At 31.5% G+C, this 110,922-nt stretch overlaps 6 protein-coding genes and 2 pseudogenes across 9 annotated transcripts; 5 read left to right on the top strand and 3 right to left on the bottom strand.

Moving 5' to 3' along the window:
* The first annotated feature begins 29,973 nt into the window (after positions 1–29,973).
* On the top strand, positions 29,974–32,098 carry LOC129312058 (probable N-acetyltransferase HLS1). The gene is made up of 3 exons (XM_054954620.1): positions 29,974–30,383; positions 30,559–30,728; positions 30,878–32,098. The coding sequence occupies exons 1-3, from the start codon at positions 30,201–30,203 to the stop codon at positions 31,740–31,742; spliced, it is 1,218 nt and encodes a 405-aa protein (XP_054810595.1). The 5' UTR covers positions 29,974–30,200; the 3' UTR covers positions 31,743–32,098.
* Positions 32,099–36,200: 4,102 nt separating this feature from the next.
* On the bottom strand, positions 36,201–40,102 carry LOC129310658 (BTB/POZ domain-containing protein NPY5-like; annotated as a pseudogene).
* Positions 40,103–61,045: 20,943 nt separating this feature from the next.
* Positions 61,046–65,687, top strand: LOC129311382 (formin-like protein 6). The gene is made up of 4 exons (XM_054953665.1): positions 61,046–62,732; positions 62,828–63,027; positions 64,111–64,352; positions 64,458–65,687. The coding sequence occupies exons 1-4, from the start codon at positions 61,237–61,239 to the stop codon at positions 65,250–65,252; spliced, it is 2,733 nt and encodes a 910-aa protein (XP_054809640.1). The 5' UTR covers positions 61,046–61,236; the 3' UTR covers positions 65,253–65,687.
* A 109-nt stretch (positions 65,688–65,796) lies between these two features.
* On the bottom strand, positions 65,797–68,537 carry LOC129311383 (BTB/POZ and TAZ domain-containing protein 4-like). 2 transcript variants are annotated; one of them, XM_054953667.1, is made up of 6 exons: positions 68,320–68,537; positions 67,818–68,110; positions 67,538–67,668; positions 66,633–66,939; positions 66,222–66,535; positions 65,797–66,096 (listed from the first exon to the last, which is right to left on the bottom strand). In XM_054953667.1, the coding sequence occupies exons 2-6, from the start codon at positions 68,046–68,048 to the stop codon at positions 65,976–65,978; spliced, it is 1,104 nt and encodes a 367-aa protein (XP_054809642.1). In that variant the 5' UTR covers positions 68,049–68,110; positions 68,320–68,537; the 3' UTR covers positions 65,797–65,975. The 2 variants fall into 2 exon arrangements, with proteins under 2 accessions (XP_054809642.1, XP_054809643.1); XM_054953668.1 differs by lacking the exon at positions 68,320–68,537 and having other exon boundaries at positions 67,847–68,069.
* Positions 68,538–77,602: 9,065 nt separating this feature from the next.
* Positions 77,603–79,629, top strand: LOC129310292 (cyclin-D5-2-like). 3 transcript variants are annotated; one of them, XM_054952107.1, is made up of 6 exons: positions 77,603–78,076; positions 78,188–78,274; positions 78,368–78,442; positions 78,575–78,659; positions 78,734–78,864; positions 78,969–79,629. In XM_054952107.1, exons 1-6 carry the CDS (start codon positions 77,795–77,797, stop codon positions 79,176–79,178), a joined length of 870 nt encoding a protein of 289 aa, XP_054808082.1. In that variant the 5' UTR covers positions 77,603–77,794; the 3' UTR covers positions 79,179–79,629. The 3 variants fall into 3 exon arrangements, with proteins under 3 accessions (XP_054808082.1, XP_054808081.1, XP_054808080.1); XM_054952106.1 differs by having other exon boundaries at positions 78,368–78,659; positions 78,734–78,831; XM_054952105.1 differs by having other exon boundaries at positions 78,368–78,659.
* A 1,072-nt stretch (positions 79,630–80,701) lies between these two features.
* Positions 80,702–85,463, bottom strand: LOC129311803 (calcium-transporting ATPase 2, plasma membrane-type-like; annotated as a pseudogene).
* A 5,792-nt stretch (positions 85,464–91,255) lies between these two features.
* LOC129312060 (uncharacterized) lies at positions 91,256–97,217 on the top strand. Its single transcript, XM_054954622.1, has 2 exons — positions 91,256–91,712; positions 96,953–97,217. The coding sequence occupies exons 1-2, from the start codon at positions 91,355–91,357 to the stop codon at positions 96,985–96,987; spliced, it is 393 nt and encodes a 130-aa protein (XP_054810597.1). The 5' UTR covers positions 91,256–91,354; the 3' UTR covers positions 96,988–97,217.
* A 10,433-nt stretch (positions 97,218–107,650) lies between these two features.
* On the top strand, positions 107,651–108,976 carry LOC129311513 (LOB domain-containing protein 38-like). The gene is made up of 2 exons (XM_054953843.1): positions 107,651–107,974; positions 108,062–108,976. The coding sequence occupies exons 1-2, from the start codon at positions 107,791–107,793 to the stop codon at positions 108,586–108,588; spliced, it is 711 nt and encodes a 236-aa protein (XP_054809818.1). The 5' UTR covers positions 107,651–107,790; the 3' UTR covers positions 108,589–108,976.
* The last annotated feature ends 1,946 nt before the right edge of the window (positions 108,977–110,922 follow it).

Raw genomic sequence — 110,922 nt, 5'->3', positions numbered from 1 at the left:
TGCATTGAGATATATGTTACATGCGGGTTAAGTATTTCTATTTTGAGTTTGCCTAACGAAGAAACTGACATGATAAAGTTTGGGATGAGCGAGGGAGACACAAGTAATACGACTAAAGGGAATGTCGTTTTGTGCATTAATTCTCTCTAGTCTCTTGCGGTGACACATGAACGTTATGCCTCTGAGTTGTCTTCGATCAATACTTTACACAATCGAATCCACCGAAAGTATATAAATATGGATAAAAAACGAGTTGGTATATTAGTCAAATGACGTAACGAAATATATTGTTATTTGGCAATTTTGATGGTGGCACACAGCTCATAAGTCATATGTAGGTGCATGCATGGAAGGCTTTCCTTATTCGGTGCAAGTCGCTTATCTACGATTTGTAAGTAAATGGAACACGTCCACGCATGCCATCTTGAAACGACAAATTAAGACTTACGCATGAATCCATAATTCCGAATTGTGATGGATGAGAATAGAATATGATGGACGAGACGAAAAGATCTCTTCTTAGATATGGATGGATAGTGCAGAGATATACATAGAACTAGTAATTCAAGTTAATCTCGAACCCGTTTGAAAAAAATTTAAAGTAGGTTTAACTATATGGCATTTTTTTAAAAAGTAGAATATTTTAAGTTCCATCTAAATAAGTCCAGACTTCAGAATTACATGCTTCATATAAATGTAGAGTTAATAATTTAGTCCAAATTCAATGGGCTTGCTTGAATCCGCCTAAAAAAAATCAAGGCCAAATTTGATTATATAAGCTTTTTTTAAAATGTATGATACTTTAAACTTAATTTAAATAAGTTTAGCTCGAGTTGAAACCTATTCAAATTATCAACTATATAGAGAGACCTACACTGATTTGGGACAAGTTGGAGAATGAGATCCTTTTATATAGAAGTTGTACCATTAACATGGTTTTATTCTCAGTTTTTTTTTTTTTGGTTCAACGTGAAATTAAGAGTTCTTAGAGTTTGAATTCAAGTCTTCTAATTAATTAAGTTAGTATAACTCTTGCCGGTTAAAGTGAGCGTCCAATAGTAGGCGCGATGTGAAACCTTATTGCTATGTGGTTGCCTCATTTTCCTCCTTTAAGGGATGTGCCACTTCATTTGTGCTTTCATCAAAACATCTTTTTCTACATTTTCTTTTAAGTCTAAAAACTGGATATCATACCAAATTTTAAAATTAATAATTTATTATAAATAATATTCTTTCTTTTAAAATTATAAGGCATTTTTTCTTACTCCCTCCGTCCTTATATATAAGAGGTTTTTTAGAATCTTTTTTCATTTCTAGATATAAAAGGTTGTTGGCATATTTATTAATAAATGGATCATTATATCCTTATTACATTAGAAAGGAAAAAAAGATAAGTACTCTTATTAATTTACTTTATAAAAAGAAATTCATTTTTTATTTACAATAATTAGGGACAAAATTAAAATGCTACTATACTTTTAAATAAATAACTAACTTTTATTAGTTTATATGATTCAATTAAAAACCTTTTATGTACAGGGATGGATGGAGTGGGTAAGATGTTAAAAAAAATTAGACCTTTATTTGGGTCTTTCAATGTGCAGTTAATAAAATTTTTCCAAAAACACTCTCAATTAAAAATGTAATTAATAAGGTGCTCAAATTAAGATGCCATAGTAAATAGGAGTAAACATTGAAAGGAATGTATATTTTTAAAAATAATTAACTAACTCATTAAAGATGTTATTCAATTAAAACATGACTTATATTTTCTTTAATCTTATTTATAAGTCACTTTTAACATGTTTCATCGAAATCAAGAAAAATCTTAATTAACCTCATTAACTTTATCTTAAAATTTAATAAATTTTTACCCTTACTTTTAATAAATGTTTTTAAATTTTATTGCTAATATTTTTATTTAAAACATTTAATAAGAGTAAAAATGTAAAAAGAAGCATTGAGAATTAACAAGTATCTCATAAATATGATCAAATTTTGCTTTCTTTCTCTACCTTATAAATAGAATCAGAGGAGTAATATTAAAAGGAAGGATACGTATGTAAGTTATATTTTATATTTGACACCACACTGACGTTCAATAATTTCTCGATTCTTAGCTTGTTCAGCGTTTAAGACACCCAAATCCCAAACATCTTGTCCATGTCCTCTAATACATGCATTTCCATGCAGGTCAATTAACTCATATCACGAATGAGCTCATCAAGATCTATCAAAACTTTCTCAAATTTATATAGAAGTTCTGGAAACAAATTTGAAAAATGATTGAGAAAAAAACTCTTGAATACTCTTCAATTGTTGCTTTATTTCCATTGAAAAACAGTTTTAATTAATTACAATGAGATTTGTCGTCCCAATACATAACTTTCACTTTCATATGCTATAAATTAAAAAAAAAATTTGTGAGGTCTACGTTAACACAGATACCTAATAAGATTGGAATTTAACTTTTGCCAACCGTAAATATTATTTTTTTTCAAGATATGGAGGGTAAATATATATATATATATATTGGATAGACCTACATGAGTATTTATGGCAAAAAACGCTTCCATATGCCTACAAGAGTGTTTCAAAAATGTTTCTGGACATACGAGAGCTCCGTTTTCGGAGCATTTTGAAAATGTTTTGAAAAGTTAAAATTAATCATTTTGAAAAGCCTTTTTTTTTTTTTGTAAAAGATTATAGTAGACAACTAAGCTTTATACAAAATGGCTGTGAGTCGAAATTTTAACGTATTATTCTGAGAATTCTTATTATCCACATCAATTTAAATTGATAAACATGATGTACTTTCAACATGTGGAGAGCAATATGTAAATGTGCTTGTATAAATCAGATGTACGCTTTACATCCCATGCACGATAAAAATTCTCGAGTTGAATAATATTGACGCACTAGTTTTTGTACTTCAGATTTAAATATTTTAAAATTGATATTGATAAGTTATGTGAGTTTTTTTTTTAAAAAGAAAGAATAAGAAGATTTAAGGATTTTATATTTTATAAAAAATAATAAAATGACAGAAAATGTTAAAAAAAATCTTCACATAAATTCACTGATTTAGTATATTTTATTCTGTGTTAAACACATGCCCACTTTAGTATCCGAATTCGGTAAGTATCCCATATCTTTTTACTCAATGAGTCATGTGGCACTATAAAAATCATTGATTTAATTAAATAATTATAAGATATTGGCGAAAATACAAAGAAAACATTAAATCATAGCTCTACATTTTGTTGTGTCCATATATCTTAACTCAAAGATTCATTCAAAGAAATAGTTGAAATTCATATCCTCATGAAACTACCATTTAACTCAACTTTTCATTTATTTCTGGTAAAAAAATAAGTTTTCAAATGTTAATAAAATCTTATGAATATGTAAGAATGGACATTTGCTCAAGAGGATTTAGGAAACTTATAAACAATCAGTACCATAGTTGTCAAACTCTCGAATTAACTCTACGAGTTTAACGTTTTTACATTTTCAACTTATAAAATCGTGTCAATTCATTTATAAACTCGCGCTAGATACAAACTCAGTTAAACTTATAAGTTTACCACTGACTTTACCATTTTTACATTTTTAACTTATAAAATCGTGTCAACTAATTCATAAATTTAGACTAAATACAAGCTTAATTAAACTTATTAAGCTCATTAATTTTTTTTAGTTGAGTATATATTATAAAGAATTTAATTCATAAAAATTATAGAATCTAGTTCAAAGAAAAAAAAATTAAAATATAAAAACTAATATTAATAAAAAAGACAACAAAAATACCAAAAATAAGTTCCCTTATTTTAAAAATTTTATGTCATGTATATGATAATTTATCAATATAGATGAATTTAATTTCAATGATTTATATTTTTAATATATTTAAAATTAAATTTAATAATTATTTATTAATAGAGATAAACTCTTACGAGTTTATGATTCGAATTAAAATATAAGTTTACATTTCTATCATAAATTTATTTAAATTTGTGAGTTTAACAATTTTGATCAGTACACACAAATTATAACATGCAATATCAATTATTATACCTTTGTTATCATTATTCAATACTACTTATCTCCTTTGTTATGAATATAAAATACATTTAATATTCATATATAGAATCTCTTTTTTCATTCCAATATTATCTTTTGGGTTTCACTCCATCCGAGTCGTTTCTCTCGAGTGCTTGTTTTCCAGAGGGTGGGCATGCTCTGGCCTCACAGTTAGAAAGTAGGCCAGAACTCAATTGGGCTGGACCAGATGCTACTAATTGGGCTTAACCCAACATTAATGACTAACTAATTAAAGTTGAAAAACATGTTAGCCCAGTTAGAAATGATTTGACTAATAATTTATTAGAATATAGGTTCAAATTTCGTTCATGTAAAATATTTGTAACATCCTAATTTTTATATAATAAAAAAATTATAAAATTTAAGTTTTGAGAAAAAAATGATAATAATAGGAATTTATATTATTTGAGGTTATTTAAAAATAATATTATGGTTAGGTATTTAATTATAAATTTAAAAATTTAAATTTAAAATCATATAAGCAATATTTAGTTAAGATATAATACATAAATAATTTTTTTATGTGTGTTAAAAAAAAGAAGGTAGAAGAAATAAAAAAAAAGGGGGGAAGGTTGTTGTTTCTAAGTCCCACATTGGTTAGATGAGGGAAGAGAAGAGGTGCCTTCATGTATAAAAGGAGGGGGGTGTACATTAGGAAGCATGAGAGGTTAAGATGCAATTTAGAGAAAATTACAACTTTTGGCCTAAAGATTTGAATAATTAAATTCAAACCTATAGTTTTTTTTTGGGACCACAATCTCATTTTTATATTATTTTTCTCTCTTCTCTCACATTGCTCGGCGTTTTCTCGCAAGGGGGGATTATTTTTTTTCTTCTGGTATGTTCTAACTTTCCTGTTTAGATTAGCATTTAAAAATTTATTTAATTACAAAATTAATTTTATAGTTATTTTCTAAATAATATTAGCTTTCTAGTGATATGATTATTTTGTAGGATAAAGTAAATATTCTGATTAGGATTTTTCTATAGAATAGTTAATCTGATGATATGATGGAGTAAAAATATAGGTTAAAACTTTTAGGGATATAATAAATATTATAGAATATTTTCTTGAGGTTGAAACTCATATTTAAGAATTTTTGAGTTAAAATCTAGATCTATATGATTGAATTTATATGGAATCTGAGATGTAGGGATAAACATATGATTATTAAATATTTATTTAAGTATGAATAGATATTTTTGAGGTTATAGAAAGGTGATTTGAGGCTTCAGGATAATTCTAAAATTTTTAATTTATTTTTGGATGAACTTTTAGAATATAGAAGAAGGATGAATTGTGATACTAGAAGTGAATTGAGGATAAAAAAATAGTTTATTAGGGTACAAGAATTTTAGAAAAGAATTTGGGAAGTTAAATAAGGCATAAATCTTAAATTAGTGTTAATATGGATTATAGATCTAAGACTTTCCTAACTCTTTAAATTAGAGTTATTTATTTTAATGTAAAATTACTATATAGTATTGTGAAATAATTATATAGATTATATTGACAAAGATAGTGGTGAAAAAGGAGTTGTGAAGGGGAACTTGTTATTCAAGACACAAGGTAACCATTATTAATGTGTTGTGATGGGTGTGTTTGTGAATGGTTATGTTGTTTTGTTGTTTGGGAAAAATTATGAATTATTGAAAATAAATACTGTATACTTGTTTGAAATTATTGCCAAGGGGATTAAAAAATTTATTTTTGTTTATCATGATGAGATATTATTGTTCGAATATATTTCTGTTTGGATATTTGAATGATGCATGACTTGTCAGAGTATTTAATGTATGGTGTTAATGAAATTTCTATTCGGTTAATTATTACCACATGGTAAGCCCTCATTGGACCCAATGAGTGGCGTGTCGCTTGGTCCAACTCACCTTTGATCGGGTGATTTGGCGTCCGAGCATGGCCAAAGGAGGATATAAGGTAGTTATGCAAATTAAATACTTGTTCGGTTTGTTTGAAAGTATTGTTCGGTTAAATGTTTTGTGTGCCCACTTAACAATCGCATGATTAGTTACATCGCATGCATCATTACATATTAATTTTTGGTTACTGGGACTTTTAAGTCTTATTCCCCGTGTTTAATATTTTTACAGGAGCGAGTCCGGCGGAGAAAGCACCGAGGTGTAATTATAGTGTATGAGACACCATCTTTTACGTTGCCTCTTATTTTGGATTATACAATGTATCTTGTGCCAACTTAAGACATATCTTCTTTGTGGAGCAAGTAAACTTTAATCTTTTTTATTAAATGCATTTATATGTCCAAGAGGTTCTGTCCCTTTTGATTCATGATCTGATTTGAATAACATGTTATGAGATCATGTCTGTCCCTCATTGTTTTAATTGCTTTTTGAGATATTTTAAGACCTGTGGTATATTGTCTTAGATGTATCATGGTAGAAATTTTTCTACCATGATAAGGGTTCAATGAAAAAAAAAGAAAGTAAAAAAAAAAGAATTTGTTGAATTAATAACTTATAAAAAATGGTTGTAAATTTCAGGTGTTACATTATTAGTGGGCAATCTATAAGTATTCTTTATACCTGAAGATATATCCTAGTATGAAGAATTTTTTTGAAATTTAACTCACCTAAATTTTTTTTCTTTATAAAAAAAAGTTGGAAAACAAATAATGGCAGTACAAGTGTGATATTAAAATATGAAGCCACGTGTGCATGATGATGATGTCGTACTTTTTTTTCCCACTTATACATTACCAACTTTGTCATTTTAAGATGGGGACATTTTCGAGTTCGGCCACAAATTAATAAAGTTAGGAGAAACTTGGAGATGCAGAATAAAGATATCGAATATTATATTGTCCAAACAAATTTTGGACCCATCATTTTTTAATAATAATAATAATAAAAATGAACTCCTCACAATATAATGTGACACTTCAACAGGAGTTATTAACAAATACGTCCAAACTTCAGAATATAATATACTTTCTCTGCATGAGGACAATGCTGAAAGCATGACAACATTTTTTTTATTACATTTATTTTTCTTTTCAGGATAACTTTCTTATTACACTTCCTCTAATCTCATTTATAAAACATATTTTAAAATATTCATTTGATTTGATTTATATATAAGTTACTTTTTAAACAATATTTAACAGGTATTTTTAAAATTATTTTTTATAAGAGAGAAAAAGCAATATGATATCATTTTTTTAAGTTATTATATAAACGCATATTTAAAATTTTACATAATTTTATTTTTTATTTTTTTTATATTGATATTGATGAGATTAATAGAAATAACTTATAAAAAAGACTCGAGGAGTATTTCTTTTAATTTGGATCTATTAAATGATCTACCTTTCTAGATGTTCAAATCGGTCTGCACTTTAATCTCTGATCGTCTATCTTGGCATAGGGTTATTAACTTCATTTATTTCCAAGAATACTCCCAGTAGCTGATGGCCTAGTACACAAGTCTCAACATCAAAGAAAATTAAACACATCATTTATATAATAATCGAGCAGCAGTAATTTAGGCAATACACATAATTGAAAAGAATATAGAGAAAAATAAAATGTTATAAGGTACTCCCTCCATTAAAAAATATAAAATACTTTTAATTAAATCTCACCTCTAATAAAGAAGTTATCTACTTTCAAACTAATTTTATCTTTTTCTATTTATCCCTATTAAACATCTTACAATAAATATAAATCATTCATTAATAAAGACATTTTTTTTTAAAAAAAGACAATAATTACATCTTAAAAGATTAAAAATACCTTATATTTTTTAATAGAGGGAGTAAGACTTAAATATTTAGTCATATATAATTAATATATTTTTATTAATTCAAATCAAGACAAGTAAATTTTAACATATTAATGATATTAATAACAAGAATTTAGTTATTAAACAAATAATTTATAAAAGACCAACATCTCCTGATTTAATTGAAAATAGACACTTTAAATATGCAAGATTAAGTATAAAATTTTTTTGCTTTTATATGTTTAGCTATAATAATTAAAGTAATAATGAATATAGTTAATATAGAATAATAATAAAAATATATTATTAATATTACATATTTCAACTTAAATTTTTGTATAAGATAAAAATGCTTGATCTTTATAGATACCTTAAAGAAAAAAAAAAATATAATTTGGCAAACACATTTAAAAAACCTTAATGAAAAGGTTTTGAAATTGCACTAGAGGAATAGGGGAATAAATAAGTATTTGTAAAATGATAAGTTGCATTATTCACTTTGAACATTTTTTTTAATAATTTAAAAAATAAATTTTAGTAAAACAATAAATGCACATAAGTTTTTGACATGTAAATTTTGATGACAAAATCAGGTAAACACTTATAAAAATTAATGTATATTAATTTTTTTTATCAAATCTCGTCGATAACTTAATAAGTAATCATTTATAAAATAAAAAATCTTGTTATTAACTTTAAAAATTTTCCACTAATTGGACAAATAAATTTTAATAAAATAAAAAATTCACATAAATTTTTAACATGTAAACTTTTGATAATAAAAAATATAAACATTTATAAAAATCAATACATATTAATTTGTTTTAACAAGTTCTATTAGTAATTTAACAAGTAATAATTTGTGAAATAATAAATCTTGTTACTATTTTTGAAAACTTTCCTTAACAATTTAACAAGTAAATTTTAATAAAATAATAAGTTCATATAAACTTTTGACATGTAAACTTGATAATAAAATCAATTAAACATTTATAAAAATTACTACATATTAATTTATTTTAAATAGTCTATTAGTAATTTAAAAAATAATTATTTAGGAAATGACAAGTTCTAATATTAACTTTAAAAATTTTCTTAACAATTTAATCAGTAAATTTTAGTAAAATAATAAGTTCACATAAGTTTTTGACATATAAATTTTTTATAATAAAAAGCAAGAAAACATTTAAAAAACTAGTGCATATTAATTTATTTTAATAAGTTTCATTAGTAATTTAACAAGTAGTCATTTATGAAATAATAAGTAACTATTTAGCTTTAACAAGTATTATTTGGAATGTGAAATCAAGGTTTATAATATATGTAAAGATTTGCATTATATAACCAGTCAGCTTTGCATTAAATAAACATTCGGCAATTTTTTTTTGTGGCTAAGGGATTGTGGGTTCAAATCCCCTTGATCACCTTAAAAAAAATTAATTTGGCATCTTCGCCAAATTGATGATCAGTCCTATGGTTGACGTTGGAGTTCTAACAACATGTGACAATGGCAGAATTTTTTTAAAAAAATAAAGGAGGGGTAGTTTTATGTTTTTACATTAAATTTTTGTTATATTTTGGTCTTTTGATCCCACAAAGTGATTTCAAAATATTTTGATCCTTTTTTGTGAATAAGGTATTGCAGAGGTCCTTGATTTTGATTTTCCCAAATAAAATATTTCTCATAATTCTTTTTCATTTCAAACACAAATTTTTTTATAAATTATCCCTAAAATAATATTTCAAATACACAATTAAAAGGACTTAATGAAAAAAGAATTTAATATAATAAATTGGTCAATATAATTCTTATTTTTATTTAAATTTTATTAATTACTTATTTAAGGAATAATGTTCACTTTATCCCTAAATTATTCTTTCACGAACACCTAGTACTGGTCACACTAATCTCCACATTATGTTGGGCACAAAAGCAAAGAACTTTGAAGCAAATCAGACAAAGAAATTTTGAGCAAAATGGAGGCAACATGTTGCTATAACAACTTTCACAACACAATTACACTGAGAGGACCAAAATATTTATAGAAGCTAAGCTTAAGGATGTCACAAACAACGTTGTTGAAGGCAGAATCCTTGATTGTGGGGGACAAGGCATAGTTTATAAAGGCATATTACCAGATAACACTTCTATTGCCATTAAGAAGTCCAAAGTAAGAGGGGATCCTAGACAAATTAAAGATTTTATCAATGAAGTATATATACTTTCTCAAATTAATCATCAAAATGTGGTTAACCTTCTAGACTGTTGTCTTGAAATTGAAGTCCTTTTGTTAGTATATGAGTTTGTTGACAATGGCACTTTTCTTGATCACAATGATTCTTTGAAAAATGAGTTTTCTATTTCATGAGAGACACGATTAAGGATAGCTGCAAAGATTGCTAAGGCTATTTTATATTTACACTCTTATGCTTTCATTCTAATTATTCATCGAGATATCAAATCTACCAACATATTCTTAGACCATAATCTCACGAAAAAAGTATCTAATTTTGAAGCTTCAAAGCTTGTCCCTCTTGATGAAATTCAAGTTACTACTATGGTTCAAGGGACTCTTGGATATTTAGATCCAAAGTACCTCTAGACAAGTCAATTGAATAAAAAAAGTGATGTTTATAACTTTGGGATTGTGCTTGTGGAGCTACTCATGGGGAAAAAGCAGTTCAATTTAGTAGGTTAGAACAAGCAAATTTGACCTGTACTTCGTGTCTTCAATGAAAGAACATCACTAGCGGGAAATTCTTGACAAACAAGTGTTAACTATATTTTACTCTTTCTTTTACATTTTACACACTGTGTGTGTGTCTCTCTCTATATGCTCTTGGTATAATTATTGTACTTACATTCAGCTTATCATCCATTTAGTTTTTTAGACTCACTCAAATTTTTAATCTTGTATCCTGCTATGCATGAATCAGGCCACAAATATTCCTGCGTTGCACTCTCGTTTTTTAGTCAAATATAATTTCCATTTCATCTTGCATTTTTATAATCCACTTGCATCGTGAAAAAATTATGATAAAGGACCTCATTGAGGCATTCAGTATGATCAGTTAGAAATCAAATCCTCTTGTAGATATTTGAAATCTTGTGATCTCTGGCATGCACGCCCAAAGCCCCCTGTCTTGTTTGCAAAATTTGTGCAACATATTTTTAATATATTATATATTCTGATTAAGACCAGTCCCATGCTTTGAAACATTCAAATATCTTGTGATGAGTGTGCCTATGTATATATCGACTCGATAAGTTGAGAACACAGGCTTATCCAAGCTAGATTCAATTTAAGTGGATTCAATTAAACCCGAACTTATGATAAAATATCTACATAACATGCTTAGGTCGAATAGCTTCAAGCTTCAAGTTCGTTTGGACGAGCCCAATGCTCGAATTGTCATTTCCCTCCATTGTTTAAGAAATTTTATTTTAAAATTAATTATTTTAAATATTATAAAAATATAAAATATACTTTTTACAATACTTAAAAAAGTGTGGAAGACTCAATTTTTTTTAAAAAAATTGTGGGTCTTAAAATGTGAAAATAAATATCAAAATATATTTCAAATATTATTTTAAGTTATTTTATAGATTAAAAATAACAGAAATATTTATTTTTTATTTTTTAAGAAAATATCTATCATAATGTACTCAAATATATGGTCTCTCAATATAAAAAAAACTAAAAATAAAATCATTAATTAATATTTAATATGTTTTTTTTAAATTGAACTTTTATTTAGGTATTTGGAATCTGGCTCGAATAACCCTAAACATAAATAATATGTAATTTTTTTTAAGTTTGATCCTAAATTTTTATTAGAATTACCAGCTAGAAAGAGAGAGAGATTATTAGAAAATAAAAGAAGTCTAATATTTAAAGATAGAAGATAAATTATAAATAAGTATTTAATTAAATAACTTAAGTTATTTTGGTGAAGTATATTATCTTTAAATATATTTAATATAAAAAATGTAACAGAGATTGAAGCAGATGAAGGAATAAGGTTGAAAGAATGACTTGAATGCATGAATGAGGGGGGCATTGTATAGTAGGGTGCCTCAGACTGACTCACAAATCTCCAAAACTTGTGCCTACTCATGCTGGCTCTGTAGGAGGCCTCATATACTGTGTTTCTGTACATTTCAATCGTTCTTGTTCCCTACTTTGTCTCTTTCTCTCTACGAATTTCAATGTTACTTCCATCTTTTGCTTTAAAGTTGAACATTAACAAAGTGGCTTTCCTTCCTCTGTTCCTATTTCTAGTAATCCCCATTCTTCCATCTTCTGTCGGTTCATTTCCCAATCCTGGCCACTGTCCTTATGCGCTTAGTTTGAATGGAGAAAAAAGGTGGGAGGTAACTATTAATATTTTTTTATGTTTGTTCTATTTTTCTTCTCATACAAATTAACTAGTAAATAAAGATTGCATAGTGTAGTTAGTAAACAGTTGACTCATATCCCTATATCTTACAAGGTTACTTAAATTTTACTGCTAATCTGGCAGCTTTGTTGATGATAACTGATAAATTTATAGATATTTTTATAAATGTTCTTTGAACTATGAGATTTTTATATTGATTCTAATAATTCACTAGATATTTTATAAAAAAATTATGCGTAAAACAAGTAAATACCCTAGGGCATTATGCACAAGATGTTATAGAAAATTAATTAGCACTACAAGATATATGTGATGTAAAAAAATATGTTATCGTTACTATATGCATGCACCAATATATATGCATGCACTCAGTCATGAAATAGATAAAGCTATGGCATGGAGAAATATTTTAAACTAAAAGACATGCTTAAAAGCATAAGGAATATTCTTTAAAATAGACTTTAAAAAACACCGACAAAAATATATTATCATGTTTTTTAAAAATATTTTAAATATAAGATTTTTTTATTAAAACCATACAAATATATGATTTTCAATTAAAATCTACTATATCTGAAAAAAATCATGTGGCTACGAGATGTTAATATACCATTCTTATGTTTCAATTAAAAATTTTAATCATAAATATATAGTAAATATCTTCTAATTTTTTATACAATTTTTTGTAGAATCCAAATGTATTCTAGAGCGATCTGAATTCAGTGAGGGGTTACAGTACATTACAACCATCCATTTACAATTAATTATTGAACATTGATCGATTCTATGAGCAATGAGAAGATATACATAACATAAACCTTCAATCAAAACTATCCATCGACATATATTAATTTAAAACTTCATTGCAATACATTTATGAGCTCTTCTAATTGCATGCATCTTACTAAGCTTAATTAACTATATCCAATGTGAGATTTCTCTACATCAATTCAGATCTATTTATACTTGATGACATGATGACAAATATTTTCTCTCAATCAACTCTTTTCTTTTTAAAACTTTAAGAAACCTACTTGCTTGGAAACGATACAAGAGATTCCAAATTCAACGGCGAAGCTTTAAACTATCTATATCATATAAGTGACAGACACAAAAATTATTGGGATGTCAGGTATGAGTTATCATGGCTTTGGTATAAGGAAAAAGTCCTCATGAACAATTGGGTTGGTAAAAAAGTAATATAAAATAAAAAAGACTCATCAATGTCTAAAAGTTTTAAGTTAAGATGTATATGGTGTCATATTCATTTATATGTATCATCTTGGAATCGTTGGGTCGGTCGGTTCTATGTTCTTCTGCAATTAAAAGAAGAAAGTGTGTGTATGCGTGTGTGTGAAATATTGATAGGGAATGGAGATAACAAGATAGAAAAGATGAGGTTGGGATAACAGACATGGTGGTCGATGCTAGGGAATCAACCGAGTCAGAGCCCTCATTCCAGTGTCGGAGTCTCACCAAACACTCACTGCTCACAATAAACGACATTAAATAAATGATTATCTGAATATGATCAAGAAACAAAGGCCACAAAACTACACAAAGGCTTGTAGCGTGGATGATCTAGTCCCTAGGGCAGGCCAATGTGTGTGCATTATATGTAGCTTGGTGTTGGTGTGTGTATCCCTCCAAACATTCAAAGCTGGATGCCACCTAAACTGATCATGGGCATCGCTATTCCACTTTCAGAATATCACTTTTCATTTTGCCATACTCACAAACTCACGACATTATTTGACCCATACCAAACCCTTTCATATGTTTCCTCCTTCACTCACTCCAATGCTACTTGCGTGTTTTCTTCTTTCTGTACAAAAGCTCATACTTCTAGCCTTTCTCATGTCACCCACCAGGTTAGCATTGTCATTCATATACACACACGTATATAAATTAAATAAACTGTTTTCATTTTAAATTGTAAGGTATTTTTTGAAATTATATTTGAAAATATAGGAAATTTTTTATTTTTCAATATATAATTAATATTTTTTGAAAAATAACATTAACAGATAAACTACGTTCTCAACTCTTCATTTTAAATTGAAACTTCCTATTAAATAATAATTGTTTAGGCCTAGAATGGAGTGTCAATACATGCCCAAATAATAAAAAGGGCTCTATCCACTATCCAAAGGGAGCATGCCACGCATGTACTCAATGTGACCCTTAACATTCACGAAGACTAGATAGAAAAGACCATTAAATGGACGTAAGAGCATTGACATGTCATGAATCTCGTGGAACTATGCTAAGTGATTACAGATATTTCACACATAGGCTCCAAATCTTTTTGACATAATGGTCTCAAACGAACAATTATAAAAAATGAATTCAAATGAACAATCGATCATCATTAGTATCATGACAAAAGACATAGTTCACCATAACTTATTTTACTTTTCAAGTTATTTACCTTGTATTTCCAATTTAAGCTTAGATTTACTTTCAGTTTTTAAGTTGTAATCAACTCAACTTTGTGCTTTATATTTTCATTAATTAAAAACACATTCAATCCCAATTTCTTTACATCTTTACATTCGGGTGAACTAAGATAAGAAAGTTCAAAGACCCTATTGTTATTTTTGAAACTTAGCATTTTTGGTGTGCCGAGTTTTTATTCTTTGTGAAGAACAATAGTAAACATGAAAAATTAATATATACACTCTTTCCAGTCTTATCTATATGTAAGAAACAAAAAGAATGATTTTTGAATTTTTATTTATAAGTCATATCATTATTTATTTTTTAACACAAGCTTCTTCTTTTACCCTCCATTATTGGTAAGAAAAATTATGTTATTAAAATATGTATATTTAAAAAAGATAAAGTTGAAATAAACTAGTCAAATTTTAAAAACAAGTTAATAAGTTTTAAGATTTTCATTAATTTTAATAAAACATGTTGGGAGGAGAGCGTGTGTAAGTTAATTTCACTGTATATGCATCTCTTGTGTTATTATATTTACTCCTCCTTCCATGCACAACTGTATACACCAAGACAAATATTTCATCTTTCGTAGAACATTATTGATGAGTTGTTCAATTTAAGGTCTCGATGACTACTGATAAACTATTTAAGACCCCCCTCAAGTCATGCCCCCGTGTGTGTTTGCGTCCAAAAACAAACGGATTAGAACACATAAGACAATTCTCGAGCCACACCATCTATTGATCGTTTTGTTTTAATTAATCAGGGTCAACTTTAATTGCCTAATTCTAGATCTGCGATCCAACTGTAATAATCAGTTTTAAATCATACTCTTATAGTCTTACCTAACTATCCTTCTTCCTTTGTTCCCACCGGGGCCAGACAATTGGCAATATCATTGTACACATATTACTAGTTTGTCAACATTGTTGTGCCATTTTTAATTTATAAGTCCGTTTTTTATATAGATTTCTCTAGATCTCTCATGGTTGATCCGAATCAAAAACCCTAATTTACTTTTCCGTGTCATACGTTGATCACAGCGAAGAAGTGACACAGCGCATATAATTAACCATAAGGGTTGGTGTTCAGTATTGGCCCTAGGATTTTTGTTGTGATTTGCGACCAATAATAGAGATTAGTGAATAACTGAAGGCTAAAAAGGCACGTACGAACCACAACCTGTCACAAAACATAGGGAACATGATCTCTCTACCTTGGATCATTTCATACGCCATTTGTCCCCTATTGTTTTTATTTGACACTTTACTATTTTGGTCTTATAATTATAAGGTACCTGTTAAAAAATATGGATGATCTTTATTATAAGTTACTTGATTAAATATTAATTAAATTTTTTCAATCCTACCCCTATTTAAAGTCATTACGTATGATAAAGAATGTAATGTAAATATGAAAAATTTTCATTCATTTAAATATAGGAAAAATAAAAAAAATTTCTTTAAGATAAAATTAATTAGTCAACTTTATTTCCTTAATTAGTTTTAATGAAAAAGTTACGGGTGCCTTGTAATAAGGATGGAAATGATATTTCAACATTCGGGAAATAATTTTAATTATTTAGCATGGACGTGATTCCTTCTACGAACCATGTTCTTCTTATTGATAATCCTCTCAAAATCACAAGGTATATATCATATTAGTCTTCCACATTTGGCAGTCTAGGTTCCTATCCAACGATATGCCGTGGTCCTGCCCTAAAATTCACAGAACATATCTGGTTTTTTAATCATAGATCTATTAAACTTGATTTGTTATGCAGCACATGCATTTAATTTGTGTCAGTGCTTATGAATACTATATATATATATATATGGCCACAAAAAAGAAAGGGCTCATCATTTCTCAGCCATGACGTATGTTGAGAATATTATCTTTATAATTTTTTATTTTTATAAATGAAGAAGAGATAAAAAGGGACATTCTCAGAATAAACCTTGATTTGTGGGTGCACTATAAATAATCACTCTCTCCGATTTAAAATATAAATATTTTTTTAATTAATTTTAGTTTAAAATATAAACAAACTAACACATATAAAAATTATTTTTCTTGTTTTACCCCTAATATTTATTAACCCAGATCATTTTCTAAAGTTAATATTGGGACTAAAGATAAAAAAAAACAATATACACTTTTTATGATAGTGGGAACTATATGCGATTTTTTTTTTTAAAAAAAAACTGCTTATATTTTAGACAAAAGGAGTAAGATTTAGATAAAAATAATCTATTTGAGTAACGATATATCCTAGTTCCTATTTTCACGTTGATTTTTGAGAAGAGAGCTTTAATTTCTACAATAAGCTTTTCTTTTAATATATCTTTTTCTACAATAAGCTGTAGCTCATGAGGTATTAATTGATGTTTCAATCAAACTAAACAGCATTGTGATAACTACAAGATAATATAATCGGGCATAATGCTTAATAGTTGGACAACATAAACACATAATCCAGCAGTATAAATTATATGTGAATAAAATGTAATGTCTGGATAGTTCTGACTTAATTGTGATGGGAATTTTATAATACTTTTATTAAAAAAAATAATTACAATTAGATGTGAAGCAATGGGGAATATAAATTTAACTGAAAGGGATAATATACCTAAGTTCTCTCTCAATTATTGATTTATTCCTTGAACTAATTTGTTTTAGGACAATTCAATTTTTATAGTTTATTGAGTTAGAAAAGTATGGAAACTAATTTGTATTGAGTCAACAAACTATAAAAATTAAATTGTTCTTATTCAAAATTTAGAGACTGAATTGATAATTTAATAAAAGTATGGAGGCTAAACGTTGTATTTTCTCTAGCTATATGAAATATCAAATTATATTTGATTTGTACTTGCTTTAATTTGTATGTGTATATTTTAGCAGTTGAACTCTTAACATTTTTAGCATTTTAATTATATTTTATATCCTTAGGAAAAAAATAATTTATATCCTGTATCGACCAATCTATCTTTGGTAACCCGATGATGTTCCGGGAATCAGAATGAATATGGATTAAAGCCAAAAGCTTCGCGGGAAAGAATAATTCCTTCGTTATTGATCGTTCTATATATCGTCATCGCCAGCCTATGGGTTTAGTTTATTTTTATATATAAAACGCTATAATTAAAAGTGACATATATTCTTAACTAGCTTCAGGAATGGATCATTCATCGGTCATATTAAAAAAATTAATTAATAAGGCCGAGCATTTAATTAGGATTAGGAAGATCGTTTCGTGCGCTTTTTCTATCTTCAAATCTTAACAGAGACTTGGCAACCACATAGGCAAGGAATAATATAAGTTGGTCAGCAAAATCCTGATGTTCTTAGAATATTAATCGTGCTTTAAGCCTGTAAATCGTAATTTAATCAAACCATTAACTTAATTAATATAATCAGAATCTCATATATCTCTGGCTTTTTTGAAATTTTAATCTGCTTTATTCTCTCCTCCGAGAAAATATATACGCACTATGAAGGGTATACGGAGATGTGCCTCTTTGTTAACCACTCGATTTAATTTCCTCAAATAATTGATCTTATTACGCATGTACGTGTGCAGCTTATGTTGAAGCACAAAGCACTCGATTTAATGTGCTTAATTATATATCAAACTAGTGTCAACATCGATCGGCACCGATCATAATCAAACTATATATTTATTACTATTGTATCATTAACCATGGAATATTTCTCTCGCATAAACAACCAATTGCCTCACTTGATGTTATGTAATCCATATGATATATAAAATATTTCTTATTACCTATTTATTTATTTTTATTTCCTTCCTTCACTATTCATGTTGTTTGACTGTGTTTTCCCGCAAGTGTTTTCAAGTGGACTCAGATTCTAAATATTGCAGAAGTCTCTGGTTTATTTTTATCATTCAAGTCACTCGTTTGCCTATCTTACATTGAAACGTGTGTAACATGTAGAAAATTATGCTGTGCGTGTAACATATAAAAGAGGAAGACTTAATTTTTAATCTTATATACTTAACATAATTTCATCTAATTAAATTAAAATAAGTAGACTTTAAAGTGTTAATAATATTAATAATAAAAATTTATTATATAATAAATAATATATAAAAAATTCACATATCTTTATTTAATTTAAAAAAACATTTTAAATATATAAGGCTAATAAATACATAAATTTTTCCTGTATAGAACTATGTACGGATTTGAAATTGAATGAAGTCTCAATTTATTTGTCTTTTTATATAGAACCGTGATGTGAAGGGGGAAAATTAAGGAAAACGTCATACTTTGAGTATACATAATAATTAACATCTGTTTTTAAAATATACAAATTCCCATGGTATGAAAACCTAAACTGAACCGATCAGGTCAATCCGTAAACCGACAACACGATCTTTTTATTGGTCTGAGTTTCCACCTAACCCAGTCAATGGTTGATCCGATGTAACCCGATAAATTCGGAGTCAACCCGATATAACCTGGCTAACCCGATGGGTTGACGGAATTGGTCGGGTTATTATTTTTTTTTGCAAAACCCTTAATTTTTTTGAAGTTTTCAAATTTTGAAATTGAATAAAGAAATAAAAAATGAAATCAGAGGCAAAGCAGAGTGCATCAATGCAGATATTTATCTTTCATCTTAACCTAATCAGCCAATCGCTCTCGTCTCTATCTCTTCTCATTTGCTCACCGTAAACCTTTGCTTGTCATAAACCTAATCAAATGCTATAATTCTTCTCGCCGTCGACAATGTGCAGCCTAACTTGACAACTTAGCATGATGATCTTTCTCTTCTCACCTTTGCTACTGAAGTCTTCTACATCCTAGCTCATGCTCGCATTTCCTTTATATTAAGTTAGTCTCTATAGCTCATGTCTCATCTTCTCTTCCCTCTCCCCTTTGCATTTTTGATTTTACTTTGGCTGATTGTTACTTTAAGCTTAGAGATTTGAACAAAGTTAATGATAACTTTGGTATTAATGAATATTAATTTTAGACTTTTTAATAATTGAAAGATTGTAGTTGTAATGATAAATATTTAAAATGTTATATTTTATTATTATTAGATTTTTTAGTGGTTGGATTTGATTGAATGTTTTTATAATCAATTTTTTTTATTTAAATTATATTATTTTAATCATGACTGGTTTAACCCTCGGTTCAACCCTTGTTGAACCACTAACCCTTGACCCAATGCCATGACTGGTTCAATGACCAGTCCGATTTTATGTACCTTGCAAATTTCACCTTGAAAAATTGTTCGACACACTTTGATTATAAATTGTTTAGGCTGAAATTAATTTAAATAAACATTTTAATGCAAATTTGAACAGGAGGTTTTTGGTGAAAATTAAAATTATGTTAACATACATAAGAGAGGTCAAATCATTTGCTCAACAAGAAAACAGTGAAGTAGCAATTTTAAAAGAGACAGCCAGTCAATTTTAAAGGGAATAATAAATTGACAATTCGCTTGAATTCTTTGTGACAGAGAAATCATAAACTAATAGAGAAAATTAAGATGGAGACCGGGAAACAGGTTGAATAATTCATTCCCTTAATTTTACAATAAGAAATATCAATAAATGAAAGAGAATGTGGAAAATAATATACTGTATTTCATTTTCATTGTCACTTTCCTCTCCAATATAAAATCAACAAGAAAGGTCGATTCTTAACCTTTTCGAAACATATAAATACATTGTCACCTCTTATTAATCAAAGTCCTTTTTCTTCGGTCTTTGCTCCTCTATTTTCATAATCCATGCAATAAAGACGTGTGAAGGTTCGCACGTTGATATTGTCAATCTAGCTTCATCATAATTGGCTACACTTCTTCAATATAATTAAATCATAAATTAACCTAATGACGATGATTTATTTCGTTATTTTTTTATCTCTTTTAAAATTATGGACAACTATATAAAACCAAAACCCTTGTTCCATCTCTTTAATTAAGACTCATTGGGTGATGTCTATGCTTGTGGGGCAAATAATTATGCTAACCTTTGTCCTATAATATGATTGGAGATTTTTAAATGAATCGCTAGTGACATATGTACGCCATTCTTCCCCATTCCAAATAAATAATCCACATATATGTATGTATATACATGTTCGTGTGTAAATAATAAATATTAGTTATGTTAGAAACGTTGAGTCTCAATTAATAATAAAAAGGTCTCAAGGTTCCTTAGCCCAAACAATAAATCTTTAGTTACTTTTTAATCTCTCCAAAATGTTAAGTCACGTATTGGAAGAATTAGGTAATTTTTGAAAATCTCAACATGTATAATTAATTTTAACAAACTTTATTAGTTTGTTGAAAATATTTAAAAGTGGCTTCTACATGATGGGATGGAGAGGGAATTTTTTTTTTAAGATACAAAGAATTTTTTTCCTATTGATATTTTAAATTCCTAAGCGTCTACTTTGGATTTTTTATAAACAAGCAATGGAATTAATATGTAATAATATGATATATGTTACCAAATTTGCTCCTCATTTATGTGGATTATATCACATGCATTAATATGCTAAAAATAATACTTTTAAGAGTAAAATAGAATAAGTGTTATTAAATAGTTCTTTGAAAGTATAAGAAATAAATAATGTGAACCAATTTTTTCCTAGAAAAAAAATTTTGAGGCCAAGGAGATATCAATTATTTGTTTATTGATTATAAATATCTTCTAACTAAAGGGAATCATATTCAAAGTATGGCCAGGTACTAAATATGCTAGTATCAATTATCATATAATCATATTTAGATTATAATAGTTAATTTGTTTATCAATTCATGAAGTCTACTTTAGAAGGACGCGTGGTGTCATCACGTTATGACGACTTCAGCAGAGAAAAAAAATACATATAAAGTATACAATGCATTGCAACCGGGAAAAAAAAAAAAGAGAGAGTATATAATGCAAGTATGATGAATTTGAAATGATTGTATCCCTTTAAACACACGAAATTTGAATTGGTCAAATGTGTCGCTTAAAAACAAATTTATGCATTGTTGTAAGGGAGAATGATATAATAGAATCATGGAGTAATTAAGTTAATTATTTTAAAAGAGAGTGAAATTTTAAAATTGCATAGTAGAATAGAACCAAAGTTTTGAAGAAAAATAAATGGAAGAAATTGTGCCAATATATGATTTAGATGTAGCTCAGATACTAATGAAAGAAGATAATTTGCAAATCGTGGAAGTTCGATATAAATCTAAAAAAATCACTTACGAATAGGTTACTATTTGTGGACAAAGCTTCATAAATTCTGGAAAATCAAGTTACAATGGTGGAAGCTTAGTTGTAGATATAAAAAGATGAGTTACAAATCATTTATAATTTATGGAAGTTTTAGAAATCCTAAAAGTTTCAATTTTATTTGCAACTATTCTTCTATTGTTTACATCTGAACTTTTAATATTTACAAAACGTCTAAAATTTATAACTCGTTTGCAATTGATTTTTTGTATAATTTGTAAACTGACCTTCTGCTATACATAACTCGCCTTCCGTCATTTGTAACTTAAGTGTGCCACAATTAACTATATAAGATTGTTTTTATATATTTACTTATTTTTTTAGGATAAACATAACTTTTGATTCCTATATTTTACTTATATTTTGCCTTTGATTTCTATACTTTTTTTGTTGTTTAAATTTTTATATTTTTATTTTTTATTATTTTAGATCCTTTCAAAATTCCTATACTTTGCTCATAGAATGATTAAAAATAATAAAAAATAAAAATATAAGGACTTAAAATGTTAAAAAAAATAAAAGAATCAAAAGCAAAACAAGGGTAAAATTTAGGAACCAAAAGTTATGTTTATTTTTTTTTAAGAAAAAAAACTGATCCTGCTCTGTGATTTTAAAAATTTATGATAATTTATAATAATTAATTTATGTTTACGGTCCTGAGGTGTGATTCTCCCGTGTTTAATGTTTTATAAAAATGGAGGGGGATGATGGATACGCTTGTCCAAACGTAGCTTTTCGTTTTCGTTCCCACGTTGACATTATCTTGAATTAAACATGCTCAATAATTTGGGGCCCACTTCAGTATATGCGTGTAATATTTTAGAGAGATACGGAAAACAAACCGTTTTAGATAAAACAAATTGATTGAAATATTGATTAATTTCTTAACTTAATGTCCTCAATTTTTTTAAACGTAATCTTTAATTTTTATAATTTTATTGAATTTTACTTTTAATTTTTATAATTTTTTAAATATTTTCAATCCTTATAAAAATTATATGACCAAAAAATAAAAATTATAAGAACTTAAAAAATAAAAATCACTTAATATTTTTAAAATTATAGAGATCAAAAAAACTAAAAAAATTAGAAGGACTAAAATAAAATTTAATAAAATTATAAGTATTAAAAATTATATTTTTTTTCTTTTCTTTTTTTATAAAATGACGCAGACTCTCCCTTCAATAACTAATCATTGTCCAGACCGTTTTTCTTCCTCTGCATCTCACTTAGTGGTGTCATAATAAGTAGTAATAATATAGTACTCGTGATGATTGCATACATGCCACACCATCAAAGGCCATGCAGGTACTTCTTCATCGCTTCATATTCCGGTGGCTAGAATTGTTTTATTATTTATTCTCCTTAATCTTAATTGGATATGGAATTCTAAAATCAAAATTGAAATATTTATTTTATTATTAGACTTATGGACCTTTAGAACCGATCGATTTTAGTGAACTATGGAGAGTGGTTTGTTACGTGGATAATTAGGAAAAAGGAAAATAGTTTTTCTTTTCTCGAATGATGAAGTGTGGAAGAAGTGAATGAATAGATCGTGGCCGTCAAATCCAACTAAGGATTGATGCTGAGGGTCATGATGAGGCAGACTTTTTGCATTTTTCACATAAAGCAGAGTAGAGACTAAAGAGTAACCCCTTCAATTTTATTTATAAATTATTTATATTACCTTCATTAATATTTATATAATAAAAATATAAAAAATAAAAGTAAATAAAATTTTAAACATGACTTTAAGTAAAAAATAAAAAGTAACTTAATATATAATTTTATTTTTTTATTTTTCTCTCTTTTATTTTTTAAGAGTAATTTAAAATTTTTAATTTAAAATAAAATAATTTCATTAACAAATAATTTATAAAGTAGATTAAATTATGCTTTTAAAAAATAACTTTATATACTGAACTGAAAGAATACATACTAGGCGCGGCGACTTAACAAAAATAAAACCCACTGAGGGGAGGGAGGGGTAGTAAGGGATAAAAAGAAGTGGGAAGTGGATAACAAATAAATCTTTGTAAAATTGAGAAATAATAATTTAATCTCATAAAATATAATAATGTTTTTTAAGTTTTAATAGATTTAATTGTTATTAATTTTTTTATTAAAATGATAAAAATACTCCTTGATTTAAATAAGTGAAAAAAAATTATAAGAAAAAGTTATACTGAATCAAACTTATGAATTACATAATCAAAGTTGTGAACCGAAATTTTTTTGTTACGATTTGCTAATTGAAGAAAAATGGAGAGAGAGAATTGCACATGTCTAAACAACTTTAGGACCTATTTGGTAACACTCAAAAATATATTCAAACCACATTGAAAATATGCTTTTACCAAATTTAATAAATAGTTGAATTTTTAAATATGCTTTTGCTAAATATAAATTAAAAATCAAGTACACATTTAATTATTTATTGAACTAGAGTTGTAAATTCTAGAACCAAAATTATAAGCAAAAAAAAATTGTTATATTTTGCTTATTGAGGAAGAATGGTAAGAAAAAGTTGTGAAGGCCTAAACCACATTAATTATTTACTGAACTATAGTTGTAAATTTTAGAAATAAGGTTACAAGCATAAATAAACTTTGTTGCACTTTTTAAAATTAAAGAATATTTTTTTTATTTCATTGAAAACTTTAATAATAATTAGGTCTCTTGAGACTTGAAAGATATTATCACATTTTATAGAACCAAATTATCATTTTTCTAGTTTGAAGGAATTTATTTATCATTCTCCTGAAAAAGGTTCCAGAAAATAATTTTTTTACATATTTATCTTCTATATTTTTAATTAATAAATATGTATATAAATAAAAGCAGTTACCACTTCTAGATAATTTGATATTCATGTAAATAGATCATTTTTATTTTTGAACATTTTTAAGGTGGATTATCAAAATTTAAATATTAATCTTGTGCATATCTACAAGTCTAAAAGACTTTAATTTGTTTAAAAGGCATTTAGAGGAATTGGAAGTCATCATCAACATGCATATGCCTAGGTAAAGATTATGAATATTTATCCTCATCCTATTTATAAAGTATTTCATTTATTTTTTGTGTTATTTTAAAAATTCTTATATTATTTTAATTGTTAAAAAATTTCAATTTTTCAATGATATCCTTATTAATTAAAAAATAAGATTGATCACTTTAATATTTATGAAAATACTTGTTTAAGTTAAATAATAAAACTAGAAGATTATTTTTTTTTTGACACTTTATGATTACAATTAGAATAGAATTAGTTTTTATTTTTTTCGATAAACTACCTGATAAATAAGGCTAGAGTAGCATAATAGAATAAGTGATGATGATGTTCACCCAAAAAAAAAGAATAAGTGATGATGATGATGTTGATTAAGGTTACTACTTGAAAGGAAAGCACACTTAAGAGGGGATCAAATCAATTGATTAAGATGAACATAGGGAATGTGATCATTGTCAAGCGTTTGGTTTAGCTAGCAAGGGAATTATACTAATTTAATTAATTTCACAGGTCTTGAGTTTGAATAGCGGGAATATATTTAGTACATAAGCTTTCAATTAAAATGATCCGAACCTGGATTAATTTGAATTAATCAGAGTTGTGGCTTTTGAATACATAATACTAATATACCTAGACTGTAATATATGTCATTTTTTAAAAACTTTACTTGATATAAAATATAGGATATTAGATAAATTGTATATTTATATATATATATATATTTTAATTTTACTCTTATTTTATTATACTCTACTCAAGTACTAATGAAGTGATTTGAATTAGTCAAATATTTATATTTAATTTTATTTAAATATATAATTGGAGAGATGTGAAAAATTTTAAAAAAATCAACATGTAAATACATTTTTGTTAAAAAACACAAATTTGTTGAAATAACTTGGTGAAAAAAGGAAAGGTATATGTGGTGGGGAAATATGAAGAGTGGGGAGTGGGGGTGGGGGAGTGAGGAGGAGGGTGGAAGGACATAATGGGAAGGTGGGCGAAAGTGGGTTTGAACGTAATGATTACGCTCTTAATGGCGCGTCATAAATGTTCCCCCATCGATAAATAACTGCGCAGCCTTCCAGCCGCCATTCCCACTTTCTTTTTCCTTTCACCTCTTCCACAACTTTCCCCTTTTTCCTCTTTTATTTATTAAATATTCATAATTCACTCCCCCCATCAACACTAATTTCCAATTTCATCCCACACTTCACACTTCTACTCCATTCGGTTCCTCTTATTCACTTTTTCACCAATTTCAGGCATATTCCTGTAATTGACAGCTAAAATGTGTTCTTGGTTAGAGCTGATATATCACATATTTAACTGATCACAGCAGATGAGCCTCGCACCCATGTGTTTTAAAATTTAAATAATAACTTAAAAATATAATTAATAGTATATTACTGTAGTGACTGCATCATCCAACTGCATTTTAAGTAACGTGTTTAATAAATTTATGTTATAAGAGTAAATAATAGTAAAGTTTAAAAAATGATAATTTAAAATTTTTTAAAAACATACATAATAAAACAAGAATTTTGTCAAGAGAAAATGACAATAAAATACCTCTGAAATGTATAAATAATAATTTGATCTCTTAAAATATCATAATTTTCTTGAGGTTTTTAGAGACTTTTCTATCATTAATGAATTTATATAAATTATGAAATTATCTTCGTTAAAAATAAATAATTCACTAGTTTTATTTAAATATTCACAACTTTTCTTCTTATATTCACAACAATACAATAGCAAATAATGAATTAACATGCGAAGTTGTGATTTACTATTATATTATTGTGAATATAAAAAAAAGTTATGAATATTTAAACAAAACTTGTGAATCATTTATTTTTAACAAGGATAATTTAATAATTTACATAAATTTATTAAAAATAGAAAAGTCCTTAGAAATTTCAGAAAATTATTATATTTTGAAGGATCAAATTATTATTTATATATTTTAAAAAAATTTTATTGTTATTTTCTCTTTTGTTAACTGTGGGAGTAAATTTTTAATTTTTATAAATATTGATTAATTTTACTAGTATAACTTTTTCAACTTCATTATAATTTTTAAGAATGTTTAATATTTTTTTGAAGTTTTGAAATATTATGAATATTAATTTTATTAATTTAAACACAATAATATTAATTGCAAAATAAAAAAAGAAGTCACATATATTTGATTTTGGGGCAGTCCGGGGGCTCCTCCCCTTGTTTCATCAATCAATATATATTGTAAAGCACGTTAAAGCACTGTAGATATACAGTGTTTTGAACAGTGCCTTTCTCTTCTTCTTTTTATTTTTTTAAATTAGTTAGTGAAAAATTTTGTTAAAATATACATACATACATACATACATACATATATAGTGTGGAATCCATAATAAAAAAAAAAGTATCTATCATTAAAATTGTAGGTGTAGGGCCTAGATTTATAAATTTTAAAAATTTAAACAAAATATGAAAAATAATAAAATTTTTATATTTTAAAAAATTATATAATGGTATTTTACTATATATATATATATATATTGATATATCAAGAACGATATTTCACTCTAACAAATGTCAATTAATGATTAAATGAATGTAAATGAAAACTTAAAAATAAAAAATATGTTATGCATTTTGTGATTTTTAAAATAAGAAAGAAAGTAATATATTTTATTTTAAAAATACTAAAATAAATTTTTAATATTTATTTTTATTTTTATTTTTATTTTTTAAAATTAAAACATTTCTGTGCATCGTAAGGGGTATAAGTCTAGTTTTTTATGATGCTATAAGACTTGTTCAAAGTAAAAACTCTTTACCAAGCGATTTTTGGTCTAACTCATTAAAGAAATTGAAACAACTTATTTTTAATGTAGTTCAAAATAATATCCTTAATCGAGGGACTAGTTTGACTACTCAGGGAGCGCTATTCGCTAAACAGCTAATTAAACGGCCAGTCCATGACAATCTTAGAGCTCTCTTGCTGACTCTTAAGAAAGTACTTATCCTTAATATATCATCATGGACTCCTACTTAGTCGCTTGGCAACTACAACAGAAGTACATTATATTAACAAGGTGCTAAAATTTTCAGTTATGGTGATAAATCTTAAGGAATTCAGGGGAAAACATATACCATTTGATAGAATTAAAATTAAAATTAAAATTGATATTGAAATAGAATTAAGTTTTAAAAGTATGTTTAGTATGAATATGTAATTTTAATATAATTTTAATTGAAAAAAATTAATTATTTAATCTTTATAATTTTAATTCGATTATAAATCAGTATCTAAACTTTGGCTTTTACAATTTACTCCCTAAAATTTTAATTTCTTAAATATTAGTATCTTTATTTTAAAAAATAAAATTATAAAGATTAAAAATAATTTAAAATTTTAATATTTATAATGTTCATAAAGATTAAAAGGTTTTAGTAATTTAAAATATTGGTAACAAATTTTAAAATATTTTTAATCTTTATAATTTTATTTTTTAAAATATAGGGATCAATATTTAAGAGGTTGAAACTTCATGAACTAAATTACAAGAGGTAAAGTTCAGAGACTAATTTACAACTAAGTCAAAACCTCAAAAATTGAGCTATAATGAGTTAAAGTTTAATAATTAAAATATAGCCAAGTTAATACTATAATGACTAAATGATTAATTTTTTTAATTAATATATGTATTTAAAATAAGAAAAGATCAAATTGTCATTTTTTTCTTTCAAAACTAAAAAGACCACTCTCATCATAAATAGACAAAAAAAATAAATTTAGCGGAGTTCCCAAAATGAATTCAAAAAAATTAAAACAATTACATGATCAATACGATCAAATTAAATTTTAATATTTTTATTAAAATTAAAATTTTTAAGAATTATAACTCTTACATATCATATATATTTAAATTAAAATTTTATTTGTAATTTTATTTTTATTTTATTAATTTAATGATATCAAACATGATGATATTGATCACAAGCTTTCTTGCATTTTTCACAGGTGAACGTCTTCACGTGAAATTGTGACAGTCTTTGATATGTCGCTCATTCTATAGTATTTTTATCCACATTTTCTTCTATTTGGACCAAACATCTGACACATCAGCCCATGCAATCACAGGGGTTCAAATAGAAAATTGAGAAAACGATAGTTGACTCTGAAGCAGTTAATGATAGTTAGGTAAAATTATTTATAAATATTGATTTAAATAGTTATAAATTTAAAAGTTTTAACTATAAATATAATTTTTTTAATTTTTTAATTTTAAATATAATAATTAGTTTGTAATTTAAAATTTTATTTGTAATTATTTAAGTTGATATTTATAATTTATTTTATAAAATTTTTTATTGAAAACTTAAGTCTTATCAATTTATTTTTTTTCAAGATTTTACTGTCATTCTTCATAGAAAATTATTGGAAAAATATACAGGGGGATTTACCATTTACAAATTACAAAATTAATTAAAACATTGCAGTAAGGACTAACAGCAAAACTCAGGTAAATTGTGAGATTGAATTAAAAATAATCAATAATATCAGCAAGTAAAACTCGAAATCATTATTGTCATTTTTTTCCAGAAAGCAATTATAAAGAACGGGACAGAGAGATGACAGATTCTCGCGCCGCGAGGACCGAGGGGTAGAGAGAGATAAAGACATTTAAAAAAATTAAAAAGCCATAAAAGGCCCGAAGCTCAGGTATATATAAAGCCCCCATGATAGGATTTTGATGTAGGCAATAATGATCCATAACTCTTTAGCTATCCAAAAATAAAAAACCTCAAAACGGCTCGCTCTAGCTATCTCTCCCTTCATATCAAATAATCGAAACCCATTCCATTTTTCTATCCTCAGTCTGGTTGTCATATTCTGTTCAGGCTCGCCGATACAACGCGATCGCACCCTGCTTCTGGTACTTCGATGCGTGAGCTTACGTTTCTTGCTTCTGCCACACGCTAAGCAGTGTCATCAGCAACCAGTATTTTTAAAAAAAAAAATTTCTCAAATCTGCTCATTCATACTGTCATACAGTCACAGAACTCCCTCTTCGGTTCTTGTCTACATTAAGCCTGGTTTCCCCTGCTTTCCATCTTTCAGCCCACTTCAATCCTCTCTCTCCGTCACGTCGCTATCAGTTTCTGGGAAGATAATAGAACGGCTGTGAGATTGTCAGAGAAGCAATATGGGAGAAGAGTACGGTAGGGTAGTGGCAGTGAGAGAGTTCGACCCCAATAAAGACAGAGATAGAGTGGAAGCAGTAGAAAGAATATGTGAAGTTGGACCCAGTGGAAAGCTTTCCCTCTTCACCGACCTCCTCGGCGACCCAATTTGCAGGGTCCGCCACTCACCTGCGTTCCGCATGCTGGTATATATATATATAATTTAATTTAATTTTATAGTTCACCCAATAATGCCTCCTCTGTTCCTGTTCCATCTCCTTTCCTTGATCACTTCGAGTCCCACTTTTTCTCATTGATCGAATATGATGTGCTGTGATGTTGTGACTGATTCATCCTGTTCCTACTTCGTGGCATCAACAGGTGGCTGAGATAGGCCAAGAGATCGTCGGAATGATAAGGGGTTGCATCAAAACCGTCACATGCGGGAAGAAGCTCTCCAGAAATGGAAACAACAGTCATTTCATTGAACCCGTACCTGTATACACCAAACTCGCCTACATCTTAGGCCTTCGCGTCTCGCCTTCTTACCGGTAAATTACCGATTCTCTCCACTGATCACTCATCAAATCAAAATTTCGTATTCGGTACTTGGAAGAATTAACTACACAGTCGTACTAAATTGATGATGGTGGAGGCGGTTTCGACGACGGAATTAACGCGTGAAAGTTTCTGTGTACAGGAGAATGGGAATAGGGTTGAAGCTGGTGAATACAATGGAGGAATGGTTCAGAGACAATGGAGCTGAATACTCGTACATAGCAACAGAAAAGGACAATTTGGCGTCCTTGATGCTCTTCACCAACAAATGCGGATACTCCAAGTTCCGTACACCGTCCATCCTCGTCAACCCCGTTTTCGCTCATCGGATCAGTCTCTCTCAGAAAATCACTATCATCCAGCTCGACCCCTCCGATGCCGAGCGCCTCTATCGTCGCTGCTTCGCCACCACTGAGTTCTTCCCGCGCGACATTCGCTCCATCCTCAACAACAAACTCACCCTCGGCACCTTCATCGCCGTCCCAAGCGGGTCTTTTAGTCCAGACACTTGGCCCGGGTCGGACTTATTCCTCTCGGACCCACCCGAATCATGGGCGGTTATCAGCGTCTGGAACTGTAAGGAAGTGTTCACGCTGGAGGTCCGGGGCGCGTCGCTCGTGAAGCGCACTCTTGCCAAAATGACGCGGATTGTGGACCGGGCATTGCCGTTTCTGCAGCTGCCATCGATTCCGAATTTTTTCAGGCCGTTCGGGTTTCACTTAATGTACGGATTAGGAGGGGAAGGACCTGAGGCGGCGAAGATGGTGAAGGCTTTGTGCGGGCACGCGCACAACCTCGCGAAACAGCGTGGGTGTGGAGCGGTGGTGACGGAGGTTTCGTGCTGCGAACCATTGAAGTTAGGGATTCCGCACTGGAAGATGCTATCATGCGCCGAGGATTTATGGTGTATCAAGAGGCTCGGGGAAGACTATAGTGACGGCTCTGTCGGCGACTGGACAAAATCTTATCCTGGATTGTCCATTTTTGTTGATCCCAGAGAATTCTAATTCTAGTTCTCCAATCCAAAAAACGAGGGAAACAAGAGCTACGAAGTGTAATGAAAGCGCATGTCGTTTTGCTTCTTTTAGGTTGGCTGTTCAGTCTCCTGCTTTTCCGCGAGATTTTCTCGGGGGAACGACTTTGAGTTTGACGGTGGAAAAGAAAAGCAGAGAATGAAGACGGAGGCGTGGATTTTTGTCATTGTAAAGTTAAAAAGAATATCCTCAAGCCTCTGTAATTTGAAATTAGCTTTTGTGTAAATGGAGGTGGCTTTCTTTTTGGATCCCCTCGAAGCCAAACGCAACCTTTAGCCTCCGGTGTCCTGTATTTGCCTGTATCATCTTTTGGGACTTCCCTCGTTATTCCAAAATCTAATCATATGGAATTGTCTAATCTGTATAATGGGACTTGGACCTTGTGAGAGTGTTCCCAGCGTGAATCAGAATATCCAATTGGGTATTTGAAATGTGCAACACGGATGGTAGCGAAGGATTCGAGCCTCTTAATTATCATTCCAAAATTTAATTTTTAGGAGTGTTTATAAAAAATATTATTTAAAAGAGATAATCTCTTGAATAATTTTTAGATTGTTTTTGAGGAATTAATTTTGAATCATTACCGGGAATAAAAAAATTGTATTTAATAATGTGAATGGGTGTGGATAATTGTGTATTTGATAATAATGTGAATGCGTGTGGGTACAGGTGGGGGACCTAGGACCTTATCCTACTATGCTTTGTTCGATAGGGTTCCTCGTATCTTGCTTATTGAAGGCAGTGGGAATCAGATGACATGGTGGCCATTATTAAGTCCAAATGTTCATCCCTTAATTTACTATTATATTCAGAGAACCTAGAGCAGAGATTCATGGTGGGACATCTCTCTCTCTCTCTCTCTCTCTCTCAAACTTTCTATTTTGGAGCAATTGGCTCTCTGTGCAAGATGGAGATTGCTGTGCCAATTAATGGAGAGAGAGGCTGTGTTTATAGCTTGGCTCGCGTTGACCTCCTGAAGGACTTTGTAGTTAAAATATGAGAAGGCACGTTTCCGAATAAGGACGTACAGAAAAGTAGGAAACAGCCTAACGCATGCATATTATTTTACAATGTTGATGTTGGTATTCTAAATTAAACCAGGCAGCCTTGGTGGGACCTTCCATCGGGTTTAGTTTCCGAAGCAAGTTGGCGCGAGATATGGTTTTAAATATATTACTACAAGAGTTCAACCGTCAAATAATTACTCTCACAAGTCACACGTAACATTAGTAAGTTCTTTCTTGGTCAGTCAAATCATTGCAAGATCCAAGCTCTTCTTAGGTGCTAATATAATAAAACTGATTGAATTACCAAGTGGTAGGTTCAGTTCAATTCAAGGTTGCTACCTACCTGCAAAAGTTAATTATACCAGCTTTCACTCCGATTGTCCCCAAGCCTCGCAGGCGCCATCATTGAAAACACTAAAGTATGCGGGAAAATACTCTTAGATCCCACCTAAGGAATTTGCATACAGAGAAATTCTTGATTTACTAAAGCTGTCAATGATGTATATTTATTAGTAGAATTGTTCAGTTAATAGCTAAGCAGCAATAATTGAGAACTTCACTAAATGACACGTGGTTTTAGAATAATTTTATGATTTCAAGAAAATCTTTGTAGGGGGAATTGAAAGTGATTTTTCCAAAACATGATGAAAATATAATTGTAATAAAGGGAAATGTTAATGAATAATAATGATGTAGGGTGAATTGGGGGAGGGGAGGGAATGAGATTCCAAATCTGCTTTTGTAGCAGCAAAATTAATGGTGTGGGATAGCAGTAAAGAGGAGGATATGTGAATTGGATGGATATAATGAGCTGAAGAAGTTGTTGGGAGAAATATGAGAGGCATGACACGACTGGGCATGCCTGTCTGTGTACCATAATAAGATACGATTCGATTATTGTTGTAAGGGAAATAATCGAAGACCAAGTATCAACTAAATTTGAATCTAACCAAAAGAACCAGTCCTCCCGGGGACAAATTAAAATCCCAAATCTCTTTTATAAGAGATCGATGTCCCTATTCAATTACAGGAGAGTAGGTGTTAGGCAAGGCTGGAGCACGCTGCGGCTAAGCCTATATATGGTGATTACTAAGTAATTGACAAATCTCTTAGGTGTGGAAACCTCACTTTCCAGCTTCATAATGTGGAGATTATACTAATCGAATTGGGAGCTCCAGATAGGGATTGCCGCGCAATCTACACTAATTAACAACTATTCTATTATGACAGCTACAAAAAAAAAAAAATCGTCTTAAATTAAGATTTAGTTGAAGGGTTTTTTTTTTAAAAAAAAAATTTAGCCCTAAATATAGAACCTCAATTTTTCTTGAGTCCTTCTAATATTTATTCCACATGATCCTCATAAATTTTTCCATGTTTTTTTTTTCACGTGCTTTCTCTCACACATTTGATCTTATTGAAAAAAAAAAAGATATTTTAGAAAAAGTTTTACGTTTTTAATATAATAACAATAGCAGCAGCAAACTTAACTAATTTTCTTAATTTTCGTGAATTAATTAATTATGTCTCATATCGTTAAGGGATTTTACCTTTATTTTATTATAAGTGATCTATGTTCTTTGTTCACCTGTACCATAAATAAGATCAATCTATGCTATATCCGCGGATAACGTACTCTTAATCCCGCCAAAATATTATGGGATTTTACCCTAATCTTGTTAAAACGTTATTCATATTTTTTTGTATGAACATTTATTATCTGGCTTGTGATGGATATGAGAATATTAATTAACTGTACAAGTAAGAATAGCTATTATACCATCATTTTTTTTTTGTAGCCACAAGATTTGAATTTTTATTAAGGAAATCATATCTATTTCATAAAATCCAATCAACATTGGTATTATCCATAGTTTTTGCCATTAACTTAAATGAACTCAATTAGCACTATCATTTTTGGAGAAGAATTATGATTTCTTAAAAGATATACAATATTTATTTCATTTTTTATTTTTATTTACAAAAGTATTTCGTATTTAATTTTTGTTAACATTATTCAATTTCATGGATTAATAAATACTGACTCCATTATCTAATATAAGTAATAAAATGGGAGAAACTTTTGTTACTAAATATAAATAATATTACAAACTTTCATGAATATTTAACGGGATGCTTGCAAAAATAGTTCTCATAATTATCCACTTCAACTGTCCATTTTTTCTTTCCTATGCTTCGTCCCAGATTATAAGATACTTTTAAATAAAATCTCACATATCAATAAACCTCATTAAATATATTTAACAATCTTATCTTAAAAAAAAATATAAACTTTTCAAAATACTTATCATTTAATATATTGAAAAGAGAAGTAATAGAAATTAATTATAGAGAGAGAAAGGATAATATTGAAATTAATACATTTAATGAAACCTTACTATACTCAATTTGTTCTATATTTTGGGGTGAAATAACTTTTTCAAAAGTATCTTATAATTTGAGATGGAGAAAGTATTATATCTTTTATTGCCAAGCTATCCTATACTCTATATTTATTGGGCCCAAAATAGTAAAGATATTTTATTTTAAACACAAACCAATTTCTTAATTAATAACCATATATGCTTAACCTCATCTATTGCTTATATTGGGCAAATGAGGGGTGGAATTTGAATGAATGTGACTTGGCGAAGCAAAGCCTATTTCGCTGGTTTGATCATGTGGACAATGATGACAAATGGCATCTTCATATTCCGTCTTGGAATTTGATTACCTTATTTTCAAATCAGGAGTTAATTAACAAGTGAGATTATCTTTAAGCAATTCTCGTATCTCTTTGAGGGGGAAAAATCTCTCTCTTTTCTTCATCTATAAAGTGGGATTAGACGTGTGTCCATCGTTGTCGGGAAGTTTAGGTGACAAGATCACTAATTAACATTATCCTTTCATAAGGTCCACCAGATTTGAATGGCCTTTATCTAAAAATCATGTTTGTCTCTAGTACATATACTATATAATGAAAAGCAATTAGAAATAACCCTACATTGACTAACTTGTTTAGGTGTCCTAATCAAGTAATTAAATCAAGGTCAATTGAATTATTTCAAGCAATTATGTGAATCACAATGTGCAGGTGGGCTGAGGCCTGGCTTCAGCCACGTATACGTTCAAAGAAAATATGGCTCAAAGTCTATATCAGCCTTAAAACCTGGGCTTGTTTTAGTTGGACTCAGAGAACAGTGCAAATATATATATTTATACATATGAAGCCCAACTTGGATCTTAAAATGGAATGGTAGCCCTCAAATAGGAGATAACATGCATGCTCTTGATAACAAGATCCATGTGATATACCCATTTGAGTCCGAGTTCTTTGTATTATGGAGATTTTTCTGTATGGACTTTTAATATACTGCAGATGTCTGTATTATTAAGAGTCTACCATGCTAGTACTACTAGCTGATTTGATGATTCAAAATTTAAATTCTGGCATATAAAACGTGGTGGCTTTTTGAGGCTTGCAAGATTCTTATGAATTTAGATGCATACACCTGGAAACACTTCTATTTCAGTACAGCAAAATTTTAGAGTCCATGCCTATTCTCTGAGCAAGTGATACAGCAACAATCCACCCAGAATATAATTTAATTTCTTGTTGCCAATATTGCTCAGAATTTCATGGAAGAAGCAGCTTGGAAGATGTCAGCAAAGCTCATAGCTCCCTAGTCCTAATGCTGCAAAACATGTTCTAAGACATTGATTGTCTGCCGCTTGTAGATGGGGTAGATTTTGTTTCCTCCATGACTGTAGAAGTAGGGCTCTCTGAAGTATCAGAGCTAGTAATCTCACCATTTCTTTCCCTGCTTGACCAAATCTTAGAGATTATCTTCTTTGACATGAGCAATCCTTTCATCTTACTAGCTGCTAGTTTATCAGCATTTCCTTTTCCACCACCATCGTTGCTGCTGCTTCTGTCACTGCCATGTGATAATTTTAGTGTAGCAAGTTGGCCTTTAAGAGCATCCCATTCTTCTTCTGTATTGGTTGTGGTAGATCTTGAGCTGCCATGAGACCCGTCAGGAAGCGAGTTCCTAGTACACTTTGGAGCATCCAATGTTGCGGTCCCACCAGATGATTTTGTGGCTCTAAGCTGCTCAAAGAAGAGAACTTGCACAACTGCTCTCAAGGGAAGCCTCTCATTCTGCACAGCATGCATGCAGGCTTCTGCTGACAACTTCTTGCAATCCATTAACCGGCATATTCTTTTCCTCTCACTCTTGTTGATTTTGGGGTGTTCCTGCATTGCATAACACAATCAGGCTGAGAAACTTGAACAATTATCTTGCTAGAAATGGACATCAGTGCTGCAAATACTATGAATCAAACAGATCAGCTATGTTCTCTGGTATTGGCCTCATGATACTGCTTTTAGGTAACCTGAGGAAGATAGCAGCATATATGATTGGCTTGAAAAATTTATCCACATGACAGTGCAAGTGTTAAGAGGAGTAAGGAAAAAAATCACCTTTAAATACATGTCAACGGCTCTGTAAAGGCTATCATGAGATGGTCTTGGAAAGCTTGATACCAATTCAGCAATAATGATGAATTTCGAGAGAGGCAAACTGGGATCACGCGCAATCTCAGCAAGGTAGTTATCCACTAATTTTGCTACCTTCAGCTTAGAAGTATCCGACACCTTCCTTGGGCTTCTGATTTCTTGCAATTCATCTCCTCCCATACGAGAATCGGTTTTCTGATAACTCTGCTCAAATGCCACAAACTCTTCAACTAGCCTTTGTACAGTATCAACATCAAACATCACTGTCTCACCAACTGATGCTGGAATCAAAAGATCAGATAGTGTAGCCTCCTCAAGATTCTGCCCTATTCTCCTCATCAGTTCAGATATCTCCAACTCTTCATATTCCAAAACAATTGATGCCTTTAATAACTTGAGCAAGAAACTGCAAGAGACATTGTCCATCTCAACAGGCAGTAGTCGGATGATAGTATCCAACAGTAACCTATATTTCATGTTGTCACTTTTTTGTATCACTCCCTTGTCAAAACCTGGTAACCTTCTTGAGGCATAAGCATTTAAAGCTTCTCCAATTACAGCCCCAGAGACATTGCCTGGGTTATAATTGTTATCATGACTCGCTTATAAAGATCGAGTTGAAGCTCACAAAGGTCTTCCACCCACCAGTCCACTGGAACTGTCTGATGTTTCCTCACACTGTCCCAATGAGAATCATTCCCATTTTCAAAGGAAAGCTTTTTCCTGTTATAGGTATATGGCCAATCCACCTTGGATGTATCCATTGAAGCCTTGGAAGCTATAGAGTCGAGGCAATGACTCACTATTTTAAGTTCTTCAGACCATGGAAGAAGATAGCGAGTAGTTTGAAGAACAATGATTGAGTCTTTCCAACTCTTGAAAATGCTGTAGTTAAGGAAGACTTCAATCTTGTAGATGAGGTTTCCTTTCTCAGAAGTTTCATACATCTCAAGATACTCTGCTGCACATCTGGCTGCAACAACGTTGTATGCGTTGAGGGTGACTGTCATGCCATAACAGAACTTGGCACATGCTTCAAAAGCAGCAGATCCTCCAGGAATGTCATGAATCTGAATTTCACCATTAGTGTCCTCATTTGTGTTCGTAACCAACTTTTGCAATCGGGAACACTTGGATAAAAGAGGAAACTGTAGGCATAAATAAGAAACAAGCTCAAGATCAGCACCCCAGAGAATATTATGAATCAGATTAAATAAACCTGTCTAGAAAATGAGTGTCCTTGATTAACAAACCAATTGCTTGAGATACTCACAACCAGAGTAGTTGACAAGTCAATATAAAATCCAAGCAAGGTATCACGCATTTACTTTCACAACATATGAAATTTATTGCATTGTTTGACCTTATTCCTTTGGAACCCTTAATTCCTTATTCATACGAATTTGGTAAAATATTAACTGCAGGGCATATAGTGATCATGTGGTCAGTAGATTCTTACCTTATGGAGATAAAATTTCACGTCTCCAACACTGATGACTATGTCAGTTGCCAAATCAGTCACATATCTGGAAAAATATACGCTAGCTCATGTTAGTCTTAAACAAAGCAAACAATTCAGGAAGTAGAAGAAATAGGAAACTCTGAAGAGGAAAGGCTGAAAAAAGAGAGCTGATTTACAGAACAGAATGACAACACATATAATTCTTGTTAATGATAATTTCTGATTTTCCAGCATCCATGTAACAGGACTGCCGATAGAATTACCCAAGCGAATATTGTCCGAAAGAATGTTCAAATGACAAAAAACCAAATGTGCCACTCAGCGTTGATCTTGGATCTATCATAGATGATGAACAACGTTTAACATTAAAGTATGAATAAGCATAGTACAAGAACTACACATCAAAGATGAAAATTTCAATGCTGCCTGGAAAATATTCCTGGTGATCTGCGTTAAAAAAAAAAAAAAGGCTATCCAAGACAAAAAACATGAAGTTTTCAATAATACGGTATGGAAGATTGATATTTATGGAAGAGGAACATGTTAAAAATCATCTTTCAGACAAACAAGGCTCAAAGAGATAAATGGGGCATTTTGGGAGGAAATTAACAAGCACGGGCTCAATAAACTCAAAATATAATATGATGATACCTGACATTATCGCCATCAGATTGAAAACAATCAGGCTTAGATCCAAGTTTCATGAACTTCATCCTGCCCCCCTATTGATCCAATTCCTGAATGCTAATCCTTCACTCAAATTCAAGGGAAGACGAGAGATGAATGTTATAGAAGAATGGTATATTTCCTTGTATGACCGAATCTTTTCCCAGAAAACGAGGCCAGAAAGAGAAGCAAGAAGTGGTTTTTCCTCTGTGATTATGAGAATTAGTCCTCCAATAGAATGAGAAGAGATCAAGAGACTGAAAGAAGAGATTTTCATTGAATTGGCAACACAGCCCAAGGAGCACGGCGAAGAGGTTCAAGAAAGGAGACATTGGTCACAGAGACAATCTCGAACATAATGTAAAATTTCTCAAAACCAGAGACACCCCCACTTGCTCAATACTGAGTACTGACACCACCGACCCGCTCACTTATTTATTTATCTCTCTTTCTTCTCATCGTTGATATTCCCAAGCAAAGCAATAGTCTTTCTGGTTCAGAACTCAAATTCCCTGCTCAACATTCTTTTACTATACACCTTTTGAGCGCTCTATCTGTTCCTCCTTCGAACCCAAGCACCTGCGTCACAAGACAGCATATTTTAGAACATCACGCAAACAGTAGACAAAGGGCATAAATTTTGGTTGGAGTCTTGACGACCAAACTTTATTACTCTTCTGTAGGAATAAGGTTCTTGTTCACTTCTCTTGAAGAACATGTGGGAAATAACAGTTTGTCAGACTCGGTAAAGTTGCATGCCAAGCTAATTAATTAGATTCGGAGAAACAGCGAGCAGAGGAATTCCATGGTTGGCAATGAAATGGTGAAGCAGAATGAGGAGATGGGAAGTGAGGAACGAAGCATGGCTAGCAAAAGCAGAGAGGGAGAATATTCGGTGTGGGAATATTTGAGAAACCAAAGTAGATCGGAGGACAAACAGAGAGATACAAGAAGATAAGGGGACAGGACTGAGGCTAAAGAGATATGAAATCTGAAAGCATGTCTGGAATTGCCAAAGTAGAAAGAACCAAACAAGATTGGTCGCGACAAAAACACAAAGCTGAAAGCTCTTACTGTACATGTGACTGTGTCAATATTATACATACACCAACACACAGGCATAAAGATCCCCACGTATCACAAACACTGGCCAAGCGTATAAAAGAGATAATAAGAGGCTTAAAAAGAAAAAGCCAATCAACATCAGAATTTGCCCCCAGAAATAATCAGACTCGCTATACTTACTGGGTTGGGTTTCTTGATATAAGCTACACAACAAAAGCATTCACAAGTTGTTAAACACTTTTAGCTGTGTTCACATATCAAGAGTTTATTTTTCCTTACAGAAAGTAACGTGAATTGTGGCTCTTGCTGGCTATTTGGCATTCTTTGGTCTGCAGGTCGGTACGACCAAGAAAAGTAAAGGCAAAGCAGCCCAATCAAGACGCATTGAAAAGGAATCATAAATCATAAATATGAAATGCAAATCTTTTACATAATCACATGCACTTCAATCTATGAGTACTATAACAACGAGTGGGCCCCGCGGAGCCTGCCTGACTCTCTTCCCATACACAATGCATGCAATGCACATTCATCTGACAAACAATCGCCTTCGCTTCGGTCTACGGAAGTGTGAGTGAAAGAAAAATACCATTTTTTGTTTTTTATTTTGAATAGACCAGCCACGGCTAAGAATTAAGACCCAGTAGTTACAAACTAATCACAAAAAATCCGATCGTAGAATGTTTTTAAGCCTGGAGACAGGAACATTGAAAATCTTAATATTGAAATGTACAAGTCACTTGATGACCAAAGCAATCGATATATTAACTCACGTCTCTAAAAACCTAGTCAATGAATCCGCCAATCGCGGATAAATAGACTTTTAGTCATGCTGATAATACTAATGAGAGGATAAGTCTGATGGTGTTCATTGAATGGCTTCTACAGAGTCACTATAAACGTTTTCCTTTTCAACACATGGTTTGAACCCTTCCAAAATCCCAAAAATCTTATCCCAAAGATAAATAATTTTATAGGATAAGATGACAAAAAAGATTCTTAAGGGTTCGGATGCTATCTGGTCTCATAGTTTAGTAGCCAAATAGTCATTTTCCCTTACTTTAATAAACAATAAGATATGATATATAAACTGAGTTTGTTCTAAAATTTAGCATTGAAAATGAAAACGAAACTTCATTCATATAAAAACCTTAAGTGAGCCGTATTGTTAATTACTTGTAACTAGTTAACTTTTTATAAATTATATATTGATGTTGATTAATTAATTTACATGCTGCGCATATGCCAGTGAGAGGTAGGTAAAATACGTAATAAACAAATATGTAGCTAAGAGTTATTTCTTATCCTAGCCTTAGTCCCTAAATTCAATATGCAATGCTCCAATCTGCTTCTTGCAAAAATCATCAATACTCAATTAAATATGGCACACCTTCGTTTTGTTTCATGATATATTCTCTATCCACATGCATGTGTCACCACCATAATATATATATAATATGCTTCAATTTGTTTGTTATTTTCTTTGCTAAAGAATCTTTTTCCCAGAAAATCAGAATCCCATAAATATTCATTTAACTCTCTACGTGATGCTCGCCTGACACGAATGGTGGTTTATAATTAATACACAAGTATAAAAACGGAATAGATTGGTACTTTCTTTATTTAAAAATATAAGGTATTTTTAATCAAATATCATCGTTCAATAAAGTAGTTACCTACTTTTCAACCAACCATATATTTTTATATTTATTCTTATTAAACACCCTACAATGAATATAAGGTCATAATCAATAGATGCACTTTTGAAAAAAGATAATGATTACACCTTGAAAGACTAAAAATATTTTATATTTTTTAACATCCAACTCCTCCAAAAATGTCTTATATTTTTTAACGAAAAAAAATATATTTATATATACATTGAAAGATTTTATATTAATCAAAAGTTTGAGGGATTCATTATCAATATTCATCCATACACTATTATTTAAATGCAGTTAGGTACTATGCATATTCAAATGGAAGATATGAAGTTGTGCATAGATATAATTAGTTATCATATTGAAATGCAAGATTTTTATGGATTTAAATCCGACAAATGATTCAAATCTAATCCTTCAATAAGTATTTCAATTATAATCATTAAATTTTATCAATACTTAAAAATTATCAAAATATATTTCCTTAAAGTAATTAAGTGCAATCCTTGTGATGAGAACATTTCTCATGACTGTCCCCTCTACAATTCAAAACAACTATTGATCTGATTTATGATTTGATTTGATATGATTTTGAAGGTGATATTTGATATTCTTACAAAATCCCTTACATTCGTTCAATTAAATTAATAGTTATCATTGTGTCATGGGAGACATACACTAATCAAGTGGGTGAATATGTGCCAATCATTGAATTCAAATCTAATTTTTACAAAGTGCATTTTATTTACCATTATTTAGTGTTCTATTACTGAAATTTTATACTAATTCATAAATCACCTTGATCTTTACCTATAAATTGTGTCATTTTTAAATTTCTTAACGAGTTGAATCGGATTCTCGGAGTTTTAATTGTTCAGGCATTAATAGTATGATAAATAAGATTTTTTAATTGTCCGAGCTATATTTAATCTTTATAAATTCTCTTGTCTGATTATAATTTTTATACATAATTTTTGTAAAAATATATCTAATTTCCGTAAACAGTATTTAAAAATATATCACTTATGTGTTAAAAATAAAAGTCAAAGAGTATTTTCACATCGATGTGACAAAAATACTTGACTTAAGTTTAGACAGTAACTTACAATGTATATGTGTAGTATTTGATAGAGGAATTAATAATAAAAAAGTGAAAAATGTCATAATCTTCTAGAAGGGAATATAATGCAGACACAATGAGCATAAATAAAAAAATTTTGCACCCTAAAGCAGGACGACAAGTTGAAAGACGGGGCAATTGGATGACTTCATCACTTGCATTGCTGGTAATTTATGTTTGGAATTTTGACCAATTTCCTCCATTTACATCTTAAGATATTTCTTAAATTTCTGGCTTTAAACTTTAAAGTCTCAACTTTCAGTCTGTTAATTTTCTGTAATTGATTATTTATGAATTATGATCATACAATCGCCAAAAAGCAGCAGAACCAAAAAGAAAAGTTTTTTTTTTCCCAAAGACAGGTTTTTTTAATTATTTTTTTCTTACATATAATGTAATTATCTGTTTATGGTGTATAATCGCCATTTATTTGTCTATAGATTACATCTTATCATAATAAGACTAGCCGTCGGGTGTTTTTGTTCCTTTTTAATCTAATCTTTATTTTGCTAAATACAAAACACCTAATGTTTATTTTTTTATTATTTCTATGGATAAAAAATGTTAAATAGAAAGCATGAATTTGGCTATAAGAGTGAACTATTAGAATTACTTAATTATAAAACTTTATTATTTAATTTTATAGCTCAAAAAACTAAAAAAATAATATAAGAATCGATAAATTATACGTTAGATCTCTTTAATTACTTATTTTGCCTTAAGCCCTAAAATCTCTTGACACGGCCTTATAATTTAGTATATCTAAACTTTAACTTAATGTAATTTAATTTTATAATTTGTCTCTATTAAAATTCAATCTCAGAAGAACTTTAAATCAATGCAATGTAGTCCCATGGTTTTAGCTATTTAAAAAATTAGTCACTAATTAAGTTTTGAGAAATAATTTTAATCCTTACCAAATTTATTTTCTATAATATAAGGACTAACCTTTTAAATAATTAAAATTAAAGAGAATGTATTACAGGGACTATTATGCTGAGACAAAGTTTGGAAATTAGACTGCAATCAATATAAAATTATAAGAAGGAAATGATTAATTTTCTCACAAATATGTGTTATAGTTGTTACTCACTTACATGTTACTTCTTTTATCTCTTCAATAAACTCTCCCTTCCCTATCACTAAAAGAAATTTATGCTACATATTTAACCTTCGCACTTTTTTTTTTTTTTTGGGTTGCCGAAAAGAGAGAATTTTGTACTTATCCTTCGTACTTACTTTTTGAATTTTTTAACAAAGCCATTGAACAGCGACACATCGATTACTTTTTTCACCGAAGAAACAAAAAAGCAGAATATTTGTCATGACAAGGAAAGGATTGCGAAATCTTAAAAGAAAAAAAAAAGGTAAAAACAAAGACAATGGTGAAGGTATATAATATATAATGGGAGGAACATGCAAGGCCATGGATTTATGTGTTCATGTAACCATGTCTGGTCATTTGCTTCGGGAACTCATCTTTGCACCAAATCATGAGTCTTGCTCTTTCAAAAATCTTGTAACTAGCTGCAATTTACATGTCTCACAAAAATTAAAATTAACTGTGACAATACATGAATATAAATTAAATATAGCAACAACATCTTGATAAAAAAATATAGCAGAAACAAAAAAATAATAAAATAAAATAAATTAATATATAAGCCTTTGTATATCCTTTTCTTTAACATTAAGGGCAAGCTAGAACAATTTAAACATAGCTAAGATAGAGCCCACAATCTTCCACAAGTGTATCTTTGTACCACTAGGGTTGTTGGAAAGGATCTATAACATTTTATGTGTGTGTGTGTATTGTAAACGCATCCTTTAACATGGTGATACTTATAGAGAATTATAATTAAAGTTAGAGGTTTTTGTTTTTTCAATGTCTCGTCAGTCTTCTCTTCACCCGAAAAGGACGACAAATGAAAAGCTACTCAATGAATGGATACCTATTTGCGTCTTCTCGTTCTCACACTGCTAATTTGTTGGCGAAAAGGAAAAACCAATAATGCACCTAACTAAGATTATGGCACATGCACAAAATGCATTAATCTATCAACAATTAAAAAAATAGTTACTGATCAAACTTATATATTTAGATGTTAAAGTTTTTTACACATGTATAAAAGAATTTCATGTAATATACAAGAAAGTAAAAATAGGATTAGTCAATGAACTTGTTAAGATAATGATTTAAGAGTCGCTAATCCAATTATTGTTGAACTAAAATTAACCTAGTTATAATTATAGTAATATAATTAATTAATTAAAATATATTTATATAAATCTAAAAAAAGTAATATGTATTTAAATAAAAGAAGCATTAATTTATAAGTAAATGAAACATTTATGTATAAATCACATGTTAATTTTCTTATGTTACGCATTATATTGCAACATAATGGAAGATGGATATTTTGATGTATTTTTTTAGGATTTTATTATTTAAAGTAATGCCTAACATATTGTAATGGAATTTCAAATTTGTATTACGCCTAATTTGAAATACACACACACACACACATTATATCTCACACAAACACACAAATATAAATGTTCCTTAGTTGAAATTTTTTTCTTTAAAGAAGTGAAAAGAAAATGAGAGAATCTAGGACGTGGAGGAAAGAAAATGTATAAAAAGACAGGAAATAAGCCTACCTGAATATTGAAATGTAGTTCGTCGATATCAGGCACATATATATATATGTATGTATGTATGTATATATATATATATATATATATGTACATAGGATATTTGCATTTAGATCCCACCATTTTGTTGGGATGTAATTAAATGGTACGAAACATTGAATTATTTGAAGTAGAAAGCGACAGGTGAGTTTGTTGAATGATTTGGTTTTGACCAAGAAAAAGAACATAACCACATTAGTGTATATGAGACATTGAGACTTGTCAGTGAAAGGTTAATTAGGGAATATATCCCTAACAGTCAGCTGATATGATGGTGACAAAGCAAACTGAACAATAGCTTTCATGTACAGAGCTTAGCTTGGATGCACTTCATCACTATCACTACTCTTCACCGTTCAGTCTAAATCCAATGCGACTCAACGTGCCCCAGAATTAGGCTTTTCTTCGTAAAGAAAGAAGGCATTCAACTTCATCTTCTTCCTCAAAGCCCCATCACGTCATTGTTCCATTTTCTTCTTGGGAAAACACTAAGCCTATATCACCATGTTTCACAGTATGGAGGTGCTTTCATCAAGTCGTGTGCAAATATAAAGAGATAGACTAGTGCTGATTACAATGGAACTCATCTTGAAAAGATTCGTATAAATGTAACTGGTCATCAACTTAGCTTGATGCATCTTTTCCCTAGGTTAGTTTGAGTCATGCATTTAACAAGAATTAAGGATGTTGACGGGGAAAAAATCAAGAATTAAGGATGGGGTGAGATAAACTAGATCTTTGTAGTTACAAGTTGGAGAAATGGTATGCATTAGGGCAATATATATAACCTTGATTTGTGTCACACTACAACACATTATTCGATATCCGCCCATATAATATGTAAATATTTGCAAAATTATCAAATGACAAGATCTGAGGTTAAAGTTCAAAATAATGACTTCCAAAATCAAGTATCTACGTATGTGTATTTTAATGATCTGATATTTATATAAGACATTGACATATGAATTCATTTAATTTAAAAGAGATCCTGTTAAAAAGGCGAAAAAAATTATCCCCCCTATTTTAATTTACAGAAAGTTGGAATGGCTTCAGACTTTAATAGGATTCCAATTCAAGTCTGTGACACAAGAATTTTCATAGAATATTACATGCCCTGGTGTAAAATAAGAGCAAGCAAAAGTACTAATTAAAGAATTCGTACGTCCTGACCCAGCGTAGCTATACTTCATTGTGATATCAAATTTATCAGATTTTCCTCCAACACCCAAAATGAAAAAGAAAGCCCCACATTAACAATTAACAGGAAAAAAAGCAGAATGATTAGGTGGACAAAACATGAAGGTGAACAGTGAGGGGGAACCAGAAAGGTGGGACGGGGACGTACAAAAAGGGGGGAAAAACAGAGAGAGAATATTGAGTAAGAGAAGAGAAGTAAGTTATGGAGTGAAGTTAAGCACCAAACATTTGATTTTGGTTTTTGATTATATGTACACACACATATATGAATGACTTTGGTACTTTCTGAGCACATTCTAGTCCTGTTTATTTATTACTTTTCCAAGCTTTTTTCGCTGGGTCTGCAACACCATTGTCCTTTCCACCCCAAGAGACACCATATTTCTTATCTTTCTGCTGCACAATCTCGTTTTCCCATCATCAATTAGTTATTCTGAATCGGGAAAAACGTTGAGCGGCACATTAGCGAAAGGAAGTTACGGTTGTTGAAAACGTCTTGAGATTTTCGTTTTATATGTTTTTTTTTCACCTTAGTTTCATCAGATCAGAGTGGCGCAGCGGAAGCGTGGTGGGCCCATAACCCACAGGTCCCAGGATCGAAACCTGGCTCTGATATAGAGTGGCTTTCGATATTTTAATTTTTCTCACCGTCCGATATTGCCCCCATCCAACGGTACTCGTTTTGACACATCTCACAATCCTTTATCCCTTTTCAAACGGTGTTGGGCCGAGACGTCACTCCAAATTCGCATTGGGTTCCCTTTTTTTGTTTTTGTTTTGGCAACAGTCATTGGGTATTTGGGTTCCTCATTCTGAATATAAGCGAGGGCTTTTTAAAAAAACAGAAAGAAAAGGAAAATTAAAAAATGGGCATTTTACTATTTTAGTTTCAAAACAAAGTGAATTTTCATTTTAAATGAATATATCTGGACATAAAAATTTAACTAAGTATAAATTAATGTTCAAATGATCTTTTATTTGTTATTTATTGTGCATTGCGTTCCTTTTCGCCCCTCTGAACTATTAATATTTTAGGTTGGCTAAAAATAAAATGATACTTTACTCATTTATATTGTTCAACTAAAAGATTATTTGTAGAGGAAAATTTAAAATATTTATTTCATTTAAATTCAGATTTTCTTCTTAGATTGATAAATAAACACAGAATGACAGAAAGTCTAAAGTTTATAGTGTCTATTTATTTCATGTATCTTGAGTGATTAAGTCTCTAAATATTTAGAAAGAGGCTTATTTACTTGGGAATTTCAAAGTTGTTTTTAACGTAGAACTCAAGCATATAACACTTCTTCGTGTAAAGTTGCAAAGATTATAACCATAATTTAAAATAAACTTATGATTGAAATAAATTATTAAATATAATTTTGAATAATCACCATTAATTAAGTAATTGATTAATAATGATGATGATAGAATAAGTACTTTATATGAAAATTTTATGTATGCTTCTTTAATTAGATGATACAAACGAGACCTTTAGATATTAGGTGCAATACATATTTCATAACAGGCAAGGTGAAATGCAGAATTGTAGAGAAATATTAAATATACACATCAACCCGAAATTGGATGATATGTACAGTGACCTGGCAACTAATAAATAATAATTGAGTCATTTTGTGGGATGTAACATCCATGATTTCATGTTATGATAGAATCTTTAAGATTGTTACTTGGTTCCTTTTCCTTAGTTGCGGGGGGCAAATAAAGAAAAATATTAATTAATTCAATGCAAACGGTATGTTTCTTTTTTATGAACTCATATAATATAATTTTTGGAGACAAATTCTATTTTATCATACAAAACATTCATTTTCTTATTATTTACAAGTATTTTTATATTAAAAACAATTTTATTCTTAATATGCTCAAAAAGGTTATGGTTGATGGCTTAGTTAAAAATAATATAATAAAGATGATTAAAGATCTAATTTGTACAAATCGACAGGTACAGATACAACATACTTACAGAAAAGAAAATACTTGTATTGATTGGTTAGCTAATGTTAGTCTTTTACAGAATTTTAATTTAAAAGAATTTATTTTTTCTCCTGCTAGTTTAGTTTATTCTTTGTATAGGGATAAAAGGGGTGTCATTGTCCTGCATGAAATTTTAGTATAATTCTGCTGGGATTTTGGCCCTCTTTGCTTATGAAAAAAAAAAAAGGATAATTAGAAGCAATCCTATTAGAGAGGTATGCTATTTTCTTTTTATTTAAAAATTATTTCTTATTTGACTTTTGTTAACATTATTCAATTTTATATAAGGATCAAACAATTCCTGATTAATGCTCCATATAAGTGATGTAATGGGGGACACCTGTGTTACTAAATGTAAGTAACGGAGGTAGTGGAATGAATATCTCAAACTTAAAGAAGCGAGCCAGATACTCAGCCTGAGCATGCAGGAATAATTGTCTGGCAATCTGAGACTTCTGACAACATCCTCGTCTTGTTCATCTTCATTTTCATATTCATTGTTGAGGAGAATTATATCAGCAGCAGAGTCATCTTGTTCTTCACTTTTCCGTGCCACTCTCATATCGTTCACTAAACCTGCAGGATCCTCATAGTTGTCATCATCGAGCTCTTGGTTTGAGCAATCATCATCATGAGCTTCATACTCTCTGAAAGGTAGAGCTCACTGAGTCAAGTTGTTCATCCCAAAAGTCTCCAAACTCTTGGCTTTTCACTCGCACAATATTATCGATCTATTTCTGCAACACCATTTCTAACTCCATCCATCTGCAAAATTGATTCTATTACATTCATGAGGCTTCTCTGATCTTCTTCTGGAAGGTTTCCCTGAAAAAATAGGTCTTCCTCTAGCTAGTTATTCAACATCAGAACCAAACTGTGAACAAATCATTATCCTTACACTCGTAGCCTTGGCTGCAACACTATAGATGAGAAGATTTTCTGAAGTTATTTTTTACAATCATAATTGTTTTCAAAGATCAAAGTTACAACTTACTATTATATTTTTCTGGACTTGTTATTTAAATTAAAAACGTTATTACCAAAATCATCAATTTTTTATGGCAAGTTTTGCAAAACTTGACGGTAATGTATTTTCGAAAATGATTATTTATTAATTAATTTGAAGGGTGAGATGTAATTTTGGTCAAGAGTTCCTTGTTATTCGTGACTTGTAAGTCAGTAAATGTAATGATTAAGTGTCATAACATCATTTAGCACAGAATCTCTAGTTACGGTCTAAGGTTAAGACAAATTGAATCATGAGGTTAAATCTTTACAATAATGATAAACACAATAGATCATTTTTGTCAGTGAAACGCACTAAAGTACGCTAAATATGTTAATTTCTCATCAAATACTGAAAATAAAGGGGCAAATAAAAATAATAATAATAGCTCATCAAAATATATATAAATGACAATCAAGCATCTTAAAATATTATAATTTATCTAAAGTCTGAGTATTTTTTTGATATTAATAATTTTAAATTCAATGACTAAATTATTCTTTGTTTAAATTAAAAATAATGGATCTAGCTTCATTTTTTTAGTAATAACTTTTGTTTAAACGATCACATTTTTATTTTGTAAATCATAAAAGTTAAATAAAAAATACAATTTCTCATGTAAAATTTATGTTATAATTCATAAAAATAAGTTATAAAAATAATTAATTTCAATCACAATTTTTGTTAAAATAATCACAATTTTAATTTCTTAGAATTACAAAAATTAAATAATAAATTACAGCTTTTTATAAAATTTTTATTATTATTGAAGTTCAAGTTATGAAAATAACTAATAATAATTTTTATTTAAACAATCACAACTTTTATTATGTAAATCGTAAAAATTGAACAAAAAATTACAACTTCTCATATGAAATTTTTTTTATCATTGAAGTCTAAGTTCTAAAAATAATTAATTATAACTTTTATTTAAATAATTATAATTTTTATTCTATAAATTGTAAAAATTGAATATGAAATTACAACTTCTCACGTAAACTCTTTATTTATTTTTTGTTTTAAACAAGAGGCAATTTGGGCATTTGACTTACAATTATTAATTAAGAAAGGTACCTAGGTTTTTAGAAAAATTATAACATTTTAAGAGACTTAATTATTTTATATATTTTAATATGATCTTATTATCATTTCCCATAAGTAAAACCCTCCCAAATCCCAATAACAGAGATAATTCTTTTTCATTTACAGAACCCTTTCAAAACAAAAAAAAAACAAAAGAAAAATCCTCGCAAATTCATTTTCACGGATTTCATTCCTTGTTTGGACTGGCGCTGGTCAAAGAAATACATGCATTCACATTAGTCCCATCAAACGAGCTTGCTTAGGCGGCATGGATCAGCCCTTACATTAGGGAAATTTCGTTAATCTGGTTAGTTGATAGAAAGCCCATATTCTTTGAATTTTGGAGGTATGGACAAGAATCTTACATTAATGTTTGCAAGGATTTCAACATTGTCTGGTTCTGCCATTTTTCAAAACTTTTCTTTACTTTTTTCCTTCCTTGGGTAATTGTAGGGTAGGGATGACAATCTACGTTTGATAAATTGTGAGTTTTTTTCACCTTAACTTGACATCTACCCAATAGGGCACCATCAAAATTGACTCTTTTGTGTGTTTTCCAGACGAAATTGGATGATATTTCTTCAGTTTAGTTGCAAGACATTAAAACTGCTCAAAGTGCACGCTTGCTTGCTAGATTTTGCTCGAGCTACTTAGCTGTCGTTTGATTATTAAAATAAAATGAATTGAAAAAATTAAAATATAAATAAATTAAATCATATTTTATGCTTTTGATCCTCTCTTTGCCGTTAGGAGTTGGTAGAGGATGAGAGAAGATTTTAACTCTTTATACTGACCGTTTAATGTTTTAATATGATATTTCCAATTAATCATTCAAAACAAATTGACTCTTTAGATTTCAGGTTCAAGGTAAAGTGAGGACAAGTCTTGTTCTGAATTCACCTCTTATACTTCCCTTGTAGATTTACAACATTATCGATGATGAGATTTGAGCGTCTAATTAAAAAGGATTGTTTTCAAAATGAATCTTTTATTTATATATGAACTATTATTGGATTTTTTTTTATCCATAGACGTCCGAGTTGGTTTAAAAGAAATTTATTGAGAGGTAAATGTAATAATAAAAATTTTAGTCTTTTAAATTTATTTTAATTATTGATTTGGTTTCTATTCAAGTTTAATTTTTAACAATTTAATTTCTTAAAATTGCCTCAATTTTGGATTTGCAAGGTAATACTATTAAAATCTATCAATACGAATAGTATAATATTAACGGTAGTTATATAAATTAATGAAAAAAAATGTAATTATCTAGTCAAGGAGAAACAGGACTTAGAAATGCTCTAAGACAAAAGAACAAAATGTAATAAAATGAATTGCTCTAATTTATTCTCACTTGGTTGCATATACATAGTACTTGTCAAATGTTTGACATATTTTGCACATTTGATTAACTTAAGAATCTATTTTAGTTTTAAAACTTTAAGGACTAATGTGATAATTTAAGAAAATCAATAAAAATTTAATATAAGGAATCATATTGATAACTTAGATAAATTTAAAAGATTAAAAGTTTTAATATTCTTAAAAAAATTTGGTTTTCAATGTTAGATGAGGTGGGATGGCTACGTACAATCATATGAATATTTTTTTTAAAAAAAATATGGTTCCTCACGAGTTCCATTAGCATATTGGAATTGTCGATTATGTGTCAACATAGAAACTGAAAAAAGAAAAGCCCCGCGAAGAAATTAACAAGAGGGAAAGCAAGATTAGGTAGGGGAAGCATGAAGGTGAAGGGGGATGAAAGATTGAGAGAGAAGAGAAGTGAAGGAGTTAAGGAAAGCATCCAACATTTGATTTTTGATTACATTTAGGAATCGCTTTAGCACTTTGCTTAGCACACCCTATGGGCTATGCCTATTCTCACCCCAAAGATTCGCCACATTCCTCCTCTCTTTATTTCAGTCTCTCCCACTTTTTTACTCTTCATTTTTTTTTTATTTTTTAAATTCTTATCCTTCATTAATTTTATTATTTAAAATAATTATTTAATAAAATAATTTGCGATGAGAATTTAAAAAAGTAAGTGAATGGAGGAAAAAAAATTAAAAAATTTAAAAGAGTAAGTGAATGGAGAAAAAAAAATTGGAGAGACCCTCCTCCTTTTTTTTTTTTTTGTTTGCTGTCCTTCTTCTCTTCTCTCTCACTCCCACTTACGTCAGCAATCCGGGGTTCTGCACCCGGACCATTTATTGCCCAAAACGTTAGCACAAAAAATGTTGAGGATGACATTTCCTGATCCTGAACAGTATCACGTGTTATTAGTATATATTCTCTCCATTTAAAATATAAAATATTTAAAAAAATTAAAAGTTAAAAAAATATAAAGTATTTTTAATATTTTAAAATATAATTATTATCTTTTTAAAAATATCTTTATTAATAATAAATTTATATTTATTATAAAGTATTTAATAAAGATAAATATAAAAATATAAGGTTAATTTAAAACTAAATAACTAATTTATTGAGGAAAAAAATTTAATTAAAAATATTTTATATTTATTGTCACATTTCATACTAATTAAAGAGAGAGGGCGCTCCATTTTTTTTCATTTTTTCTATTTTCACCATTTAAATTATGTTATTAAATATATTTTTTAAATAATAAAATTAATAAATGATGAAAATAAAAAAGTAAAAAAAAATAGAGAAAAAAAAAGTAAAGAGACTCCACTCCCGTCCAGAAAACATGGTGGCCACGACTAAGAACCCGCAAGTTTCAGGATCCAAGCTTGATTGATTCTGATATAGCGTAGCTTCCAGTTTTTTTTTTTTAAAAAAAAACCGTTCCATTTCATTCATCATCCAACGGTGTTGGGGTTGACACATCACACCTGCTATTTATCCCTCTTCATACCATATCCGGCTGACACGTCACATTTACATATGCATTAAGAGTATAAAAAATAGGTGTTTTAGTTATTCTTCTTTATTAACATTGCTGTTTGAGAAAACTTAATCATTTATGTTGTTAAACTGAAATATTTATTTGTGGAGGCCTAAAAAATATTCTTGTGATTAGAAAAATTCTCGTTTTTTTTTTCTATAAGGCGGGAAAGAAATTCTTGTTATTCTCTTATATTATGGGAGCCAGTTTATTTAAGATTAAAAAATAATTTATTTTTAAATAATTTAAAATTTTTATAAGAAGAGATTTATTTTATTAATATTTTTTAAAAAAATATTATTTTATGTTTTTTGTTATAATAAAAAAGCGATTGCTAGTTAATTATTTTTAAATTCTGTGATATCTTCTTTGATTTTTATTTTATAAAAATAATTTATTAACATTATTTTAAAATTTTATAATATCTTTAGATATCCTGTCTTTTTAAAATATTTTTTTTTCATCCACTGCATTAGATTATTTTTAGAAGTTATTCAAAATAACTTCTAAAAATAATCAAAAATTTACTTTTCTTTAATTCTTATCATTTTTTAAAGTTCAAACAAACATAAAAAAATAAAAAAATATATTTTTTTAAAAAATAAGTAACTTTTTGATAAAATAAATTAAAATAAATAAGTCCTAAATTACTAAAGTTTACTAGACATATATATTTTCATGTATACTTAGTCTACATTTTTACTCTCTAAATATTTAGAAATAGCCATGCAGAAGTTTTAATATTTTTTTAAAGTAAAATTCATAAAATTATAATCATCAGAAAAATTATTATAAAATAAATTATCGAATAATTAATTAAAAATGAGAAAAAACAAAAGAAGCATTTTATATGCCCAATTTACTGCATGTTTCCTTGATCCTTTGGTGATACAAAGGATATGCCTTGGATTGGACATTAGGTACGATACAGTATTTTCAGAAATATCGATTAGATACGTCAATTCAAAACAGGACAACACGTGCTGGCCAGGCAATTAATAAAATAAATAATACTTCTTTCATCTTAAGTAATTTTAAAATTTTTTATTAAATATATTAAATTCAATATTATTTTTTTTTATAATTAATATTCATCCATTCTCTTCTTAATATATTAAATGATAAATATTTTTAAAAATTTATAATATTTTTATTTTAAAAAAATAAAATTATTAAGTGTATTTAATAAAATTTAATAATATATAAAATTTTATTTTAAAATGTCTTACAATGTGAGATGGAGGGAGTAATATATTCCTCTCAGTCCAAAATATAAGTATTTTTTAAATTAATTTTAATTCAAAATATAAGCTATATAGTATATGTAAAAAATATTATATGATTTTATCCCTTGTATTTATTAATATAGATATTTGTATAAATATATTTCTCACTTATCATAGAATGTATTGGTAACTAAGATTAACGAGACAAGAAAAAATAATATATTTTTATAGAAATGAAATATTTATTTATATGCAAAATTATTTTTAAAAATTACTCCCCCATCCCTATATATAAGAGATTTTTTAAATTTTTTATTCTTATCTCTAAATGTAAGATGTTGTTAGCATATTTTTTAATAAATGGACTATTATATCTTTATTACATTAAAAAGAAAAAAAGATAAATACTCATAAATTTACTTTTACTTTAGAAAAATAAATTTATTTTTATTTATAATAAGTAGAGTAAAACTAGAATATTGCTATGATTTTATGTAAATAAATAATTTTTGGCACTTAATTTTATTTTGACAAGGGGGAAGTAATGTACATTTCTCACACACTTGAAAAAAAAAATAACCAAGATTGAAGGTGTATGGAAGAACTCACTGTCATTAATTGAGAGAAAATTAAAGAAAAACTCTCCTAAAATGAAGAATTAAAATCTTTCAACAATACTAAATAGGGACTTTTAATTTGCACATATAGTCTATATTATAAGATCAAATACAAAAAATAGTTTATCCTTTCTTAAATTTAAAAATAATCTTTTTAATATTTAGTTGATACATAATTTAAAAAGCTGTCCTTTTAAAATTATAACACTCTACTTTTTGTAAATACCACAACAAACTCAAAACACGAAAAATCAAGCAAATGAGAGAGACAAATGAGAGCTACAGTCACAATAGGAGAAACAAGTAGATCAAACTCAAAGATGAAAGAAAGCAAAGCAATGTGAGCGAGCCACAATCACAACAGCGAGAGACATTAACGATACTCGACGGAACAGAGCACACTGGCATGGAGATAAATTTATAGAAATTTTCATATTACAAATATGCGATACTATATCATTAATATATGGATGATGTATATCAATGATAGACAAGTTTATATTTCATTATTTGATTATGTTGACCTGTAATAATATATTAGTGATATGCTACTGCACATCACTCATAAACACAAAAACAATCTAATCATTTGCCCGAAATAGATCAAACTATGTTCGTAAAAAATTTTAGACACCTTAACTTATCACATAAAATCAAAAACTTAAAATAATAAAATAAAAAATATGAACAATGAGAGAATAATATATGTTTTTTTGTGAGAAATTCAAACAAATTTCATGATGAATGACAACAAATTATAGATTATGAATAAATGATTTATTGATTCAGTGAAGATATTGCCCACATAAATGAAGATCATGAAAATTCGATGATAAATAATACTCTTCAACTTTCAAAAAACAAAATACATGACAACTTTAATTCAAATCTTGAACTACGTGATGTTGAATGTAGAATCTGATAATGAAGTTTAGTCTTTAATGTCAAATCTTGGTTTCATAATATACCTAAGAAAAATAGAGAGAGAAAGAAAAGAAAAGCATTGGCATATAAAACTTCGCTTCTTTATGATGAAAGAACTATTGTGAATGCACGATTTAGTCAGTTAAAAATTAGTTATAAAAAATTTATTGTGTTTTAATAATATATTTATTTTGAAAAAAAATTACATTTAATTAATTTTATGAATGAGTCATATTTTAAAATATTTAAATATCTTGTTTATCATTATAGTAACTGCATTTTTTGAAGCCGTTGAACTAATTTATTTCTCAGCGTATTATGAGTTTGTAAGGTAATTATTCACTTGGCGCGAAACAGATTAAACAAACAATGAGCCAAATTAAAATGTCACGTTCATTTCAGGATAAGCGAGCCAACACATGCAAGTATTTAACCCTTTTGTTTTATTCTAGCCTAAACAGTTGTGCGTTGTGAGGAATATTCTGCTTAACAATGCTTATTATTATTTTTTTTTTACCAACAATAATACTTATTAATTAATTAGCATAAATTTTTAAATTTTGAGCATGCTAGTCTAAAAGGCTGACTAAGCTTGAAACCAGCACTGTCATCCACAAATAAAAAGTAATGGAAGAGCTGTTTCTTTTGAAACCATTAGCATAACGACAATAACTTGAGATAATTAAACTTTCTTCTTGTTTTTTCCCCCACTTTCACTGTTTTAAATTGCCAATTAGTGTTTATTATTAGAGGCATTGTTCAATTAGTAAGAAAAAGTTGCATTATCTTAATTATATGTTTTGGGTTTGAGTCCTCAAAATATATCAGCGTTGATAATAAAGCTTCTGAACAAAAGGATTCCATTTCAACTCCATTCAATGGGAATCTAACCAGATGTTTCATGCACCAAAAAAAAAAAACGAAAGAAAAAAATAACAATTGCTTATAACACCATTAATTAATTAAGAATGTTCATGGTCAATGATTGAGGTTGCTTTATCTTGATGAAATTTCAGGCACGCAGCTCGCAGCTTGAACAACATTGACATGAAAGACCGAATTTTTTTTTTTGAAAAAAAAAGCTTAATCATTCTACCAAAAGAAGTAGTTAATCATAATTGAAGAATATTCATTTTTTATTAAGAAGAATATTCAAATTCTGGCCGCAGATGTAAATGTTTATTTTCACGTTCGCCATTCATAAAATGTTGTTTTCGACTCATTTGCATTAGCATCTGTTTAACGTTGCTCTTTTATGTGATTGGGCAAAAAAATAACAATCAATTTAATAATGTATTAACTCAGTCGTTCATAACTTCTTTGGAATGAATAATTTTTAAATTTTAATAAATACACCTTCCGTTCAAAAATGTAAGGCATTTTTTTAAAAGTTAGATATTAAAAAATGTAAGATATTTTTATTAGTCTTTTGAGATATAATAATTATTTTTTTTAAGTGTTCCCATTGATAAATAATTTTATATTTATTGTAAGTTATTTAATAAAGATAACTATAAAAAAATAAAATTAGTTTAAAAATAAATAATTATTTTATTAAAGAGTGAGATTAATAGAGGAAATACAAATTTGAATCAATAAAAAGATATTCGCGATGGATAAGCGTGAATTAAATTTTAATATTTATATAATTTTTAATAAGAACTAAGTGAATATTACGGCTGGGAAAGCTGGACCTCGAACTATGTGATCAATTTGACTCAATTTGAAAAACTGGATGGTATTTAAAAAACTTAATGATTATATATATATATATATATATATGCATGCATGTATATCTACTTAATTAATTAATTATTAATTATATAGATTATTAAAAATTTAACCAATATGTTTATATAAATTATTAAAAAAAAACACTGCACGATGTAAATATAGGGTCCATTTGTACAGTTAGCGTCGATCTAGTTTAACGTCAAAAGTATAAAACAAAAATAAGTGAACGACCCTTTCAAGTGACAACAGAGAAAGTACTAAACCAGTGAGACGATAAATAAGTGACCTGTGACTGTGACCTCATGCATCACTTTTTATATAAATTACATGCATGACCTTGGATTCCTTTACATCTATTTTTTTATTCCTAAAGTATTTATATATTGCATGCGTTTAAATTGATTATAATAACAATAAAATCAAAATAAGAACTCCAAGTTTGCAGTATTAAATGAAAAAACTTCAAAATTTTATAAAGATTATAGTTAAATCAATTTCAAAATTAATAACTTATGAAGCGAGCGATTTCGAACGTAATTTTCTGGGGACAATATTATAGTGTTGGTATTATAAAGGTTGTCGTAAATTGCAATAATGCATTGAGAATCCATGGCCGTCGGTAGAATCTGACAACCGCAGACATTACATGCAGGTTTCCTTTGTTTTTCCCCCCTTATCAGATGTGCTCATTTGCATTTGTTTCCAAAAATAAAAAATAAAAAATAAAAAGCAATTTGTGTCTCAACTTAATGCGCGTGAAAGGTTTTTAAATTTGAAACTACGTGTCTTGTCCACAAGCACGCGACGAGGGATTCGATGGTTACGTTTAATCAAAAGTTGAAACGTTGTTACCCAAAGAAAGAAAAATGGTGGGATATGCATGTTAGCATAATAGCATTTGAAGTGTGATTTAAATGGAAACATCGTACGTAGCCATGCCTTAAATTATTAGATGACGTGTAGTAACCTCTGATTAATGATACTTAACCCTTGTCCCTAAATCACCGCCCATTTCACTAACCTCGATCTCAACAAAGCATAAACCTCATGACACGCTTCAACCTTGAGACAGCCAGAAGCTTGTTAAAATTGAAATTCGGGAATGTCACGCGCCGCACGTTTTCTTGGTTCCACGTCATTGCTAGCCTGGCTACCCAGAAGTAACTACGTACTGACTCAGCTAAAGATGTACTCCTGCGTATTACATATTTTTCAGATTAAAAAAAAAGCAAAATTATAACATCTGAAGCGAAATAAAAAAAGATTTTGTGCATGTGACATGTACCATGCTTCTAATTCCTAAAGAAAGAATAGTAATAAAATATATGCAATGCTGAGTTACGATAACAACATGCTTATAATAAATATTAAATATCGCGATTTAGCATTATAGGATTTTTTTTTTAATTTTAAGGGCAAGCATTATGCTTGATGAGCCAGCGATCGAATCTACAATCTAATGCAGAGAGGCACGACACAGTACCACTAGATCCAAAAGTCTTTGGTTAGCATTATAGGGATTTTAATTCCACTAGATCAAGCCAAACATTTCTGAACATCAGCTGAAAAATTGAGAACCTGTTCAAATATCACATACCAAACATTTCTAAACATTACCTGGAAAATTAAGAACCCGTTCAAATATCACATGTGTATCTTATAAACATGATAACTAAAATTTCAAATATTAAATGATTTAAAATAATAAAATAATTTAATTAATGAGATTACTCAGGATAATTTGTTTAAAACGATCATTTGTAATTTGAGTTTATTATTTATTTTTTGAAAAGATATTTTTTTAATATGAATAAATCATAGTATTCTTTTTTACAGCGAGTACATTATATTATTCAGGATTCTGATGATGAGCAGCATAATTTTAATATTTTATATGTATTATTTATCTCAAAAGATAAAGTGATAAAGTTGGTAGAGCAAGTGGCCAAAGGCAAGGACGCAGGACTTGAGGATATAGAATTTATGCTTTGCCAGTTTGCCCACGCCCACAACGAGAGATGTCCAGATCATAGCGAAACTAATATTTCTCTCTCTCTTTATTTGTTTTGGGAAATGATAATAAAGCTATATTTATTAATTATTAAATAACAGTAAAGGACATTAACATACCAATTTTTTTTTTTTTGGGTTCCTGGTGAAACTAAATTGTTGTTATGTGAACACAACTTTGTCATTTTCGTGCTTATGTTGGAAAAACGAACCGGCCAAGTACACCGTCGCTCCCACGTTTACTCAATTTCCCTGCCCCTTCCTGGAATGTAGACACCGATGATTTAACGGGTGTACAGTTGCATTTAATACTCTCTTCAATCGTATTCTCTAAAATTCAGGCCAAAATAAAATTATATAATTCATTAATTAGAATAGAAAAATCGCGGCTCCTGCTGACGGAATCTGTCTCAGTGCCAAGATCTTACATGACAACCGACACAAGCTTCCTCTCACCCTCACTCGCATCTCTCGAGCTCAGGACTCTGCAGAAGCTAACCAAAATCTGGAAATGAATTCCTATAGCGAGAAGAGAATTTGCAAAACCCAGCATAATTCAGCATGAGAGTTCCTTTCTTTATCTTCTTTCATATCATATCATTATCCGTGTGCATTGAGCCACACACGGCAGACGGGACCAAAGCTATCAGCTTCAGAACTTTCCATGAATATCAGGCGAGAAGAATTCTGCACCAACCGTTGTTCCCGGAAGGTTCTGCTCCACCACCAGCCGCAGTCGAGTCGCCGCCACCGCCGCCTCCGGACACCCCATCTTCTCCCGACATTCCTTTCTTTCACGAGAATCCCGTGGGACCAACGCCAGATCAGAATCAGACACCGCCGGCGATTCCCAATGGGACAATAGTTTCGAACCCGACGGCGACAACGCCGGCGAACAAGCCCACGAAGAAGGTCGCAATTGCCATGTCTGTTGGAATTGTGACGCTCGGTATGCTCTCGGCACTTGCCTTCTTCTTGTACAGACACCGTGTGAAGCACCCTAGTGAGACCCAGAAGCTCGTGGGTGGGAATTCTCGGGGGATTGAGGAGGATTCTTCGGGGGCCCCACCGTCGAACTTTCTGTACATTGGGACGGTGGAGCCTCCACGAACTGAATCAGTAAGTGAGCCCATCGAGTCCAACGGAGGAAACAAGTCGCCTTATCATAAGCTGAATCCTCCAAAGCGATCCGATCGGTACCGGCCAAGCCCTGAATTGCAGCCATTGCCGCCGCTAACTAAGCCACCAGATGGGAATTACCCTCCGGCGATATCTTCGTCGTCGTCGTCTTCGTCCGACGAGGAAAGCCACGACATGGCGTTTCATACGCCGCACGGATCATCGGTGAGCTGCGAGGATGGCTATTATACTCCAATTTCGCGCCAGAGTTCTCTGGCTAACGGTAGCCCGACGGTGACTACAAGGAGTGAGGCTCATTCCACTAATTATCATCCTTTTTCAAAGAGAACGTCACCAAAATCTCGCTTGTCTGCTTCTTCGCCGGAGGTAAGGCCTGTCATTATACCATCTATAAAGCAGACTCCACCGCCTCCTCCTCCTCCGCCACCTCGATCGACACCGTTTCAGCATGTAGATAAACAAGTGGCCTCCGGTGCTTCTAGAAGGCCTAAATTCTCAGCGCCACCTCCGGCACCGAATTTGATGCATCTCCGGTCAACAGACTCCACACTCCAGGACACGTCGAGGACTTCCCCCAAATATCCTCCTCCGCCTCCGCCACCCCCTCCTCCTCCTCCACCGCGACACCCTCAAACAACACCAAGGAAAACAGTGTCTCCGGCAATTAGTGTTCCCTCATCCTCTCCATCGAGAAAGCAACAGTCTTGGTCTGCAAGTGAAGGAGCTGCTTCTGGTAAAAGTGTAACAAAAGCTTCAGACTCTGAGCATGTTGATCAAAGGCTCGCCTCTTCCGAGAGGATGGAAGCCGATGACATGGACGGAGGGAAACCCAAGTTAAAGGCTTTGCACTGGGATAAAGTGCGAGCAACCTCAGATCGTGCTACTGTGTGGGACCAGCTAAAATCAAGCTCATTTCAGTAAGTAAAATTGCCATTCACTACAACTCTGGGCTAGTACTTGAAACTAACTATGAGCTAATAAGTGTTCCTTGAAAAAAAAAAAAATTCTGTAGACTGAATGAGGACATGATGGAGAGCCTGTTTGGCTGCAATTCTACAAATGTCGTTCCCAAAGAACGTCCAAGAAAATTAGTTCTTCCTCCTGTTGATCAGGAAGAGAAGGTGCTGGACCCGAAGAAGTCACAGAACATAGCTATACTGCTAAGGGCACTAAATGTGACGAGAGATGAAGTGTGCGAAGCTCTTTTGGACGGTAAGTTGATTTATTCACAAGTTCATGTACACGCAAATCGTTCTTGATCACTAGTGTCTCTCAATTATTTTAGTTACACAATTGGATGTCACCTGCAGAGTACTACTTCTGTAACACATGTAAAAAGACACGTTCAATGTATGTATAGTGTGTGAGTGTGTGTGTTTGTAGAATCCTGCAAAATATGGAGTCACAAGCTCGTATTTTCCCCATAGCAATTTCCCAACAATACAAGCAAAGAGAATCTAAAAGAAAACTGCATGGTTCAAGAAATCAAACAAACAAAACTAAAAAAGGCATCATCATCATTCTTTACATCTATATTAAGTATAAGTAAGCAGCATTGTGTGCTGTCTTTGTGACCGAATCTAGCTCAATGTCTTTAGTGGTCCAATTATTAGACATCCTTTCAGAAGCATAGATTTGAACACGTTGGTTTATGATCACTCTTGTTCTTCAACTGCCTTGGGATGAAGAAGAAATCAAACAAAATATTCCCAAAACTGTTTCCTTCCCCTTCTTCTGAGGAAGTGTTGATATTCACTGCCGCTGTGAACAATCAGTTAATCCTTCCAATCATCCTTACCATTCACATAACCCTTCTCCATCAGTTGTGACTATCTAGCTTCCTCTTAAAGCAAGAGCCCTGCTTTCTGAGCCACGAATATCACAAATGAGAAAAGTCTGGCTGTTCTCTGCGAGTTATTTCTCATTAATTAATTTGCATCATATAGATAGGACTCCATATATCTACATCATGCTTGCTTAAGTTCTCCCAATCATTGTTGAAATACTCTTTTTCTTCCTTTTAACTCAAATTTCTTTCCAGTTTCTTCCATCCTTACTCTTTCATTCTTCCATCTTTTGCAAATTCACCATCTTGATCTCCAGTTATGGATGTACCAATCCTCAATTCGTATTATCTAAATGTGAAGGTTGATTTCATATTTTACTTTACAGTCTTAGTTGAATTAATTTTGATTTATAATATTTTTTTTACTCCATATCTGATGTTTCTGGTTTATTTACTTCACTGAATAAGTAAGTGTAACAAATGTCAAATATTGTTTTTGGACAAAGCAGGTAATCCTGAAGGTTTGGGTACTGAGCTGTTTGAAACTCTGGTAAAGATGGCTCCCACTAAGGAGGAAGAGATAAAGCTTAAAAAGTATGATGGTGACCTTTCAAAACTTGGGTCTGCAGAAAGATTTCTCAAAGCGGTGCTTGATATCCCTTTTGCTTTTAAAAGAGTCGAGGCCTTGCTATACAGAGCTAACTTTGATACTGAAGTTAATTACCTGAAGAAGTCTTTTCAATCCCTTGAGGTAACAATAGCTTAAATCAAGGTCTAGCTCTCTTGGTTTCTTTCCTGCAATTACATTCACGGTTGTCTCCTGAGAAATTAACCAATTATTTGTCTGTGTTACCAGGCAGCAAGTGAGGAATTGAAGAACAGTCGGCTGTTCCTCAAACTGCTCGAAGCTGTTCTTAGGACAGGAAACAGAATGAATGTTGGCACCAATCGTGGTGATGCTAAAGCTTTTAAACTGGAGACGCTGCTAAAACTGGTGGACATAAAGGGAACTGATGGTAAGACTACATTGCTTCACTTTGTGGTCCAAGAGATCATTAGATCTGAAGGTGCAGGCAGTGATTCCGCACATGAGAGTGTTCAGGAGAAAATGAGTTCCAAATTCAATGAGGATGAATTCAAGAAGCAAGGATTGCAGGTTGTGTCTGGACTAGGTAGAGACCTCAGCAATGTCAAGAAAGCAGCAACAATGGATTCAGATGTCTTAAGCAGCTATGTCGCAAAGCTCGAAATGGGGCTTGAGAAAGTGAGATCTGTTATGCCATACGAAAAATCAGATATGGAAGGGAATTTCTTCAACTCCATGAAGCTATTTCTGAGAGATGCTGAAGAGAAAATTGTTAGGATTAAGGATGATGAAAGAAAGGCTTTATTACTTGTGAAAGAAGTGACAGAGTACTTTCATGGGGATACAGCAAAGGAAGAAGCCCACCCTCTCAGAATCTTCATGATTGTAAGGGACTTTCTAAATATTTTGGATCAAGTGTGCAAAGAAGTTGGAAGGATGCAGGATAGAGTTATGGTTGGTGCTGCAAGATCTTTCAGGATAGCTGCTAGTGCATCACTGCCTGTTCTCAACAAGTACCATGCAAGACAAGATAGAAGTTCAGATGAAGAAAGTTCATCTCCATAGTACTGTAAAATATGAAGCAACAATAGTTTCTCAGGAAAAGGATAGTTCTACTATACCAAGATTTCATTCCGAAGTATCACTGGAAGAGTACAGCTTTATGAATAAAAATGGTTCCCTGAAATTGCTATGTAAATGTTGGGGAGACAACAAGAAGCTGTGGTAAGTACTTTCTGGTTTACAGAGGAAGGAGGCAGAGGTTTATGTTCAAAGTTCAAACATAATATGAAACAAACTTCAATTTCTCAATGGGAAGTGCACGACACACATCTTTTTTGTTTTTTTGATTCCAGCACATATACCATAGTTGAGATAGGTTTTATTAGATCATAGTTCTACAAATTTTCATATTTTATAATGCATTGATTTCACCCAAGAGGCTCTTATATGTAATTTTTTAATCAATTATTAATAATAAATAGCAGTTTTGCCGCATTTCTTGATCAGATCCTATTTCCTAGCACTTCATCTGAGAAAAGCGAGTACAAAAATTTTGTGGTAAATGCAGAAAGGAACAACATTGTGCTCTGGATTGTCTCACATGTTAAATTCGCAAAAGCTTAGTTGTGGTATTGTTTCTCATCACCAACAAAGGTAATAAAATCGAAGTTTACCCTGTACTACAAATTTACAATTTGAAGCTTTCATATATATGCACATGGATGGACAATATTCAACTTGAAGTTTATTCCGCGCCAATTTCGTTTCATTCCCGCCAAGTTTGGGCTATTGCTGTTGAAAAATTGGTGCCACAGCAATTCCCTTTGTTCTCAAAATCTTCTGAACCAATATTTTCCACTTCATCTCATCTCTCTTTCTTTGATTTGATATTTTTTGCTTGAAACTCCTGAAACGACAGGATTCATATGGGTTTAAGATAATTGAGAGGTGAGAATAACAATTTGGCTTACGAACATTAAATGTTATATAAATAGAAAAGTTAATTAATCCATTAGTATTTAGATAAATTACCTGCATAAAGGAACTTTACAGATATGTGGATCAGCACATAATCGAGAATGTAACTCAAATAGTTGCCACATTCTCTTACAATGAATGCAACCACGTGGGACCCTCAATTTACAGGCAACAAAATGACGAATAAGCAATTCTATCCCCTTGCAGGCTGCATAACCACAAGGAGCGTCGTTCGTTTTTAAATCTTTATCGCGTGGACCAATAGTTCGACACCCATCTCTACAGATGTGAACCAGTGCTTCCATTGCCTCGTACAGTTCTATATGGATCTTCCTTTCTTCACTCTTCCTCTTCCTCATCTTCTTTCTCTGGTTGTGAATTCATCCCACCAAAAAAAAAAAAAAATCAGATCCAGAAAAGACAAGAAAAATCGAGAGCAATTAAAGAGAAGACGGGATATTTTACATTCTCTTCCATGGTTATGTATTCGAGAAGTTCGGATTCCAGAAATGGGTGACTCTGCTTCATTGCTTCCCAACCTTCAGACTCTGAAACAGGTTTGAGATTCTTTGAGATCATTCGGTAACAAATTAGGCTCAGCCGGGGAGCATCACATAGCAATGAAAGCTGAAATACGTCAACTACGTTGTCTATAGTGAGCAAACTCATCTCTAGCTTTTCTTCACATTCACGCTTCAAGTGAGGGACAACAAATGCATGTGACAGCACCAATAAAGGCAAGACCAGTTCTTCCATTTCTTCTTTCTCATAGCTATCAAAGAAAGCGTCAAAACAGTCATGATTCCCAACAGTTGCTACGGTCAAGTAATTGTGCTATTCTTATAGAATTTCACTACAAGTCACGTTTGCTTATTAGAATATAATATAATAGAATGGATTAAAAAATAAAATATCAAAAAAAATAAGTGAACAGATTTATAAAAGAGGGGGTAATTTAGTTAATGTAGTTGAGAATAATGATTCATATAATTTTCGAAGGGTGTAACGATCCTCACTTTTTTTATATGTATTAATTTTATCATATTTAATATAGGAGAAGGATGATTTTTTCCCCCTTAATTTTTTCAATCCATTTCATTCTATTTTATTCTAATAAGCAAATGTGACCATAAATTTAATCCCAATAATTTGAAAATTTATACTTCTTGTTGTCCCTAGCATGAAATTTTTGCCATAAGATTAACAAGAGCAAAATTAGAATTTTTTTTTTTAAGAGCGCTGCTACAAACTAATAAACTATAGGAGATATAGTGACCGAAAAAATTAAGATGTAAGAACAGAGTAAAACTTTTAAGAGCGCCTGAGCCTGTTCTGAAGATTGTGAGGTAAATAAAAGGGATAGAACATACCACGAAGAATACAAGAATCGAATGAAAACTCGGACTGCGTCATGTGGAACCCCGAGAATGGAAATAGATCGCCGACCATAACGACGACTTGCTTGCTTTAGCATGCCTCTCAAAACTGGAGAACCCATTCGCTGTTCTTACGGTATCATGTAAGTGGCATGGATTCAGCAAGTAACGTAAACATCCACTCACATAATTGTTAGTAAAGAAGCAATTATGATTTCAGCATACTAATATTATACGACTAAGGTACAAATTCAATTGAAATGAATAAACTTACAAGAATGTGAGAATGAGCAAAAATAATACCACCGTTACGAGTATTAATGCCAACATCTGCTTTATAGCCTTCGTCGAAAAGACGATCCCACAAATCTCTTGTTGCCGGGGACACATAGCTGCACTTCCTTGGCGTTAAATTGTTCACAAACTTTTTCTGGCTCGTGCAGCTGGTTAATGCCGACCTAGGCAAAGGGGGTGGCGGTACTGGAATTGAATTATTGACCTCCATAAATGATTCACAATATCTGCGATCCAACTTAACCTCACTTTGTGATCCACTCTCCAATACAGCTGCATAAATATAAAAACAGATCATCAAACGGTACTACATGGCTTTTGAAGATTAATGCCAGAAACAAACCCAGTCAAGCATCCGTTACTTCATACACTACGTCATGATTTGTTTCAATCCCAACTTTGTAATGGGAGAAACAGATCCAGTCAAGGAATGTGGAATGGAAATGAAATTGATTAAAGCAGTTAGTGCGGAAATCACGTACTTAGAGGGCATAAAAGCCGAAGCAGTCGGAAAATGATTGTTGGGAACGGAATCTTGAATCGGAGAAATGGTGAATATCACTTTTCCGATGACACAGTGCTCAGAATTCTGAAACGACGACGTGGGAAGTGATTGGTGGGATAACGGAGTGATAATGCGAATTGCATCATGGACACATGGTTTCTTGAAGAAGGACGAGATTTTCAGGGAAATGGGATCGATTATGTTATCCAAAAACTCACGAGTCACGAGCCCATCTGTCAGTCCTCTTCGCACCAAACCCCACAAATGAGACTCTCGCTCGCGCGCTTCTGGATGTTTAATCTGTTCATCAATAATAACGTTACGCACGCGCTATTTTCCCGCGCTGTTGCTTAACTGCTCTAACGTTCACCGCATTCTCTAACTGAGCCTTGCTTTTTTTTTTTCCCCTTCTTTTTTTTCCCCCCTTCTTTTTTTGGAACAATCTTTTTTTATGATAGTTCGATCCTTAATAATTTTTTTAAAAAAATCAGCTATAACTATTGATTTAGATTGTTATAAATTTAAAAGTTTTAAGTGTAAATAAGACATTTAAATTTTAAATATAACTCTCAATTTAGATTTAGAATTCTTATTTATAACTGTTTGATATAATAATTGTAATTTATTTTTAAACTTTTTTTATAAGGGAACATGATTGTTACAAATTTCCTATCAAATTAACTTCTATCCAATATTTTAAGATTTAAAACTTTGTGCTGAATGATCGATGTATTTAAGTACCTATTTTTTTACTTTTAAAATGTGGGATGTTATTTAATATATCAAATTTTATTTTATTTAAAATTTTTATTACTCAAAAATGTTTGTTTAGTTGGTTAAGCTTTTTTGAATAAAAAAATTATCATATATATTTTTTGAATCATGTTATTTTTTAATATTAATGTATGTTGAACTATTTATTATATAATTTTTTCAATATATCAAAATTTATATTTTTTATTTTTATTATTTAACATATCAAATTTTATGTTATTTAAATATTTTATCACATTTTTTAAACATTTCAAATATATTATATTTATAATAAAAATTATAAATAATCATAAATCAATGTCCATTTTGATAATTATTTATTTAAAAATACATTTTATTATCATAATTTAAATAACTTTCAGTTTATCAATATGACTTTAAAAAAATTAAAACATAAATTTTATTATAATAACTAACTTTCACTAAATTAACTTTTGTTAAATGAATTTTTGATAAATTGATTTTTGGTTAATGAAAAACAAAACATACACTAAGTTTGAGGAAATATGAGGAGTTGGTTCTGATTTTTTTTAAATATAAGTTGTCAATTTTTATCTTTTTATCCATCCATTTTCTAAATGAATTTCATAAATCGACTGAATTTTTGTCATGATTAACTTATGAATTTTTGGTTAAATTTATTAGTTCAATCAGTTTTAAAGATTGTTGCCAAAAAAAGAAAAAAGAAAAAAATCAGTTTTAAAAATTGACTGATACATGGCAGAAAATGTAACTTTTGCAATCTGCAATTGGCTAATCGCAACAGATCGGATCCCGCTTTTTTCTTTGTACATAACGTACAACAGAATATTTAGAGTCTCAATAAACAAGAAAACAATTTCATCCACATTGTGACTAATCAACCGTGGTTTAACTAAGAGTTAGGCAAAAATATATAGCTTCGTAAATGATAAAATGAGCATACGCATAGAGCGGTTATCAAGCCCTTTCAAATTAAATAATTAATGTCCGTACAAAAACTTATGGGCCAACTTTTGTGGTAATGATGGGCTGTATGGCCCAATTAAATTAGTGATGGGCCAGCAAGTCAGGTTCAAGATGAGTCAGCTTGGAGCAGAAGTACGATCGGTTCGTATCACATTATCAAGCTTCACATGCGAATGAAAGCATCCACTGACCTAGATGTGTGAATATTTCATAAATTTAAAAAAGCTTGATAAACTAAACGCTTGGTGAATTAAAATCTTGAGAGCTCATCAGAGTCAATATATACCTATGATGTATGGACTCAAAAAATGTATTACAAGTACTTGCAAAATGCCCATTAATAATGTACTCTATATTTGTAGAGAGATTTCAACCCATTGACCTTGTGTAATATGAATTAAATTCTTATCTATATTGGTACCAAAAATTTAAAATTTATCCAATCATCCAGCGGAAAAAGCAAAAGCCTAACAAAGACTATTCAAAAACTGAAAAATAGTATCATGAGAAAATGAAGGGAGAATAGCAATTAGGTCACAAATGAATGAATTAATGACAACTAAGTCATCAGTAATTTTTTTGAAAAGATAAATTGAAAACATCAATATAGATTATTACAAATTCAGGAGTTTCAATTGTAAAAAAATATTTAAATATCAAATGTAACTTTTAAATTGAAACAAAAAAAAATTTATTTATAATTGTGTGAATTGATATTTATAATTTATTTTGTAATTTTTTTTTGATAATCAAACTATTATTAATTCATTTTTTTGAGACTTAAAAGTCATTTTGTCCAGAATAAAAGGTTCCAATGAAGGTCCAAAATGTCCAATGCGCATATCAACTTGTCCAATACACAATTGACTGATACATGTCCAAAAATTTTGATTCGCTAAGAAAATAGACATGTACAATACACAAACTTGTCCAATTAATGTTTGCTTGAGTAATGTGGGCAATGAAGTTAATGGTGTACTGTCTAAAAAAATTCAATAATCCAATAAGAAAAAGCTCTGAGATATAATTGCATTCGTCAAGAAAACATTTTACTGCTGAAAGAAAACATTTTTTAAAACAAGCTAGAGAAAAGGTACTACAATTTTGGTGGCAAATGAGGGTGGCGAAAATTAATGAGGTCACACAATAATAGTAAACAAGGATCATCATACAAATTGATAATGCAACAATAACTTGTGGAGATGGAAAGATATTAATGGTCTGGGTGGTTGGGAAATGATGAAATCACACTGAAATTATATAATCTTAACTTCTTCACCATGTAAGTAAGGATTTAGAAAATTTACTTACTTTCTCTCAATACATCTCTTTACATACAATCTTATCAGTTCACTTAATTTAATGGCTGCCATGCGGTGGTAAAAAAAAAAAAAATGACCATGCATGTATTATTATTACTTGATGCTTTTAGAACAATATCATAAGACTTGTCAATGATGGTGGTTAAGTGAATAATTCTCAGTCTGATTCAAATAGTAAAATACTTCCAGTTATATTTCACGTTAAAATAAAGATAGTTATTTCATTACTCCTCTCAAAAAATTGTATGTGTTTTCCTCTTTGGCCTCAGCCATTATGAAATTAAAGTGAGAAAAAATGTTTAGTGAAATTATTTCTTATACCCATATTAATTAATACAAGAATAAAATTTTTTAAAAAATAATTTTGAAAAGTACAGAGTATCCTACATCTTAGATGAAGCTTAGCGATAAAAAAAAAAAAATCAGTTATAATTTAGATGGGAAAGAATATATATTGGTTTGATGCTATAATTGGAGAGAGATGTTACTGTATCAGGAAAAAAACAAAAAAGGTATAATTTGTGGCAATGCACATCACACACTCGGTAATATATATCAGCAACTTCCATTTGATCTCTTTTAATTCGTTCACTCTATTTTCCTTCACATAAAAAGGTAAAAACAAATTCATGCACAGTACATGTCTCTGGAAGGATCCCTTGTGTTGTGGTCATAAATTTAAGAAACAAAAAGGGGGCGTCCTGGTCCAGGCTTGACGTGATGCCATTGATCAGCGGCACATACACATACTGTGATTGAGATTTAATTGAGTAAAAGCAGAGCACTGAGTGGCCTCGGAACCATGATTTTCTCCACCCCATTCTGCATCCGCAAGCAAGCAGAAAGAAGAGAGAGAGAGAGAGAGAAGACTGTGTTCAGCATCATGCATCATCATCATCATCATCATTGTCATGCATCAATGGTCAAGCTTACTGACCGTCTGGGGCTTGCCGACGTCGCAGAGTCAAAGTCGTGCCATTTGTCATCACTAAAATCTAAGCAGCTACTTAGCTCAGCAGTGAGCACTAAGACGAGCTTAATATATTATTATTTTTCCCAGCGATGCAGGGGACGTACACACAAATAGAATAGTGGGGGGAATGTACTAATGAAATCAGAGTGTAACGGGGGCTTGGAATGAGCTAACTTATTTGGATATGCATACAATTACATTAAATATTCATTGAGAGAGCTTGTGGTGGTTAAAATATAATCAAAATTAATTAGATGTGTAGTGAAGTGGGTGGGAACTGGGAAGTTTGTAAAAAAACAAGAAGCAAGATGTGGTCCAGGGAAGGGATTCACAATCACACGTGAAGACGCTCCTCCGTCGCTGCGATAATGGTCACGTGTGCGGTGTGCTTTCTTACTTTCATCAATTCTCCTTCTCTGGCCCATCTCTTTATCCCCTCTCACCACTCACCACACACACAGAGCTGTTGCAACTTGATAGTATGTCCATATCACCCTAATTCACAATGCTTGCCCCTCTTAAACCACAACGGGGTATTTGGGAACATTGGAAAGTTGCGTTGATGGTGTTCTTTTTTTTTTTTGCTAAAAGTTTAATTGAATTGTCTACCAACAAAAAACCTCCTATCATTATCATTAGCAAAAATTTAATTCCATGACTTTGTAAATTATAAGCTAAATATATATCAATTAAACTAACTTTTATTGGTTGCGTAATGGTGTTACATGTATTACTAGCACTCCCTCCTGTTGTATTTATATAGCATCGAAAGAATAATTTTTTTTTATAAAAGAATCACATTCAAGGACCTTTAAAGAAATTTATTTATAAGTAAAGATTAATAACAAATTCAATTTGAGAAAAATAAATTTATATTTCTATTTTAACAACAATCAATTTCATATTGGTTCTTATTTGTAAAGAAGTTTTTTGAGTGATTTTTGAATGTGATTCTTCCTTTTTTTTTCTATTTTAAGACATGTTATTGACATTTTATCACAGATTTCTTCCTTATCATACATTAAATACTGATAGAAAATTTCATTATTGAAGAATGTATTTTTAAATAGCAATGAAATCTGGGTTAAACCAGTTATTTGAATTAGTAAACCATTTGAACTATTGTCCTGATTAGTTTCATAAAATGCTTTGTTTATGATTGATCTAATCACAATTTAATTACAATTTTGATCATTAATTTTTAAACTAATGCTTTAACTTATTCAATAATTGATTTGATTTTAAGATACTGTGAAATTTAATGAGACAAAATTAAAAATTATTTGACTTTTAAAAATATTATTTTAAAATTTAAGATTTTTTTAATTTTAGTAAAATATATTGAAAGCTTTTTGATAAGTTTTAAGTGATTTATAGATATTAAATTTAAAATATGTCATATATATAGTATGCATTTGATATAGTATTGCATTTGATATAGGGTTTTTAGTTAGGGGATTTGGTATTGAATAGTGTTAATGTGATGGTGGCATTCGCTAGCTAATGTTCAGAGGGAGCGTAAGGATGGATTTTACTTTTAATTATTTAACAGTTATAATGGCAGTCCAGGTTTTGGATCTTGTGTCCCTCCTTTAATTTATCAATCACTCTTAATTAATTAACACAGAAAGTCATTGTTTTTTTTTTCCCGTCTTTCTTTATTAAGAAATATACAAGGGCCGTAACCTGATCTACTCTTTCTTACTCTTTTCATCTTCATATATAAAATATTTTAATTAAATTACGTAAATTAATAAAATTTAATTATTTAATTAAAAATACAATAACATTTTAATTTTACCTGTAATTATTGTAAGTAAAAAATAATTTTTTTTAAAGTAAATTAATAAAAATACTGATTTTTTTCTTTTTAATTTAATAAAAATATAATGATTTATTTATTAAAAAAATATACTAACATTTTATATATAGAGATAAAAAAAATTTAAAAATATAAAGACCGAAGGAATAGTTTACTTAGCAATAGATGCTCTCTCTGCCTTAATTTTACTAACTCTTTTCTCTCTTCTATATGATTTTTTAAGATAAAACAATTGCTGATCTCATTTAGGATTATATAATTTGCATCTTCTTAATTGGGAAAAATAATTTATACAACCCCTCAAATCCATACCCGTTTGATTTCAAAAAATAATAATTTTTGGAATAAAAAATCGTTTTGCTGTTATTTAAAAATAATAAAATTATTTGATAATATTTATGAATTCATTATAAATATCTTAAAATTAAAAATGCATTTCTTAAACTAAACCGTACCTTGATCCCCCATTGTTAACTATTAATCTCACTGTATCCTCGAATTTATACGAGGAAATATTTAATTAGCGTTATTTCAAGTTAAAACCCATTTATTTATATAAATTCTTCTTATATTGTTACATTGGAAAGAAAAGTAACTGTTAATTAATATCATACCATATGAATATATAAACATGGCTAGAAGAATCTCAACAATTTGGAAGAACTTGATTAACTTTATTGACTCTGTTTTGACCAGAAAAGAGATCGGAACAACGGATCCAAACTTCAATCCTTGTGATATACCCGAGTGCCTTCCTCCTCAGTCTCAGACTGAAACCTCGAAAATCTACTCAGAAAAAAAAAAAATTGACTTTGACTCATTCTATCTTCATAGTCGAATAAACTAAACAAATATAATATTGTGATGGATATCCCTTATATAGCTTGACAGTTAAGAAATAAGAGTGTGAAGACATGATTGAAAGCTAAATCCGCCCAAGATTACTCTCTAATAAATTAAAAGTAGTAAGAAATCAGAGAGAACAAGATGATTAGCACGAGACAAAAAGGGTTAGGTTAAGGAAAAATACTAATAAAAATTCAACATTAATCATAACCTCGTATTCAACCCTACATTATCACGCAACTCAGTGTTCGAGTGATCCTTTCTTCTACATGTATTAAACCCATTAAAATATTTTATCACTAACAGTGGGAAAAATAATATTTATCAATTTTTTTTAACATATTTTTTATATCTATTTATGGTAGCATAAAAGTCCAATTACAGTGTTTCCAGGAAAATAAATATGCAAGGAAATAAATTTTTTAGTCACTTAAAAATGGTAAAAATCTAAAATAAGCATATATACCATAAAATTCCATTAAAATTAGGAGACTTTTAGTTAAAGACTCGAGAAAAAATTTAATTTTAGATGAGTTTAAAAATATTTTAAAATTTCATTTCATTTTAGAAGAAAAAAAGTTAAAAGAATTTTGACGGTAAAAAAAAAAATATCCTTAACATCTTATGCGAAATCATTAATTATTAATTTCTTACTGGACTTGTTAATTTATTAATATCATTTATAAATTACATCCATTTATCAAACAATCAATAATATTAGTTACTAATTTGCTAACCTTACTTGTTAATTTGTCAATATCAATTGTAAATTATAAGACTTATCAGTAATTTACAACTGATGTTGGTAAATTAATAAGTAAAGTTAGCAATTTAATAGCTAATATTGCTACTTATGATTGAAAAATTAATGTTAAATCTTATATAATTATTGACATATCAACTTATATAATTTGTAACTCATATTCCTAAATTAATAAGTAGAATAAGAAAATTAACATCTATAATTTTGCATAAAATGTGAAAGATTTTTGATCTTTTTATTGTTAATTTTTTTATTTTTTCTCCTGAACTAAATTAAAATTTCATAATATTTTTAGGCCACTTGAAATTAAGTCTCTTCCTTTATCTTTAACTTAAATTCTCCCTTAAAATTTAACTTGTTCCAAGTTAAATGAAAATCAAGCCAAGCATATAATTAAAGACCCAAACAAACAAACTTTTCAAGGTCAATATTTATATAACTATATTTTTATTTAAAATCCTGATTGCTGGAAATTGTTAAAGAGGGAAAAAGTCAGTTATTACTAATTAGATTGTTCAAATCTGACCCACTTAGATAGTGATATATGAAACAACAGAGAGAGATGAAAATTTAAGAGTGTTATTGTGATTGCGATATTGCTTAAATAGATGCAGAATGGAGACCACAAGGAGGTTTGAAAACCAGGAAATTAAAGAGGTATACAGCTAGCAAGTGAGACCACTAGTAATAATGCTACCAATGGAGCTTATATACATACACATACACACACATATACATATATGCATGTTTAAAATGGAATCATGTCCATAGTTTATTCCATCATATCCATGTTGCTGTGCCAAATTAAATTTACATTATAAAGGGTAGATTTGTGCTTTATGGCCTACAAATTTGACAATCACAATCTACAACCAAATGAATTTTATAGAATATATTATACATCATAACCATTCTATATCTAAATTATGATGCATGGTAGTTATTTATCCAAACACAACGGGATTTATATTGATTACAAAAACAAGATATCAATCAAAACAATCATATCCGTTTTAATTTTTGATATGATAAAAGATAAATACTCCTAAAAAAATGTTCCACTGTCAATGAAATCGTTAGAGATTTTTAATATAATGTAATTTTGCAAAGTAATTAGACAATATACGAGTAAAGAATTATAACTTAAAAAACGAGAATTTATTTTAAATGATAAAGAGGAAATTTAACTTAAAAAACGAGAATTTAGTTTTTTATATTATATTTCAAAATTTGTTTTCGCCTTTCAATTTTGATTTGGTCTTATATTAGTTTTGAAATTTGAACGTACTTTTGTCCATTAGTTTTGTCTATTTCAAATTTAGTTATTTAACCAAAAATAAAACATTTCCCCTTGATTTTTATCTTTAACATGATACTTTAACCTCACCTTTATTTTTTTTATAATCTACCTAATAATTTTAATTATTTTGATCAATGTCTTGCACAAGATTTTTCTGCCAACCATTTAATTTGATGCTAGTTTTGAGTGACAAAAACCTTGAGCAATTTTTTAAACTTAACAGTCAAGTTAAAATACAAGAAAGACAACACAAAAATGAAACAAGAGTTAAAATAGAAGATCAAATGAAAATTAAATGAAACTAAGCAAATAAAATTTTAATTGAATGTTAAAGCTATAAAAAAGTAAAAATTAACACCAGTGAAAGATTGAAGAAGATGAGGGAGGGCATAACCAAAATAAGAGGGCTTTGAATTAGAAGGGACAAAACATACCATCCAACAGCTGTCCTTAACACCAAAAGTGACATCGCACGCACCTGACCACTTCCTCTTCCTCTCCGAATGAATCTCCCAACATTTTGAGATAAATTTGGGATTCCCATCATCCTCTGTATAAATCCCATAACCCCCTCTCTAACCGCTAATTATATCATTTTCTTTCCCTTGTTTTGGCGGCACCAACTTCGCCATTTCCCTCCCAATCTTCTCACTCTCTCACTCCCACTCTCACCAACGCTCCTGCATTTAGCGGTTAGATTCCATATGCTGAGCTGGGAATCCAGAACAATGGCGACCTCTGCCTCCTCGTTTTCTTTCTCCAGCCTTCTGTGCGAAGAAGATGAGGCTAGCATTTTGAAGGTCAGTGATGAGAATTCTGGCAAGGACTGGATGAACCCATGTTCTGTTTTCGAGGATGAAGAGGAATACATTGAGATTTTGTTTAAAAGAGAAATGGGGTTTGTATTCCCACGTGACGATTGCTCAACCAGTGCTGCTAAGTGGCTCAAGAGTGCTCGTGTGGATGCCATTGACTGGATTTTCAACGTTAGTTTCTATCAAGCAACCCATTTTCCTGATTTTTCTTTTACAAAATTCCTGCTTTTTTTGCTTTTCCCTTTGAATTGATGGAGAGCTTTTACTTCTGGTTTGATTCAGACTGGAGCGAAATTCGGGTTCAAATTTCACACCATTTACTTATCAGTGACTTACTTCGATCGGTTCCTGTCAAGTCGATCCATTGATGTGAGGAATCAAGTTTCACTGAAACCTTCTATAACGCTTTCAGTTGTTTTTGTAAATTAGACTTTTTGATTTATCTCTGTTTTTCTAATGTAGGAAGGAAAACATTGGGCTGTTCAATTATTATCGATGGGGTGTTTATCTTTGGCAGCAAAAATGGAAGAGCAAAACGTACCAACTCTATCTGAATTCCCAGGAAAAGAGTATTGCTTTGAGAATAAAGTGATTAGGAAAATGGAATTACTAATTTTGGATTCCTTGGGATGGAAAATGGGATCCGTGACTCCTTTTGCATATCTGCAGTACTTGTTCAATAAATTTTCCTTGGAATCAAAACCAGAAGCAATAATCTCAAGCGCTGTTGACCATATCATGGCCATCGTGAAAGGTACTTCATTTTCAAAATGTACATTGTATAAAATGCCTTGAGAGATAGCATGAGTAATTTTTCCTTCCATGCAGGTATTAATTTAATAGATCAACGACCATCTATTATTGCTTCTGCTGCCATATTAGCCGCTTCTGATGCTACATTAACGAGACGCGGTGTGGAACTTTGTGTAAGCTCGATATCCTGGGGATCTCTAGAAAGTGTGAGTTTGATTGCTCTTTTTTTGCTTCAAATCCTTGTTATTTGGATGAGCAATTGGAAAACCAGGATACAGTTTAATGGGATCTTTGTAATGTTATCCAACAGGAACATGTGTTTTCCTGCTACAATCTAATGCAGGAAATAGAGAGAAGAAAAGTTAAGACTCCTCCTGACTCAAATTTGTTGTCTACCCCTGCCAGCTTCACAGATGTTCTGGAGAATGCCTCTGTTCTTTCTTCTGGGACTAAGAGAAAACTCACATTTCCAGATAGTGAAACTGAAAGCAGTCCAGGACTAAAGATACATCGGCCATAGTTATAGGAAGATTGATTCTTTTTTTTTTTAGTGATTGGATTAGATTTATCTTTTTTCCACTGAAAATTTTATTCTTTCATAGTTCATAGGTCTGCTAATGAGTGCCAACCACTGGTTCGTGGAATGATTTGGTATTTGATGATTGGGTTTTTATTTTCCAAATACCCAGCTAAAATGTCAACCAGTGCCAAATATGTCAGAGGAAAAGAAGGTATATAAATAAAGAAACAAACAAAAAAGAGCAGATAGAACTAGCCTACCGCCAGAAGGAAGAATGAAGGTGACTTAGTCCGATAGGCCATAAAACCCATTTGATGACTGTTTTTCCACCGTGATGCAGGGCAATGTTTGCGCTCCTTGAATTGCCTTTTTTTTTTTTTTTTTTAAATCAATGAATTGTTTATTATTATCATTATATTATTACAATTTACAAGTCCACTTTTTAAACGCTCATTTCTTTGGTATATTATTGTTTAGTATGCGTTACATATAGAGGACTAGGAGCAAACATACTCTGCGAGGGAGATTGTGATGTCTCTGAAAAGGCTGAAAGCCAGGCAGGAAGAATGAGTGTTAGGTTTTGATTGATTTGATGTAGCTGAGAAGCACTTGGGACTGGCCATTAAAAAAAGCTTGTAAAGTTGAGTGTGATTTTGCTTTGCTTCGGAAGTGGGAGAGTCTTTTTGAACAGTGCTGATAAATTCTGCTTAAACTGTTTAGCTGTACCGTGGTTATTGAAGCATTAATATTATTATAGACCTGAATATGGTAAAGCCTCAGTACAATGCTGTGGCAGTAATTAAAACAATTTGTAAATGATTCCCAAATCGGACGATCAAACTACGCTATCTGACAGCTGACTTTGTACATGTTCTGGTTGCCACTCACTGTCCGAATTTTTTTCCTTTTCTATTTTCTGCTAAAGCAAGAGTTTATACATTCTGACGTTATGTGCCATTGTCACCCTTAGTTTCTCTCTTGGTTTGTATACTCACATCATTTCCACGTGTATGTGTATCTGGACAAATCAAAAAGCATCCCTACATCTTGTAGATAACACGATGTGCTGAGACTGAGTTTGCCATATGCTAAACAAAAGTAGGAGGGTAGGGCCCAGTCGATCACCATGAAATTAGAGATATGGAGGATGAGATTCAAAGGAGGTTGGTGTCAGAATCCCCACCTCTCCACATGCTCTTGTAGGAAATATGAAGATGCAGAGTTATCCAGTCTGGCCTCAGCCTTGTATTTTTTGTGTGAACAAATTTCCGTGACAAGTTTATTGTTCCCTTCCTACCTGGTTCACATGCACGTTCATTTACTGAACCAGATTCTTCCGGCCTCCACATTTCTTTGTTAAAAAAACTATACTTGATATGCAAAGTGTGGTTTTACTGACCCTGACTGACAGAAAACTAAGATTTCCATGGTTAAACAGAATTCACATGTTCAATGATAAGATGATAATTTGATGTCGCATTTAGTTTCACCGACTGATATATGCCTGCACCATACATGTAGAAGTAAATAGTGTGCAAGAAGGACCTCCTTAGTTCAGCAATACGGCCAATGAAAAGGACAATGACAATAGAAGAGAGTTTGGCTCGTTGCGTTGAAGTTCAAATTTTGCTTCCATATACATAACTGTCACACAGAGGGGTTGCAGAGATGTTTGTTGGACCACAACATCATATTCACTATCGTACGGCTAAAGGAGTTTTGTTCTTATGTATTTCGCAAGGGAAACTTTCTCGTCTTTTTGCTGTTTAGCTTCTTTTGATTGGACAAGAAATTATTTGTCCGGCTCAAAACTAAATGCCAAGGACGATAAAGGGAGAGGGACCGAATTAATACTACGCTGCTTCATTTGGCTGTGCATTAGGTGGAAACACGTCCTGCGTCGCCCTCGGTGTCAAACAGAGACTACTTTCCAATTTGAACACAATCATACACCAGCATCATCATGTGTTTCAGCATCAGTGTGACTTTCATCACTCAGAAAAATTCACCAGATAAAATGGGTCAGTGCTGGTTTGACAGTGACTTCATGCTAACATGCTAAATTTCTGAATCTAAGCCAACAAAAGCTTAGAGAATGTACATAAATATGGCAAATAAAGTAATGTTACAACAATGAGGCTTGAACTATACTTCGATTCATGGAGATGGTTCAGACAGGGATCTTCTTTAAGTGAGCAGCAATGGGCATTCCTAAGTATCCAATAGAAACGCTGAACAACCAGTATATTGGAGCAAGGGGCGTTGTGTTAGCGTAGGTTCCTAAATACTCAACTATTATGATTTGAAACAAAACAGTGACACTTATGACACCCAAGAAACATGATTATCCAATATGCCTTTAAATACATCTATTTCCTCCATCTCACGTGAGCTTATCTCGTTGAAAACCTGCAAATACCAAACCAGCAGCACATGATCAAATGGTTGAGTCAATGTTCTTCCTTGCACAGTCAAATATGATAGAGATGGATTACCTGACAGAAGACAAATGAGTTGAAATAAGTGTGTTTAGCAAGACATCAGAATCTGGACCCTTCATACCAAATAGCCATTTCCCTCTGGCCTGAAGGATCCATATCACCAGGCACTTGATACAGAGATTGACCTAAGATATTCCTCCACATGACATTGCTGATGAAACTTCCCTTCCTTCCCACTGGCGAACGCTTCATTAGTTCATCGTTTGGAGGCTCAGTTGCTAGTGCAAGTGCTCCAAGCGTGTCCATTATCATGTTCACCCACAATAATTGAACTGCTGTAAGAGGTGCACTTCCTGAACAAGAAAAATCCATTTAGTGTCGTAAGTTCGTAAAGTGAGGTGAACCAGTGAGGCAATGGGGTTGCTTCTATTACCTGTTGTGCAAGCTGAACTGAAGTTCACAAGTAAAGCAACCACATTAACTGTCAGCTGAAACTGTACAAATTTCTGAATATTTATGTAAACTGAACGTCCCCATTTTGCCACTGTCACTATGGTAGAGAAATTATCATCGAGAATTATGACATCTGCACTTTCTTTAGCAACCTGTTTGTAAATCACATTGTTATTGTCACCACTCATAAGCATTTTCCTTGTATTAATTTTCCAATATGTAACACACCGTTGTGATGGGCTTTTCCTTTCTCTTTGAAGTTATCTAATATGCACACAAACCATGCAATGTTTGGACTCACCTCAGTTCCAGCAATGCCCATTGCAAGTCCAATGTCTGCTTCATGAAGGGCAGGGGCGTCATTTGTTCCATCACCAGTTACAGCTACAACTTCTCCAAACGTAGTACGCAATTGTTTCACCAAAGTGTGCTTATCTAATGGTGAGGATCTGGCCATAACCTGGAAGCAAATTAAACTTGGTGTTATATTTAAAGGATCACTAATTATTGTTGATGGCTCATCAATATTGAGGCAATCATATGAATCAATGAATCACCTGAATCTTAGGAATCAGCTCAAACATTTCCTCCTGAGTCTTCTCTCTAAAAGCTGGGCCTTCAATGGCTATGCCATCGTCTGTTAAAATCCCACATTCTCTGGCTATAGCCTTTGCAGTGTTAATATTGTCACCTGTGACCATTCTTACTGTTATACCTGCTGAGCGACAGATTGCAACAGATTCCCTAACACCAGGACGAACAGGATCTTTGATACCAACAAGTGCAATACAAGTATATCCAGAAGTAGGGATAGGATCTTCAGCAGAGAACCCAGTTTCCAATTCCATATAGGCAAGGCATAGAGTTCTGAGTGCCTCACAAGCAAACAGGTGAATTGTTTCTTTAAGATAATTACTCTTCTCTGGATCAAGTGGTACAACTTCTCCGTTTGAATCGATCACTTTGTCACAAGCAGCCAGGACGATCTCAGAAGCACCTTTACAATGAGCTCGAAATTTTGCTTCAGGCAGCTCCACAACTACACCCATCCTTTTCTTTTCTGAATTGAATGGCTCAACTTTCACAAGCTTGCATGCTTTTCGCTCTTTTTGAAAATCCCCGCCTAGTGACAACCCATACTCCAATATTGCGGCTTCTGTAGGCGTCCCCAGAATCTCACGTTTTCTTTTGCTTTTCCTTTTAGCCACAACTTCTCCTCCAGTATTATTAAATATGGTCTCTAGCAGCAATTTCATGGCAAAATCTGGCAACTCAGAGAGAACCTTGTCCTCATTGGTCACTTCCTTGATGTTCATGCAAATGCAGGTTTTGACGACAGTCATGCGGTTGGTCGTCAGCGTGCCTGTCTTGTCACTGCATATACTTGTCGCTGATCCCATGGTCTCGCAAGCAGCCAAATGTCGAACAAGGGCTTTGTCATTCATCATTTTCTTCATAGCAAACGCAAGGCTCAGTGTGACAGCTAATGGCAACCCTTCAGGGACAGCAACGACAACGATTGTAACTGCAACAGCGAAGAATTCCAACATCTCCATGGCGTCATCCCCAGATATACCCCAAAATCTTCCTTCTTGTCGTTTGCGTGCCATAAGTCCCTTCATCAAAACAACAAAAGTAATAGCAGCGAAGAATAAGCCTATCTTCCCTATGATAGTGGCCACTCCATTCAGTTTCACCTGCAATGGTGTTTCATCATCTCCACCTTCACTCAGTGTAGCCATTAATTTACCCCATTGAGTTCTCATCCCTACGGTTGTGACCAGCATCTTACAGGACCCATCTTGAACCTTAGTTCCAGAAAGAAGAAATGGGTTCTGAGAATTCACCATCACTGGTTCGCTCTCTCCGGTTAAACTCGACTCGTCGATCAGCACGGAGAATCCTGAAACGAAGAGTCCATCTGTAGGGACTTGATCTCCTATAGCGAGATGCACAATGTCGCCGGGAACTAAATCATATATTGACATTTTTTTCCTGTACCCATTTCTTGTGACCTGCATGGAAATCTTTTTTTTCTCCTTGTCCAAATCCCTGAACTGTAGTGATTGGCGATAATCACTTGTCGCTGTCACAAACACGACCAGAAGGATACTCACGACGATTCCTAGGCCGTCGTGAGCTCCTCTGGGCCATCCTTCTGTCGCTATTCCAATTGCGAGAGACACGAGAGCGCACACGCCTAGGATCATTAGCGTCATGTCTTGAAGAGCTTCAAAAACAAAAACCCAGAAACTACGGGCTTCGCTCTCGGTGAATTTGTTGATTCCGTAAATTTCTTGTCTCTTGACAAGTTGGTCAGGGTCATTGCCAATACCATCAGCGGTTGAGGTAGAAAGCTTTTCTGAAATACCATCAACCCCACCATGATATTTTAGCTTCTTTAGGTCGTGTCTTTCAACAATAGACTCCAATTCATCAGCACAGATCTGGAAACCTGCTTCTTTAACTTCTTCAGGTACTGTGTAATCACTTGCTTGCACACCTGCTGACATAATTGCAAGTAAATAAATATGTTTAATGAATTTATGCGTCTGTTTATGGAACTTTGTTGTGATCATAAGGCTTAAGATCAAGCTGAAGATATCTACTCACCTTGGATAAACTGAAATGCAGCTTTGGAAACCAAAACAGCGACCCTCAATTTCTCCTGCATTGAGGGGAAAGCGAGTCATTTAGAAAAACTGCATCAAGATGTGACAATCTATTTCTATATGTTGTCTTCAGTTGATGCGGGTTGAAAAGCTCATTAAAGATATAAGAAAACCACTTGCTTATAACAAGAACCAGAAAACAAATTAAAACACATAAATACACACACACGAGCACAAAACACAAGAAAACAACGTGAAAACCACATAAATATGAAGCCGTGTGTGTGTCTATCCATAGATACGAATCTTCTTGCTTACGGGAAAGAAATACCTGATTGGTGCGACGCATAGCAGCGGCTTCGCCTCGCTTAGAGAGATTGGCTGTGAAGCGAAAGCGCCTCTTGGGGTTCTTGACAAACCCACAAAGCTTTCTCCAATTCTGAAGAACCTCTTCAGATGAGTTCTTGGACTTGACTTCAAAGTTTTCGTGTAAATAAGTTTCCATCGTCCGATACCGAATGCGCCAACTCTGAGGCCGCCAATGCTGCAAGAATTATGATATTAACGTGGAGGTAATACGATTCTCAGTTCTCAGGCCTCTCTGTCTCTGGGCTTGAGATGCTCATTATTATGGCACAGTAAACTGCAACAGAAGCAGAAGTTGTGAGGTGTTTGGGAAGAAAAGTGTGGAGTTTGAAGCCCCATTTGCCAGAAAATGGGACAGAGTGTGATCCGAATCTATTAAAGGAACAAGAGGAAGAAACAGAGGAGAGAGGGAAATGAAGGAGGTCCCGAAATATTGTATGAGAGATGAACAAGAACAAGGGCTGTGTGTTATCTGTGGAACGGCATTAACGGATTTGACGGGGTCAACGGCTGCCCTTAAAATTGAATTCCTTTTGTGGCTGTCAAAGCCTCTTGCGAGTTGCTACTCAGAATGAGAAAACATTCAAAGATTTGTTTTTGGGCGATTTTAATGTATTTTAATGAAGAGAGAAACATATATAATACGTGAGCCATATTTTATGTAATTGGACATCACTGCATAGATTGTTATATTGCTACTATACCAAAGGGAAAGGTCTTATCATTTGTTTTGCAGATGTTAGCTTAACAAAGTTTGAGATTATTGAAATCTACAAGACTTTCTTTTAATATTATTATAATTTTTATATTTTTTGTGTCTATATTATTAATTTTTTTAATTTATTATTTAGTTTAATAAATTTTACAGGTAATTATGTTTGAAGCATGATTACATACTAAATGTAAGTATTTCTGCATATTAAATGTAAGTATTTTTTTAATAGTAACTCAAATTTTAAATTGTCACGTTATAAAAAGCTATGCTTTTTTGTTAGACCAAACATCTATTAGTTATTTATTATTGTTGTTTGCTAGCTGCCATATTAAATTACTTTCTTTGATTTTATTTATAAAACACTTTTTATAAATAATTTTTATTTAAAATATAAGACACATTATAATAATTAAATTGTTTTTTAATTTTACTTTTTTTATTAGCATAAAGATATTTAATATAGTTGTATAATAATTTAAAGTAAATGGTAAAAATAAAAGTTCATATTATTTTTTATAATATTAAAAAAATTAATATGTTTAAAATATATGAAATGATGAAAAGCATCTTATTAATAAGAATTGGAGGGAGCATGAAGTTCTGGGGACCGAAACCTCGACCCTTTTTCTTGGTCCCAAAATTTTTTTAAAAAATATTGGACGAAAAACGGGAACCGTTTGACAATTGGGTGGGCTTCAGAATGAGTTGTACTTTTTTTATCTGACAATTAATTAATTGGGCTGCATTTACGCCTCAGTTCTTTGTTTCCTAGCCTTTGATTAAAAGAGGAATAATTTTTATCCAAAAGAAAAAGGAAACATATTTTATATTTCCTCGTGTATTGCAACGACTTTGGGAATAAATCATCTCACTTATAGTTTTAAATAATATAATATGTTATCTATATATATATATATATATATATGATATTGAATTATTGATAATCATGTGGGTGAAACTCTCTCACATGAGCTTCATTTACAAAATGAATATTAAAAGAAAATAGTAAACTAAATTATCCTATAGAGCTTTAAGCCCCACGTTTTCTACAAAACAAATACACGAAACTCAGCTAATGAGCAACACGCAAATATATTCTCCATGGCTAGTTCATAAGTGGAGTTGGGGAGTACAGGCCAACCCGCCAAATCAAGCAAAATGGCAACTTCTTGTGACCCGTGTAGCAGTTGCAGAATGAGAATGTGGTTTAGGCTTCAATGTTTCAGAGAATCACCTTTATAATTTATAATTAATGTATCCTCCAATGTCTTTTACCAGAAAGGTTTGGACTTAGTTGGAGATCAAAATTATGGAAGGGAGACTAACATTTAAGGCCCTCTTAAGATAATTTATTGCAATAAGAAGTCACCAGTTTTGCATCAGATGCTATCCCATTGAGGAAGAGGAGAAAGGGGAGAGAAATGGTTTATTGGATGTATTTTGATTATGTTATCCTGTGCTATGAATGAAAAACCCTTTAAATAAAAAAGAACATGTATATATCATTATATTGAACAAGTTAAAGTTAAACTTTTCGTTAAAAAAAAATACAAATTAAAAGTAGAACCTTAGCTGATTAAATTTCTAAAGAAACCTTAATCAAAAATATCCAATGTAAAATTAATAGACTCTTATGATAATAATTTTTTTTAATTGCCCTTAAATGTCATTTTCCCATTATGGAACGAATGATGTCATTGACAATTTAGTTTTAGTTCTCTTCAACAAAATGTTTTGACAAAGTTGATATTTATTATTGAAAAAGACATTCTCTACTGTCCACATAACCTCCTTCTTATATTTACAAAAAAATTTTAATATTTATAATTTAGTTATAATTAGATAGTAATCTGATACACTTAGAGTTGGGGCTGCACAAAAGACTGACTTGATAGGATTAGAAGATTGATTTCTGTCTTATCTATTGTCTCACTTTATTTTTTCCTTTTTAATTTATGAGAGGTATAATACACTCAATTAATAAAATTACTTATATTCATATAAAATTTATCACAACAATAACAATTATAAATTCACAATAATCTCTAACAATAATAAAAAATATTTCAATGACAGTACCAAAAAAAGAGGCAATGACAATAAAGTAATTATGAGTTAAACTATGCATTAAGCTGCTCCTATCGCCCATTCTGTCTTCCGCTATGCCATCTTTTGCTGCTCCTCTTCTATCGCTTCGCCTGCCAAAATTTATCATCGTTCATATTAAGCTGTTCCGCTTTCCATTCTTGTGATTCGGCCATCTTCCTTCGTGCTGTTCTTTTTGGGTGCTGTGGGTCTTCATTCTAGGTAGCTTTTGGGTCTCATATAACATCCTGATTTTTATATAATAAAGAAATTGTGGAATTTAGGTTTTGAAAAAAAAATGATAATAATAGGAATTTATATTATTTGAGGTTATTTAGAAATAATATTATGATTAGGTATTTAATTATGAATTTAAAAATTTAAATTTAAAACCACATAAGCAATATTTAGTTAAGATATAATACATAAATAATTTTTTTTATGTGTGTGTTAAAAAAAAAAGAGAAGGTAGAAGGAACAAAAAAAAAGGGGGGTGAAGGTTGTTGTTTCTAAGTCCCACATTGGTTAGATGAGGGAAGAGAAGAGGTGCCTTCATGTATAAAAAGGAGGGGGTGTGTGCATTAGGAAGCATGAGAGGCTAAGATGCAATTTAGAGAAAATTGCAACTTTGGGCCCAAAGTTTGAATAATTAAATTCAAACCTATAGTTTTTTTTTATATAATTTTGGGACTCACAATCCCATTTTTATATTATTTTTCTCTCTTCCTCTCACGTTGCTCGGCGTTTTCTCGCAAGGGGGGATTATTTTCTTTTTCTTCAGGTATGTTCTAACTTTCCTGTTTAGATTAGCATTTAAAAATTTATTTAATTACAAAATTAATTTTATAGTTATTTTTTAAATAATATTAGCTTTCTAGTGATATGATTATTTTGTAGGATAGAGTAAATATTTTGATTAGGATTTTTTCTATAGGATAGTTAATCTGATGATATGATGGATTAAAAATATAGGTTAAAACTCTTAGGGATATAATAAATATTATAGAATATTTTCTTGAGGTTGAAACTCATGTTTAAGAATTTTTGAGTTAAAATCTAGATCTATATGGTTGAATTTATGTGGAATCTGAGATGTAGGGATAAACCTATGATTATTAAATATTTATTTAAGTATGAATAGGTATTTTTGAGGTTATAGAAAGGTGATTTGAGGCTTCAGGATAATTTTAAAATTTAATTTATTTTTGGACGAATTTTTAGAATATAGAAGGATGAAATTGTGATACTAGAAGTGATTTGAGGATAAAAAAAATAGTTTATTAGGGTACGAGAATTTTAGAAAAGAATTTGGGAAGTTAAATGAGGCATAAATCTTAAATTAGTGTTAATATGGATTATAGATCTAAGACTTTCTAACTCTTTAAATTAGAGTTATTTATTTTAATGTAAAATTAATATATAGTATTGTGAAATAATTATGTAGATTATATTGACAAAGATAGTGGTGAAAAAGGAGTTGTGAAGGGGAACTTGTTATTCAAGACACAAGGTAACCATTATTAATGTGTTGTGATGAGTGTGTTTGTGAATGGTTATGTGTTGTTTTGTTGTTTGGAAAAATTATGAATTATTGAAAATAAATACTGTATATACTTGTTTGAAATTATTGCCAAGTGGGTTAAAAATTTATTTTTGTTTATCATGATGAGATATTATTGTTCGGATATATTCCTGTTTGGATATTTGAATGATGCATGACTTGTCAGGGTATTTTAATGTATGGTGTTAATGGGAATTTCTGTTCGGTTAATTATTACCACGTGGTAAGCCCTCATTGGACCCAATGAGTGGCGTGTCGCTTGGTCCAACTCACCTTTGGCCGGGTGATTTGGCGTCCGAGCATGGCGAAAGGAGGATATAAGGTGCAGTCATGCAAATTAAATACTTGTTCGGTTTGTTTGAAAGTATTGTTCGGTTAAATGTTTTGTGTGCCCACTTAGCAATCGCATGATTAGTTACATCCGCATGCATCATTACATATTAATTTTTGGTTACTGGGACTTTTAAGTCTCATTCCCCGTGGTTAATATTTTTACAGGAGCGAGTCCGGCCGAGAAAGCACCAGAGGTGTAACTGTGGTGTATGAGACACCATCTTTTACGTTGCCTCTTATTTTAGATTATACAATGTATCTTGTGCCAACTTAGGACATATCTTCTTTGTGAAGCATGTAAACTCTAATCCTTTTTATTAAAAGTATTTATATGACCAAGAGGATTATGTCTGTCCCTCTTGATTTATGATCTGATTTGAATAACATGCTATGAGGATCATGTCTGTCCCTCATGGTTCTAATTGTTTTTTTTTGAGATATTTTAAGACCTGTGGTATATTGTCTTGGATGTATCGTGGTAGAAATTTTTCTACCATGATAAGGGTTCAATGAAAAAAATAAAAAATAAAAAAAAAGGATTTGTTGAATTAATAACTTGTGAAAAATCGGTCTGTAAATTTGAGGGTGTTACATATTGGTATCAGAGCATATAGTCGGTTGGCAATATACATTGTTATGGTGCTTCTCATTGTATGGCCATGATATAGCTAGGCTAATTTTATTATTTATATCTTGTATCCTTTAGGAGGGGAGAGAAAATGCCTGTTACTCGTGGTAACTCAGGATTCCAACATGAGCACCTACCACCGCCACTGCCAAATGAGGAGCCTGACTTGGCGGAATTGAGAATGCTTGTAAAAACATTAACAGACAAGGTTCAAGGATACGAACAAGAGTTGACGGAGCTAAAGAGGCAAAAGGTAACTGAAAATGGAGATAGGGCTCATGTTGAGAGTCATGTGGGGGAAGGCAGTTCCTCACATCCTGCCACTCCGAGAGATCATGAGTCTAGAAGGAAGGAAATTAGGCAGGAGGAACAGAGAGCCCCACCGACCATTACTGATGTGTGGGAAACTGTTAGGAAGTTTAACCCTCCTACGTTTGATGGTAACCTTAAACCATCCGTGGTAGAGGAATGGGTGAAGAGACTCGAATCCATCTTTCGAGTAGTCACATGCACCAGCAATCAAAAAGTACAAGTAGCATTAGTGCTCCTAGTGAAAGGAGCAAGAGATTGGTGGGAGACAGCAGGGCCCAGGGATGATTCTACACTCACCTGGGAGGAATTCAAGGAAAAATTATTCAGGCATTACTTTCCATCAGAGTTAAGGTCTGAGAAGGAAGCGGAATTCCATGCCTTTAAGCAAGGGAACCTCGATGAGGACACATTCATTGCTAAGTTTCAGGAGTTATCTAGATACTCCACGTACCTGCAGTATAGGGATGATTCCGAATGGAAGGCTAAGCGCTTATTGGAGAAGGCTAGACCAGAATTGAGGGAACAATTGGCTCATCTAGATATCCGAGATTATGATGAAATGTGCATAAAACTACAAGTAGTAGCTCGCAGTAAGAAGGAGGTCGAGAGAGAGAAGAGGGGTTATTCATATAGTAGACCCCCAACCTACCCTCGACCCACCGGAGGCATTATGAAGAAAAACCATCAGGGTTCGAGTAGCTCATGGAACCAAGGAAGGCAGAAGGGTCCATTTCAAAGGGGCCAAGGACAGAGGAGCTATCATAGTAGTTATCACGGGTCACAGAGGAGCCCAACAGTATCTACCCCTGCCCCGAGTACAGCGAGCTCTCAACAGTGCACTAAATGCGGGCGTCGTCATTTCGGACAGTGCTGGGTCTGTTACATTTGTGGGAAACCCGGTCACATTGCAAAGTTTTGTGGGGACAACCAGGGCTCAAATATGAAGAACCCTTCCCAACATCCTACTGTCTCTGGCCGTGTGTTTGCTCTTACTCAGGACACCATGAACTCCCCAGATGCCATTAGAGGTAACATCAAAATCCTTCATCATGATATTGTTGCACTATTTGATTCGGGTGCTACACACTCTTTTATTTCTGAAACTTGTGTAAAGAACCTTGATTTGCCTGTGTGTATTTTACCTTTTGATATGAATGTGTCTACTCCTGCGGGAGAATCTGTAAGGACTGCTAAGGCATGCCTTAACCTAGTAGTCGAGTTTAAAAATAGGAAAACAACTATGGACTTAATTATCCTACCACTGAGAGGTATGGATGTAATTGTGGGAATGAATTGGATGGCTGCAAATGGTGCTATCCTAGATTGTAGAGAGAGGAGTGTGTCTTTATCTTCTTTGTCGGTGACCCCAGTCGAGACTCAAGATCATGTTTTCTTGTCGGCGGCGCAAGTTGATAGATGTATGAAGAAGGGTTGCCAGGCCTACATGGTTTTCTTCTCTATCCAAGCTGAGATTGATGAAGGCGTGAAGAATATCCCAATTGTCAAAGAATTTGCGGATGTATTTCCAGACGAAGTCTCCGGTTTACCCCCAAAGCGCGAGGTAGAGTTCTCAATTGAATTGGTACCCGGTACAGGGCCAATTTCTAAGGCTCCTTATCGGATGTCCCCTTCAGAGTTAGCAGAACTGAAAAAGCAAATTGAAGAGCTACTTGAGAAGGGTTTCATCAGACCGAGTGTTTCACCTTGGGGATCTCCAGTCCTTTTTGTAAAGAAGAAGGACGGAAGCCTCCGATTGTGCATTGATTATAGACAATTGAACAAAGTAACCATCAAGAACAAATATCCACTTTCGAGAATCGATGATTTGCTGGATCAGCTTGTGGGATCCGCAGTTTTCTCAAAGATTGACTTAAGGTCAGGGTACCACCAATTGAGAGTAAGAGCGGAGGATATACCTAAGACAGCATTTCGGACGAGATATGGGCATTATGAATTCATGGTGATGCCGTTTGGACTTACGAATGCTCCTGCGGTATTCATGGATTACATGAATAGGATCTTTCGACCCTATTTAGATAAGTTTGTAGTAGTGTTTATTGATGACATTCTTATTTATTCAAAGGATGAGGAGGCTCATGGTAAGCATTTAAGAATCGTCTTGCAAGTTTTGAGGGAAAATAAGCTTTATGCCAAATTAAGCAAGTGTGAATTTTGGCTCCAAGAAGTAAAGTTTTTGGGCCATGTTGTGTCCAGAGACGGAGTTGCGGTGGATCCTAGCAAGATTGATGCAGTGATGAAGTGGGAACAGCCAAAATCTGTTACAGAGATACGAAGCTTTCTAGGTTTAGCAGGTTATTATCGTCGCTTTATTAAGGGATTTTCGCAAATTGCGATGCCCTTAACTAAGCTGACTAAGAAGGATGCCCCATTTATTTGGACTGACAAATGTGAAGCTGCTTTCCAAGAATTGAAAAAGAGGTTAACCACTACTCCAGTATTGACTATTCCTGACCCTGTGGTGCCGTACACTCTGTACACTGATGCTTCTTTAAAGGGTTTAGGATGTGTTTTGATGCAAAATGACCGAGTGGTTGCCTATTCCTCCAGACAGTTGAGACCACACGAGGAAAATTACCCTACTCATGATTTGGAGTTAGCTGCAGTTGTGTTTGCTCTGAAGATATGGAGACACTACTTGTATGGATCTAAGTTTCAAATCTTCAGTGACCATAAGAGCCTGAAGTATTTATTTGATCAAAAAGAGCTTAATATGAGGCAGCGACGATGGATGGAATTTTGAAGGATTATGACTTTGAATTACATTACCATCCGGGTAAGGCTAACGTGGTAGCTGACGCCTTAAGTAGAAGACTATTCATGCTGCACATTTGATGGTTCATGAATATCATTTATGGAACAGTTTTCATGATGTTCCAGTAGATGTGATTGAACATCAAATGGCCGCACTCCAGGTAGCAGACTTTGAGAGCAAATTCTGGGAAGATCTCAGAGTCTCACAGCAGAGTGATGACTACTTAAGGAATATAAGGAAGGAGATAGTGGTAGGTAAGGCCCCAAATTTTACCATCTCTGAGGACACAGTGATGAAGTATAAAGGTAGAGTTTGTGTACCTAATGATCCAAGATTGAGGAATATCCTTTTAGAAGAAGCTCATAGGAGCAAATATACAATTCATCCCGGTATAACTAAAATGTACCATGATTTGAAGCGAGGTTGGTGGTGGCCAGGAATGAAGAAAGATGTAACTGAATTTGTTTCTAGATGTTTAACGTGTCAGAAGATAAAGATAGAACATCAGAAGCCAGCTGGAACACTGCAACCGTTAGATATTCCAAAGTGGAAATGGGATGATATTTCTATGGATTTCATCACTGGACTGCCAAGAACACCCTCGAGTAAGGATGCTATTTGGGTGATAGTAGACCGACTCACCAAATCAGCTCACTTTTTGGCGATCAAGTTTACCTCTACATTAGAGAAATTTGCTGAGATATACATTAAGGAGATAGTTAGACTTCATGGTATACCCTCTAGAATTGTGTCAGATCGTGACCCAAGGTTCACTTCAAACTTTTGGGGTGCGCTACAGAAGGCTATGGGTACCAGACTGAGTTTTAGCACCGCATACCACCCCCAAACAGATGGACAAACAGAGAGGACGATCCAGACTTTGGAGGACATGTTGAGAGCTTGTGCCATTGAACTACCAGGTAGTTGGGATAATCATTTGCCATTAGCTGAATTTGCTTATAATAACAGCTATCATTCTAGTATTGGGATGGCGCCTTATGAGGCCTTGTATGGAAGGAAGTGTAGATCGCCTTTATGTTGGACAGAATTAAGTGAGAGGAGTATCATTGGTCCAGAAATTGTAGAGCAGACCACCCAGAAGATTGCAATGATTAAGCAAAAATTGCTAACCGCTCAGAGCCGACAGAAGAGCTATGCTGATAAGAGGAGACGGCCGTTAGAGTTTGAAGTAGGAGATCATGTATTTTTGAAGGTTTCTCCAGTGACAGGCATTGGTAGATCCATTAAGGCAAAGAAATTGACACCTAGATTTATGGGCCCGTATGAGATCTTGGAGCGAATTGGATCTACTGCATATAGAGTTGCATTACCTCCACAGATTGCAGGTATCCATAATGTGTTCCACGTATCACAGTTGAAGAAGTACAACCCGGATCCCTCCCATGTTATTGAACCTGAAGAAGTAGAATTGAGGGAGAATTTGACCTTTAGATCCGAACCGGAGCGAATTGAGGACTTTAAGGACAAACAACTACGCAATAAGACCATCCGACTCGTGAAGGTGATTTGGAAGGGTGGAGCCCTAGGTGATGCTACTTGGGAGACCGAGGAGAGTATGAGGCGAGATTATCCACATTTATTTGCTTAGGTACATAGTTTCTAAGCTTATCTATTAAATTTTGAGGACAAAATTTCTAAAAGGAGGGGAGAATTGTAACATCCTGATTTTTATATAATAAAGAAATTGTGGAATTTAGGTTTTGAAAAAAAAATGATAATAATAGGAATTTATATTATTTGAGGTTATTTAGAAATAATATTATGATTAGGTATTTAATTATGAATTTAAAAATTTAAATTTAAAACCACATAAGCAATATTTAGTTAAGATATAATACATAAATAATTTTTTTTATGTGTGTGTTAAAAAAAAAAGAGAAGGTAGAAGGAACAAAAAAAAAGGGGGGGTGGAAGGTTGTTGTTTCTAAGTCCCACATTGGTTAGATGAGGGAAGAGAAGAGGTGCCTTCATGTATAAAAAGGAGGGGGTGTGTGCATTAGGAAGCATGAGAGGCTAAGATGCAATTTAGAGAAAATTGCAACTTTGGGCCCAAAGGTTTGAATAATTAAATTCAAACCTATAGTTTTTTTTTATATAATTTTGGGACTCACAATCCCATTTTATATTATTTTTTCTCTTCCTCTCACGTTGCTCGGCGTTTTCTCGCAAGGGGGGATTATTTTCTTTTTTCTTCAGGTATGTTCTAACTTTCCTGTTTAGATTAGCATTTAAAAATTTATTTAATTACAAAATTAATTTTATAGTTATTTTTTAAATAATATTAGCTTTCTAGTGATATGATTATTTTGTAGGATAGAGTAAATATTTTGATTAGGATTTTTTCTATAGGATAGTTAATCTGATGATATGATGGATTAAAAATATAGGTTAAAACTCTTAGGGATATAATAAATATTATAGAATATTTTCTTGAGGTTGAAACTCATGTTTAAGAATTTTTGAGTTAAAATCTAGATCTATATGGTTGAATTTATGTGGAATCTGAGATGTAGGGATAAACCTATGATTATTAAATATTTATTTAAGTATGAATAGGTATTTTTGAGGTTATAGAAAGGTGATTTGAGGCTTCAGGATAATTTTAAAATTTAATTTATTTTTGGACGAATTTTTAGAATATAGAAGGATGAAATTGTGATACTAGAAGTGATTTGAGGATAAAAAAAATAGTTTATTAGGGTACGAGAATTTTAGAAAAGAATTTGGGAAGTTAAATGAGGCATAAATCTTAAATTAGTGTTAATATGGATTATAGATCTAAGACTTTCTAACTATTTAAATTAGAGTTATTTATTTTAATGTAAAATTAATATATAGTATTGTGAAATAATTATGTAGATTATATTGACAAAGATAGTGGTGAAAAAGGAGTTGTGAAGGGGAACTTGTTATTCAAGACACAAGGTAACCATTATTAATGTGTTGTGATGAGTGTGTTTGTGAATGGTTATGTGTTGTTTTGTTGTTTGGAAAAATTATGAATTATTGAAAATAAATACTGTATATACTTGTTTGAAATTATTGCCAAGTGGGTTAAAAATTTATTTTTGTTTATCATGATGAGATATTATTGTTCGGATATATTCCTGTTTGGATATTTGAATGATGCATGACTTGTCAGGGTATTTTAATGTATGGTGTTAATGGGAATTTCTGTTCGGTTAATTATTACCACGTGGTAAGCCCTCATTGGACCCAATGAGTGGCGTGTCGCTTGGTCCAACTCACCTTTGGCCGGGTGATTTGGCGTCCGAGCATGGCGAAAGGAGGATATAAGGTGCAGTCATGCAAATTAAATACTTGTTCGGTTTGTTTGAAAGTATTGTTCGGTTAAATGTTTTGTGTGCCCACTTAGCAATCGCATGATTAGTTACATCCGCATGCATCATTACATATTAATTTTTGGTTACTGGGACTTTTAAGTCTCATTCCCCGTGGTTAATATTTTTACAGGAGCGAGTCCGGCCGAGAAAGCACCAGAGGTGTAACTGTGGTGTATGAGACACCATCTTTTACGTTGCCTCTTATTTTAGATTATACAATGTATCTTGTGCCAACTTAGGACATATCTTCTTTGTGAAGCATGTAAACTCTAATCCTTTTTATTAAAAGTATTTATATGACCAAGAGGATTATGTCTGTCGCTCTTGATTTATGATCTGATTTGAATAACATGCTATGAGGATCATGTCTGTCCCTCATGGTTCTAATTGTTTTTTTTTGAGATATTTTAAGACCTGTGGTATATTGTCTTGGATGTATCGTGGTAGAAATTTTTCTACCATGATAAGGGTTCAATGAAAAAATAAAAAATAAAAAAAAAGGATTTGTTGAATTAATAACTTGTGAAAAATCGGTCTGTAAATTTGAGGGTGTTACATCTCACTTGCTTAGTTTCTCTTGTTTCTTCTTCATTGTAGTGGGTTATGGGTCTTTTGATTTTGCTGTTACGGCATTTTGTTTGAGAGTCAAGTTTATTGTTTGAGTTAGAGTCTCAATTTACTTTATTTCTTCTTCCATTTTCTTCCATTGTGAGTAAATTTTCTTGAGTCACATTATTTCAATGGGTGGTTGTTTCTTCCTCTTCTTCCATTGTTGGGTTTTGTTTTAAGTGGATTTTTTGGGTTGCATTTTCTTCTCCATAAATTCCAAGTGACTGTCGTTATCTTTTTCTATTTTTTCTTCGTTTTATAAAAATTATAGTGGCTGGTTACATATGTAAATATGAATTTTTGCTGTTTTAATTTTTATATAATTTAATATAATTCTTTTCTTTCTATTTTTGGATAGAGAAATTAAATTTATTGTGATAAATGTTGCTAGATAAAGGAATGGAATTTATACTTTTTTAGAGGAAATTAAATTTGTTGTGATGATTTTATTGTGATGAATGTTGATAGATTGTTCATATAATATAGTCATCACTTGAGAGTTTGATTTGAATTTCATTGTTGTTAATATCTAAGTTGAATTGGATTTTTGTTGAAAGTTTGGGAGGTTGTATTTAAAAAAAAAAACTCCATCAAAATTTATACTTGTTTAAAGGAATTAAATTTATATAAATGTAGCTGGATAAAGGAATGAAATGTATACTTGTTTAGACAAATTAAATTTGTTATGATAATTTTATTGTGAAGAATGTTGCTGGTTAGTTTATATAATATAGCCATGGCTTAAAAGTTTGATTTGAATTTCATTGTTGATGATATCTAAATTAAATTTTATTTTTGTTGAAATTTTAGGAGGTGCTATTTCAAAAGGGAAACTATGTTGAAATTTATACTTGTTTAGAGAAATTAAATATATACTAGTAATAAATATTGCTAAATAGTTTGTACTCCTTCCATTTTAAATTATAAGATACTTTTAGAGAAAATTCAGCGTTCCAAAATATAAAACACTTTGATAGAAATAAGGTTTCATTAATGATGCTTTTTCAATATTACTCTTCCCATATATTCTCTTTCTTCAATATTCTTTAAGGATATTTTTAAAAGTTTATATTTTTATTTTGAAAAAGTAAGTTATAAAGTGCATTTAATGAGTGGTATTGATATGTGAGATTTTATCTAAAAATATCTTATAATTTTGGGACGAAGGGAGTATAATATAATCATGGCTTCTAAGTTTGTTTTGAACTTCATTATTGTTGGTATTTGAGTTGAATTTGACTTTTGTTGAAATTTTAGAAGATCTTATTTTAAGGAGAAACTTCACTGATATTTTTTAAATTAAGTCAAAAAAATTTTAAATATAATAAGTCAAAAATTTTTTAAATATAATATTTTTTATGTTAATTAATTAGGTAGTAAAATAATAAATGTTAGTTGGATGAATGTTAGAAAAACAAATGAAAAACATAAGAATGAAGTGAAATATTTTTTTAAATTTAGTAAGAAGAATGTTACTAATAAAACTAACATGGAACAAGACTTTTTATGTCAATGTGAAAAGGCCTACTTTTTTCATTTATTGGTTGTTGAAAGTTCTATTTTCAACGGTGAAAATTTTGACGACTCTTTTTTAACAGACAGAAAAAGTTTAAAATATTTGACGTGAAAAAGTCTTCTAGGTACTTATTATGCCGAGGTAATCTAAGGTAAAAATTAAGCCATTCAAACACAATTATCAAATGTGACCTAGTTGTGTTGATCTGATGATCTGATACATATTTCCCCCCAGATATTTGATGCGATATTCTGATTAGACACATAGTTCTTTGACGCTTGAGATGTCAATTCTGATTAGCAAGTTATTGGGAGAAAGATATTTGTAACATGTTACCTTCTTTTGGCCAGAATTTGTAACATGTTATCACTACGATGGTTTAATTTGTGGGCGATACTTGCCCTCCAGCTAATGTAAACGCACAAGACCCACACACTTGGGAATCTTGTCGACATGGCGCTGCATATATTTTCAACATGATATGATTTTTTGTCTGTTCCTGATTCGAATTTCGGCTTAACATGCTGCTGACGCCTGCTAGCTTTTCCTGGTCCATTTCAAATATAAATTATTGTGGAATATATTTACTTGTTATTTCAGTTGCTTGAATGAAAATTATAAATTATTATTATTCTACTCATTATCACCGATAGATGTTGGTCCTAATGCAATGGATAATAAGGATTACTTAATCATGAGATCTCGAGTTACTTAGATGAACTTAAGCATTCTATGTTACACTAGCCTTGTACACTCTATTAATGAGTATTTATATTTAAATTCACGCACTCTCACGCACCTATCCTAACCTTTTTTTTTAATTGGGAATGACGACTCACACCCACAATAAACCACTATGAAAATTTAATCCCATAACCTCTAGGTGCCATTTGAGTCACCTGCTCAATTGAAAGTAGAGGATGTAAAATTCTTTTAATAAATTAAAAACATTTCAAAATTGTGAATATATGAATTCATTTACTAGTTTATTATACAAATGTAATCATGTAAATCTTATGCATTGCACAAAATTTAGAAAATGAATTGCACATTATTTATATTACACATATAACATTTTTTTTGGGGTCGAATATTACATATATAACATGACGAAAAATACAGAATACAAATATGGAAAGCAAATTAAAGTATAATCTTCCCCGTCAAGATTTTAACTTGTGCTTGTGCAAAATCTAGTGTATATGTGCTTTCTCAGAGTGAGTAGAGAATCTTAAAAAACTTAATTAAACAAGCAAAATTGCAATCATGAGTCACGTCGGATTCTCCCACAGTACACAACAATATATAGGTTGCTTGCGATAGTTAAATTCTTAATCTTTGTGATTAGTTGTCGGTTTGTAAGCATTCGCAACTTGCTAATTGATTATGACCCTTAATAAGCATCATCACTTACGCTACAGAAGATGAGCTAGTCAATTATAAAAAAGTAAACAGCTTGGAATCTTGAATGTGAAACCAAAGGAAGATGTGTTCACTTTAATTAAAACGAGATGACAATATGAACACTAAAGAAGGTTAAGTGTTGATGTGAGACAGGACAAAGGAATAGAGGACGAAAGGGGTCACGAAATAGTAGGGCATAGCAAGTTAGCACCAGCTTGTGATGAACTTGAGTCCAAAAAATAGAAGAAAGATGATTAATCACGGCTGCATTGAGAGTGACATGTCCATGCTTCTTGCCCTACCCCAAAATCACTCACGAGTATTTACAGCTAAGCATTTGAATCAATTGGTAAGAGTGTTGATCCAGCTTAATCAATGATCTTGAATTCAAACCCAGTGCATACAACAACGATTAAATTTTAGGTCGAAGCCATGCCCTTTGATGAGGTATCCTTGAGCTGCCGATCGGATTAATCAAGGTCAAATATTGGAATACCGGACCTAAAAAAAAAAAAAATCAGTTCATCTCATTTCCATACATTTCTGATATTTGTGTTGAAGGCTAGAATGTGGGCTGGTCTAGCTCATATAGGTTGGCCCATGGTGGGATGAAGGTAAATTGGGCCAAATAAGTTAGCCTACCTTTTGGTCACTTTCAGTAACGTTTTCTTGGTAGGTTACGTGTGTTGTTCCGACATTTTCAACACATATCACAACTCTAGATTATTATCTCTCTAAATTTATTGCTTTTAACAGTGTAGGAGTATTATTTTATTTCTATTAAAAAATAGTTCTATAGTATTTCTCTTCCTATTCTAACTATAGGAACTAGATAACTAATTCATATGAATTAAATAAATTAGTTAAGCTTGTTATTTGTGAAAAAATGTATGCTGGTTTTCGTAAGATAACCCTCCTTTTAATCATCTACATTGGAACCTACTCTCTACTAGTGGGCGCCGCCAATCAAGATAGTTTGGGGAAAAAAAATTATTTTGACAATGGGGAATGAGGTATTACTTTTTTTTAAAAAAAAATTAAAATGAACTCCTCAACTAACTCATTTATTTAAGGGTGGAGGGGGGGGAGAGAAATTATTACAATATTTTTTTCTTAATTTTGCTATGGATTTTCCCTTTATTAATTTTATTATTCTTCCTACGTAAGGAAGACGGTTCTACAGTGCATAAATAACATTTCTTAACATCAGTTTGTCTTAGCTACAGTGCATAAGTAGCATTTAAATTGTCTACTTAGCATTCATATTCAATAATTAATTTTTATTTTTAACAAGAATATTGGGTCGGTATATTGATCTCATAAATTTAAATGCACTTCAACTGATTTCACTAATTCTTATAAGATTGCATGACAAAATCTCATGTCAAAAATCGTACCATTTTAAATTTTTTTACATACAGTTAATAAATTTTAAGATTTTTTTTAATTTTTGAAAAATATTGGAAGGGAATCGAAAAATATGTATAAGTACAAACTTAATCATTATTTTAATGTTTGTACGTATTTTTGATATTTTTCTTTCCTAAATTCACACGCAAAGCAGCACAAGTCAATAGAGTCTAGAATACAGGCGGTAGTGATTATATTTGTGATATAAATATTTTAAAATATAATTAATTCATAAATATATTGATGATATTATCAAATTTATTTTTAAAGTTTAATAAATATTTTTAAAAAAAAATTGTTAGAATTCACAAAATACATTGATTTCAAGGCTGGAAGGAGTAGTTTGGCCAAAGGAAAAAAAAAAAAAAAAGGAGCAGAAAATCAAGAGGAGGATCAGGGTCGTGTCATGCTTCTATTCCATAGTCACGCCACTCCCGACTTTACTCTCAGTTCTTAATATTTTCTGGGGCCCACCCCCAAGCCTGCCGATTTTTAATTTCCCAGCTGACGTGGTGCCTATGCGGATCCCTATTGCAATTCAATTATCCCATTCTTTTCCTAAATTATCAAATTCTTCCATTCATACATACATACATTCATATACATATATATATATATACACAGTAGCAGTACACCGCTAATTACATTCAACTTCACTTAACAAATATTAGCTACAAACTCTTTCCCTGAAGTAGTATATGACTATTTATTATTAACGACATGAGATAATGAATACAAATTCAAGAGTTTGAGAAGATCATAACTGTATCAAGTTTTAGAACTATAAACTACATGAAGTTATTTAATTCTACACGTAACTTAAAAATCTGATGATGTTATGAATAATTTGTCCGAGAATATTAATTTAAATTTATTATGTATGTATAGTTCAAAAATTATAGATGTGATCAAAACAATATTTGCATGAATCGTACAAGATTCCATTGGCTAAAACCAAAAATATGTGTTCACAAAACTTGGATCGCAACACGTTAAATTTTAATATCTCTTATTTTCATGTGCGTATCTTTTTTCAATTTTCTCTACACTTTCATCGATATAATGCCGATAAACAAATTATGCATTCAATATTTTACTATAATAAAAGGTAATTAAATTCGAACCTATTTATATTCAATATATATTTTAACTTAAATTTTTGTAGTCTCATTGAATGTACTTGTGGATCTGTTTCTTTGATATATATATATATATATATATATTATTGTACTACATCTAAATGCGAAGCTTTCATTGATAAAGGGGCAAATGCATACATGTGACAAGTCAACCGATAGAAGAAATGAGTTAAAATGACACAATGGAGGACAACTACGTGCCAATTTTCTAAGTGATTGAGAATAATTTTAATACCAAGTGGTGTTTTGTTGTTGCCTGTACGCTATTCAACACTATAGTTATCGCATTAAACTAAATAGTAATTGGTACTAGTATCTAACTCTACGGTGTCGTTGGTCGTTAGAAATTAATAAAATGAATTAAAAAAAATAAAAGTAAAAATAAGATGATCAAGACATGGAAAGAGATAACCTATCATTTGCTTAAAAAAAACGATATGGAAAGAGATAAGTAAACTATATTTATAAGGTAGAAGAGTAATTTAATTCATGTGAGTTGAGAGTTATGATTTATAAAATTTTTAAAAGGTATGATGATTCATACATCTACGATATATAATATTGAGTTTTATCATTTTTATCATGAAAAAAAATAGTGATTCGATTCATTTTTATTTTAATTTTTTTAATACTCCTTCTATCCACTTTATTGGTCACTTTCTAGAAGGATAAAGTAGTTCAATTTATAAATTATTAGACTAATAGTGATGTTTTGTTTCAAATAAAATATCTAAACTACCCTTAAAAAGTAAGGGGTAGAGAGAGATAGAAAAATAATATCATATATTTTATTTACTTTTTGAAGGTTATGTTTAAAATTTCATTAATTTTTATTCGTTATACTTTTATTGTATTGATATTGATAAGATTGGTAAAAATAACTTATAAATAGGACTTGAGAAAATACATTCTATTCTTACCTTTTTTTTTTAACAATCAAACAAGGCCTAGGTTTCGTATTGCACAACAAGCTCCCCAACCGCACCAAGTGTGCTACCTCGAATATTTATTGTTCAATATCCATACATTTGTGCCTTTCGCAACTGCGTTTAATTTGATGTCCCCATGACCCTATGTGCAAGATTGGTATGATCAGTTGTAAAAAGATGGCATCATTAAGGAGGCTCTTGTTGGAAAAATCGAATTTACTGAAAGCAGGCTTATAATTGTGTGGGAAAATTAAGATTCGAGGAAAGCTCAATTGATCAAAAGCAGCTAAACAAGCATATATTGAAAATTGGGTTTGTAAAACTGGTTCTCATCCTCCATGGCTCTCTCATATAAATCTTCTTCTGTTAAAGTAATTATATTTTTTTTACTCTTTTAGCATATATTAATACTATTAATTAATTTCCATTAAAACAAAAAAAAAACCTTTCACGAACATAATTTTTTTCTAATTTAAAAAATTTTGGGAGACACTTAATATGATTAATTTTGACACCATGTCTTAAGAAGACTGTACTGGATGTGTATTGTTAAATTTTTTTTTTTAATTCATGGAACAAAACTTCAGACCAGGGAGGGTAGAGGATGGGTGGTATAGGTACGAGGTTCGTACATAACACGGTATGGAAATGAGCAAACGAGTGAAATATGGGCACATGATGACATGAGGGGATTACTGGATTGGAAAGAGGACAAGTGAGGATCAAATGACGTGGCACTGATAGTAATAATCCAAGCTTCTTAAAGGCTTCAACATAATTCAGGATTTCATTTCTACTCTAGAAATGTGTATATAGAGTTATCGGTTGAGAGAGAACAACTTTTTAAATAATAGTAATAATAATAATAATAAAAAGGATAAATGAGAGGCGTGGCTGTGGGGTTGGAAGGCACAAGGACAGGCACAACCCTTGAAGCTGCGTGCTTTTGTGTTGGGAACATTAACGTGTGTCCATATTTTATGAAGTTTCATGTGAATTACATGCCTCACCTGCCACGCAACCCTTACTTCCTGTTTCCTCTCCTTCCGCCATTCTCTTCAATCATTCGTTACTCTCCCTCCCTCTCTCTCTCTCTCTAATAATTAATAAATAAATAAATAACTTAATTAATTAAAAGCCTTTATTCTCTCCCTGTTTGCCTCTTCCGCCCCCCGTCCACTTATTATTACTAGTGCTCCTTATTTTATTCCCCCGCACGCCTCTCCATTCTATCTGTTCATAATATTCCCGTCCTCATCTTTGTAATTCCCCCCAACTTCCATGCCCCATTTTGTCATTCCACCCTCTTTTATTCTCTCTCTACCACCTGTACCCCTCCGTCACCACGTCAGTATTCCACTTGCTTCTCTCTCACCCTCTCTTTTTTCTAGTAAGTTTAATATTTTTTATGGGGTTACAGGGAACAAAACTGTCCTCAAAGCCCAATATATTGTGAAATTATTTTGCAGATTTAAGAACTCTTTTTGTAAATATATTTTAAAAAAAAAATGACACAATTGCCGCCAATAAAGAAAGGCAATAAGTGTAAGTTGAGATTTTTATAATCATATGTTCAACAATTGACAATTTTAAGTTCACATATTAATAAGTAATTATTTGTTGATAATAAAATTTTTGTATAAAATTGAAAAGTTGATCTTAACTAATTTAATAAATTTAAAATTTAAAATTTAAATATTTACAAATATAGGTTCATCTACTCATAAGTTAAAATATAAAATTTATGACTTTATATATTCATAATTAAAGTTCATTATGACAATAGGTTTAGATTTTCATAACTAGATGTTTGCCAATTTACAACTTTAAATTCATATATTAATAAGTAACTGTCTATTGAAAGTAAACCTGAAGTTCATTATTAAAAAATTATGTATTTTCTTCTTAAAACATATTCGCAAAAGATCCTTGAGCTTGCAAAGTAATTTTAAAATTCTTCCTACCCTAACTACAATATTTCCTCTATCAAAAGCCCGAGATGAAATTCTCCCTATTTTTAATTATTGGAGTGTTATGTTGCTATGTTGTGGCAGACCAATCTCTTTTACTATACCCAATTTATAATTGATTTATCTTTTATTGTTTTACTTCCTTTGTTTATTATTATAAGAAAAAATGTATTTGTTTTGTGTTTTTCATAAGCAAAACTAGGAAATTCAAAAAATTTATTACATTTTCACCAAATGCTCCTCATAAAATCAAAATACAAACTTCCTTAATTATAAGAGTAAGTTGGTTCAACTTTTTAACTTTTTGTAAAATCACTTGACATCCTACAAACTTTGAGCGTATTATCATCTCTCATAAAAACTAATTCAAACCCATATTATATGAGACTGGTATCACTCATGATGACTTTTTTGATATCTCAATAATGCGTTTGGCATGTTTATTGGATGCAAACTTAGGATCATATAATAAATTAATTCAACTTCCTTGATCAGTTTGAATCAAATGCCTCTCAATCTATTTTTTATTTTTAAACATAAATATTGTACTTATAAATTTTTTTAAATTATGCAAGTTGATTATTTTTTATATTTAGAGAGAGAGAGAGAGAGAGAGTATTATACTATCATCAAACTAGTTTCAACTCTCACTATTGCTAGGCACTTTCATCGAAGGGGATGCAAATTTGGATCATTCATGTTTGATTTGAATTATCTTGATTAAATATTTTTATAAAAATTTAATTTAATATTAAACATGTATTGCTTGTAACATACCTAGATAGTAAATTTATAAAAAATATAAACTATTTATATTAAATTTGAATTGTTCAAAATAATGAACAGATTTATGAAAATTTTTTACAATTTATACTAATTTTTTATTTTAAAAAATAAAAAATATTAAATCAGTATCGCTCAAACTGGCACTTCAATTGGAAGAAGGAAGTGGACCCCATCATCATCCGCATTCAATGTACTCGAATTAATTATATAGAAATTTAACAATGTTGAATATTTTAATTAATTATATTTCATTGATACTTATACTTGGGCTCCCATGGGAAGATGAAAATTCGGTGCCACTATATCGACAATCTCAACTTTGCGTAGCTAATATCGAGTTCTTATCCTTTTTTCCCCCTTCTGCCAAAGCCTTTTTAAATTTTTCTTTTTAAAAAATAATTTATATAATATAAAATTAATTATCAATAAAATAATTGTATGATTAAATATAATTTATTTTAGATGCTAGAATTTGAAAAATTGAATGTTATTTATCAACACTTGGTTCAATAGGACATAATCAACTTATTTTAAGGTTTTGAATTCTAATTTGGAGATATGCCCACACAAAAATGAAAAAAATAAACTGAATGTTATTTTAAAATAATAATATCACAAAAAAACAATTTAGGAAGCTAAAAGAATCTACACATAATTAATTAAATTGAAAGTAGACCCAGAAAAAAAAAAACAGAAAAAGAGCTGTCAAGATAGGCAAGTTGAAAAGGGGAAAAAAATCATTATATATAAAAGAAAAGAAAAACGATCCAACGGTGGATAAACAACCAACTGCGGAAACACGGAGCCGCTTGCGCCCAAAACTTTGGAAGAATCTCTTCCTCGCATGGAATACCATCACACAAAAGTGACGCATTCTCTCGCTCACATAACCTCACATTTCTCCCCCCATCCACCACACCACACTCAACTGACTCAACCCAGCCCCACTCTCTCACCAATCAAACTCCTCAACCTAACCAAGGTTAAATCTTAACCCAGCCTCAGTTCACTTCTCATCACCTCTCCCTCTTTATTTATAACCCAACCACACCGTGCTTCTCATTCTTTGCTTCTCTTCTTCACCTTTCCCAAACCCAGCCCCTTGATTCCTTCCCCTCCAATTGATTTCTCTTTCATGTGGCTCCGATCTTCCTGCAAGTAATCCCAATCCCTGTGTTCTTCACATTTACAGTCTCCGAAGAGGCATGAGTTGCAACGGCTGCCGAGTTCTTCGAAAGGGATGCAGTGAGAACTGTATATTGCGACCTTGCTTGCAGTGGATCGATACCCCTCAAGCCCAGGGTTACGCCACTGTATTCGTTGCTAAATTCTTTGGCCGTGCAGGCCTCATGTCTTTCATTTCTAACGTCCCTCCCAACCAGAGACCTGGTAGTTGAATCCTTCGGTGATAACATGGAAATTCATTTTCTCTTCCCGGAAATCTGACTAACGCTTCCTTTTGTGCCGCTTTTGCAGCTCTGTTTCAGTCCTTGTTGTTTGAGGCGTGTGGGCGAACGGTCAACCCTGTGAACGGAGCCGTCGGCCTTCTATGGACAGGAAACTGGCACGTGTGCCAGGCCGCTGTGGAGACTGTGCTGCGCGGTGGCACGTTGAAGCCCATGCCGGAGCTTCTAGGCCTGGATGCTCCGGTGCCGGCCGCAGCCACGGACGAGGCATCTGAAGCAGAGGTTACGTGCAATGACATGTGGAAGATCCGAGATCCCAACTCGAATTTGCGATGTAATAACAAGGTCTCTCCCGGCGGCAAACTCAGATCGTCCGATGACTCTGCCATGCTCCAAACGACCGATCTGGACCTCCGATTGACGCCGACCGTCCTCCAAAAAGTGCCTGCCTACGGCTGGCAGCCGGAAGTCAGGCGGCCGGGTTCGCCTTCGATGAACTCGGAAGAATCAGTGACGACGGTGACTTGTTTGGAAAGTGGGATCGGGGATCACCATGCTCACGGCGGAGACCCGAAGCTTCTCAACCTATTCATTTGAGAGGTCTCTCTAGTCTCTACCCATCTGAGATTCATGTTTTCGTCAAGGAAACGTCACGCGCGCGCGTAGTCGGGTGTAATATTCCTATATTAATTAACTATCTGTTTATTTATTACATGCTTTACTTGGGGGAAGACGGCTTTCCCGGAAATTTTGAATCCGGCGAGTTTTTTTGCAAGATACCGGCACAGGATTTCTCTCTAGTTTGTGTTTCTAGACCGAGAGAGAAAGATGAAGGTTCGTCGGTGATCCTTCTCTCGTTTTTGCTCTTTTCCTAAATCAAATGTATTTTTTTTTTTCACTTACTCGCCTATACATGTAAAAGCCGTGTGACATGAATAATGTAAGAAGAATCTCAGATATTTACAGTCGCTTCAGTTATTTATTACTTCACTGTTTTCCTCGGTAGGAAATGTAATACTTCGTCTCTCGAAATCTGTGACACTTCTGTCTTGCAAAAAATCAAAAGGAGATTTGAAAAAGTTGACTAATACCGAGTAATATTCGACAAGACAACCCGTGTATTTGTATTTGGGGACTTGGTATTTTCCGAAGAGCAAAATTTCACCAAATGATCCGTTTTCTAAGACGCATCGGAGGTGTCAGAGGAGTCAGACTTGATCCGAATAACAATCTAATCTAGGCACCTGCGTTGAAATTTGAAGATCATGCATGTAGTATATATTTATTTCTGCGGATGTTTTTGGTAAAGAAGAGGGGGCGCGTGATGGCCAAACTTGAAAACCAACAAGTGGTTTAAAAACACGGATAAATTCAGTAGAAGGAGTACGTGATCATAGTCAAAATTAATGTGAATGATTAATAAAGTTAAAAATGAAGTAGCCATGTTATGAAACAGACAAAAGGATTAGAAGATATATGGAGGTTTGAAATTTGGGGTTTAATGAAACAAGTTTGATCCGCCCACAGTTTCTGTGCATGCAGGTACGCACGCACCCGTCAACATGTGATCCTAGTCAGCCTATGAGTTTTGGATAATTATAAACCGAAACTTACGGCTCAAGCTCCATTTTTTAAAAGGACAAAATTGTAATTATTCTGAAAACTTATTGTTGATTAAGTACAAAAGTTTTGGCTTGTTCGTGCGGCTAATAAGTAATGGTAATTAGTAGCGTACGAAAGGAGACAGGACAGGAGAGGAGAGGGAGAGAGATGGTGACTTTTGAACGTTGCCAAGAGACGTAGGGATGTAAAAGGAATCGAGGGGGAAAAATTTAATTTTTAAGTTTGAAGGGCCAATAAAATAAACTTAAACTAAAATCATATCAATATGACCTGCCTCAGTAAGACTCGTCCCAGCGTTCAATTATCGTCAATTTATTAAATGTTTGATGAAAATAATTTTGATTTTAGAGTTTGTTTTTAAAATTTTACTTCTAATCTCGCCGTTTTCTAAAAAAAAAAAAGAAAAGAAGATGCATGCATCCACATGTATATACAACACATATTAATATTGAGTTTGAACTCACAATCCCTTCTAAAAATGGAAGGTGTTGGCTAGTCATTAACTTGGGTGAGATGAGGGAGGAATGTGGGAGCCACGTCAGGAGCAGAAAGGCAGAAGGAAAGGAATAAATGAAAAGACGGGGGGCATTAAAGTAAAAGCCAGTTAGAAGGGAAAACGCAAATTGCAAAGTGGGGAGATGCCCTTTCCCATTTCGCTGCGTCTCGCCGCATTTGTCACTTCCACCTCACCTCCCACTATATGCCCTCCCTTTAATCTTTATATCAACTTTCTAAATAATAATAATAATAATAATAATGTCAAATAAATTTCATAACGAATTGACGCGTATCAGATTATTTTTTTAAATGAAATTTCTAGTTACATAAACCTCAAACCTTATTTGAATAATAGTATTTGGCCAAAAAATTATTAACAATAGTGGAAATATTTTCAATTTTCATTTGTTTACTAAACAAATTTTCACCGATGAGCAATTTTCAAAAAAACCTCGATATTGTCACTATTCATTCAATTATATCTCTTTCAATCTTTTTAACAAAATTAAATGCTATCAACCTATAAAAACTTCGATTAAGAATGCATAGATAACAACTTGTGCGCTTTAAAAATAAAAACAGAAAATAATTTATTGTTAAATTTCCAATTGTTTATAGTGAATAAATAATTTTAAAAGTACCGAAGGTTTTTCCTTCTAAGATTGCGATAATTAATTTTCATATTTTAGTGAACATATACTTTAAAAGTAAAGACCGAGAGGGTTTGGCTTACAACACTTTAACTGTTTAAGATATTACAAGAAGCATGAAAAATTGGGTCGGCACATGGTTATTTTGTTATTTTCTATT

The sequence above is a fragment of the Prosopis cineraria genome, unplaced genomic scaffold (assembly GCF_029017545.1).
Source record: "Prosopis cineraria cultivar Desert tree isolate PC_DT_omini unplaced genomic scaffold, ASM2901754v1 PC5, whole genome shotgun sequence".
In the NCBI taxonomy this organism is placed as follows: domain Eukaryota; kingdom Viridiplantae; phylum Streptophyta; class Magnoliopsida; order Fabales; family Fabaceae; genus Prosopis; species Prosopis cineraria.
The sequence above is the reverse complement of the archived record's forward strand: the minus strand, read 5'-3'. Positions and strand labels throughout refer to the sequence as shown.

What these genes read in the sequence shown, in the direction of transcription:
- LOC129312058 (XM_054954620.1), top strand. Translation starts at nt 30,201, where the DNA reads ATGGGAGAAGAGTACGGTAGGGTAGTGGCAGTGAGAGAGTTCGACCCC. An exon ending in CACCTGCGTTCCGCATGCTG is followed by an intron (nt 30,384 to 30,558) that starts GTATATATATAT and finishes TGGCATCAACAG; the next exon opens with GTGGCTGAGATAGGCCAAGA. An exon ending in CGCGTCTCGCCTTCTTACCG is followed by an intron (nt 30,729 to 30,877) that starts GTAAATTACCGA and finishes TTCTGTGTACAG; the next exon opens with GAGAATGGGAATAGGGTTGA.
- LOC129311382 (XM_054953665.1), top strand. Translation starts at nt 61,237, where the DNA reads ATGAGAGTTCCTTTCTTTATCTTCTTTCATATCATATCATTATCCGTG. An exon ending in CTAAAATCAAGCTCATTTCA is followed by an intron (nt 62,733 to 62,827) that starts GTAAGTAAAATT and finishes AAAATTCTGTAG; the next exon opens with ACTGAATGAGGACATGATGG. An exon ending in GTGCGAAGCTCTTTTGGACG is followed by an intron (nt 63,028 to 64,110) that starts GTAAGTTGATTT and finishes TGGACAAAGCAG; the next exon opens with GTAATCCTGAAGGTTTGGGT.
- LOC129311383 (XM_054953667.1), bottom strand. Translation starts at nt 68,048, where the DNA reads ATGGAGGTCAATAATTCAATTCCAGTACCGCCACCCCCTTTGCCTAGG. An exon ending in ACATAACCATGGAAGAGAAT is followed by an intron (nt 66,536 to 66,632) that starts GTAAAATATCCC and finishes ATTCACAACCAG; the next exon opens with AGAAAGAAGATGAGGAAGAG. An exon ending in TGTAAAGTTCCTTTATGCAG is followed by an intron (nt 66,097 to 66,221) that starts GTAATTTATCTA and finishes CTGTCGTTTCAG; the next exon opens with GAGTTTCAAGCAAAAAATAT.
- LOC129310292 (XM_054952105.1), top strand. Translation starts at nt 77,795, where the DNA reads ATGCTGAGCTGGGAATCCAGAACAATGGCGACCTCTGCCTCCTCGTTT. An exon ending in TGTCAAGTCGATCCATTGAT is followed by an intron (nt 78,275 to 78,367) that starts GTGAGGAATCAA and finishes TTTCTAATGTAG; the next exon opens with GAAGGAAAACATTGGGCTGT. An exon ending in TATCATGGCCATCGTGAAAG is followed by an intron (nt 78,660 to 78,733) that starts GTACTTCATTTT and finishes CCTTCCATGCAG; the next exon opens with GTATTAATTTAATAGATCAA.
- LOC129312060 (XM_054954622.1), top strand. Translation starts at nt 91,355, where the DNA reads ATGAAGAAAAACCATCAGGGTTCGAGTAGCTCATGGAACCAAGGAAGG. An exon ending in CTCCCCAGATGCCATTAGAG is followed by an intron (nt 91,713 to 96,952) that starts GTAACATCAAAA and finishes ATATTTTTACAG; the next exon opens with GAGCGAGTCCGGCCGAGAAA.
- LOC129311513 (XM_054953843.1), top strand. Translation starts at nt 107,791, where the DNA reads ATGAGTTGCAACGGCTGCCGAGTTCTTCGAAAGGGATGCAGTGAGAAC. An exon ending in CCCTCCCAACCAGAGACCTG is followed by an intron (nt 107,975 to 108,061) that starts GTAGTTGAATCC and finishes CCGCTTTTGCAG; the next exon opens with CTCTGTTTCAGTCCTTGTTG.